This window comes from Phalacrocorax aristotelis, chromosome 1, assembly GCF_949628215.1.
Source record: "Phalacrocorax aristotelis chromosome 1, bGulAri2.1, whole genome shotgun sequence".
NCBI classification, from domain to species: Eukaryota; Metazoa; Chordata; class Aves; order Suliformes; family Phalacrocoracidae; genus Phalacrocorax; species Phalacrocorax aristotelis.
In genome coordinates this window covers 158,514,578-158,658,756 of record NC_134276.1, presented here as the reverse complement: position 1 = coordinate 158,658,756, position 144,179 = coordinate 158,514,578, and the positions used below count along the sequence as shown (strand labels likewise).

Sequence of the window (144,179 nt, the reverse complement as noted above, 5' to 3'; positions counted from 1 at the left end):
CCCTCTGTAGTCGAGGGAGGGAAAGCAAAACTCCTGCAGAGGGTCATTCAGTGCACCCAAATTAGCCTTACTCTGAATTGTCCTCTCTCTCATCCATGACTGGAGAAGGAGTTTGAAGAGACTACCCGGGTAATTTAGCCAGCTAAGATGGGTGGTCTGAATAATTTCTTCCCCACCAACCTCAAAAAGCCTGCCTAGGTACCCCACAGAGAATGGCATGCCGTCAGAGGGATCGATTCCCAAGCATGTCAGCAGTTCAGTAATCTGCGCTCATGCCTACTCTAGAGAAAGGCAGGATGCTTGGGGGGCTTACTTGATCCTGTTGGACCCTGTAGCTTCTAGCCAAGATAGGGAGCTGACCTGAGCCACGCACTGCCACATGATGTTGGACTGGTTGCAGTGATGGTCAGGTTTTGGGGATTATTTTTTTCCTCACCTGCCAGACTGCGTCTGATGCCACTGAGATGGGAGTAGCTGTAGGACAGCCTGGCCCTTAGAGGTGTCTAATGGTGGAAGTGACAGTGGCTCCCGTGTTGCATAGACAGGAGACATGGCTGCTCCTACCTCCTTCCCAACAAATTAGTTTGGTCCCTTCTTGTGGGACCCCCTCTCCCTCATCCTCACTTGTACAGAGTGAGGAACAGTGACTTGCTCTCAAGAAGGAAAGCAAGTCACAGAGGTATGGCGCACCTCCAAAATGGGGGAGAGACATGCAACAGCCAAAGTGGCACAGACTCTTGCAACCAAGGGCAATACCCTAATGAAGGCACAACCTTCTGCAGGGCCAAGTAACAGGTAAAAGCAGAGGATTAACTGGACTAACCTGCAGACAGTGGTGCTGGTGGTGAGAGGAGGAGCCCTGAAAAACATTCAGCTTTACTGCAAGTAGTCAATTACCACCATTTTCCATGCCACCTGCATCTCCCCCATCTGCCTGCCTGCCTGTAGCCCGTGCCTGCCCTCGTTACCCACAGGCAGTAGGAGATAGGGATGGCGGCCTCCCAGGTCCCACCTCCCCCAGGCAGCGCCTCTGCTGCCCTCAGGTCACTCCCAGGCAGCTGGCTGGCAGCAGAGGTCAGGAAGGAGTGACAGCATACCTTCCTAGGCTCTTTTGCTTGCTCTTCAGCCACTGCTGAGCTGCCCGTGCTAGAGCCACTTCTGCATTCCCAGGCATACCCAGCTGGAGGATACATGGCAAAGCTAAAAGAACATCACTTCCCCCCAGAATTCCTGGTCTAAATGTTGCATCACCAGAGTGAGAACATGGATTTTGGAGGGAACCACCTTCAGGGTGAGCAAAAGGTTTTGCACAAAGAAACCAGGAAATGTTCCCTATCACTTTTTATAAGAGCCAGAGGCTAAAGATTTTTCCTTTGCCAGATTAAATTGTGCTTGCTTTCTGTTTTTTGTTTTTTGTTTTTTTTTTTTGCCTGAAAGTGAGCCACATCTTTGTATTACCACTAAATCATTTTTCTGTGCTTGGCCAGAAAAGAATCTGACCTGGGCAGCTGTTTAACTTGCTGCTCATCAAAGACCAGCAAAGTCTGGCTCTTAACTGTTTGAACAGTGGAACAGTCTTTTTTACAGCCAGCCTTATTAAAGCACAGTATTTTATTAGCTGTTTTGTGGTAATAAGGTGAAGGACAATGTTGTGGAATGCTCCTTCAGGAGATTTGGGACCTTGTATACTTTGGGGTTTACTTTCCTCTTTCGGACTAGGATGCTTGGCAACCAACTAATACAACAGCTTCATTGTAATATTCTCTTCCTTAAAGTCACCTTTGACAACCGATTTTTCATCCAGGTAGAGGAAAATTATTGCTTGAAGACTATCAGAGGCATATACTATTGCCCAGTTGTTCTCTCTTTTTTAAGCCATTGCAGATTTTCAGGTACTTGGAAAAAGTCCAGATAAAGGGTAAAAAGTCTATTTTGGCTACACGCAGTATACAGCAGTGTTGTATACTCAAAACATCGAAGCTAATGCGGTTTTCCTCTTTGGCAAATTTATTTAAAGGTCTGGTAATTTTCTCACAACAACATTTTTAACAAATTATAGATGTCCCTTTTTCCTGAAAACCACTTTTGGGGCACATAAAGTTTCAATTAGCATTTGAGAATACCTGCCAGGAAGTTGTCATGAACATTTAAACAAATACATCTGAGCTATTTTGCAAAAGAACAAAGTATTCTGACAAATTTCAGCAATTTCCACTCATCTTTTGTTTCATAACTCTAATGGGAAACAAAGAAAAGCAAAGCTTCCAAATCATTGACGAGCTTTAATAAGAACTGTGTTGCTTCAGACTGTGGATGCCAAAATAAAGATTGAAACACAAGTTTTGTATTTGGGACTGACTCTGAAAGGCTTTTTGGGAATGAAAGGTACAGCTCTCTGAAACCCACTGGCTAACACCTCTACAGTCACCACCAGAACATCTATTGACATTTTACTCAGAAGAGTTCCTTTTTCCAATTACTGTATTATCTATGTCAACTATACTCAAATGTTTTGGAGGAAAAATGAAAGCATGTATTTATATAATCAAATATAATTAATTTCGCATAATACAGAATCGCTCACACCATGTGGAATGTAATTTATTAGTCAAGTATGTATACAATGACTCTTTTGGAGCTACTGCTAGCAAAGGCAGCAAACCTTTCATCGTTCTCCAGGGTTCAGACTACCAGGTATTAAAACGATGCAGGTGGCAGCAGACTCTCATGGGCACATCGGACGGGAGCTTCAGACACTTGTTCAAATGCGGATGCAGCAGCTCTGTGCTCTGCTGGGGAGGAAAGAGACAGCACTCCCCAAGCTGGTCAAGCCCACCACCCGGTTTGCTGGTTTAAGTTGCCCAAGCCTCCAATGTTGGAGGTTCAGCTTTGAAAATAAAATGGGGAGCAAATCCTAATTTCACAGTAAATGAAGAATTCCAGAGAGGTGGTGGGTTTTTTTGGTTGGTTGTTTTTTTAAACCACCAAATCCTCACTTTACTTTTCCCCAGACTCCCAATCAAGAGAAATCTCAACACATACACGGTTACTCTGAGGAGAAACCAAACATCATACAGCACACAAGGAAGCAGATGCACTGTTGTGTTGGAGGAACTTTGTCCCAAGATTGCCCAGCTGGTGCAGCTAAGGATGGACCTATGTTACATTTCAAAGATAAGCCAAAAATCTTGCAGCACCCCTTCCACAAGCTATCATCTTGGAACAAGGGGTGCGTTGGGATACTGCACTAGTGGAAGTTATGAATTGAACTAGCTCAATCTGGGCTCCCACTACAGGCAACCCAATTATGAAACCCACTCTTTCTAGAGCATTCAGGCAGAACCTTCTACGCTTGGCCTTCATTGTTTTCTTTTTAATTGAAGCAGCACCTCATGTCTGTAAAGCCTACTATGAGCATGTATTTTCCAAGACAAACTGAAGAGAACTGTTTATTGCGACTGTTGTTGCCCTGTTGCAACTGGCAGGAGCCAGACCACAAAAGCCTCATCCTATGCCATTTGTGACAAGGCCCCTGGAGCCATTATTGTTTTATTTTTAGCCAGCTAACTGTAGGACCTTATTCTACAACTTGTAAAGCAACAAATTGAGATTTTGCTCTTTTTCGTGCCCTCTACTCATCCCTCTATAGCAGCCCATATAGAAGCCTATTACAGAAATAACTGCTTCTCCAGCCCCAAGAAGCAGCCTCAGCTGATACCAAGTCAGGACTCAATTCCTCATTAACAGAGCTAGTTAAGTTTTCTCCTCAGGGAGGGTTCATAAATTCTTTGCACCTGCAGGGCACTTAATTCTTGCCTGTGCGGGGCTCAGAGTAGTCACTGGGTGATGCTAACCCAAACTACATTTTTGAGACCCAGCTTGCATACAGCTAAGCATAGTTTTTGCTCCTGGACAACACCTTCCTCTCCCTTTTGGGTTCATACAAAATATGTATGATTACAGTATTATCAATACATTGATGGGTTTTGCTTTAGCTATTGCTGTGTGGAAACAGTAGCTGGCTTCCTTTTCCCCCTATGCAAACTGTGATGCTCCATGTAGATGCAGCAGGCAATGTATCCCGAGTCAAGTCATAACCCAAGACATCAATGATTTTAGCATTCAGAAGGGTCCTTGCTTACAGAGATGTATAGAATTAATGTCCCCAAGTTCCCTTGGTTGGTTGCTATGGCTGGGCAGTGTCCTTTGGGGAAACAAATTTACTGCAGAGAAGACAGCAGTCCATTCTTTCTTTTTAGTCCTTTTGGAAGGCTAAGGAGATCTGGGGAAGCTCCTCACACAGGAAACCACAGCATGATTTCATATCAAGTCCTCCCTTTGCAAGGTCTTTGAATACAAACTTCCTTAGTTCAGGGAACCAGCGACAAGTCGCAGGAATCAAACTAGAGAACTTTCACCGACCTCTGAAAGGTTGACAAGGAATGGCATGTGTATGTTTTTGAGCAAAAGAAAAAAAATGCATTACAAACTAGGACATGGATTATTCTTGATGTAATTCATGCTGGGAGAAACACTCAGAGAAAAAAACCAAGCAGGCAAGGAGGCAACAAGAGCAGTGCAGCACGCCTAAAACTTTAATCTTTGTTTTTAAAGAGTACAGAGTTGGAAGTGACACTTTCTTCTCCTTCCCACCTTCCCATTCTCTATCCCATCGCTTCCTAAGTTCTCCCTAAAAGGAAATATTTCTTTGTTGATTAGTTTGTCTTCCCTTCAAGTGAGGCATACCCGTTAATCTCCAAAAGTAGGCCCCAATTGAGTAAAACACTTGCACATGCACTTCACTTTAGTCCACTCCCATTCATGGCAACATTTAAGTGTACATACTTGAATGCTGTTTTGAATAGGAATGCTTTTACTTAACCAAAGATGGGAAGGGGCGTGTGTGTATATTCATGTGGTCTTAACTGGGGAGGGGAGGGAGGACATACAACATACATCACCTTGTTCCCAGTTTAAAGGTAATTTTAGCAGCAGTCAGGGACTGACACATTGGTAAAATCTCAGGCAGCAGCTTAATCACAGAAGTGTGTAGCAATAAGAAACCCGACGACATTTTAAAAAGGGTAGCCCTGAAATCACTGTTTAATGCCGGTTAATGCAGCTCCACAAGGTCGGTCAGACTTCTAAGTTTAAACACCCCCTGCTCCTAATGCCATTAAGCAAACACGCCTCTTTAATTACAATTATATAAAGGGAGAGACTGACAAGACAATACAAAAATTAAAATATCGAGAATGGGAAAATCTACAGAGTCCAGAAAAGAGTATTCTGGAAAATTAAAGTATTTCTATTTTATTTTACATTGTGAGCTGTCACGTTTTATCCCTTTGAAATACGTTTGGTTTTAAATTAATAAAGATCATAAACTAATAAATTGATATGGTCTTTAAACAGACATAATAAAAATTCAGACATTACACCACAGGACCCATCATTTAAATATCCCAATAACAGAAACAGTTAAAGTGATGCTGGCTAATGTGAGGATAAAATGCCTAGATAAAAGATGTCGTGGCTCTAAAGAGAAGTGTGGATTAGTGGAGAATTGAGAGCGAAGCAGGTGATGCTTTAGTCTGAATCTGAACTGTCTTGCTTGTTGGTATGGTACTGGCTGACTGCTTCTTCCAAAGGAGCCATTGTACCGTCCGGCCGCACTCCCATTGGTTTTATAAGCTCATCTCTGTAAGAGATTTAAAAAAAAGAATATATATTAGCATACGCACACATATCAATTCACATGTGTATAATACAGTCACATGCAGTATATGCTTTAGCACATAATGAGCCTTTAAAAGGAAGTTATTTCTGCTAAAGCCCTGTGTTTTGAAGAAAGGCGAACAAAAAACCTTCCAAAATAGGTGGGAGGGGAAGAGCGGGACAGATAAAGACTTCATTCATGTAGGCCAAACCTACTTAGCCAATTAAAGACACCATGAAAAGTCACTGCCTAATAGGCTCAAGACAAGGAGCAGGTTCACTGTTTTAGATACACAAACTAGCTTTTCTTCTAAGAGTTCTGACAGCCATTTCTTCCCAAAATTTCACCTGCCATTCTGGCCAATACGTGCCCAGGCAATTAAAACAATGATTTGATACATATTCATCTTGTTGAAGGAAATAACTAGGTTACGAGAACAGACTCTGCCTACACCACTACTAGGGGTGTGTAAGTACTTGTTGATTCATTTAAAAAAAGCTGACTGATTCTAATACTATTGCTTTTGTTTGTGGCAGTTTAATTACAGGATTGACAGCCATTTTAATCTCTTCAAAGCTCCAAAGGCCTCTCAGCAGCTAATCCAATTATATCTACTCCACAAGCTACAGCCTCATCTAAGAGATGATTAATTATTGATTAAGCCAATCAAAAAGTATTAGCAAAGATTTATTTAATCCTTACTTTTTATCACCTCATTTATATGTGGATTATGGCAAAAGCTGTAAGGGCAAAGATAACATTTTGATTCTCTGCTGAAAAAAAAAATTGAGAATACCTCTAAATATTCAGGAGTCACCTTAAATAAAGAAGTGGAGGCTTGATGTCAGTTTACCCCTTGCTTGAAAGGCAGCCCAGTAAAACTGGTGATTTAACACACATATACCACCCTCCCAAGCCACAGACAATAAAACCCCATCACTCAGTAGGGAAGCAAAGGCATTTCACCAGCTCTCTGCCTGATCTGTGCTACTGCCTTGGCTGGGAAAAAGGGACCAAAATTGCTTGTACACAGCTGGCAACCTAACCTTAATACAGCCATAGGAACAGCAAGAAAGGCAACACCTGAATTACATGGCACACGTATGCTAGATATTGTACAGTCAAGCAGCAGTTAAATTAAGTCTCCAAGAGTCTTTTTTTTGCTCAGGAGGAGCAGAGAAATGCAGCTATTTGTGCAGATGTGGCGATGAGCTACTACAGATACAGATACTGAGGTGATAAGCTCACAAATCCCAGCATCTGTGGCATTTCAAAACATGAGAAACTGGACCTGGAGAAACTGCTGTGGTTTAGCTAACCAGGTCTGGGTGGAAAGCTGGGGGCCAGGGAAGGATGTTTGTAATGACCATACTCGAAGAGCACAGGCCAGGCTCTGCCTCTGTGTGTGTAAGAGTAGGATCTACCTTTAAATAGACTGGAGATGGCTTGCCATACTTGAGGACTGACAGCAAGTCCTCTTCTTTCAGGCAATGTGATCTATAGTATGCAGATTCTGCCCAAACGAGAGCACTCTTAAGTTTTCAAGTATCTGCTGGAGATGTGTGTGAGAAGAGATCAAAAGAATACTCGAAATCAAATTTCAAAGGGCTCAAAAAATGAAGACTGCAGATCTCATGTCCAAAGAGGACCAGAACCCTCCCTGCCTGCTGTAGGGGTCCCCCAAAGGCAAAGCCAGAGTGCTTTTGAGTTGCGTCTAATAGCAAACACTGTTTTCACAGGAAAAAAACCTATACATCTAAGGCCTTTTTGGCTTTTAAACTTTAAACACCATCACAGAAAATAAGTGTCCTTTGAAACCTGTAATCAGTCTTGCAACAATTCTTCAGTGCCACTTACTCAAGTTCAAGCCTCAAGTGATCTAATACACTTACTTTTGGAGACGAATAACCTGAAGAGTAAGTCCTTGCTTATATTTTTTAGGTCCTAAAAGTAAAAACATAGCCACAAAGAACAAAATCACTTTTGCTTGCCCTCTAAGATGAGGGGATCCTAGATTTTTGTTTTAAAAACCTCAGTGAATACTCTTAGGTTGCAAAATTTAACACTGCAGCCAGAAGTGACAGAATCACATCGTTTACTGGTTGTTTACAATCTGTTACTTGCAATAAATAAATTATAATGGCTAGTGAAGGGTGAAGGAACAGTTCAAGAAAAGGGAAAGAGAAACATGGAAAACAATGTTCTACGGTCCCCTTATGTGGGGACCTCCCTCTCCTCACATAAAGATACTTATATAAGATACCTGTAAAAATTATCAAGAGGTCCTATTTCATCATCAACTATAAACAAACAGCTCTTTCTCTGCAACTTCCTTTTCGTGCCTCACTTTGAAATCCTGCTACGCACACTCCAGAACTTGACAGAAACTTTTTCTCTTGTGGCGAGTCATCTGCAGAGACACTGATCACCAGATGCAACAGACCAGACACATCCACATGCACAAGTCTCGGTCTGTGTTTTTGGTAGGGATCTTTCAGGGATAAATGTAAGTGACAATGTAATGTAGAAGTCTGAGTCACTGAAGCGCATTTTTATCTTCTTTCGTGATGCTCAAAAGCCTGTTTCTCAGCTCGCTGTACTCATTTCAAAGCGCACCGTTGTGATCTGTGCTGTACTGCATTTGAGGTTCATTCCCAATACATTTCCTCTTCTCTAGGCTTTAACCATGAGACAGGCTGATCTTGCATTTCATAGAATAACAAGGATGTTTATCAATTACCTTTCTGTTCCTACATGAGTTTCCTGCTCTGCAAGTCCTTGAACAGGATGAATGACGGTTACAAGCTTGCTCTTCTTTCTTTATATTAGGAGGGTGAACTCCATACATCCTTCCTCAGACAAATGCTACCCAGTGAAACTGAACTGTATGAAGACAGAAATGTTCTAGGCCACCAAAAGAAGAGGTAGGAGGAGAAGCAGGGATCAGCCTATTTTTTTTCCTAACCATAACCTAGTCCTAAAATGGTGTAAAACATTTGTCATCCTTTCACTGGTGAAGACTTGACTGCAAGCTCTGAACACTATTCCACCATACTGTTTTTTAAAGAGGAAGAATACAGAGGGAGACAGATTAAAAGATCTGGACTGCCTACAAAGATAGCTTCAGAAGTTTGGAACAACTATCTGCTAAATAGCAGAATTTTGGATCACAAGAGGCATCACTCAGCTAACTTCAGTACCCAAAAAGAGCCCACAGAGCTGATCCTTAACTGGTACGAACAGTCTCAGCTCTGCCAGCCTCAGCAATTTGCCCATTTAGCACCGGCTGTTTAGAGACCTCAAATGAGGTCTGACAACTTGGGCTAGCTGAGGATGTGCTTACTGTTTACAGGTGGCAAGGGAAGCACCAGAAACTGGCATGTATAGCCTCAGAAGGCAGTTCACTATCCAGAAACTGGATGTTTATGGTACATCTGTGGGGCAGAAGAGAGATCACAGAATCACAGAATGGTAGGGGTTGGAAGGGACCTCTCGAGATCATCTCATCCAACCCCCCTGCTTGAGCAGGGACACCTAGAGCAGGGGGCACAGGAACGCGTCCAGGCGGGTTTTGAATGTCTCCAGGGAAGGAGACTCCACAGTCTCTCTGGGCAGCCTGTTCCACTGCTCTGTCACCCTCACAGGAAAGGAGTTCTTTCTCATGTTCCAGTGGAACTTCATGTATTCCAACTAGCACCCATTGCCCCTTGTCCTGCCATTGGGCACCACTGAAAAGAATCTGGTCCCATCCTCTTGACACCCACCCTTCAGATATTTATAAGTATTGATGAGATCCCCCCTCAGTCTTCTCTTCTCCAGGCTGAACAAACTCAGGTCTTTCCTCATAAGGGAGATGCTCCAGTCCCCTGATCACCTTGGTGGCTCTCCGCTGGACTTGCTCGAGCAGTCCCCTGTCCTTCTTAAACTGGGGGGCACAAAACTGGACACAGTACTCCAAATGTGGTCTCACTGGCACAGAGTAGAGGGGGAAGATAACCTCTCTCGAAGCTGGCCACACTCCTTTTAATACACCCCAGGATACTGTTGGCCTTCTTGGCCACAAGGGCACAGTGCTGGCTCATCGCTTCAGCCCAGTAGGTGGCAGCGGGAATACTTCTGTATCCATTAAGATATATACAAGTACACAATGCGCATATTTATACATATTTGAACATCCTTACGTGACCTCCCATATACTCAAATACACTGTCTTGCAACATTCATTTTTCTAATGCAAACAAAGCATTCTATTCAAGTGTACTTAGAAACACACCATAATTAAACAGTTGGTAAAATGCATTCTCTTCTTCCACTTCCAGATCTCCCAAGAGTCCCTTCAAATACGTCTATACAAGTTCTAGCTTCCTGCTTGCCATTTAGCTTGATAACGACTCAAAAAAATTCATTCCCTTGTTCTGAAGGGTAACTCTTTCTTGTCTGCTCTACGTGCTATAGGGCAGTATTGACACATGGAATTAATGATGGTGTCTGTAATGAAACAGCCATCATGTAAACACCAGTCTGCTCCTTTGATAAAATGGCATGTTAGGGACCTATTCACCTCCTTATAATTGAGTACTACATAATAGTTCCGATCCTTTCATATAACATTACTTTGTTCTATGATTAGAAAGGAGAGGAAAAAAAAAAAAATCTACGTAACGTTGCCTTCTTCATTCATCCTATGATTAATTTTGTGTTTTTAATGAGTATGGTTGCTTGTTTAGACAGGTTCTCTTACATATTCGTTTTGTTGACTTCTGTTCAATGTACAACAAAACCCAAGCTGTGATAATTGGAGACCATTTCATCAGCAAAAGGATTCTTGCTATTAATACAAGGTTGGCTTGGAAAAAGCATCCTGACATTTTAAATTAGTCAATTAACATACAATTCTACCTAGCATTTATAATAGAAAAAATGTTAGCATTTTTTCTAGTCATTTTATTGAAAATACTGTGTTAATCAATCTGTAATATAAACAGAATACCATACAACACTGATTTAAGGTGGCTAACTCGATATTTTGCAAAAATGAAAGGTTGAACTAATCTTTTTGCTAATTTGGAGAGTTTTTCAAAGCTCAAAGATGTGCATCATATACAGAGGACACTAATTTACAGTCACCAAACAATTCGCAATGAATCAACAAGATAGTACTAACCTTACTGCAGACAAAGCCCATAGAGTTACTTCAGGGCCAAGTTCAGGCATCGAGCAAGCTTACCAACACCTCCCAAGAGCTGCAGTAATCAAGATTTTTCATCTTCATCTACACTTATAATTTTAATATATGTATACATAATTATTTTAAAAAAGTAATCTCATCCAGCCAAATTTGAGCAAAATACTCATTTCTGTAGAAGCCTTTTTAGAGCCCAAGTCTATGTTAAAATATCTGGGCAGGGGAAATGGGTTCACAAACGATATTCAGCTTTCCACCATGCATTTTGATAAAACCAGGTGATTAATTTTAATTTATCCTTGTCAATGGTCAGTTACCCCATGAACAGGCCTAAACACCAACAATCTAACTGAAGAGAAAAACTTTGGAAGTAAGACCTGAAATGACCAAAAGCATGGATCAGTTTAACATGACCTCAAAGCAGTTTCAATTCTTCAGTGCCAATGCTGAAAATAAAGAGAAACCTAGACAGCAAAAATCCACTGGTACCTCATGGAACAAGGAAGAAAATGCCACTTTATTACTTACAGTTTCAATAAACCTGTACAAAGGGTACAGTGTAAACAGCAGCCATTAATGAAGGCTATAGCTTTTCAATGAAGTAGTACTGTTTTGCAAATTTGTGTTCTCGGTTGAATCCATCATCAGGTAACTTATCAAAAACAATACAGAGCCAGTTAAAGCCAAATCTAGAACACCCCAGTGACAGACTGGCCCGATTATCCTCATCAGTCAAGAAGGAAAGCAAGTTTGGCAAGTTTTTTTTTTTCCATACTTTTCTTCATGCTAGCCCTTTAAAGCTTAGCTTAGCTTCCATTACTGGGACAATACAAGTGTACTAAGCAAACTGGTTTTGCTGTACATCACACAAGTTCAGTTTAAGCTCTTGTTCAAGTTACACAAACTCATGCAAGATTAGAAGGAGCTGTTGGTTCTCTGTCCATCTTCCTCTGCTTTTGTAAGCAAAGCACTGCACCAAACAAACTGCTCAGTTCATGGTATATGCCCCCTCCCACAGTGGCAACAACAAAGACCAGCAGAAGTAGGAAACCTGCCACCAACAAGCCTGCCTCAAGGCAAGATTCAAAACACAGAATCAACTGAAAGCTCCTGTCAAAGCAGTTTAAATTTGCAAACCAAGGGAAAAAAGTACATTCCACCAGTAGGTTTAAGTCTCTGAAAACTCCCAGCACTGAAGAGCTCAAGCTGGAGGCAGAAGTATCCCATTCCAAAAACATGGAGGCACTCCCACTACAATCAGCATCTTACTAACTCTTTCTTCTTGTATGCAAGACTGGCACCTTCCCATTTTATTTAACATCTGCAAAACCCACAATTGCACTCAATTACATCCATTAAAAACATCTCACAGCCTCCCCAAACCAAGACTTGCTTTCTTTTTCCTTCCTGCCAGCATTCCTCCCACCCCCAATTTTCAGTAAAACAAAAAGAGTGGGGAGAACAGTCAAGTGATTTTATTCATGTTATCACAGCACCTAAAGGGGTCACATCAACAACACTGTCCCACAGCAATCACTATACTAAAAAACAAACAAAAACAAACCTTACAACAAAGAGTCCCAGCTCTGAAGAGTTTGCAGTTTAAGTACTATGGAGGAAACTGCAGGTGGATGTAACTGACACAGAAAGCCCAAGGTAAAAGTAATGCCACTGGCCAAGAGGATAAGTACTGACACAGGGCACCAGCTGCTCAGTTATTGTCAGTTTGGAGCAGGCAACACAGCAGGTGTCTCCAATCCTCCAAACTGAAAAGGCTCTTATGCTACAGTAACACCATTTGGACTTTTTGTGTAACTGCTATAGTGATAGCAACTGACTTCTCTTCAGTCTCAGTTTATCTCCAGCCTCAATCTTCCTTTTAAATAGGAAGTTTTAGACCATTTAGTCATCTTATTGTGGTACCCCGAATGCTCAGCATCTTAATTCTCTAGCTTATGTAGCAATCATTCCATTTTACATAGTAGTTCAATTAAGATTACATGTGCATTACGTTTTCTTCTCTTTATTAAAGAGACTGTAACATACTACACTTGCTTTCCATGCAATTAATGTGAAAAAGTATCCAATTACACCACTGACAGTCTCAGATCAGTTGTTCTGAGATCCTTCCCTGCTTTCGCTCTTGCTTATAATTCAGTCTTTGTCAGCTAATACAAAATCCAGATTCTCCCATATCTTTTGCTATATTCCTAATCTTTAATAGAGATGTAAAAATACTTGGGTTTGCTGAATTTCTCTCAGTAGATCCTCTTATTTCAATATCTACAGACTCTCACAAAACATGAACACGCTTCCAGCTGCTGAGTTTTTCCAAGTTTGAAGAACGATCCACTTATATATTTACCTAAATTCCTACAGCTCAGTTCAATGGTAAATTAAAATTACATTAAGTGTTCCTTAAGAATGTAAAACTTTGCTTACACAGAAAACAAACTCCAGGTAATCACTCCAATATGGCTACAAGTATGGAGGAAGAAAAACTAGCAAATTCTAGGCACATTGAGTCACAGAGGGGAAAGAAAAGCTATAGCTAACAGCACAGGTCTGTCCCCTTTTTGTATGTAGATTATAAAATAAAAATAAACTTTCTTTATCAATAACGTACACCTTTGTCATATTAAGTACCATTTTCTTTTAGAGCACTGTCTCAGTCATTTAAAACAAATATAAAAGCTCATTTGTAATCCAGTTCACACTTTTTCTAATAAATCCACAATAATTCGTAACTGTAAGTTCCTTTTTAATTGCTCTATTATATAATCTATTGCTTCTGGTGACAACTATGTTTTCACACTGTATTTGTTCTTCATATAAGCAGCAGACATAAGTAGTTACCATGAGATGCTGCTTGTTGACTTGGTGAAAATGAGTACACTTGCCTTGGGTTTGGGTTGTTTCCCATACTTTAAAAGAAGAAATTCTTTTCATTATTATCAGCCTATCCATTTAGGAGGCAGGTCCCCTCACCACCAGATCTTCCTGATTCTGTCCAATCCTCTCCAAAAGAGGTTTCCTCTGAAGTCAAATTACATCTCACTCTTTTCTTTGAAATGCTAAACATTTTTCTCTGCAGTTAAAGTGGTCCTAATCCTGCAAAGAAGTTGATTACAGCACTGTTTTGAAGCACTGGGCCTTAGTAAAGGGCCAGGATATGAGCTGCCTCCCTCAAAAGCAGCTATAATACAATACCTGGAAAGTTTATCAAACATGTTGACAAGCTTCATAGCTTCATATTCTTTTTGTTCTTCTGTCATTTCATCCATTGGGTTGGGCATTGGTTCTTCTAAGTGACCAGTGATAAGGTTAATGCTGGAGGTGCAAAAACAATACAGTTTACATTTTTATAGACATATGTATGTAAATTGTCTGTCTTCTTGATAGGAGGAAAGAGGAACAGACTAACAGAAACCAAGGCTAAGACTGTCTGAATGGCACATAAAAGTTTTTACTATAAAGAGCCAACATTCATATTTATACCTTTTTGTAGCCTTTTCCTATGAATCATAACATTATCTTGTTGATTCACTGTATCAATTTGTTAGCTACTCAGAAATGCACATTCTACATTCTGCCAGTACTTGTTATGTTATAACCTATACTCAAGCAGTTTGAAAGCAGGGGAATAATGATGGTACTAATGACAGTGTCATTAGTAGTAATGACATAGGTGGGGAGCAGAATGACAAGATACATGCTTGCAACTAATCCTCTACAGGCTTAATTTAAAAAATATAGACAAGTTCCAGCTACCTTTTCCTATTCATGAAGAACCATTAAATTAGTTTGCTATCCACCTCCCATGATGATTTTTGCTCAAACCAAATTAAGGTTACTTTGAGAATTTACAATGCCAGTTATTTTCACTGTTAAAACAAGCGAATGGCAATACAGAAATGGTAAGTAACAATAACAGATAAGTAGTTTTAAGGAACACTTTAAGGGCAAATTACCTGTTCAAGCAGTTTAATCACAAACACATAACAGCAATACAAAAATCAGATGCATAAAGCAACTGACCGTTGTCTTGAATGTTTCATTTAAGTGTCAGCTTTTATAACTAAATAGGTATCATACTTTTACTTATATACATATAACTGAATGTTAGGCTTTTGAAAGAAGAGCAGAGACAAAAAAGCAAGAAAAAAAATATCCCAAAGTGCAGAAATAAAAAAGAAACCTCCTGTTTTAGAGTTCTTTTCTTAGCATAGAAGCGATATAATTCCTGTAACTTCTCCTACATTTAATCCTGTCTTTCATTTGCATTCTGTAATAAGAACCTTTCAATGAGCCACAACCCCCATCATATAGCTAATCATGTCTGTGTAATTCAACAAAAACAGAGTAAAGCAGAAAAATAATATGCTTCAGATGCCCACTATCAACAATTTCAGAACCTACTTAAAATATTGTCAAATCATAGAAGTAACATGACAAATTGAAACCTCTAACACCAAATCAATTACAATTAATAAAATTCAACAGACAGAACTTCTATATGATCGTAGAATCCTTCCAACAAATATACTGGGTTCCAGAGGTGTGACTTCTACAGAAGGTATTTTGCTCCTTCCATATTTACTTATGTGACTGACTTGATTCCTTAGGAAAATTTTAGTACCAGGCAACCTGACTGACTGAAAATAGACCTATTGGTTTGTTTCTTTTTTACAAAGTCCTGCTTAAAACCTTAAGCTATATTTGACACCTTTATTTTCTCTGTTACAGAGATATACCCCACAAACAATAGTTAGTAGTTTGGCAACTTCATGTGAGTTCCTGGAAAATCTGGGGCAAAAGCCATCCTTGCTAAGTTTGTTACTACAATATTTTTCTAATATTTGATCAATTTGTTCAAAAAAATCTCATTTCACAGTTGAATTTTAAACAGTTATTCAGACTCATAGTCTGTAAAGAAAGATCCCACCTGAGACTTCCCTCAAACTTCCTCAGTTACAATGATGCAAAGAATTTCTTTAGCTTGTTTACTATAGACTTTGCCCCTTTCTCTGCCTACTTACACCTCAACCATCTAATGACCATACACATACTGCAGGCTTCCAGCTTTTGATGAACCTGTGAAGAATGTTCTCATTATTCTTAATGCCTCCAGTAACCTGCTCTTCAAAACTTTTTTGGTCTGCTTTATTACTCTTTTACAGTACTGTCTCCAATAGCCTCCTTTACTCTCATATAACAACTCCAGCTTTTTAAGTATCCATTTAAATGGAGAACACATATGTACTCTGAACCTCTAATATGCATCTTGAAACTGCTCCTAGACCATCCACAAACATTTCTCATTTTTGTTCCTTATTTATTTTTGACAAGTTTTCATTTTTACATAGTTCCCCTTACTGAAATTAAATCAATCTCATAGTGATTTTTCGGGAGTTTTTTTTGGCAGCCATCCAACTATACGATGGTCACTCTTGGAGGCTAGTTTCTCAATAATTAGACTATGAAGTCAACAGGAGACAGTAGGTAATATAAGCACATGTAATTCCTAAACTGGCCTCTCTGGAAAAGGTGAAACAAAAAAATTACATCAAAACATCTAAATTGCAACAGGCTATGCAGAACTGAAAACAATACTATACTTGGGCTTTGCAGATTTGTATTCTTCTGTATCTGTATCTTCATCGTCTGAGTACCAATGATCTCCTCTTCCTCCTGCTAACAGGCCCCTTGCTGCCAGCAATCCTGCCGCATTACCATAGCCTGTATATTTTAACAGGCTGTCAACTGTAAAGAGTGATACAGAAAATTATTCAGCTATATTCAGCTACAAAACAAAAACCAGCATAGTGTTAGAAGAACCAAGAGTTACAGCAAGAGGCAAATAGACTAATTACAGCAAGACCTTATATAAAAGGGAGAAGAAGAAGAATTTTTACCTCTCTCTTTACAAAGAACAAAAAGAAATTCTGCTGCAATTTGCTTTACTCCAAGGTCAACATGTGTCATAAGGCGCACAAGCTTGTTTCTCACTGTTGTGCCAACTTCGGGACGATTCGATACATCTCTTAAGGGAGGTAATACCTAGCAGCACAAAAAAAAGGAAAACCAGCATAGAATGCATGGCAATACATATCCAATCCTTGCAGAAACACACACAGTCAACAGAACAAGAAATACTGTAAGCTCTGCTCCTTCAAAAAAGGGAATAAAATCAACACAGCTACGCTTACATGTACTAGTAACGACTCTTGCTTCTTAACATACTCAGGCCTTCTGGTCTGCCATCCTGGGCAGAAGAGTACTCAGTCTCAAACATAGACTTTAAAAAAGAAAAAAGCTATTGGGAGTTTAAGAGCACAAATTAGTGTCCCCCAAAAATTGGCCAACAGGCAGCATTAACCTTGTGTTCTTTGTTTCTTCTGTTTTGCTCATATCTGGCAAAAGCACTAAAAATACCAGCTTAAAAAAAACAAACTTACAATATTAACGTGATGTGTGATTTATACAGAGCAATGAATATACTTCTAATGAAAAAGCAGGAAAATAAGTCACATTGCAAGTTCTACTACCATGAATATCAAAAATTGGCTCTACATGTCTAAAGGAAATGTGTACTTCTCCCAGAAAACACTCTTTTAAAAGCTGAAGCTACGATTCAAAAAGATTTTGGAGGAAACACTATTTAACATTTCCTCAAACACTATTTTCTCATTAAACATCATTAATATTGTTAACTTCAACCCTCAAGTAAGGCAGAAGGTGCCTGAAATATGGCTGGTTTTGCAACCTAACTTCTGCCCCCTTGTATGTTTGCATTCTGACTCAAAGCCTACTGAAATCAGACTCACTGGGAACCTATACTTAAACAAATGAATGCTACAGTATCGACTACTTTGAAAAAAAAAAAAAAAGAGACCCTTTCTTTTTCAAACTAAGTATTCAAACAGTTAGCAAAAACATTTCACTTTGTCCCTGCTTACTTTCCCCAGTGGGGATAGTACCATGACTGCTGTTTCACAGTAAGAATGAATTAATGTTTTTAGAATACTCTCACACTAATACAGTGATGAGTGCCATAGGACAGTCCATGAGGAAATTAATCATTCTGTCTTCAGATCAGAATTTGAATAGCGCACAATAAATAAAGCCTAAGGCCAGCACTTAACAATGAGGATAATTCAAAATATCAAACATCCGGTCATGCAGTTAGCAGCATCCATCCATTCTGTGCACTATACGAGGCAGTGGTCCTGTGGTAAGAGACAGCATGCAATTATACCCTGACATCTAGACAGCAAGATGTCATGAAAACATGCAGACAACTTCATTTCCTAATTTCTGAACATTTGGCTCTAGGACTTTTTTTTTTTAACTTAACAGATTAGAAGAATATCCTAGGAAAGAACTGCTGTGAACAGAAACAATAAACACTGAGTTTCTTAAATTCCTCAAAAACACTTTTCTGGTACAGATGAAAAAGGCATAAAATATATGCAAGACATGCTCTTTTCCATTATAAGCTCCATTTATGAATTCAGGTGCAGCTTTGATCTGGGAGCAGTATCTGAGATGCAATCCGAAAATCACTGCAGCTTAGGAAAAAGAACATTTCTCAGCAGGCTTTCCCTTGCTCATCTTTTAACTTTTCTCCACTCAACTTCAGGAAAAGCAGCAGAACAAACAGAAAACACCACACCCAACCACCAGGCCATAGAGATCATTTAGATCTTCAACCGTGGCATGGAAATCTTTTTTCCTGTAAAAAGCCTACCCACAGTCTGTACGGTATTAAACAGCTCTTTTAAGAAACGAAGGGATGAAGTGTGCCTCTGTTGAGGGACTGAGTTTTACTCTGACAGAACAGCTGACACACACAAGTTTCAATTCCAGTGACTCCTGCCTGCTGGGGTCAAACCCAAGCAGAACCTATTGAAACACCTGTAGCCTCACCGGCTACCATACAGCTTTGCAAAGTTTTAACAACTGCACTGAAATTTTTTTGATATGCTGGATATAAGGGGACAGACCTCACTGAGTTCTTTGCCCCTATGTCACATGATCCATGGAGACCCGCATTAACACAGCTTTATAATACCCCTACCGTTATCATTTAACAGCTCTACAAAAGGTATTGTGGAACTTAGGCCATAATATCTATTGATTTACATGACTGAAAAATTATTTCTATAGCTGACAGTTGTCATAGAAGTAACAGAAAAAAAACTGCAGAGAACTTTGTGGGTAATTTACTATGAAACCATTCACACTTTTAAAGTATCAGTGTCTTGCATTGATGTACAAACCTCAGAAGGTTTATCATTAGTTTCATATTCAAGTTTTGATGAATATTTTACCTACCTGAGCTTTGATAAACTTCCTGATATTCCTGTGAGTTCGGCAGCATTCAGTTAATAAACTGAGAACTGGAGTCAGACCTTCTCTATAGCTACTTCCCTAAAATAAAACCAAATACAAATAAAACATTTTTAAGAGCAAATTTTCATTTTCAAGTCCTATGAACCCTTCAATGAAGTCCTATATGACAGTGAAAACATGAACTTTACATAGATATAAACAAAGAGCCAAATGTTCATCCTTACACAAGTATGCTTCAGATATTCACGGGAATTTGTTCTCAATTCTGAGGTGTTTCACAATCTAGAAGCAAGGACATCCATATTTGTGCTAAATACCATCTGAAAGGTTTGGAAGAAGCTTTACATATGTGCACGTTTTGCTATAATGAAAGAGGCCCCTTTTATGAAGAACCTTCGCAGCCCATACCTTGTCTATTCTTTTCTCCATGAAATCCAGTAAAATCTGAATTGCTCCCATATTCATACCATTGTATTTTATATCTGTTTCCTCTTGGGATGATGGACTAATAAGAACATCCAAGCAAGAAACGGGAACATTGCTTAAGAGGTTGATTGCATTGCTGAAACAGATTTTAAAAATTCATTATTCATTTGGAAGAAAGAATTAAAAACAGAGTACAACTCACCATAAACTATTTGTACAACTGCAACAAAAAAGAGGCCCTGCAACTCAAACAATGCTTTATTTTCTACTCTCCGGGTTTTAAAGAGGGTGGCATGCATTATCGCCTGAGTGCTGGCTCTTAGAGCAAACAAGGAAAAAGAAAGACAAAAGCTCCAAAAGCTATACCGCAGCAGTGCATTATTACTCCCAGCCCCCGCAGTATCCTATCCTACAGATAAGGCACAGCTTCCAGCAGTGTGTTACAGCAGCTGATCTTGCAGGACAGCAGGGGGAACTCTCACATTGATTTGCAGCAGTCAGAGTTTCTTCCTCCTTGAAACTGAAAACATTTTACAACACATCCATAGTACCATCATTAATGTGAAAGCATACCACGGAAAACATTTCCTCCTCCTCTAACAGTGGGGTCTGGTGGCAATTGCTGAGGTCCCCTGAAATATTTTCACTTCTACTTAGCTTGTGGTGTATAGGAAATACAGAAGGCTTTCAACACATTAAAAAAGGATTCAGGTTTATTTACCAAGCACTGCCTTTCAGTAACTGGCAGTCTTTGCATTCTACAAAGCACAAAGAGGAGCGCTTCCCAAATATCCATTAAGTGATTTAAATTAGACCACAGGGTCCCTCCCTCCTCTTTAATGGAGTAAGTTGGAACTTACTTTGCAAGGGTCTGTTGTACAGTACACATCCCTTGAGTTTGCTATCTATCCTGTTCTCATTATGCGCTTGTACTCTTCCTGAATATGGGGCTAAACTACACAGATGCTGCAAAAATTAGAATTCTGTCATTATTTACTTGCTGATGCCCAACTAAACTCATACATGGATATATTTAGAAACACTACAGAACTACTAGGCTTACGTGTGCAGACCTCAAAGCTATCAATGAAACTACGAGCACCGAGGTTTGAAGGATTGGTGAAGTGTTCCAAGAACAGAGAAAATTTTTCAAACAACTTCGTTTAACACTTTTAACAGTATCTACTTAGAAGCTGCCCTCTGTTTTTATGTTATTAATACAGTTCTAGCAGAATTAGTAAAAAAGAAAGCAAATCATGGCAATCAAACATAACAGGATTTCCAACAAGTGTGCTGGTTTTGGTCTGATCAGACTGGGTGGCTGTTCCACATTGTGCCATCTCCCTTTTGCTCTTTTAGCAATTGAAATTCAGACAACTTCTACTTTTTTTTGGAAAGCTTGTTCTCTTTGTTTTGTTTCTAATTCCTGTTTAAGATCCGTCTTTTATATCATGGAAGTTATTCCTCTCCAATAATTCAGGAATAGTCAGAAACAAACCAGACTGAAATTCAACAAATATTTGGTGGCTTCATGCCTTTCATCAAAAGTTCTCTTTTTACCAGTTTCTTATTAAACAACCAAGTTCCCAAACACCTACAAAATTAATTTTCTGGATCACTGTGTCTGAGCTATTCTTTTCAATAAATGAAGCCCGGCTTTCTGATCTTTGTCACTCCACTGACAGTTTTATTTGTGGTAGAGGAGTGTATGAAATTCTCCAGCTACCAGGAAGTCAGTGACTATGCACAGATCTGCACAATAGTGTTTGCATTCCTACTCCAGGGGGTAGAAATACTGCGTATATTACTCTCCCCTTTTCGGCTTCCTAGAGATCATTAATCACTGCGACATGACATCCACCCACTCATGCTCCCAGCCCCCTCCTGATATGCAAATTCAGAAGCAAAGGCCTATTTAGAGCTGCTGAATGCCTTGATTAAAACCTTGTTAGTGGGCAAAAATGGCACTCACTCTAATATGTGGTGCTTTAAGCTGTTCATATTCAAACGTTAAGTAATGACATGACAGAACCACAATAATGACAACAATAGTAGGTACTAAATTAGTTAAGATATTTTTATAGGTAACTTTTGCTTATTTATTAGAAATAGAGTCACACTGACAGTCAGTACATCACAGCTTAGGGCACGTATCCAACACCTGATGCTCACATAAAGTAAATCCTCAGCTTACACATTCAGAGCACAAGCATCCATACAGTGTGCTTTAACAGGCTCCCCGAACCCTTCTTTTACGCATTTTACCTCTGCAGATTTACAAACTTAGAGAAAATCAGCGATTCTAAGAAATGTACTTATGCCTCCCTGATGCTTCATCAAGTTTGTTCCGCATTCAACACTGCTTGTTCAATTTCTAACATTATTTTTTGTAATTGCCTTGCTGATAGGCTCCAGGTGGAAAGCAGAGTGAGAACTTGCACTCTGCTCTCCAACTCACACCTCATCTCCAGCAATAACGATTGCACAGTCAGAGTCCAGCATACTGAACAGCCCATACGACGACACAGCCTCATTTTCTTAGCCATGCTATGTTACCTATAGACTGCTAACACAAGTTTACTCATTCATTATTGAAGCTTCTATCAGGAATGAAAATTTTGCTTGACCAAATACATCAGGGGACTGAAGTGGGGCCCTCTGATCCAGGCCCCTGATCCCTCTGAGGATTTGCAGGAGCATTACTTCTGACTATACCTTTTCTATTCCAGAGCTGCCTTGAGATGAATAGTCTTGGTGGAAAAGCATATTAAATTATTCAGCTTTTATTGCATCCTGTGGCATTCAAAGACAAAGCTCAAGCTCTGCAAACAGGCTGAAATACTTGAATCACAAAAGTCAAAACCTGTGCAGTGCTCTCCTAGCGTGTAAAAATAACCCCCAAGTATGACATAAATCAAGATCAAATACTACATGCAGCAATACTATAACTTGCATTCTTTCTTCTATCAACTTGAGCTAAACAAACTAGCTACAGTTATCTAACAGAGGGAGAAAGTTGTTTTCCCGGCATAACAGAAAGACTGATGAAGTGCTACACTGACTCTGATGGAGAAGGCTAAACAACTGAAGTGACATAAGGCTGTGACAGCCATCCCCATTTCTTTCCTGCTTCCCTCTCTCAGAATTGTGGAGAATCCTTGCCTTGACTTGGTGTCTCCATAAGGTCCATGTGGGCAGCACCTCCACACAAAATACCCCTTCTGACTGAAAAAAGCAAGGACAGAAATCACATCAATGCTACACATTCTCCACAGCTGCCTACTTCTGTATGTAAAACCTTTTTTGGATCTCAACTGCAAGTGTTTGCAAAAGCTAAAACTAAAAGGACCTGCATAACACGCATCCTTTGGAAATAGCACAAGATAATTAAATTTTACAGGGTGATATATTTTACAGGGTGATTAGACTAGTCAGATTCCCAGACAAGGACACAGAACATGTTTTCATGGGAAGAGCATCAGCTTTATAATAACTCACCAGAATACCAGGCAGTCTTGCTGACTATGTACAAGCTTAAATGCTAAAGGCAGATCTCTGCCTTCTTGCAAAGACAGTTGTTGAATTTATCCAAATCTGTTCAATTTTCCCCGCAGTGGGGAACTTATTCCCACCAGTCCCTCCCTTAAAGGGGAATGGGAGCATAAAACACCCACCATAACCAGCAGCAAAGAGAAAGCACTGACTGCCTTTTAGGACACACTCGGCACTAATTTTAGTCATGGCAACTACTGCAGCGGTATCCTAAATTATTCCAAACTAGTCTGCACCAACTGAGAAGGGCTCTGAAGTAGGATTTTAGTGTTCACCTACTAAGACTGTTGATCTCTAGGAGCTTTCCAAGATTTTAATCAAGTTCATTTAACACTTTCAAGATTGCTGAGTGTGAAAAGCTATATCCTTCTTCCTGGAGACTGCTGGTTCAAAAGACCTTCAAAAGATCCTACACTTAGATATACGGACATCTCTGAAGAAGAAAATGGCAACACTAACTTTCATTGCTGACAGAGAACATGAGAGTGTTTGAAGTTACCACACTGTCAGGCCCTGTGAACAGCTGACCTACTTGGATAAAAATAAGGGTGTCACAGAAAAAAAAAAAAGCAGTAACACTGAGCAGAGAACCACCTCACTAAAAATACTCTTAATTTTGATTGAATTATTGGCTGAAAACATATAGCACACGGGTGCAGGACTGAGGGGAAAAAAAAAACCCCAAACCAAAACCCAATGCACCTAAAACTCCAAGATGATTCATTCATCTTTGGGAAAAAAAGATTATTTTGATATTTGTACTTTTAATAAAGCTGTCTAGAACTACTGGAGATAAAATATCGACTTGTTACTTCCACCTCAATCCATTAGAACTGCAAAAGTTACACACAAAGGTCTCAAAATGCAGTTCTTCCATCAGCTTCTCTGCAAAACAACAGAAGTTGCACTCCAATTTGCACTACACCTAGAACTTCCATGTGTATTTTCATCCTCAGTTACACACATACACAATTTCAAAAAGGTGAGCTATTATTCATCAAAATTAACAATCTTGCCAACCACTTTCCCTCTGAAACAGTGGACATGCTTAAACAATATTTCAGGCAAACAGCTTTTATCAAAAAGATTAATAATATTTCACTTTAAATTAATAGTTTTCATTGTTTCAGATTTCCACTTCAGATTTTAGGCAAAGTAATTTTTCTTCTATTTCTTAAAAAAATAAAGAACCTTTTAAAATGGATTGGTTTTGCAATTCTACCAACCTGTGCAACTCTTCAGTTTTGTCTTCAGTAGGGCCCGTGGTTAATAAGCAGTGTCGAAGGATGGCAGCCATGTAACGAAATTGATGAGATTCAGTCTATATAAATATAAATTATGAAGATATTTTTTCATTTTGAAGATTGCAAGTGGGAGTTTCAGGTCACTAGAATAATAAAAATTAAAGATGGAAAATACCTATTAGATCATAACATCCATCCCTATCAATAAAAGGACTGTACCTTAGTGTTCACTGAGTGCTTAATGCAACGTAACTGTCATATGCCAGCCTTTTAACTAGGCCTTGTAAAAGTCGCTGGGGACTTTTTCCAGTTAAATGAGCCTTCACTACCAGAAAACCCTGTTATAAGCATTTGCTCAATTCCATATCACTATTCCTAATATACCACTACTATCTTCCTTCCTGTATTTACACCCAGCCACCTCTTCATCCATTTAGATTACGTGTTCTTCATTTAACTTGCCTCCTCCTCATTTAGACCTTTTGCTGCCAACAGTTTCGTTCCCCCACCCAGTCTGTTTCTTTTCCTAATTCACTTGCTTCTCTTCCCTCAATACCCTTTCTCCATTTTGTTAATAACTTTGCTACTCTCAGCAACCTTATTTGCCCTACTTTTGCTCTCTCCAAACAATCCCCCCTTCCAATCTCCCACCAGACAGTAGCCACACAAAAGTACAGCAGTAACTGCAATCATTTAACTGCGTGTATCATTGTCCTCGTCCTTTTTCATTAGCTCTTCTTGGCATCCATCAGATCTTCTGCTGTGTTTGACCTAGCACAAAGCGCCCCAACGCATCTTTTGTAACATCAGCATCCAAATCTGCCAACTGTACCACCTGCGGCTCTTGTTTGGCCATGCTACTTTGAAACCATCTACAGTCATTAAATACTGGTGTTTCAAACAGTTCTATCCCCCTTAGGAAGGATCTTATTTAGTTTTCTATCCACATGCTTAACCTCTCTGCTCTCCTTTTATTTTCCATCCTGTCTACTGTTTGTAATCTCTTCAAATTCTGCATCTTTGGCCTACTTAATTAACACGCTGTTTACTCTTCTTACAGATCATTAATATTTCCACAGGGATACTTGCTAAGCAGAATGTCACCTAACATATCTGGCTAACAGCTAACAACTACTAAAAGGCTCTTCGGTTTAAAGGTTCCTTGCCTTCAGGAACTTTTAGTGAAGAGTTGTTATATAAACTTCATCTCAAAACACAAAATCAGCTCCTCCCACCCAGAATGTCTCAAATTCTCATCAAAAAAAAAAAGGTTACTAACACCAGAATTTCCTCTGATCTGAAGGAAATTTTCCTGACAGCTGCATGCTTGGACTCTTTAGGGAGGAAAAGTTTTGTGGGACAAACCCTCCCTCATTCCACAGACACTGGCCACATGAAACCTCATCAGGTAACACCATAACCGTGTGCCACCTCCCAGCCACCTTTCTGTGGTAAACTGGGCTTTTCATCTCTCAGGATTCCCAGTACTTAGTAAGAGTATATCAACTTCAAGATCCAGGTTTCAAGAGCTTACCTCTCAAGAGGTGAGCATGTAATATAGCTTCATTTTCCAACTTAACACCGACATTATTTCCTCCACACAGAACTTAATCACAGAGATGATACTTCTGAAACTCTGAACCAGCAAACATTCATATAGCTGTGTTACATGCCTGACTTTGGGTAATTTTTCTCCACTCAAGTTTCTACCTCCAAAACAATCATTTGCCTATACAAAGAACTTTCTCTGACAAAGTTAAAGATACTTTTTAATAAAGGTCTAAGCCAGGAATACAAACAAGAGAAAAGTCCCTCACTTTCTTTATATTTTCTTCAACTTACAAGCACTAGCGTCTCTGATTTTCCCCCCACTCACTCAATCTTAAATTTCAGGATTTCTTAAGTGTATCCTTGAGACATTGAAACAAAGAATAAGCTTCAGACTTTTCTCAATTTTCCATTCTGTAGTTGTATAATTAATGTCTTATTTGCTATTTAGTCTAATGCACTAAAAGAGAACAATTATTTGTCAGTTTTAACTGTAAATTTCTGCTTAGCTTTATATGCTGCATATTTACAATATCGAGTGAAAAGTTAAGAACACTGTTTTAGAGACAATATGATGTGGACTAAAAAAAGGTTCCCTATAAAATTTTATTACTGTAGAACAGACTTAGGTTATTCAACAAAAAAACTTATCATTTCTGTTTATAAATTCAGGGATGCAACACATAGGAAGCATATTTGTCTATGAAAAAAAATAGATCTGGTGTTATAATGAAAAAAGACAAGACAAATCTTATTCATAAGACAACAATGAAAATGCGTTTGGTTCTTGTACTTGACCTCATCTTAAAAAGATCACATTTAAGTCCAAACCTGGTGTTGGGAGGATAGGAGATTAAGATAATAAAAACAGTACCACCCTTTCTTCAGAGTTACTTGTTAAAAACTTAGAGTTGACGTGCTTATCATCATGCCCAGAAAAACAGAAGACAACCAGGGACACTTCTCAGCTCTAATTACTACCCTATTGCTATACTCCATAATCTCCAGAGATGCAGCCATTGGATACATTTACATTAAAAAGTTTTCCCTAGCTAATTATTAGTGAACAACATTTATTTTCTTTTGGAAATCTAAGACTCTTACTAAGTAGCTGTCTCTGCATTTTTTTGTTTGAAAACATGCAGTTCTAACTTGCATCATATAGTCCAAGCTACTCTCCCATTACACAGAAAATATATGGATTAGATTTTTTGCCTAAGTAGTAACAAGAGTAAAAAAAGTTGTTTTGGTATTCAAAGCAGTGAGCATTAAAGACTCAACACCTCTTGAAAGCCCAAAATCATCAATGCATGGCACAATCAGAATTCAGACAGACAAATTTTCTCAGACTGACTGTGTATAGAGAAACAGAGAAATGCAGAATTTCAAGACTACCTTAGCTGCTATTTTGAAAAGTGCGATCATATTCCATCAAACTTACAGTAGCAAAAGTTAAGTATTAAAATCCTTGCTCTGGGGCTTGGACAACAACTGCCTTTTGTGTATCTACTTGCTGGTTCTGGCTCTTGCAGGCTAAACAAAACCAATTTAAAAAAAACACTTCAGCTAAGCCTTACCTCGCTGTGGACATTCCAACTGTCAAGCGTTACATTAAAAAGAGCCTTTAGTGCCTCAATGGCACAATCTGTCTCTTGCAAAGATAGAGGAGGCCTGTCACGATCTTCTGCTGCTTTATATTTTTCTGTCCATCTTACACTCAGGGAACTTTCCAAAGCCTGAATCAAAACTTGCACCCCTTGTAGTTCCTGACGCAACTGCGATCTAATATCTGTGTGCAGAAGCGACAAGAGGAAGAGGAGACGCAAATCAAAGCATTTAATGTCATCAGCGAACTGTTGGTCCTTGCATTTTTCCAGAAGATTGCAGAGCATAGCTGCAAGATTCAGTTCCAAACTGAGCTTCTGTGCAACAGCACTATTAAAAACTATGTTACAGAGGCATTTTAAAGCTTCTACTATGACAGGAAATTCAGACACTCTCTCCAAAGGATCTTCCACAGTGTCCAGCTTTGCTAGCCTCATAAGGATCTGCATGTTCCTCTTCGTGGTTACAGGCACTAAAACTTTCTTGTCCCTGGAGAGAATCCGGAGGGCCTCCAGGCAGGCAACTTGACATGAAGTTTTTGTGTCTTTTTCAAGGATGTTTAGAATTCCCTCACACAGTTTCTGTGCAAACACAAACAAAAAAGGAACAGTTTAACAGTTTTAGCATCAAAATACTGGAGGTAATGGGAAACTACTTTTGCTAAGCTTCCATATAACCTCTGAGTTTTCAGCTGACTTGACTTGAGAAACTACGTATTGTGTATCAGCTCTTCAAAATATAAACTATCACAAAAGATCTCCAAAGATCAGCAAAAGCAATTTTCCTCATGGGTACAAACATCAGCACTGGCAAAAGCCTTAAGCCAAAATGGCAGATGCTATCCATCACTGCCAGTTACAAATTTTTCTCAATATCAGGACTAAAAACTTGTGTAGCCAGAGTAACAAGGCTACAAGTCAAAGATTTTAAAAAATACATCAAAGTAGAACAGTCACATGTACAATACCTGCAAAATTATAAGTTGAGGTTGTTTCAGTCAGGAGACTGGGAGCAAAGAAACCAAGCCAAACCAACTGCTGCTCAACATACAAGTATTAGTACTCCATGCTTGGTAACAACTGTAATTTGTGTTGCCACTTCAATCTAATCCATGGACTTCACCCATCTTCAGTAAGATTCTTCAAAACGTTACCTCTGACAGAAACATGATGGAGTTTTATTGGAAGACTAAGGCTGTAGCACTTTTACAAAACCAGCAAAACTGCTGCTTTGTCAACACAGGTTGTTCTTGAAGTCAAAATACTTCACTGATACTTTATACCAACGTGACTGCAGGGGTAAATACTAATCATATAAATGCAGCATGAGAAAATGCAACACTCCAAGAATCTGCAGGTCAGAATGGTAACATCTGAATTACAGAAGAATTACCTTTTGTAAGACAGAAACGGACAATCAGATCATCAGTCAAAAGGGAGGAAAGAGAGGACAGAAGAGATTGCTTGATGGGGGAGGACTCCATAGGGTTTTTATGACTTAAGCTCAGGACAACACTGTTACTCATAGGTACCAGAGCCAGAAGGGTAGTTACAAAGAAGTTCCCAGGTAAGCGGCAATACAAACTGCATTGTACCTCACAGGACACAGCTCCTCCCCCCATGCCACCCAAAAACCTTTGTGCCTTGACCACCGACATGAATCAATTACCGAAGAAGCCAGAGCAGAAACTGAGTTGAATATAGTGCAGAAGTCTGCTTAGGACTGCTCAGGCAGTATATGTCAATAAGGGAGTAAAAAAAAAAAAAGCATAGGAATACAAGTAAAAAGTAGTTCTTGGGGAACGGTCTCTGGAATTGCACGTTTTACCACCACCACAATAAAAAGACAGGGAGCACAGCAGCCCATCACCCTGACCCAATGTTCAAAACAAAAGTTCCACTTGGGACAGCCAAGCGAGTTTTGTTACTCTGATCACTTACAATTAAAGCCAACAACAACAACAAAAAAAGGTTAAGTCTGAAGCAAATCTAGAACAGACACTCCAGAAGAATAAGGGAGAAATAAAACAACACAAGTCTTCAACAATGTTAAAGGACAATCTGTAAACAAAGTCAGACAGTAGGAACTCACAATATGATTTCTCGTATGCTTGTCCTGGGGTGAAGCCCACCCAAAAGCACCACCCAGATGACCAAGACCTTGACTACATCTCCACAACCCTGACTAGATTAATCCAGCAAGAGTTTGAAAACAAGGACTGAGCTCCATCTCTTACTATCACACAGGCAACATGGGAAATCTTTGTCAGAATATTCTAGACACTGCAACAGCAGAAACCCCACATCTGACCACCTGTACAGGCATGGGAATTTCATAGGCAAGTATCTGGAAAAAGATACTTGAGTACAGAGTTTTCAGAGTTCAACATTAACCTAACGCTGCTCCCACAGACAGATCTGTACAATGCCCTGACCCCAGCATAGTATGCTAGTAGACCTGCACTAAATGTTTCTGAAGGTGCATCTTTGAAGCGTTTTTAAAAAATTGCCTAGAAAACAAAAAATGACCAGTCTAGATCCACAGTCAAATTACCTGGTCACAGCTCAACTTCTTACAAGAATTTTGTTTCTGTTGTTAAGACAGTTCTCCATACAATTCACTTTGCTTTGCAAGCTGAAGCAACAGTCATGAAGTCTGTTTGGTTTTGAGGAGTAACAGAACTGAACGGACAGTTCAGAGGACTCCCAGAAAAGGCCCGTTTATTCTGTTCCCTGTTTAAGCGCATTTCTATTAGACTTCGCAGTTATAGTCTTCCTTGTTGACATCAGCTGCTACAAGGTGGTCTGTAATAATTTACCCAAATTCAACAGCTGGTTTACCAACTGGACTCTCCCTCTTTTCCGGAACTGTATAGCAGTACCATATTAACAACACAAGAAGCCAAGTTACCAGCCTTCCCCAAACCAAGGTGCTGAGCGAACACTTCAAATACATACTGGGCCAGACAGACTGCCTTATCAGTAAATAAATACAGCACAAAACATAACTGATTTTTCATTAACAGTACTGAAGATTTCTTCTAGGACTTTAAACACCAACGATCACTTCATAAATTATATGATCCTATCACTACCCACTGAAATTAAGGGGAGTTTCCAATAATTTTTGTTAGCAGTGGAGCCTATAACATATTTTGCATCTGGTGCTCTGGTCTTTAATCTCAGTCAGATAAAACCTGAACACTCATTTGACTACAAAGACACCAATCCCCCAAATTTAGACTGATTTTCACCCTCCCCCATAAGTCGTTCCCACCTGCTGCTATAGAAGTGTCACTGCAAAATGTCAAAAGCACTGCAGGGGAGATCCCAAAGGGCACCAAACTCCCACTGACTTGCCATGGGAGGTGGAAGCCTAACCCTCCCTCCATACATTTGAAGTCTAGCCTTGCAATTTAATTAAAGATTATAAAACCCATCATCTCATAGCTTCAAATCTTAGTGAAAGGCAGCAACAGAAGATTCTTAACTCTGAACAGCTGTACTAAAGATAGATACTGAACAGAAAAGAAGTTTGGTTTTTTGTTTTTTTTCCTTCAGTTTGACAACCTACTTACAACTTAAAAGAACCGAAGAATCAAACCATTAGTGTGCTTGTAAGGTGCTTAATTTCCTACATGTTCCTGGAACCTTGGCTATATAAAAGATTTCACAATACAAGCAAGGCTGGAGTTTATTTTTGAAAGAATTAATTATATAGCCTTATGCATACTGTATTACAACTAAGCCATCAGACACTTAAGAACAGGCTACTAAGATTCTTCACCATTACAGCAAAATACAGTTTTTTAAGATGCAAGACTCATGTAAGTGAAAAACACATAGGAACTGCTGAAAAAGTTCTCTGGACTTAGACCCTGGTGAGCCATCAAGAGTGATTTCAAAGGAAGCAGCATTCACTTACGATACTGCCACTTCCAATACTGCCAAAATCTGTGATAGTGAACCACTGCTGGCTGATCTCAAGTGCCAAAAGGAGCTTAGGAAAAAATAGAGCATCTGATTATATTTGAAGATTTATCCATGGAAAGTTTTCAAGCAATGAAATAAAATTCATCCTACTAGGAAGTTGCCTTGGAGACAACTAAAACCAAATGCCCTACAGCACATATTCTGCCTTCTCTTGACAGTGTGAGGGAAGTGATGCACAGAGAGAAGAGAAACAGGAAGGAATGGGACCACAAAATCATTATCATACTTTTAATTTTCTTTAGGCGGTGCTTTTTCTACTGCCCTGTAGGCCATTAGCATGGCATAAACTAAGAGGCGCAGATGTTATTTATTTGGTTGGAAATGAAAGCAAGTGGAAGACTTGAGCCAGCAAGGTACTTCCCCCTTCACAAAATATATGTTGATTGTCCTAGTTTCAGGGTTTTATTGCTATCCCCTAAATTACTGTTCTGAATTTAACATTTCTTTTTAATTCTATCCTTCCAACATTGAGAAGGGAGTTTGACTTTCATCAGTCATGCTACAGCAAGAAGTGTTTTTCATACACTTTTCCACAGAATCAAGGCAGTTTCTAGTTTTTAAAAACTTTTACAAATTGTAAAATACATTCACTTGTCTAAAATTCAAGAATTTTCAGCTCTCATGCTAATAGTAAGGTTAAGACAGGGCAATACACACCGTTCCTTTTGTCTGTGCTGTGGTGGGAGTAACAGTAAAACATTTTAAAATTTTATTGCATGTTAAAACAGGAAGCCCAGAAACACCCATTTGTCGTCTTGTCTTGATGAGTAAAATATTAATCCATTTTGGTCCTTTATGCTGATAGCATAAACACTTGAAGCAGCATGGTCCTTTAGAAAAAGCAATATCCTGAGATACAAGAGACCTGTGTTTTCTTCCTTGCTCAGCCACAGACCTACTGTGTGGCTTTGGGCAAAGAAGTATCATCTCTTTACTTCCATTTTCTTTTACCATCTTTATTTACAGGCTAATTAGATGGCGGGGGAAGTGGGGGGTGGGAAGGAGAGAGGAGCACTGTAAGTGCTTATTAATGCAGGTGCTTATATTTTCCAGGCTCAACCTCAGCTGGGGATACTAGGTGCTTGTGAAAAATAGGGTACTTCATGATCTTGCTCTTTGGTGGTGGGGTGCCTGGATGTGCCCTTCCCACCTCCTCTCTTTGTGTTTGAAGATGTTTAGAAAGCACACTTGACCTATATTCACTTTTCTCAATTCACAGACCACTAAACTTTGGCTACATTATGTCATTTGAATTTACTGTAGCTTCTCAACCCCAGAGTAATAAATGCCTTGGTGAGAAAAGGAGACAATTTCCCTTTATTTGCTTTTTCCTCTTTGCCAAATCATTCTCTTTACTTACACAGTCCTTGGGATTAGAGCAGGAACAAGAGAATATAGCCTCCATTCTGCAAGTATTCAAATCCAAGCAAACACCACTGCTTTACTGAATACAGCATTTCATTTAGACACAGATTATTCAGTGCTAGAGAAGCTGCAATTCAAAAGTGAACAATAAAAGTTCTGCTAAACATTACAGAAATAGAGTGCATACTTTATCTCTTCTTTTCTGCACCTTCATTTTTGAGTTATGCCATACATACTGAAAGTACCAGGAGAGGTATGTTTCTTAGCAATGAAGTTTAATTTAAAGCAAGGGGGAAAAAACCCAATCTGTTGCCAAATTGACTTGGGAATACCTGTTTCTCCCTTTTTCCACTTTCCTTGGTGACAGAGCACATTAGTAACAAAATTGCCAGAAAGATCCATCAAGAACAGAAATTCTACAACGGCAGAACACATGAGGTGCACTTGGTTTTCTATCACCTTCACTCATTTCTCAAGATCAATGTTCTTAAGGCTTCTTTGTATATTTCAAGGCACAAATACATCCATCTTGACAGAACAGCAGTGGTACCAGCACATGGGGAGCAATATGAGTATGTCAGACTTATGAAATTCTTACTACACTTGTTAGGGTTAACTTTAACAAAAATCAAGCTTTATAAAGAATTACCTGCAAAAATCACATCAGTCCTCCCCATGCTTCTTTAATAGCTGGGAAAGAAAAATCGCAGACCTAACAGTGAGTGCCTGCTCACTCTTTTAGCATGGGTGAACCAGAAGCCGCCACGTCTTTGGCCTCATCAAGTATTATGTGCCAGAGCACATAATTTATTTAGGATAATGGGAACACCAGAAGTGGTACCAGGTCATGCTTTCCTTATCCTGCACTGGCTTAAATGCCCCTGGTTCACTTTGTCTTCTGACCCATGTTTTTCATAATTTTCAAATTTCAATTTTAATTAAATTGTCTCTAGGGGTTCAAGAGAAGTACATTCTTAATTTACTTCAACCTTGTCCTGCAGCCGTTCAGTGGTGAGAATGGTTAACGAAATCAACTATAGTGCCAAACACAGTTCACAAGGAACTGTACTTCCTCAACAGGTTGTATAGGTCTGCTATTGTTTACCCCACCTGTATTGCTATCTATTCTTCAAGCATGCCTTCTACTTTACTACAAACAAGAAGATTCATAGCAGACTCCACCCAATTTTCAGGTAGATGAAAGGAATGTTGGTAGTAACCACAATAAACTGCACATGAATTTTAACAACAGTTTCTCTGGCTCTTAAAATTATTCAAAAGCTTCTCTTAAAACACAAGTCCCTTTCCATTGCATTAAGGCAAAATTAAGCATTTTACACGTTTCTTGTATTTTCAGTAGACTCTGCAAAGCAGCATTGCAGAAAACAAAAGAGAAACTATGTTTTTGGAAAGTCAGAGATAAGAGATTCCAGGAGCAAAGAAGCATAACTTGGAAATGCTGAATAAAAACGTTGGCTGATTATTTCTGCTAACAGGAGCACCACTAAAAGAATAAAATAATTGTTTTATTCTGCTGTTAGGTGTCAAGAGTTACACATCCAAGGCAGTAAGAAAGTAAGCCCAAGAGCATTTGAAATGTTAGTTCAAGCTTTCCTTTTCTCCAGAAGACAACTTTTATAATCAACTGTGCTGGCTAATGGGACAGTTAGATCACCTCCACTGAAAAGGCCATGCCCAATTTTTGCCTAGTCTCTGTGGACAGATGTGGGTGGGAAGGTGTACACCTGTATTCCTTGAGGATTCAGTCTGCTTTACATCAAAACTTCATTGTTCAGCCCATATCGACAGCAGGAGGTTGGCCTGTTTGGCAGAAGCCTGCCAGCTATGACATAGCAGCGGTCCCAGATGCAGGTTTGCACATGGGAGAGCTTAGGCTAGGTGGCACTCCGCAGGTAAGGTGAGGAGCATGCGGAGTAATCCGTGTCGTCAGAACCAGTGGAAGAAACACCTGGTTCAGAGTCACAGATATTCTGCATAGCTCCACTCTCAGCAGCCCTCCTTGCCCTCCCCACTGAACAGAGAGAGGGAGAACCCTTTATAACTTCTGTAACCCAGCGGTGAAAGAAGGGTTTTAAAAGGGCAGATGGGTTTCACTGGCTTGACATAAACCTTAAGAGATGTAAAAACTGAAAAATGCTGGATGGGAATGAGCAGGACCAGAGGGAATTAGAACAAATCCTTAGTATTAATGAAGGATACTTAGTAACTGTCCTTCTTTTACAGACTGGTACTCCCTTAGGGAGTTTCAGTAAAGTCAGAACAATAACAACAACCATTAATACTAAGATACTGCACAATGTGCCCACAGGAGCACTTGAGCTTAATATTTTTATAGGACACTCACTAACAGACTGTAGGAGTTTGCAACAAAGTTACTGGGAGGAGAAAAGCTCTGTGCCTTTGTGGCTGCAGGAACCTTCAGACCTCCCAGAAGTGTCACAGTGTCAACAGCACTAACAACAAGGTTCTTTGGAGATTTAGAGAGTGACAGCATCTTGCTCCATCAACATACTTTACTGCTTCCATCCTTCCAAAGTTCAAATATGGTATAGTTCACAGCCTTAAGGAATCTCCCCACATCATGAATTTAATTAGGAAAGAAAGTCCCACAATACATTTTATATGATTTACCACCATCTATTTCAACACCTTTAAAACATTCAGCAATGCAGGGGAAAAGACTGTTTTGGTGATTTTTTTCTTCCCACTAAAGGAGGCCTTGAATTTTAGATCTATTATGTTCAAATTGAACCTGATCAATAAATCAAGAAATCTTATCTCAATCTTTAAAGATCTGTATTACAGGACTGACCCAATACAGTACGGCAGAGACAGCAGAGTAGGAACCAGATGTTTTAAGTACTACAAGAGGAGAAGCCGATAAAACATAAGGAGTTGAAGAGAAAATATGTCAATCACGAAGACCCTACCACTTCAGGTAAGAATATGGCTCATGAGTAATATTCTTACATTGGCTGCTGCTTCCTTTTTTTCCCTTCCTCCCCCAAACTCAGCATCTTCATCCAATTTAAAAAGTCAGTCTTACTTGCTATCTTGGACAGATTTACTTTTTCTGTTATATCACCCTAGACAACTGGTGCTATAGCTCCTTCCAGTTGTGGAATGCCATGGCTAACTAGGGAATCAGTACTGACAAATGCTTCCAGGACATAAACAGTGCTGTGGTTTTCCTACCATTCTAAGCCTGTAAAGAGCACAATCGTGTTGCTACTTCAGAAGCAGGATTTGGACCTGTCAAGGTATAAATAATGGAGAACAAAGCTATTAAATTATGAGAAAGTAATTCTAAAGAAACCTTTCCTTTTTGTATTAGGACATACGAAGCTTGAGCTGAAGTGCCTGCTGTGCCACATCAAGAGGGAGACACTACACCTGACACCCCTCTCCAAGGTGACTGCCCAGTCAAGTTACCAGATGTTCATTTTCTGGAGTTTATTCCAGCACAGACCTGAAGAACCAACTGTTTGTGTCAACCATGCCACGCTGCTGTGATGTGTTGCAGTTCTGAAGACTCAACTTTTTCCAGCAAAACACTGTCAAGAACTTCTTGGCTGGTTAAGACAAATAAATATTTTAAATTCCTAAGAGCTGGTTAAGCTCCTCTGAAGCAACCACACTGCCTTAATTTCAGCTGCTATTCCAGAACACATTTACCTCTGCTTGGCAATTTCTGTACCTTTTACACACACAAATTGAAAACAGGCTTTCAGAAATTCTTTTTGTTAGTATATGACAAGTTAAAAAGGAATGGCATCGACTTGATCTGCCTGCTATCCGAGCAGATATTACAATACAACACAGGTTGCCAACTGATTTATATCCACAGCACCCATCATTTAGGCCAACGCAGACACATACATCATTAAAGAAAACAACCAGGACAAGTAACAGCTCACATTAATACATCACAGAATGATAAACACATTGTAAAGTCCTGTGGCTTTTTCCAGATAGACAAGCTTGATAGCATTAACTCTCTTCCTGCCTTCCAGAGGACACAACCTCCTTTCCTCCTGGCGTTCAGTATTACAAACTCGCTGCTGATTTAGTTATTTTACAGCCTAATTCATCATGATTCGATAGCCATGCTATGGTAAAACAACTTTTGCTGTCCATTTACTCAGCTTCTACAGTCAAGCCATGGTTTTGTCCTTTCCGTCTTTCATATTTTACAGCGTGTCACTGTTGTGTACGAGTTCTCCTCTCCCTAACAGTATCCAACCTAGAAAAGCGTAACATAGGTGTATCTGTATCTGAACTTTACAATACAATTAAACTATAGACACAACCTTACTGTAATTCTAAGGTCATGGCTGAAGCTCTGTGGTGAGACAGAGGAAAAACTTGCATTCCTACTGTTGATCTTTCACTTGCGCTCTTGCATACACATGAATGACTGACAACAAAGTCTGCGGGCTTGCTGGAGTAAATAACTGAAAGCAGATTTACTCCTAGGCATGAATAAATCCAATATTCAGCAAGAGACTGGTAAGAAGTATGTATTGCATTCATCAGGTTATATGGCAAGTTTCCAATAGTACCAGAAACCAAACACAAAATCCTGAAGTCCCTCTGTATTTGCCCCCATACCTGAACCTCATATCTGCTACATGACTTCATTACGGATTGTCACTTTTTGTCTGAGCTCTTTCTCTGCAGTCATTTTAAGCTAATAGCAGCAGAACTGTGCAAACTGTCAACTCAAGTGTATTTTGGTGCTACTAAACAAAAAAAAAAAAAAGGAACTTGTTTCTCTATTAGCATGAGGCTACATCATGAAGTCTTTGAGAAACCCCTATTAATTTTGGTGACAATTTCAGTAGTTTGCTCTTAGCAAAAGCACAGTAACGTTTTACCTTTCAATTTAAAGCATTTTTAATTTTTACCTTAACTGAAGGATAAAAGGAAAATGCTGAACGTTTTACAGATGTTAAGGATATTGAACAAATATACAGATTAAAAAGGACACACATAGTCCTGTCACCACATTACTGAACATCAGCTTCAAGTAAAGCCATAGATAAGGCCAAATATTTAATAATTCTACATAAGTCTTTTAAAGCTTTAGAACTGCAGAATTTTTCAGTGGCACCCATTCAGAGGTGTCCTTTTCTTAACTGCTTCCTGGAGAACCACAAGGGCAGGTTCAGGACCAAAAAAAAAAACCCAAACAAAAAACCACCCCACAGCTTTTGATTATCAAGTATGTGCACACAAAATCTGCCTTTATAAACATGACTCTGATCACATATGATTAACATCTTTTCCAGTAAGGAAGTAACACTACGAAAATGCAATTTAAAAAAAAACATTTAAGTTTTTTTTTTTAATAAAAAATTGTTCAGCAGAATTGTTAAGTCTGCTTACCATCCTAAACACTCCTTTACGAGCTTCTTTCAGCTTTAAGTTAATGTCACAGAGAGAACAGCAATTTGCCCAGAAAACATGACAAAAACTTAACCAATTAAGTAATAATTCTATGAAGGATTTTCAGAATACTTCTTAGCAAGGCAGAAGCCACAACCAACTACAGCAACAGGCTTAAAACATTGAATAAAACATTATTCAACTGTATGTACACCTCAAACATTCTTATAAAACTATCAAACATACTTCAGTGTTTGTCATACTGGCTATTGCTCAACACTGACTTGAATTTCCATATCCTATAATAAAGCTATTTCCTATAAAAATCCTGTTATAACTCTGCATTTAACACTTATCTAAATCCCAATCAAGAAAGCCACATAGATCAGCGGGCAGGGGGAAGAAAAAAAGTCTCATGAAGTCTGTAGCAGCTGTTCTGTAAGATACAAAAAGCAAAGCAGGGAGAGATGTTTCCAGAGAGCTCCCAGGGCTGTGAAACAAACCTATTCTACAAGAAGATTGGGGAAGGCTTCTAAGCCACGTTCCTGGTTTTATTTTATCTTGATTTATGAGAGACAACAGCAATATATATCATAGGTTTTATGTAACTTTCAGTGTTGCTTTTGTGCTGAACTCGTACTTGCACACAAGAACGAAGTCAAGCTAAGAGGTCTTCAAGTCATCTCTGTGATAAACAATTGTCTCTTAAGATTACCGTACACATAACTGATGGTTTTGTAAATGCAAAGGACAGAGACTTATCCCACCCATTTCTACCAGAAGAAGACAAGACCTGAAAATATTTAGATTTTGCACAGAATCATGGAATGATATGATGTATGCCCATATGATACAAGCTATCCTTGCAGGAATGTTGCAATTCTGATTTCAAGCCCTGAGTTTATTTCAGAAATAGAGGAAACATGCAGCCCCATTCACCAATGAACATTTTCTGAATAAATATGCAAATCAGCCCAAAAACTAATTAGAGAAAAGAAAGGATCTTGTCATTACACATTATAACATAAAAATAACAGGGGAAAAAAGTAAAAATCAAGGGCAGCCCAAGCTTTAAATGTGAGGCTGTGGATGGATCTCAAGGGACCTGTTAAACCCTGACACACCTGTACAGCTCCACGCTGTAACACACAAACATTTCCCATCTTTGGAACCTGACATGCACAGTACACATTCTGCTGCTTACAGCTAGCTTTGGATTAACAGGCTTCTGTGGCTTTGTCTCCCTTACAGCTCCACAGCCGCCTTCTGTATTTATCCCTTCATCTTAATCTCTAATATTCCCTAAGTATCTAACACAGACAAGAAATTGCTACCTGCTGAGAGGAGAAAAAAAATGCAAAAATATATTGCAAAATGTTTATCTCAGACCCAGAAGAAAAGAGTATCTTTACTCCTCCACCCCAAACCTGCACCCAACAAAATTATTTACAGGCTTTTCTGTTACTAATTTTATTCAAGACAGGGCTTTTTGTTAGGCAGATTTGTTTTTTTCAGAAAAAAGGAGAACGGGTAGTTGTCATGTATCTCACATGAAAACAAAATTGAAAACAGAACTTTATAATCGCTAATTGTGCTCTTTCACAATGGCATCTAAGCTAAGAGACTGCTTTTCATTTGTTATACTTTGAACCAGAGCAGGTATGCAGCTCAATATCCTACTTCACTTACCTTTCTTTTGTCTTCATCTGCTGGGTCAAATCTGAAAATGGCCCGATTCTGGGGGGAGGGGGGGAAGGGAAAAAAAAGAGAGAGAGAGTGAAGAGTTTACATTTGGTACATGAACATCAATTGCCAAGTATGTAATACCTACGAAACCATTATAAAACTTTAGGAGTCCTATTAAAACCATGAGGCCATAACCCTGTCAACTCATGTCCTTTTCTGTTCTACCACCCAACAGCAAGAGCTTCAGCAAGTGACTCCTACTAATGATTTCAGTTACCTCACTACTGGTACAGAGCAAGCCTTGACCTGTGGGCTGTGTTTCCCATGAGAGCTAACCACCTCACACATTGCACTTTACAAGGTGAAAAAAGATTAGCTATAGTCTTGTGTTTTACAGATACCTTATTACTCAGACTCTTCCCCGAGGAGTTCTTGTTTACAAGCTTCTGATTACACGTTCAAGTATTCCAAACCGGAACAACCATGGTATAATCTTGCCCAGAAAACAAGCAGTACAATTCAAATAAGCCTTACTACAAAAACTACCAGTTTCTGTACTGTGGCAATTTCCAAAAAACATGACCAAGGTATTTGTTCCTCTGGACAGTTAAACACTCGTTTAACGATGAGTACTTTTTTCCTGTTAAACACTTCAAATAGTAATCGAGTCTAGTTCTATGTTAGTATCCTGAAGTATGTTATTAGTGAAATATTACACCTATGACACAAAATTTATTCTGCCAGTTAAAGCAAACAGCAGTAATACCATAGTTATTTTAATGACATTTTAATACTTACAAGCTAAATGATTAAGCATGATGAACAGCTTCTAAAAAAATTAAAATCTCAGTTTCTATTATTTCTAATAGAAAACTTGCTATATCATGCAAGTGACTGAAAACCAAAAGTGACCCTCCCCAGCACATTAGTGGGCCTCTTGCCTTTCCTGACACAAGCTCACAATTACACAGAAAGGCCTTGGCATCTACCCTACCATCAAGGGTTACCAATATCAGTTAGATCCTTGAGGAAGGAAGGAAAATAATTCCTTTCCTTTCTCTTACAGGGCCCCCAATAACACTGTTGAACCACACCAGTTCGCCAAAACACCAGCCAAAAGCGGGTGAATATTAACTGATGAGCAATTAACTAAGAGAAGGCAATCTTTGTATTTGCACGTGTACATTTTTGGAAATCTACAAAAGACGTGTAGTGACAGTAAATAGTCTAAGCGCTGAAGGAACAGAGATTTGGAATAATCATTGCAAACAGGGCAGCACAGAGGAGCAAGAAGAGACCTATTAATTTCTCTCATTATAGTTATTCTATAGCCACCCGCACCTTAGAATGACACATAATCCATCCTTGCTCTTTAATTAAAGCTTATTTAATTTGTTACTTGGGAAAAAAAACTAAGGAAACCTGAAGCCCAGAAAAGGCATGGGCAAAGATCTGGAACCTGGAATGCTGTGCCCAGTCTTTGCTGGCCCACAGACAATGATTCTGAGTTAGTAACACATTGCACAGGAAGAGAGATGTAGGAAACGTTAAGGCAAACTTCTTAAAAAGAAACACTACAAGAGAAATATCATATTGAGACAGTATAAGAGATTCCCATCCCACTTCAAAATAAGTATTTAGCTACAAATATAACTCCAAGACTTCGTTCAAAGACTTGAAATGCCAGAATAGAAACCACACCAGGTCTCGCTCTGTCCTTGAGAATTCAGCTTAAGCCTAAATAATTCACCTGGGGAAGCTGCTGAGAAGGCATAAAATCCAGTACAGTAAAATTAAGAAATGATGTTTGTGTTCACTTTTTGACTGAACACATTTAACAAAGGGTCATTTTCAAGAGCAAAGACAGGAGACAAACGGTTCCCTCAATAAGAATCCTTCCTCTGCACCTTAGAAGCCAGCGAGTTAAAAGTTAGATGTGTCTAATCAACTCTAGACCTACCAATCCTTCAGAAAAAGTGCCCGGCAACCACGTCAATCTCTACATTTGAATTTCACGTGCACAAAGGCAGCCTGTGTCAAGACTGTTGCTCAAGCTTCTTCTAGAAGCTCCAGTTTGAGTGAAGGCATCAGTTATTGCCATTGTTAGACATAAAACATATCGCATGTAAGACAGCAAACTTCAAGCCATCCTTTGGAGGCTAAAGAATAACTGTACACCAGTCCACATTCATTTGGTTTTTCACCTAATCACGGACCCGGGCATCTTTAACTAACAACCTGACTGTTCCCATAACACCCTCCTAAGTTTCAGCAGAGCACTAGTTCAACACAACTGCATTTAAATTACATCCAAAGCCAAACTTGGAGTCAGTACCAGCTTTAGGGATTTGTGTGCTAGTCACAGAGGTGTCTACACAAGGGACAGACACCTGATGGGTTGAGATGTGATCTTTAGAAATGGACTATACAGCTCTACTGAAATCTAGGTGTCAAAATGTCCCTATCGGGGCGGGGAGGTGGGGGAATATCCACCTGACATCTATCTTCACTCCAATTTCTACTTCCTAAGATCACCAGGGGATCCCTTCACTTCTTCGCTTGGCATACATACATCATGCTGTAATGACAGTAGACACTAGGTACTCTTCAATACCCATCAGCATGAAAAGGTCAACCTGTTGTAACCCTGCTTTTAGCTGTCTCCCCTTTTCCCTTTGCTTGGCCTGAAACGCAGAAAAACCAGGCGAGGTTTGGCAGTTCGTGTTACACCTGCCCCGTCCCACCGCAGAGCTCCTGCTCCCCTAAGCGCTGGGGCGGTCGCTGCCGAAAGGTGCAAAGGCCTCTCGCCACGCGCCCGCGAAAGCAGGCGACACAGAGCTGCCCACAAAGGGCAGCACCTCGGGCAAGTTATTATGTCATTATCCAAGTCGTTATCCATGTCATCATCCAAGAGGCTTTGGGGTTATCCTGTCCAGCTTCTCCCAAGAGGTAAAGGCAGGTTAAAAGACTTTTGAAGCAAACTTACACTGCAGATTAGCTCTTTCTACAGCTCGATCACCGACTCTCCACCACGCTACACGTCAGGCACGTCAAGCAGAGGCAAGACAAGGCGCGGGGGGGGCCCAGGCCTGGCAACGGGCCCGATCCACCCGCGAAGCCGCCGGCTTTGTGCTCCCGGGAGAACCTCATCTGCCCCCGGCGCTGCCCTCGCTCGTCACCCCCACGCTGCGCGGGGCCCGGCGGAGGGCACACGGGCAGGCCGCACCGGGCAGGCCGCCGCCAGCCGGCGGAACGGCAGCAGAGCGGTGACCGCCGGGGACCCGGGGCAGAGCCGAGCCCGGGGGCAGCGGCCGGAGCTCCGACAGGCCGGGGGCGGAGGCGGGGGGGGCGGCGGAGGGGCGGGACCGCCGTGGCCCGGTGTCGGCGGCAGCTGCCGAGGGCGGGGCGGCGCCGCCGAGGGGGATGGGGGGAAAGCGGGGGTAAAGCGGGGGGAGGGGAAGGACGCCCACCCTCCCCCACAGCCCGTTACCTCCTCGTTGTACCGCGCTAGGACCGGCTCCACAGCCTCTCCGCCACCGCGCCGTTCCATGGCCTCCAGCACCGCGCCCAGCTCCATGCCCGCCGCCTGCCCTGCCCCGCCCCGCTCCACCGGCAGCGGCCGCCTCCCCGTCCCGCCGCGCCCTGACCTCCTACCCCGCGCCCCCCTGACGTCACGCGACGTGACACGACACGACGCTCCCCTTGGAAACCGGCCCGGAGTGGCAGGCAGCGCTCGCGCGCTATTGGCTGGAGGGGGCGGCCGCGTGCACCCCGTCGTCCTTCTATTGGCTGTCCTCCCTCGTAGCCCCTCCCTCACAGCATGCTGGGCGCGGCCGCGGGACCCGCGGGGCGCGGTGGGGGCGGGGGACCGGGCGTAGCGCCGGGCAGCCGCCGCCAGCAACCGCCAGCCCGGGTGAGGAGGAGGAGGCGCCGCGGAGCGGGGAGGGGAGCGCCGGTCCGAGCCCCCAGCGGCCGCCGCCGTCCGGGAGGGTGCCGGCGGGCTGCCCGGTGGCACCGAGCGCGCCCTGGCACGCGCCCTCCGCGTCCGGCTTTGCCGTGGCGGCTGGCAGCAAAACAGGACCCTTTCTCTCAAGTCCGAGGCAGCGGAGGGGTGCGGGTACCCGGAAAGCCTCCGTTTGGAGACACAACTCCCCGCTCTTTGGGACGTCACGGCTGCCGTCCCAGAGCTGCCCGCCCACCCTCACACGGGGGGTCCGCACGTTTTTGGAGGGCGCCGCTGCGGGCGCTGCCAGGGTGGCGCAGGGAGGGCCACCTGAACGTCCCCTGCAAGGCCTTACGTTTAAGCTACAGCTGAGGAGATACGTGGGATTTTTTTATATATATATATAATTACACACATGTGTCGATCTATACAGGGTGCCCAGTAATCAAAATTTGCTCTCCAGATAGCCAGAGATGATAAAGTTAACAAAACCACAATAATAGAACATCAGATGGAGCTGCAGTTGGTCTCTTTTTGAAGTATTTTAATAAATTAATGTTCCGCAGCAATTCAGGAGGTAACTCAGGCCATGAAGAGAGACCTTTAATCTCACGAGCAATCCAAAGAGCGCTGAAGGTGCTAAGAGGTGTTGACACATGACTTTGCAGGCCTGACCTGAACTAGAATGGGAATTTTCTGGTTAGGGGTTTCTTTCCACAATGGGTTGAACTGAGATACAAAACCAGAACAACACGATCGTTGGCCTGCAAAGAGTAACAAAATCCAGCCCAAAGTACATAGCCATTTCTTCTGAGTTAGGTCCGTGTGCATACTAATGCGGCTTTTGAGAGAAACCCAGTAAAAATAATCCTCTGCTTGTTTGATTTACAACTCTATAACAAAGCATAACTGTGCTTAGATTTACTTCACAGCACATCGAAACACTCATTTGACTTTTACGTTGCCAATTAAACTTTTTGTTTAAATTTAAAAACCCCTAAAAAATAAAGACTAGAGAACTGTTACCGCCCTTTAAAGGCACATTGTTATTCATCATCGGTGCGTTTTAGTTTCCACTTTAGGTAGCATATGAAGGATTAGGATTTCAATGAAAGAGGGGGACAGAATAAATTGCATCCTCTACCAAAGAACTGCCAGACCTTTTCAGATGGGTGCATACCGTGAGCCCTTCCCATGTTAGTCAGCTTTATCTAAACCTTCCAAAGCAATGTCTGCCCCTGAATTTCATGGGTTTCAGGGTCAGTCACAACAGAATTGTGGGGCTGGGGAGGTCAGAGGCCATTTTTGTCAAAGGGTAGTGACCTTAGCAGCAAGAGGTAGCCTGACAAAAACAGGATTCATGCTAGTGAATGGAGTTCTCACTGCTCTTCCCCCGCTGAGTCTTTTTTCTACCTGGTAATGAAAAATCTTGAAGCATTGTAATGGGTTTTTATATGCATACATACATACATGTATGTTTGTGTGTGTGTGTGTACACAGCTATTTAAAATTATTATGTATGTTATGTTAGTTATGCTATAGCATAATATATTGTAATATTATATATTATAATTATATGTTATAATATTATCTGATATATAATATTGCCATATATTTTATATATTACATCTGTCTATCTTTTGTTATATGTTTCAGTCCATGAAAAAGAGCACACTTTTAATAAAATGTTTGTGTTGTGAGAATAGAGGAAAAAGACAAAAAGTCAGCAAGAAAAAAAAGAAGAAAAAGCAAAAAGAAAAAGGAAAAAGGAAAATAAAAAAAAGAAAGAAAAAGGAAGAAAGGAAGGAAGAGAAAGCAAAAATGAGATTGAATATATTGGCCTGTGGTATAAAAGCTTCTTCAGAAAGATTTGTGTAGTCACATATGTACTTTATACACACAAAAATACGTGACTAGGCAAGAAACAGCAGTTTCAGTTACCACGGACAAGGGACGGGCTTCATTAGCAGGCTGCAGGCTCTGACTCAGGAGGTTTGGCAGTTTGTACCAGGATGAGTTAAGAGGTTCCTGCCCCTAACTAGCCATTCTATGCAGAGGTATCATCCTCTCATGAGGCGCTGCACATCACAGCCTGGTATATACCCCTGTGACCCGAAAGCTGTGGCAGTCTCTATTAATATGGTGGGTTCTGACCCGCGGTAGTCAAGAAGGGGGGCCTGCTTTCCCTCGCAGCATTTCTGATGCAGATGGTGAGGGTGACCTCTGTAGAGCTGTGCTCGGTGATCTATATATTGCTCCCCATGAATGTCCAGGTTAAATTTCAAAGCCCTCATCAGGAAGCAGTTCAAAGGTAGTTAGAAGTGCACGTTCAGACTCCTGTGGCATCAATGCAAGTTTCTAAATTAATTTAAAAAAAAAAAAAGACTGTGGAGGTTCTTTTGCAAAAGACTTTCAGAAACCTATCTGACTGACGATGTTCTGTGGCTCTTTGTTATGAGCAGCTTTGTGGTGCTGCTCTTGGTCAAAATTCCCTCTCCCAGCACTTCGTGCACAGTGTTGCAGTTTTCAACTCAGAAAGTCTTTGTTATTTCTGGGGCTGGCACCGTGTCCAATATCCATCCTCCTTCCTGAACAATCTGCCTGGGCTCTTCAAGTCAGGGTAATCGAGTTGTCCCCAGATGTGTTGAAGGGTATGGCATGTTTGTGTATGTCTCATGTTCTCCTCTCTTCCAGTCAATGGGGATTAGACTTCATCTGGTTTAACAAGTTATTGTAAAAAATGTAGGAAGTGCTTCTGGCTTCCCTTGAGTGGTGCTGGGTTTCACCTGCTTCCTGATCCTTCCAAAGGCCCAGCTTTGAGTTACTGGTCGGTTCTGCCCACAAAGGTCTCATCGATGTGTCCAGTCCTTGGAGGGACCATGGCAGGTCATGGCCCGTAGTCCATCAAGTAATTGGAGATTAATCAATGTTCTTGTAAAGGAGTGAACAGGTTCACTGTGGGCTCTTGGCAGATGCGATGCAACGTGGAGATGTGGAATTTGTTGGGGAAAAGAAAGTGTGGCCACTAAAAAAAATTCCTCACATGATTTACCTTCTTCATGTGTAGACAATTTTGCCTGAAGGTAACTTGAATAAGAATAACATAGATGAGTTAGACTAAGCCTGATCTCTCCTATCCTTAATAAAAGTGAAGAATGAATGTATATTGGGTAATAACACCAGCTGACAAGGGTGAAATTTCAGATCTGTGACACTAACCTAGGAAACAAGGTTTTCATCAGGTACCTAAAGTCAGAGATAAGCCCTGGCTGTGTTTCTGAAAGTCCCACCAGGACCTTGACTGAACACTTAGGAGTCTGGACGCTTGCAAAACCTGTCCCAAAACCCCTTCCTCCCTCAATCCTTGCAGGTTTCCAGCACATTCCTGTAGTTACTTTAGAGCCCAAACTCTCTCCGCTTTACCAGACAGTAAAACATACAAGGTCTGAGAATTTTGCCACTTTACTCCCCTAAGGAAAAAAATGACTTTTCCATTTCCAGTATTCCAGGGGCAACACGTTTGTTACAAGGTGCTGTAAAGAAGATAGCACGTCTTACCAGCCTCAGTGAGTACACTGGCTTGGCTGAGCGACAGCAGCAGGACTTAAACCAAACAATATTAAGTCATCAATCTACTTGTAGCCTTGAGCCTTGAGCACTTTCAGCTGAAAGCACAGTGTAGAACGACTCATTTGCTCTGAGTTATACTGGTTCTCAAGTCTTTCACTGGATAAAAACACACGTTGTCGCTTTTAGGGTTCTGTGAAGGTTTGTTTCTGTATTTAGAGTAAATTTAAATGCTATCTATTTCATTTCAAGAACTTTATTTGAGTGTGAAAATCCCTCATATATCTTGCACAACTGTACAAATAACACTTTTGTCCATTTTAGGCGTAAACATGGTTATCATCACACTGGGTGCTATCAAAGATTTTATTTACAAAACAATTACTAAAATGTCTGATGTCATATTTCCATTTATTTATTTCTTACCCATAGGGTAATAGGTCCACCATAATTGCTTGGTGCATTTTATAATACAGGAGGAAAAGCTATGTTAATAAAATCTAACAAAAACTCACAAATAGCTACAAATCTGACAGAAAATGCCTAAGAAAATTCTCCCCAAAATACAATACATTTTTCCACACATACACAGTACTGAATAAGTTCAAAGGCACAGCTTTGAATTTTGCTTTTGTAGAAGTATATGGAATTATCACCATGTGAAGGAATTGAAAGAACAGTTTCATACCTGTCAATAGGTAATTAAATGAATAATCATGTTTGCATTGTCATTTTCTTTACATAATTGCTTCATATCATCATATTTAACATATGTGGCTCTGAATCCAAAATCTTCCCAGTCCCCAAGTCCCTTCTTAACCTTGTCATTACTGACCAGAGAAATTAGATTTTTCCAGATTGTGCAAACTTAACACAAATACATATATAATAAGAACAATAGTCAACTTAAGGCAGTGTATAATTCAATGCTACATGTCTTTTCTTCTCTTTTGTAAAGATCAAACTTACTGGATCAACAGAAAGGTGCATCAATATACAAAGTTAGGTGTAAACTGAAACCTACAACAACGCATGTCTTTTAAGGAGCCAGGTAGAGGAACTGATATGAACAAGTGATGACTTGGCAGGATGGTTTTTAAGGAATGCATTAAGAGCTTAAAAGAAGAACAGATGACAGGGCTTTGCTGAGGGTGAATTTCCTGTCTTTAATTCAAATTATAAATAGGTCCTGTTCCAGTACTTTTTTTGTAAGACTCGTTAACGTTTGTCAATAAGAGAGGGGAGCAGAAATGGCTCGCTCAATCTGACATCACACTGGGTTGGCCCACATGCCAGAACTAAAAAAGGCACAGATTGGCCCCAAAGGTGGTCTCAGAATAGCACAAAAATAATTTTCGGCTACAGGAACATTCGGTCATACTGGTCTGCAATCTGCCCACATTATGAACTACGTTTATCTGCCCAGGATCTTTTCCATCTTCACCTCCCTTGAAGAATGTTCATGAAAATTCCCACATGAAGTTTTCAGACCTCTTTTAAGAATATGGGCTTAGCCGATACCAGTCATTTTCATTTAGCCCAACCTGTGGTGGCTTCCCCATTGATGTAGGCAAAGCCAGGAAAGTGTTGCATGTGCTCATATTCAGAATTTCTGCGCGTAGTCAAGGGGGTGTACATGTCACTAGAATTTCCATATCTTGTGGAGTGCATGGATGGGCTTGTGTAGCAGGAGTTCGCGGCCGGGACCTCCGGCCAGCGAGGAGTCACTGGTGTGGGATGCAGCCTTGGAGTACTGCTCATCAAACAGGGCTCCATTCTTGATGTTGGGCTGTTGAAAGGGTACTACAATGAAAACAAAGAAAAACAAATTAAAGAATTATCTACCACATACTTAATTTTAAAGTATGGGCTGGTGGTATCACAATTCCTTGTTTAAAAAACCCAAAAACATATGAAATAGCAGCCCTCCAACAACTAGGCAACATGCTGAAGGTGGAATATCACTTAACTAAGTGCCTGCAGCCAAACCAAAGTGTCAGGGAAAGTCTTGCAAAGCAGCCACTGCATCCAAATATTGAATTAATTTACCAAAGATCTAGGTACTGGCAGGTATATCTGTGAGCAGAAAAATAAATTGAATTAATCTAATCTTTTTCTCACAGCTTTTACTTGGAAACTTACTATTCAGTAAAAAACAGAGTATAAAATATCCCGAGACTTGCTCACTCAACTGAGTTTTGAGGGAGGAGAGCAAAAGGATCTTTATTCCTGGAAAGGTGCCTCACCTTTTAAATGTTCACAAGCCATCCTGCCAGTACCTGGAGAGGAATAGTGTGGTATGCCTCAGAGTGAGCCGCTAATTGGAGAACTTATGAAAAGAGGCAGGAAGAAGAAGAATCTGTCTATTCCCCAGCTGTTCGCAGTGACAGTTGGAAAATAGAAATCAAAGTTCAACAAATGCCTCCCACTAAGGAGAAGATGTGCTGAGGATAGGATAGACAGGAAAAGAGAGAAGAGCTTTCGCCCTCTATATCCACAGGCTGCCCAGCAACAGAAAGTAAACTTATGTTATGTTAAGCTCATGAGTGCCGCTTAACACGTATTTATCTTATTGCCTGTCTTACAGGAGAAGATCATGTGTGCTGTGCCTAAGAAATGGCTCTCCTTGGTTTGCCCTCCTATTATCCATCTGTGCTGTGGAGATGGTTAGGATTCCTGTTCCCCTTGACCAGCCATGTGTCTTCAGCACTTCTACACTTTACACGCAAATGTGTCCATACACACAGGGCTGTACCTTTTCTACAAAAAGTGTCATAACTTTAAACCTCACGATCTTGGATTGGTTGACACTGTGATATTTCCTTAACTAGAAAGCTGTCGCCAAAGTAGGACTATCACTTCTGATGCTTACAAACCTTGCAAGCTGCATGCCAAATTTTTATATGGCTGAGGGCTGTAAAACCCCTTCCCCATATTTTGGAGTGTCCCAGAGAGAAGAGCTGCCATAGCTGTTCCTAGGAGGGAGATGGCAGTGATTCCCAAAGGGTCTAATTACATTACTCCACTGCCGGATGGGGCTGGGGTTAATCAGTTGCATAAGTGGGTCCCCAAGGCAATTACAGCAATGCCTCCACGAGGAGTTTCTGCTGACTCCCTCCAGACCGCAGCCAGGAAGGCAGCCCTGCCTTGGCAAACATATTCGAACAGTTCACAAGCCTCAGGCAGCTCAAAAGCCACACACTGGCCACTCATAATTAGAGAGGAGGAGAAGACTATTTTTGACCAAAATACTGCAGTTAGTGATTTAGCATATTCCACCGCCTCCTGGGGAGACAGGCCAGTTAGCAAATGAGAAAGAGAGTAAAGCTGTACAAAGAATTATTTACCATATATTTCCCAACACCACAGAATGTGGATTTACTTGTGCAATCAGCTGCTGAAACAGGTAAATGGCAGCACCATAGTGGAGCATCAACAATTCAACTGGTACTGCTAATAGAGCTATCAGAACAAGCTGTATTGGCATCACTGGCAACAAGTCTTTACAAGACTTCCATCTTCACCCCAGTGAAAGGCTTTTCAGCAGGAAAATTTAGCAAAGCTTAGATGCTTACTGCAGAAAGCCTTATATTCCTTTGCAGAAGAATCAAGTTGGCAGACTTGCTGGCTTTCCAGAAGCTTTTGTTGAAGATAAGAGCTGCCAGTGCCCAGCAACAACAAAACTCAAGCTTTGAAGTTTTATATGAGGTGATCTGAATATATGATCATGGTTCTCACCTTTAACTCATTAATTAAAGACAGGACAATCTGTCAAAAGACAAACAAATTGCAAGTATTCTAAGTAAACAGAAGAGGTTCTGGAATAAGTTGAACAATTTTCATATTTATAATGTTTGGGAGACTATGTAGTAGGTTTAGGATGCAGCTTTCCTGGTCTGCACTGGCGATACACTGAAGTAATTTTCATGCTAGTGCCTGGTGAGTGCCTTCACCTGAACAACTTGGTGAACAAAGGTCCTGCCATAATGAATAAATACAGAGGAAACGAGTTGTCATGTCATTCACTACGCCTTCAGAGTTGAATTCATCTCACCTAACTCTAGTTGTCAAAAAGTCATGCATCTAATAAAAGTGAATCATCTGTGCTCTGTCTACAGCCACCAGAAGAATTTGTCAAACCTTGAGATAAATATTTAAGACAGAAGATGAGCAGTCTTCAGAAGATGGTTCTTCTCTTCCTCCTGCTACATGATGTAATCCATTAGAGAGTAGTCCCTTTTCCATAGTCATCAAATCCATAAGTTGTTTTTCCTGGCTGATCTCCAATGTCCCACTAATGACTACAAAATGTTTTGAGATGGTAGGAGTCAGGACCAGGATGGATCATTGGGGAAAAAACACACCACACAAATAATACATTTTTAACTTTCTGTTTTCTGTATGTCACTTGTGGAGCTGCAAGGTGTGGGCCAAGCTAGAAACATTCTTCTTTGTCTTCAGTAGTGTTTTACTTGATAGCAATTATCATGGTCTTTGCCTTTATTACCCGTTGATCTATACCTGAAGTCACTGTAGATTCTTATATTAAAGAATATACTTCCAACAAGATTAATCTAGACTTTTGCCATAATGCACCAATGATCATCTCTTGTCTTCTTCCCAGTGTGGTATTTCATCTGCTCTGTTGTTCACCATAACAGAATCCTTTGCCATCCCAACTCAGTGCAATTTTCCTTTGAGGTTGTGACTTACAACAGGGGAATTTCTTGCTATCATACCCCTTACCAATGCCAAGAGAAAGCCCTGGCTTCAGCCCGGGTAATTTGCTACTTGACACTTCGTAAACTGCAAAACTTTCATGCATGTGCAAAAGGAACAAAACAAACTCCGGGAATATTGTGGTGAGTCTCCTGGTTGTACACGGCATTATGTGGGGAAGCCACATAACGTCTTATAGGTAGTTTGGACCTAAACCTGTGCCGTTGGGGGAATGAAAGCTTGGCTCCCAGAGTGAACTTCAGGATGCACTGAAAAAGAAAGATAATCCTCCTGCTATCTGCAGCCAAGAGGCCACGCTAAAGCTTACTAAGAAGGCAAGGCTGTGCATGAGGGGACAGGATACAGTGCGCTGCTTTTCCTTTTCACCAAGTGCACCCGATGCAGCTGTGTTTATGAATGTGTCATGAATGTAAAAAGAATAATTGCTTGAAAATAACATGGACCTTAAATATCTAGTATTTTACAATAAATTCTGTTATGACTAAATGCAAGATGGAAAGTTTTGTAATGGTAGGTCAGCTAATCGCAAATGAGTCAGTGACTTCTTTTTCCCTACAGTGAAGAGACTATTGAAAGACAATATTTTTAAAGTACTCATTGGCCCCTGCCTGACTATTAACTCACCCAGTGAAGCATCTATTCAGCCTTGTTGGAGTGTCCAAAGCGTAGCCATCTGGGCGGATGCCTGCCCATGCTGCCTGAATCACCTTTCACACTCTACATCCGGTTCAATGAAGAGTGCTTAAGCATGCTGAACTCAAAACACTGGGGCCTAGTGATCTTTGCCAGATATAAAAGCGACGTTTGTTGGAGGGCTCTTGACAGGAAATTACCATTTTCTCGGTTAACTCACACTTGCTGCTACTGCTGCCGTTAGACCTAGACAAGAAGCCCTTTAAGCCTGGGAGACTTTGAGCAGATTATTGTTCAGGCTTGCCCAAAATTGTGAAATTAATTCAATTTCTTTTAGTATTATTTTAGAAAATACAACGTTAACTATATCCTCCCTTGAAATGAAGACCGAGTTCCTGCAGTGTGAGGATGGAGAATAATCTCTTTATTCTTATCCTCAGCTCACTGACTGATTATGCATGGAGGTGAAAGGTGTCTCTGTCCAAACAGCAAAATATTTTCCTTGTGAATGTGGCTCTGGCTTTACATTGCATTAGCTCACACTCTTGCAGAATGCTCTAAGTTAATGTTGTATGTTAGCCACTACTTTAGCACTTGCAGATAACTCACACCAGAAATTATAGTGACTGTGAAGAACTGGCCATAAACTAACTTCATAAAAATATGCTCAAAATCTCAAAAAAAAAAAAGACATAATCAAAACTATTGATTGATTGCATCTCTATAACCCTTCATTTAATCCTTTTCTCCACAAATTGAAGCTTACTGAATATTAGTCTGTCAAATAGGTTGGGCAAAACTTTCAAGCCAATCTAAGTGATTTTGGCACCTTTGAGAATGACATTTGGAGCCTTATGAAAATGTTAATTGTAATTATTTAAAAATAAGTTAAGACATCTGTTTCCTGTTGCATTCAATACATAATTACTTCAATTACATTCTAACAATCTCAAGTCCATTATGAAGCCATACAGTTAGGAACAATGATTCTTGTTGCATGGGTGGGATTTGGACAGTATTTTTTTCTTTCTGTCATTACTACGTGTTTGATGACAGAGAGGTTATTGGGAAGGATATATTATTCTTACTGCATTGGTATAGTCGTGAGTTTATACTGTCTATGTGCTGTATTCCCCTTCTTTTTTTTGTGAAGTAGATGGTCCAGAACAACATGAATGGACACTAAAGCATGGGCTGTGTCTCTGAGGGGACTCTTTTGCTCCCCCACTGTAACAAAAACTGTTTACTAGTTTATTCCAGTGTTGCCCCCATGTAAATCCTGCTGCAGAGGCATATGAAGGGAAGCGAAGACATGGTTGGGTAGAATCATCGTATGCAGCATTGCACAGAGAAACAAAGAGGTGCTGAAACTCATAGGGCATTTCTGGGAAGATATCTGAGACCACTGCAGTCCTCGGAGCAGTTTAGAAGACTCAGAGTACAAACACTGTTTAAACTGTTTAAAGCTCCTGTAACTCTGGCCCTAATACTGTGCTCTGTGCCCCTGAGGGGTGCAGACCCAATCTACCGCGTACCAGCAGATTGTACTACTGCAGCATTTTCCAGACTGGTTTGTTCTGTCCAGACCATGGAAGTAAACTATGCTGTTCTTAAACTCAATCTGTCAACAACAAAACAACAGTGCAAGCGCTTGTTGATACAAATGTGCTCCTCCCAGTCCCAGCTGATTAGTGCCTCTTCAGGGCTGAGCCCCAGTTCAGGAACAGCTGACCCTGGCTATGCTCCTGTGTGCAACAGGAGATAGCTTAAAGGGGGGGGTGGGGGGTGGGTGGGGAAGGCTTGTCTTTAAGGTGGGAACTGTCTCTCAAGGAACAAAAAGGGAAACACACCACTTCTATGGCTCTGTTAAGTACCTCCACCTGAGGAACACCATTTGGACATGGTTGCTCCATTTCAGAAGTGCAAAGAAGGAAAAGGTAAAATAAGGCTGTATGCAGCACGGGGTCTAGGAGTGCTTCCCAGGTCAAAGTGGCTGATCTGGCAGCTTCTTTACTGAGTCCCTCCTACCTACTCTGGGATCAGGTTTGCACAGAAAGGCTGGAGGGGAGCTGCAGCTCCAGCAGGTTCCTGCTCAGTACAACTGAGAGAACAGGATGTTTGCATGCTCCCCAGACTATGTCTGCCCTGCAGCATGCATGCAGTCCTTAGATAAGTCCTGCATATAGAGCATCTGTCACAAGAGAAACTAAACAGATGATAACTCTTAAGTCTGGAAAAGAGATGACACGGAGGAGGTGAGAGGAATGTTGCAGATCTATAATGTTTTGAGTGGCAAGAGTATGAATATTGCCTATTCCCTATTCCTCATCATCCAAAAAACATAGGGCACCCAGTGCAATTATGAGATAACAAACTTAAAATTAACAAGAGAATATATGTTTCATGCAACCCATCTCCAAGTCTATAAGTACAAAAAAGCTAAAAGAACTAAAAAGCTCAAAGACAGGGTAATGGAGAGCAGTTTGCTACAAAGTACAACAGTCCAGCTACTGCTTCCTACTCAGGATGTTCCCAGGTCAGCTCTTGCCAAAGACAGTGTGGCTATGCTGGTGAAAGGACCACTCTCTACTTACCCTATTTCTAAGACACCTCCTCCATACATTTGTCTCTGTCCATTGCTGGAGATAGGACCTGGACAAATGGACCTACAATATGATTCACTGCAGCCATGCGTTAGAGTACTTACACATATGTGTCATATTTTTGCTGGTTTTCATACTGTAAGTGATGTACATTCATATGATGTGCATCTTTATGTGTTATCAGATCAAAATATAAAAATATATACTGCTGCAGATTTCTCTAATTACTCTTCCTAATAAAAGTGTTATCTGTATGATTTACAAAGAAAAATTACTGCAGCATGAATTACTTTGTGTTTATCCTTGAAGAGTTGGAATTATATGAATTGAAACATTTATGGATAGCCTGGAAGAAGATCAAGACCTGACCAGCCAGAGTGAAAGCTGCAGACAAAAGCTGTGATCAAAAGCCAGTCAAACATACATTGTGGAGGTGGATTAGGTGGTGACATTGTGAAGGGGTTACCTTTGAAGGGGGTACATCTCTGCTAAACATAAGTTGATAAGAACACTCAGAGGCTTTTACACAGAGTTGTTGCCTATTTTCTACCCTGGCATCTGGTACGTAAAACTGCAGAGGCAGAGAACTGATGAAACATAGTGTCAGTGTAGATGTATTTATGTACACACATTACACAGTCCCCTTCTATATGATGATGGAGTAGCATCATAGGATTATATGCACTTCTGCACTATGGTGTAGAGATTTAGGTAGTAACAAATCCATCCGTAGATCATTTTTCTTTATTTGTGTGCCAGGCTCCTGGCCAGTAAGCCAAGTCAAGAAATGAGCAATCAGGCCTGGAGTTACAAGGAAGCAACTGTTCTGAGAATTATTCACAGATGCTGATGAAATTAAAAAAAAAATCGGATTAAGACCAAGGTTTGAACAGACTGTCCCTGTCAACAAAAAGACTCTTAGCCATCAGTGGGAATTAGTCAGCCTATGCTGCCAGAAGAAGACGGTTTTAGGCTTATGCTGGGTTAGTAGCTGCAGATATTACTTCAGCACAGAACATTTACTCCCCAATAAAGTTTTTTGCAAGCCATCTACTCCTTTTTTTTTTCCTTCTTGTCCATCTGAAAGCCACTGATCTTTATGAAACTATGAGCTACTTATCAAAATTTCTATTCAGCCCAAAGTCACAAGATACCACATTCCTCTGTGAGCCAATGTAAGCTGCAAGACCGTCTCAGAGATGGGAGATAATAATAACCTCAAGGCCTCTCACCAGTCTGTTGCAGGACAGGGTGTGAGCAAGCATGCAGCTCTGACACATGATGAGTCAGTGGTATCAGCCTTAGCAACTACCACTGTCTCAGTTCCTCTAACACTAGGGGATTCAAATTATCCAGAAGCCTCTCACTAACATGGATTTGCCACTGGTCAGGTGAGTTAGGCTTGGCTTGGGATACCCACCTGCACTTTTCAAGAGCTGAACATAGTACGAGATCTACAGCTGTGTGACCCCTTCCCCAGCACAGCCCCACTGTAAGGATTCCAATGACAAAACCACAGCAGACATCCTAAAATTAATACAACGCAACCCCATCATTGTATTGTCAGGCTGGGATCAACATCCTAGATATTGACAAATACAATTTAAAGGGTCACTCATGCCATTCCCCTTTCCCAGCTGTTCAGTTCCCCGCTTCCACCAAATAAAAGTTATTCCCTCCATCCCCTTTCCACTTTTTTTATTGATGGTCTATAAATCTTATCTGCAAAGTGATCCATTTTAAAGTTCTACTAAACAAATGAACAAAAAAATCACAACTCTCTATTTTTCGTTAAGAATATTTCTCTGGGATGGAAAATAGCCTCAAAATAACTGGCCTGATAAAACCTGGAGTATGTTGCTCTCTTCCCCAGAAAGAGGTTGGACATGGTGTTTTTTGAGACCAAAATCACAGAATCACAGAATGGTAGGGGTTGGAAGGGACCTCTGGAGATCATCTCATCCAACCCCCCCTGCTTGAGCAGGCACACCCAGAGCAGAGGGCACAGGAATGTGTCCAGGCAGGTTTTGAATGTCTCCAGGGAAGGAGACTCCACAATCTCCCTGGGCAGCCTGTTCCACTGCTCTGTCACCCTCACAGGAAAGAAGTTCTTTCTCATATTCCGGTGGAAATTCCTGTGTTCCAACTTGTGCCCATTGCCCCTTGTCCTGTCATTGGGCACCACTGAAAAGAATCTGGTCCGATCCCCTTGACACCCACCCTTCAGATATTTTTATAAGTATTGATGAAATCCCCCTTCAGTCTTCTCTTCTCCAGGCTGAACAAACCCAGGTCTCTCAGTCTTTCCTCATAAGGGAGATGCTCCAGTCCCCTGATCATCTTGGTAGCTCTCCGCTGGACTTGCTCAAGCAGTTCCCTGTCTGCCCTAAACTGGGGAGCCCAGAACCGGACACAGTACTCTAGATGTGGTCTCACAAGGGCAGAGGAGAGGGGGAGGGTAACCTCCCTTGACCTGCTGGCCACACTCCTTTTTATGCAGCCCAGGATACTGTTGGCCTTCTTGGCCGCAAGGGCACATTGTTGGCTCACGGTCAGCCTGCTGTCCACCAGCACTCCCAGATCCTTCTCAGCAGAGCTGCTTTCCAGCAGGTCAGCCCCCAACATATACCAGTGCATGGGGTTGTTCTTCCCCAGGTGCAGGACCCTACACTTACTCTTGTGAGCAAGTCTGCACTTGCTCTTTTAGGTTTTTTACTAAAGATAGTAATTTACAGCTGCAGCCTAAAACCCACCTCAATTACATGTCACCTGTTTTGGCTCAGACCCCTGTCTGGGACAAGGTGTGTGTCTGAACTCATGTTTGCAGAGGAGAACTTACCCCACATAGAGATTTTTTTTTTCATAGGAGTTAATCCCTAGACACTATCCTAAAGAGCATGATAGAATATTAGCTAAAGTTGAGCCAGAGTTCTATATTTGGACTGAATGTAGACTATTACAAAGAGTTCTTTTGAAGAGTTATGGTCAATGCCTCCTCTTCTCAGCTGATCATGTTACCACAGCCGTACACATTGCATTTCCTCCGGTTTCAATATAGTGGCAGCTGTTTAGATATTAATTGCAAATTTGGCTTCCTGTATTTTGATTTTGCAATGTCATGAGTCCTACTGCAATTCCTTGCACCATGTTCCCCTCAGGAAGTCCACTAGAAAAAGAGTAGAATCATAGAGTCATAGAATCACAGTAGTTCCCTAATGTCTTATTAGGGATATCTTATGAACTTTTTGGTTAAAGGTAGCTAAGAAAGGACGTATCGTCAGGGCAGGCATTTCACAGAAGTTCACTTAACTTTAAAAAGAATGTCAGCAAATTCCATATTAAACAATTCAAGACCTTTAGATTATTTCTGAAAGTAAGGTTTCAGTTTGTAGCTCCTTTCAATACAGATAGGGTTTTGTTAGCTGTGTCCTACTATGAGATTCCATCTCAGTCTATAAGCAGCATGAGAAAGAACATGCTAAATACAAGTGGAAATAATTTTGCTTTCAAGTGTGATCATTAAACCATAGCTGTTCTTCATGTATATTAGGATAGTCCAAGGGCTAGCAAGAGAGGAAGAAATGATCTTACATCTGCACTTGTAGAGACAGCCTACTACAGTATGAAAAATACTTGCATGGTTTTAATGTATATAATTATTTCCACATAACATCTTAACCAGGACATTAGTAAACCAAAAATGTGTTGATCTTGCTTTGCTCTTTTTATTTCTTGCTTAACTTGTGCTGTCTATATCTGTGACAGACAGTTGTCAGAGGGTAGAAAGAAACTCCTTGTGCGGATGATAACATTTCTGAACAGTAGAAGCCTAATTCTCTGTTTTACACACAGATTCATGGCCTTACAGACTATTACAGAAACAGCACTTGTGGGTTTTCTGTGGTTGATGAACCGACTTTAAGTAAGAAAGTGATGCATTTTGGAAAAAGTCTTGAGATAGCGAAGTAATGCCTGTACTGAAAAAACAATGACTACAAACCTATCACAGGACACTGTACTTAAACGTTCACTTACTGTTCCTATTAAAGACACAGCAGCTGCAGCAACCCTCAAACAAATCCTGACACCTCATGTAGTCTGACCAACCAGGTGCTACACAAATGGGCAAGAAGTTGTAGACTTGTTCTTTCCATAAGCTGGGGAGCCGTTGTTGAGCTGGTCCAAATGAGCGTATTGGGTTTGTATAGGACAGTCCTCCCAGCAGATCTCAAAAAGCTTTAAGGAGATCAATAGCATTATCCTTATCTTACAGCTAGGGAAAATGAACTATAAAAAAGAGAAATCATCACCTGGGAGACTGATGCCAAAGACCAGAATGAGATGCAGGTTTCATGTGTTCTAGTCCAAAGCACTATCAAATTCACATATTTGCATCTGGTATGAAACTGTTCCAGTCCAGTGATGATAGTTTAGTGTGGTGGTCCCTAATATACTTGCATAAATTTCCAGTAGGTAAAGCACAAGAGGTGCCATGTGGGCGGAATACACCAGTGCCATCTCCTCCTGCCAGTACCTGCCTTTTGCAAACCTTCGAGCAGAGACCCCCATCAATATGGACCATCAATGACTAGACTGATGACAGCTTATTGATTCAGACAGCTAATATGCTGATAAATTTGCAAGCACAATTTTACTTAAAATTTTATAGCAAGCATTGTCAACTAATAAATCCCACTTACCTGTGAAGAGCTTCTGTGGTAAGCTGAGTAGTGAAGTGGTCCAGAAATAGCAGTATCATGTGGTAAGGATGGATACTGACTCTGCATCGGATGGGGATGCTGATTGCTATAGCTACCGTAGTTGTAACTTCCTGTGTATCTAAAATCCATTTTAAAACATTATTTAATAAGCATAATAATTGTATTCCCACTAATAATTCTAGAACTTTTATGAAACATACAGTTGCACTTTTTAAAATAGAATATTTTTAAATAGCCTTTTAAAAAAAGATATTTCCCAGCTCAGCTGGGAAGCAGATGCTTGGTGAAATTATGTGTTCAGCACACCAACAAATAGAGAGACTTAGCATGTTTCTGTGACTAGTTTTAAATTGCAGGCTTATTTGTGCACTTTCTAAGGAGGAAGTGTCCTTCCCTTTTATTATTATTTTATTGCCATGTTCCTAGTAAATTGCTCTCCAGGCTGAGGAAGATTTGACTTAAAGAACTACACTGTGGAGTTCAGCTACGTCCTTGCATCGGGGTCAGATGTTTCTTTTTTGGGAGGGAGAGAGGTGTATTAATTTGCATCTGAAGCATACAATGTACAGCTTTAGCACAGCTGACTCAGGAATAGAGTGGGATTTGAGGTTGGAGAATCTGTCTACTTTCTTTTTCTACCCCAACCCCTTGTCTAGGGACAGCCAGGGGTGAAGGAGGGAGCAGTTTCCTTAGCTATAAGAAACTGCAGGGTCAGTGTTTGCTGCCCACCATTCTTTGGGCCATTCACTAGCAGAAGATGTATGGACACTTTCTGCAACCTACCCATCCTTGTGTAACCATGCAAAATTTTATGCTAATTCAGCACAGAAGTTTAAAGGTTCTTAAAATAATACTCTGGGTTTGATTTTATAAAAGAAAAAATATTTTTTATTTTCCTCTCTGAAGATGTGGTTCTTTAATGCTTTAATGCTTTTAAACAAGCTCTGTCTTGAATCTGTGACTGTACCTTTCATAAGAACTATATAATGAGTCTTGTGTTCTAGAAAACCATGGGTGAGGTCACTGGATTTCCCTGCAGACACTTCTTCAGGAACACGTCTCTATAACCTGCCACATTAAACTCAAATCATATAAAAACTGAAATACCAATATGCTGATTTTTCTGTAGATACAAAATAAGTACAAATTATAATGATTAAAAAGAAAATGATAGCACTATATAGAGGGCAAATGAGATCAGGAGATCTTTGTGATAGAAGCCATATACACATAGATTCACAAAAAGCCCCTGTCCCTATAAGCTTACAAAGTCAATTCCAGAAAAGAAGGTGGGTGTCACTGCAGTGTTTAGAAGCATCACCAAAGTGTTTCTATCCATGTGTCACACATAAAACCAGATGGCAAAAGAAGCCAGATTATAGAAGTCTTTGTTGCCCTTCAGAAAAGTCCATTCACCCAGATAAAATAAGTTCCCTCAAAACACCTATAAAGGCAAGAGATTCCTTTAGTAACAGTGAAGTCTCATGTGTGTATGCATATATGTATTTATACATATATTCACTACCTTACTGTGGTCTGTTCCAATTCTTGCATCCTGAACCTCCCTGCTGCCCTGTTTCTGCCTCCACCAAGCCATCACATTGCTGGATAGGAGAGATGTTCTATATCTCCATATCCAGGTTTCTGCAGGAAGGGCTTAGCAGTGACATTCCAACACAAATCCAAACCTGTCCACATCCAAGAGGGAAGGAGATGCAGGGTTCAAATTAATCAACTGTTACCCTCCAAACAGTATACAACCTTCCACACTGGGAAGGCACTTCTGCAAGGGTAATGAGTATGCAATGAGACTGAGGAACTCGGTAAGGTCTTTTGAACATCTTGCTTCATGTCAGCATCTGGGCATCTGCTAATCTTGCTGTGTGCCTGGCCCTCCTCCATGGAATATTTTGTGACTGTTTCTTTTTAGTTATGGATATCTAAGAGTTATACACTTACTCAAATGAGGATGGCACAGAAGTGTTGCTTGATGAAAAGAGCACTGAGAGACACAGTCTGAGTTTCTGAAGTTTTCCAAGATCAAATAACATTATAGAAATTTATACTGTAATTATTTCAATTAAGGGCCTTGAGCAAATTTTGGTGATGGAGTTGGGATTAGGTTATGGTGAAAACGTGGCTATTTTCCCAAACTTTGGATATGTTTGATTTGTAGGTTTAACAGTAGTCATAGAATCACTGAGGCTGGAAAAGACCTCCGGAGACTGTTTAATCTAACCTCCTTGTTCAAAGCAGGCTCCACTACAGCAGGCTGCCCAGGATCATGTCTAGATGGGGTTTGAATATCAGTGAGGCTGGCGACTCCATAGCCTCTCTGGGCATCCTGTTCTGGTGTTTGATCATACTTACAGTAAAACAAGTTTTTTGTCTGTTTATGGTTGAACAGAATTTCTTGTATTTCAATTTGTGCCCATTGTCTCTCATCCTGTAACTGGATACCACTGAGAAGAATCTGTCTCCATCTTCTTTATGTCCTCCACCAGGTATTTATACACATTGATAAGACCATCCCTGAGCCTTCTCCTCCTGAGGCTAAACCATCCCAGCTCTCTCAGCCTCTCTTTGTAGGACAGATGCTCCAGTCCTGTAATCATCTAAGTGGCCCTTTTCTGAACTCACTCCAGTATGCCTGTGTCTGTCTTATACTAGGCAGCACAGACTTGGATCCAGTGCTCCAGATATGGTCTCAGCAGTGCTGAGTAGAGGAGAAAGATCACCTCTCCTGAAACACGGTATAGGAGGATACTTCCTTGGACACATCTAGCTTTTGGGATAGAACATGGCACAGGAAAACAGGAATCAGAGAAGAAATCTACTGAAGCTTTCTCTTTTATAAAATATCCTGCAGGTCTACTGTGTTTTTAAATAGAATTAAATGAGATTATAAAACTGAGACATGATAAGATCATCCAACAATAACAACAGCCAAATAATGATACCAGCATCTTTGCAATGCAGACTTACTACATAAAAAACCCCAGATTTCACTGCATTTCCAGAAAAACCTTAAACATATGTTCATCCAAAACCCACAAAAAAAAACCCAACAACCCAAGGCACTAGGAAGTGACTTACCCATGTTCTTCTCTATGGGGATAAACAGGTATCCGGTGTGTGACAGATGACGATGGTACATGTGGACTTCTCATGCAGGGCAGCTGTTGGGAATTTTCAGCAGGTGACCCAGCAGCTGTTGTCACAGTGTAGGTGAGTGACCACGTATAAGATTGCATAGCTCCTGCAGACAAACAAGCATTAAAGGAATACAGCTAACATGGGCTGTTGTTCATAGAGGTGTTAAATGCTTTGGGATCGTTACAGGAAAGCAATCTAACAGGCATTGATAATGGAAACAGCATCAACCAAAGTGAACAAAACAGTTATGTCTGAGGCATAAATAAAAATACAAATAGATCATCTGGAGTGTGCAAAGATCCAAAGGTAAGAGACACATCTGGAATAGCTCAGGCTGTGAACTTTTAGTGTGGTATTGTAATTTTGAGGCTATCATTTTTCAGAAAAACTGGGATAGGACTTAGAAAGGGAGGAACACTAGTGCTAATATTTCTGAGGCATGATGCACCAAACCCTGAGGTCTCTCTCACATGGAGTGGGCTGCTGGCCTATTTAGCTCTAAGGCTGATCAGGCCTGGAGCGAGGCAGGAAGTATGATCAGAACAATGATGGATTAGAAAAAGATGGGTGTTACGCAAATACATTTCTTGAATCCTTTTCCAGTTTGTATCTGTTCTACCCAACTAGGTAGCACCCTTTGTAGTGGCAACACAGTGGTAGATCTCCAAATTATGACAAATATATAGACAGACATAGCCTAGCCATTTTCTTCCAGCAAATAACATTTCTTTCTTCCTTTGAGGTGGCAGGGACTGGACTTAATTTATTTTTTCATGTAGACCATTTGTGAGAAGAGCAAAGCAAAGAAGTGGGTTTTCCATTTTGCTTGGAAGGTGCTGAGTTTTTTAATCATCCTGATCCCTTCCAGGCAGGAACTCCAGATTCATGAGCCAGCTGCTGAGAAACCTTTGTCCTTTGCACACACCCCTTTCACTCAGGAGGCTGACAGATCCATTGTTCCAGTATAACATAGCTCTTGCTGGAGGTCATGACCATACTGGCTGAGATTACCCTGCAAATGAGGACCAGAACACTGAATTTAACCCAATGCGAGCACTAGTTTGGGGGTCTCTGGGCACTCTTGACTCTTTTTCAGTAGCTAAAAGGAATTGCAGGAGGTGACTCATTTTTTTCAACGTGGATTCTAGGACTTCCTGTAGTATGAAAAGGCCTAATTCAAAAAGGGAAGTGATTGTGTTACCAGGTCTGTGTCCGCTCCATGGCTTTGGGGAACAAAAAGCCTATCTCAGATGTGCATAATTTTATTTAGATGTGTGTGATTTTATTTGGAAAAATCAGACAACTAATTTTTTGAAAAGGGAAATGCTTAATTCTGGGTGTGAACATAGGCATTCTGAGCTTCATGAGGTAACTCCAGATTGAAATACTCCAGCAGGGTGTGATTTGGTGCTCTTACAGCAGAGACACCCTTGGATGTGTCATGGCCAAGGATATTCGTGCTAGGCCTGTTTTCACATGCCTCCCTTTTCTGTCACCAATTTGAATTTTCAGTCTTGAGGACCATTGAGATCCCTGAGACCGAAGAGGAAGCATATGCATTTGAGCTAGCACGTCAGTGCTGCTGTGGCTATGAGCAGTCATGGTTCTTTGAGTTGAGGAAAAGTGGTTAAGGAAGCCTACCTTCACTAGAAAATATAGTTTATGTGGAAGGGGACGAAACTACTTATGCCGGCACTAAATAGCTTCATTTGAAAACAAGAGAAAAACTGTTCTGAAAATATCAACAACTTGTCTGCAGCATATTTTGGGGAAACATTTCAATTTCAAAAGGTCAACATATTTTTCTAGTGTTATTTTCCAAAAGAAAATGTGAAACTTTGTTTCAAAACAGGCCTAAATTCAACAGGCAAAAACAAAGAGAAAAGAAAGAGAAAGAGGACAACAAAGATGGTGAAAAAACCCAAATACTTACTTTTAGGTAATATTACTATTTTTTTTTTCACTTTTTCACTTTTTAAATTCACCATAAAACAAAAGTATAACTTTGACCTGATTTTACTTTTTCCAAGAAAAAATTTAGCCATTGAACCAAAAATCTCATGACCAAAAGATGCTTTGCATTTTACCAATATGGTTAATTTGGCTGGCCTCAGCCATTATGACAGCCTCCTTTCTTTTTTTTTTTTTTTTTTAAATAGTAGGGATCTTATCTCAGTCTGAAGAAAATTAGTAAGTCCAAGGCAGCAAGTTGTTTCATGTGCTCCCTGTGGGAAATCAGACTCCTTGGATGAGAGGACTTGGCCACTCCTGGCGTTCAAGTCTAACTGGCAGCTACCTCTGTTCAATTTTAAAATAAATGTTTAGGGTGTAACACGCTTTGTGCCTGTCCAGACAACACAGAAACAGAGAGTAGGTCTTGCAGTGGAAGAGTTGTGAATATCTTTGTTTAGTTTTCCTAACCAAGAATTGACCCTGGTACTACAGGACAGTACTTCACACAGCTGCTCTAGGAAGTACTATCTTTTGGAGGTTATGGTTTAGAAACAAATGTATGTTGGGTTTTACTCTGGATTTACAGACTGACATAAAGCTGTTCAAATATTTTTTTTTCAGGATGTTCTTGGGTATCTACCATTGCCTCACTTCTCTTTGCATTTGTGTAAGGGATACCATTATTTTCAGTGACCTAGTCACAAAGGCAGAGGGGAAGGACAGAAGAAGACAACAGATTTGCAGACGTGTGTCTGTATATATCAGGTCAGCCAGGATAGTGCCAACATTGCGGTGGGTGGAAAAGGTGAATGAGACAAGTCTGAAAGTTTTTCTTTTTAAAAGTTAGCTTTTAATACCCTCCTATGTCCCAGGCCTATATGATTAATTTCCTGAGCTGGCTGCAGAATTGAACTCCAGGAGATGAAGTCTCTTTTAGATATGACTGAACCCAACTGAACTGCTTTCTGAAATAAGCAAAAACAATAGTGATTGAGCAACATTTTGCTCTGCTTTGTGTTCTGAACATGCAGGGTTTGATTAAAATAGGGATGTTCATTTATTATCACTGCTTTTTCTTTTCTCTTTCAATGAAAACTTTGGTTTTGAGGATACTAACCAAGAGGCCATCTGACCTGTAGGAGAGCCAAATATAAAGGGAACTGCTATCAGTCCAACAACGGCCCTGTTGTCGTTGGTGCCATCATGTACACTAGTGCAGAAAGAAACAAAAGGTGCTTCATGATGCTGCATTTTATATTTGTTTTATGCTGGAGTAAATGACCACCCAGGTACAAGCAAGACACTCACAGCACTGTGTATTATGTCTGGTAGTAAGCGGTACTGTCAACCTCAAGCAATCAGAAATCTGGAGTCAGACCCCTATTCCACCCCCACACAACAAAGAGATTATCTTAACTATCAGCTTTAGAAACAGCACAAACCCTTCCATTTGGAAGGGGAGCACTGCCTTTTGAAAGTGGAACCTTTGACTTTTACACCCTGTAGCTATGAGAATTAAACTCTGATTGTTGAACAAGAGCTGATGTTCTCATATATTTGTATGAGTCCAGGAGCTGAAGCTTTAGGATAAAACCAGAAGTTTGTTGTACTCACACACACACATATGAGGGATGGTAGCTCTGTGCCAGATTCCCAGAACTTGAATACCTAGCCTAAACTTGGAAGAACAGTGACCTTAAATGACCATTGCTGACCTGAAGAATTAGACACATACGTTTCTTGAAACTAAACAGTAATCAGCATAGCTTAGTTTACTAACATATTAGGAACTACTTACAATTCAGAGTTAATTTCAGGTTGTCTAAAAACCATTGCATTGGCAAATGAGTAATCACAGCTTTAAGAAGGGCTTTAAGAGAGAATAGCATAGTCAGCCACATAGCTATCACTTTTCTTACAATATTGTTGCAGTTTGAACAATCATTAATCTGGCCTTTGTGATTTAGAAAGGATGGAGACTAATTATTCTTTTAAATGTCTGGTAACTTAACAAAAAGTTTTAAATAAAACGTTAGCTAAGCCATGCCAGATGTTCTACCACTGAATGCTATATATGGGATTTACCTTTCTTTTGCTTGCGAGTTTTGTGCTGACCACTGACTGGAGGAAAAAAAGTTAAAATGCAAGTTTAATAGTTAATTTTTATTGCTAATGCCACAACCAAGAAAGAGTTAAGGAGGCCTTAAACTAGGGAACTGAGAGCTAGTGGAAACCTATAGAACTGGGTCTCAAGATTTGCAATGCATTTGCAGAGTCCTACATTCACCTCATAAAAAACACAGAAGAAAATTAATGGAGTGTACTTTAAATATATCTCTCCAGAACAGAGATTCCTGTTCCAAAATATTCTATGTATTAATGCCCCAAATCTCTATATGGAATAGTTTGATTATATGTAATACATCTTCAGCACTCCTATTTTCAAGTATAACAATTCCCCATAGCTGAAACATGGTTGCTATTTCGTATAACTTTATGTGAATGAACCCTGCATTCCATGATGTAATGGTTATCAAACTAAAAACATGATCAGTTCGTCTACATGATGAACATAGGAAATTGAGGTATTACTAATTGCCAAAATTAAGGCCAGGGAATGGCCACATACTTACATTTAATCTTAACCAGACCACTACTTGCACTGACAAATTTGGCTTGCGCTAGGCAAAAATGCTTTTCAGACTTGCAAAAGTGGTACTTCACCAGACCCTAAGAATAAAATCCAATTCAACCAAACAAAAGTTTTTAAAACAACCTAAAAATGAAAAGCTGGAAAAAACAGAGATCTAAAATAATCAGAAATAGCTATCTTGCCTAAGAAGTTCTGCTATGGGAACAACTACACCCAGTTCTACTGCCTGTATTGTGGGAATAGGTCCTTCAACCATTGTTCCCAAATGATCCTGTTTATGGCTTGAGACTTCAAATTAGCAGACCTTGGCCTTACCAGGACATAAAAAAATCAGAGAGGGTGAGAGAATAGAACAGACTATAATAAAATAACAAACAACATGAAAACAAAGAGGAATTGCATTTGTAATATTTGTGAGAGTCCATTCTCTTGCATTACTCGTGGGATTCAGGAGGGATATGTAAGATCCGTGCGGTTCCCAGGACTGCCCAGATCTGTGCCTAGGTCAAACACCTACGTCAAGTAAGCTGAAGGTGGAAGCCCAAGATAGCTGACAAATACACTATCCTATAAATACGGAATAAGCTTTGGGTTAATAGTTATGATGGTCACACAGAGTTACAGTCTCTGCAGCCTAAACACAAGTCCCTCGAATCTCCATTCCTGTCAATGCCACTGGAGACCACACAGTTCCGTGCCTTTCAGTCTTTTACTTCTGTGTACAGTTCTGCGTCATACTAAGTTCTGGTTATAACATCCCAGCAATCCCATTGGGCCACAGTGTCTACACAGGAAGCTACCCACTAAATCAGCGTTTCCAGGCTCAAATGTACACACCACCTCCAGCACTGCCCGATCCAAAGCAGTGTGCTCATCTGCCATGTCTAGGAATAATGTGCCTTTTGTCTAGCTGTTCTGGGGGTGATACCATCCTCTTTCCCTCTTAAATATAGCATGGTCTCCAACAGTGAAAAAACTTTATGTTTCGATGTAGGGATAAATGTTCTTAAATCCCTATCCACCACAACTATGCCTTGTGCTTCCCTGTGGTGCCTTTGAAAACATGAAAAACATTTGTCAGAAAGATTTATTAGTCCTTTAGCCACTGCCAAACTCTCCAGTGTGGTAAATCATCACTTTCTGACATTCTTTCAAGAATGTTTTGTAACTTTTCTAGTATGACACAAAAGTGATAGTTTCCACATTCTGATTATACACCCATTTCACTGAGGAGCAGCAAAGCTGGAATTTCACTGCCTGGAATGCCTTCTGAGTGTCATTCACATTTCTGCCCTTTTTTCCCATGAGTTAAGAGAACACTGTCTTTTGATCATACAGACAGACTGTCCTGCCCACATCCAAAAGGTAATGCATGAGTTTTACATCAGAGTACAGAGGATGGTTGCCCATTTATACAGAACAAACAAGAAGCCAGTTTTGTGCTTAGTGTTTTCTGACAATCCTGCCCACAAATTGACTACCTTTCAGCACAGGTTTTTAATCTGTGGACCCACCAGAATACAAATGCCTCTTGGGTTTCCATAATAGAGTATGCAACTGAAAACAGGCTTCAGACATGTAATTCCTAGTCTCTAACATTGAAAGATGAAAGTTATCAATGATGTGTAAAACATTCCCAAGAGAAACTTGTGCACATATTTAAACATATTTGGATATCAAAAAAGTTGAAAGATATCCGATTACCATTTTACCCACCAGGAATTCCTGAACCACTAGCGGTTCCAGATTTTGAAAACCTCACTAAGCCTTAAAATACCTGGCACATTTCCTTGAAGTATATAAAATTTTTCAGAGAGACTGATTGCCCTTGATGACATTGAAGATGACAAAAAATGCTGTATTAATAAATAATTATTTTGAGGCATCACTAGAAATATGAAAAATTGGACTGATTTTTAAAACCATTTAGAAATAAAGTGACAGGCCTGCTCTTCTGAGGGCCTCAGCTACTGAGCAGATTCTGATATGCTGAGATCTGGGATCTCCTGTTAGGCCTTTGGACTCCAAACATCAGATCTTTTTCCTGTTAGATTGCACATCATGTTTGGATACAGACAGAAGGCATAACTAATACTTTAAACAGATTTCTGTTTGGGAAGGCTTCTAATCTCTTGAAGGCCAGCATATCATGTTCTCATCCTCAATTTCAGGTGACCAAGTGCAAACACCATCGTCAAGCAGACCCAGCTGCCATAGCTACAACCTACCTGTTGTAGCTGCTATGACACCATACTCTGGGGACTGATTGCTGACAGGTGAGGGGGCAGAGGGCACTTCCACTGAGGTGGCGGATTTAGCTGGGGAGAATGGCACTGGGGAGGGAGTTGGAGGAACTTGTTCACTCAGAATAATTTCTTCTCGTAGTTCTGCTGCAGGATGAGAGAAAAATAATCAATCGTAGTTAAATGTAGAGTCAAGGAACACTGCGGAACTAAAGAATTAATGCAATCAGTTAAGTTCTGTAGGCTGTATTTCAAGAAATGCATAGCAGGAGTCACAAACCTTTGAAACAGTACTTCTGTAACATTCAGCATTACAACCTTCAGTGTACCTTCATAAGACCTCTTAAAGAGCTTTTTTTTCCTGTTCTATAGATAGGGAACTCATGCACAGACAGCTTAAGGTTATATTCCTGTAATATACTATTAGATATCTAAAATTAGGAGTCCATTCTGAGTCAGGCACTCCTACTCCTTCTAGAGACATTCAAAAGAAACAGGAATCTCCAGGGTATTCCAGTGGCTTTTGGCCATGACCTTCTCTCTTCATTGACTAAAGAACATGACACTCTGGATAGTTCTAGCTGTTAAAGCTATGTGGAAAGTACACAGGGATAAGCCACTTGTCTGTCAAAAAAACAAGAGGCTATGGCAGGGCAATGAATTAAATCCAGGTCTTTCAACACAGAAGATATTACGCTAATCAGTGAAATGTTCTTTTTCCCATAAATCTACAGGGTGACAAATTAAGCTACAGCTAAAATGAAGACTGGAACTTTCCAAAGGTGATGGAGGGGTTTAACTTGTCAAAATTAAGGGGAGATGCAAGGATGAAATGAGGGACTGAAGATCCCTCATTACAAGGGGCTGCTCTGAGCAGAGAGACTAAAGTCAATCTCTGTTTGCTTCTGTTCAAGCCAGTCAGTGCAGAGTGAGTAGAGCAGGACTCAGAATCTGCTTCTGAATAGGTGTTTAGGACATAAGTGTACAAGAAATGATAGCTTTGGTTTTTGTCTTTGCTCATTTCTCCCATCTCTCCCTCTTATTTAGACTGGTAAAATCCATTAATATCAGTGAATTTATTTAGTGTTAAACCAAGGTGAGAGAGACTCAAGACTGGGTTCACTGAAATACAATGGTGGCTTAGACAGACTAACTGAGGTTAAAGGCTCAGTACAAAAATCTCTTACTGAAACACCAAGTGTGTGCTTAGGAATGGGGTTCAGACACCCAGAGTTAAAGCATGAACCAGGCAGGCCTCTCTCACAATGTATTAACCAGGGACGCCTCACAATGACTCACAAATTACTTATTTCAAATCATGATGGAACTGGAAAACACTTTGCTCCTAGGTGAACCTCACTGGATTAGGTGAGGATAAAGAAATGTCCTAACAGAAAATAATGAATCCAGTGGAACAAAACAACAAAAGACAAATAAAAGAATAAACTCACCTGTGCTTCCTTCTCCTTTCATTGCCCTCATTAGCTCATTAGCTCTCTCCTGACAATGCAGTGATTCTAGCAGGTACAATACGTAGTCATCAAACATCAAGTGAATAAGGTGAAAAGACCCTGGTAATAAAGTGAACAAACAAAAAAGCCATTGACTGTCTCAATACACTTGTTAAACCAATGATTACAGTATTCAACACAAACACTATTGAGTAGGACTGCCTCTGTATGCTACTATCACTGAAGTATCTCTTACTCTAGGTAAGAGAGATCAAAGCAAAACTGGGGACTAGCAAACTCTGTCCACTCTTGTATTTATACCAATTATTGTGGTTTAGGGTGCAAGGAAGCTGCCTAGCTGAGAGGTGGGACTTGATGCAGTTGTATTCTCCTACATTAGCGTTGAACCATTGAATTGTTTCCTTTTATCTAAAGGACAAGATATAAGTTTCTGTCAGAAGTAGAATCCTGAATTGGTTGCCTTAGTGACACTTCCCGGTATGAATTTTCTGAACTACCTGTGTCATTGGACGAAGAAATGAGAGGCTAATCAATAGGAAGGTAGAAACAATCTTCCAAATATCATTATGGTACATCTCCAGTGCATTGGCTGGAGTGGATGAGACATCCATTAACTGCCAAACATAGAGGCATTAGAAAAAATTGTGGATGTCTTAAATGGAAAGGCTTGTGCCAAATCCTTGCTCTGTTGTATTTCTCCTACTACATTATCTTTTCCTAATTATCAGTCTGACTCATATCAGCAGCATAACATTTGGCCTGTTTCTGTGCTTTCCTCTGAAGATGCCATGGATACTGCCATGACAGGAATGTGAAAAACTTAAGGGCTAAAGGACTCAAGGGAAGAGTATGGAGAAAAGAAAATGTGGGGATTGAGTCAAAAAGCACTTTGAAAATTAATAGTAAAAGGAGATTATACAGATAGCTGTCTGCCACAAATCCTCAAGTAAGATTTGAGTACAGATGGAGAACTTGCTAATGTTGTTAGGAGGAAGGACTGGGTGATGCTATGAACTAAAGTAATGGAAATGAAATTCAATAGCATGCTGTAAGAAGTACTGCCCTTAGAGATTTGTATCATCCTCTGTTTTCTATACTTCCTCTGTAGAAAAAGAAGTACTAATACTATTGCACAAGGCACTGGTGAAACTTCACTTAGAATATTGCATGTAACTCCAGTCACCCATGTTCAAGAAAAATTAGTACAAGTTGAAACTGGTACGGAGAAGATTACCAGGAGGATGCGGGTAACGCATAATAGATTTTAAATTACTAAAAATGCACGGCTGGCTTCATTTTGCAGAAAGGAAGTGAGTTGCTTCCTATAATTTCTAAGGAAGGATACATGTCAGGGATGGTGAAGAAATGTTTGCCCTAGAGCACACACAGCCACAAAAATAGATGTGTAAGAAGAGATCATAGATGCATTTCAGGGGAAAATTAGAGGAGCAAAGCATTAGAGCTGAGGCATTGTGTAGTGTCCTCCTGAAAGGAATAATATTAATCCGTAGGAGAAGACTGACAAATTTCAAGATGGAGTTTGGTCAGTTTATGCAACAGACTTCATGACACAGAGTACCTGTAATAGCTCCAGACAGGATTTGATCATATAATGTGTTTTTTTGTTTTTTTGTTTTTTTTTTTTTTTTCCAAAAGCCCCTATGTTTACTTAGACTTGCATGGAATATTTAAAATGTGTTCATATAAGTCCTTAAATAAGTATGGCAACTGCAAATGCAGCCAGGTTAAAATAATAGTCAATCCAGCACCTGGCTTAAACCAGAGAAAGATCTCCAGCTGAGAGGGAAACAGATCAACTACTGCCAGAAAAAAAAAAAAAAAAGCCTCATCTAGATGTGTTCCTTTCGAAATTCCATTACTACATTTTGAGGAAAAACACTTCCATGGGAAAAAGGTGCAACAAGTTTCAAAATCAATCAAATTTCATAATGATCGGTTTCTTCACAGGCAAGTTAGGTTTATCTTGGAATACTAGCTTTTACCACAACAAAGCTAACTACCCCTACTCCAACTTCTCTACTCAAACATACTGTTGAAGGGCAAAAGAAGTGGTTTGAAAGACCCTATATCCTTATACAATTCTAGTTGGCAATTCAGTTTTCAAAGCGACTCTGAGCACATTCTTTTCCTTTGTGACCCGGATGGTCTTTGTGTTTCATTCTCTCACTCCACGCCTGCATGGCTTCTGTCGTCACTGATACGAGCTGAGCACACACACTGGGAGGTGAACATGTGCCTTTGTGTTCTTGGGCAAGGCAGCACAGAAAAAGGACATGTGTGATTGCAACACCTTTACTACAGGGAGGAAATCTTTGGCTGCTGGTGAAGCTGAAGCATTCAGTTTTTCATTTGTTTCAAGTATCTATGCAAATCAAAATGGCAATGAGTTTTCCCAGCCTTGCAAGGGTAAATAGTGGAGGTTGTCATTTAACTACTGCAGAGAATTTTGTTTTAGAAATCTTCTGGGCTCAAAGCCTTGTTAAACAAAATCCTATTCAATTTAGTACAATAAAGACAGCAGACCTGTCTGATCACCTTGTTACTGACCTAAGATTTCCTCAGTAGAAACCTAGATTATCAAGAATCTCGACAAAATGCTTGCTCTTCTTCTGACTATAGTTTTTCAGTGGAAAGTTTTCGTTGACTTTAGTGCAGGTACTACTGATAAGTATTTCCAAGGTAATAAAAACAGGCCTAAATGCTGGCAAACTTCATACCATGGTATAAAGCTCAGGGTATTTAGTGTTTCCCATCAAACTCCTTGCTCAGCTTTAATTAAAAAATAATTTAAGGAAAGTTGCCTGTAGTTTATAAAAATATTTGGAAAGGCTAACCCTAAACACTAAAATGCTAGCAAGCAAATGATAAAAACCCAATATTTGCTATTTTTAAAAAATGTCTTTGTTTTTTGGGGGTCTAATGCTTTATTTTGAAGACTTGGAGTTGGCAATACTGAATGCAGCATTTATAAACACTTCAGTGCCTTTGTCGCTCTTTTGAATTTCTCTCTTCCTCTCCTATTATTTCTCCCACCGTGTATTTTTAAACTCTGTATAGAGTTTTTGAGTCCAGAATTTGCGTGAAAGACACTAGACAAACAAGTTGTTGCTACTGAATGAATGTAATATTTTTACATTTTTAAATGATTCAAATGAAATGTAAGCTGTAGAGTGAAACCAATATCAGGGCACACATTTCAGAGACACAGTGAATAGCTATTCAGCACAATGTACAAAAATTTATTCTGTGTTTGCAAGCTACTGTTGTTCACATGAAACTATTTGGTTCTTTCAAGTACATCTTTAAGTACTGAAACAAATACAACTGTGGCTGGCAAACCATACACTTCCTTAGGAAAAGGTAAGAAGTAATTCAAGAAACCATAGTTACAGTAATAAATAGCATTTGGCTCCAGTTTTCAGGAGTTAACAGAAATCATGGCAGTGATTATGTACAGTAACTACCAGCAGCTATTAACAGACACAGCAATTATGTTTAAGTAGCAAAACAAGTGAGATTTCCAGATCTAGAGAAAATCATGGAGCTTCTATTACTAATTAGTTAGTTTATACACTGGGTGCATTACCCGAACACTGCCACCAACTGTGCCTTTGATATGCATAGACAGGAAGGAGGGAGGCAGGCAGGCAGGCACAGAGAAAAAGGGAGAGGGAGCAAGACAGAGAGAGGAGCTTTTTTTTCTGCCAGCAATTGTTTCAACCTGCCCATGCCACTATGCTTAAAAGCTTTGCAGGATCAAATCTCTGTGCTAGCTAGTCCAGTGCCAGGTATTCCATCTTCCCCCAATCAGATTTCTGTATTGTATATTTCAAAGATAAAAATGTACTGTCCTGTATATAGTAAAGATCCTGTCATTTAACACATTATTTTACTTAAAAAAAAAATTACACTGTGAGCATCTGAGTCTATATATTGAAGTGGAAAAAATAATTTAAAATCAGTCCATTGAAACAATTTCCAATGCAGTAAAAATGCAAAACATTTTATCGACGTTAAGAACAAAGGTATATAGATGTAAATATTTAGAATAGTAAATCAGTATTTGTTTCTTTCCATAGAACTCACTTAAATGCATACATTTTTTTGAAAAGCTAGAAGGAACTCTGTTAAATTAAGTGCAAAAGAGTTTCTGCCATCTAGCTCTGAGCTGCTTCCATTCAATGGTTATTCTTTTGGAACTTGCTCAACTCTAAACCATGAACAATGTGTCAAATGGCCTTGCAGCGAAGAGTAGCATCATTAATACAAATTATTACAAATTATTACAAATTTGTGTCCCTGGCTAAATAACAGTTGGGACATTTTGGGGGAAACAAGGGAGGGATAGCCCAAGCTTCTGCCCAATAGGATGAGGGTATGGTTTTGGTATCATTCTCCTCTTTGAAAATCTGAAGGCTCAGATCTCCTCCTGCCTCTACTGGAGACACACTTGAGCAAGGAAACTCCATCCTGTATAAATAAGAGTTAGAACAGGGACTGAACCAATGCTTCTCCCATCACCTCCCAGGAGAAAACATGCCTAGCAGGCTGCAGACCTCTGCAGCTCAACAAATGGTTATGTGTTTTGTACAAAGTGAAAGTTTCAAAAGAAGAGATGAGAAAACCCTCCTGCAGGACAAATCCTCCCGCCTTTTGGTTAGAAACCTTGCTCTGGTAGCAATTAACACTGATTCAGGACTGCTGAGGCAGGCAACTGTAGTTTAAGCACCAAAACACAGCAGATGCAAAGTAATTCTCTTTGATTTTACTTTTTTTTTAAAAACAAGTTTCTGAATTGATTAAAATCCCAAACTATCTCAGCTTCACACTGACCACAATGATTTTTTTTTTTAAAGTCTTGCTTTGGTTACCAAGTTGAAAAGAAGTTATTGATCCAGTTCTCATTATAACACCACACACCCATGAAAAACAGATCAGCTATGACCAGCACATTCTTTCCCTGACTATGGTTGCATATAAATATATCAAATTCATGTTCAAAGGTATACGTCCATGTAGGAAGGAAAATCACGCATTTTGTATACACAGATATTCTCAGCGAACTAAAGAGACAAAAAAATAAAAGACAAAAACCTAAAAATTTAGCTGAGCAGTTAAAGTTCTCAAAAATGACAAATTCAAGACCCACATTTATAACAGAGACATAGGTACGTTATTTTTTTAGATATTGTGTTACGTTATATTATATTATATATCATATCCCAAACTCAAACCAACGACTAATTCTCAAACTTCACATTTTCTCGCTATGTGGCATGTGTTTCTGTTAATAAGCCAAAAATCACAGCTGAGGATCACTCTACACATCTTCCAGACAATTGGTAGTCTAATAACTATTTGGGGAATCCCTGTTTGATTAAAGACATTTTGGCGACTGATGCTTTGAAAGAGAGGGTGCTTGATTAGGTTACAAACATATCCTGAACAAGAATAAAAATAATGTTAGAACGTTCAACTCAGTAGCAATAATGTATCCTTAGGGGTACTTTAATGTCAGCATTTCATGAGTTGTAACAGTGAAGCCTCAACACTGCATTAATGCAGGATGTTTTGTCATTTGTTGGATAGCGGTGTGTTTAACGGGTTAGGATTATGTCTGCAGAGAGAAGTGTAGCTACCCGAAGTGCTAGAAAACAAAATTCAGCATTTATTCAACACTCATGAAAAGGGATCTTTGAACACTGGGGGAAAGTATACTGTTAAGCAGTATCAGCTACTTTTATGCCCACAACAAAAGAAAAGCTGCAGTGACTCAAGGAGAAAATGACTCCTAGAGGAGGTGGAAAATAGATGTGACCAGGGTACTGGTACTGAAAACACAAGCTAGCAGATGGAAATTGTAATCATCCTGGGGATGCTTGCTATCCTGCTGTCTAATGGTGACTCGGTAATACCTGTTTAGAAAACTCTTTACAATGGGAAGCTAGTGAAATTAGTTTCAGATTAAAATATAAATACAGGTTATATTGTGCCTCTCAGATGGTATCTGAATTTATGCTGTTAGTTGGTTCTAAAAGCATAAAGGGCATCAAAGATCAGCTGGCAGAAAACCTTGCAGTTGTTCAATGTAGTGCCTGCATAAATTTATTATTAATCTTCTACTAAAATATTCTGACAAATGTACATTTATAAAAACCATCCCTCATACAAAACCTGGTCCCAAGTGACTGTGAATGTTCATATTCATGGCACAGTGGTCCGTTTTCTGTCATTCCTGCTTTTAACCAATTTTCATCTGAATTCTTTGTATCCCAGGATTCAAGACAAAGCCACTTTTGAAACTGTAGAAAAGCAACATGCTTTTTGATTCAAAAAGTAAAAGTCTATTTTTCCACCCTGATTGAATTCTAATAGAATGGAAGAGAATCTGTCTAAGATATAGAAACACACTTGTTTTGCAAAGGTTAGTTTAAAATGTTATGTCCTTTAAAAGCAGATCTAGCAAAGTGTTTCACTGGAGAGCTTTTCATCCACTTCAGTGCAAATTCATCTCTCTCAGCATGGTCAGAATGGTTTGGGTAACCAGGCTTATTTTGCACTGGAGTGCATTAGGGAATGCTCCTGTAATCAACTCCTGCAGCTGACCTGTGACTCAGAAATCCAGCTACTGGCTGACAGCAAACAGAAGGAAGTAGTAATGTTTTCAGCTCCCCTGGCCAGACCTTGAAGAAAGATGTCTGTCTGAGCATTATTTCCAAATGTCATGAGCCCCAACTCTTTTTTTGTTAGAGCCCTGGACATGTGAAAACTGGTTACGGTTTCACTTAAACTGCACATTACAAGTCAGGATACAGAATATTTTTTTTTTTTTACTGTGGCAGACAATTACTACAACAATATGAAAGTACCAAAGCTGGGTGCACTGTGCAAAGTCATGTCCCGGATCACTCGAGTGCCAAAACAGGACCACATCAAGAGGAACTGCTGAGCTACTTTCTTCAAAGAGCCTTGTCTCTTGGCAGCTACCTGCAAGAAAACAGATACATCTGACATGGAGAAACTTTTATTTCTACTGCCTGATACAGCTGAATGATGCACATATCTCTTTTGTTCTATACTGAAAAACTACTTACCATTATTTTCACATTAAAATATACACTAAAATTGTTTTAAAAAACAACAACCTTACATAAAGAGCCACCTTGTAACTATATACAGCCTTCAGAAAGAGAAAATCATAAAGTATTATTCAAAACACAAAGACTGAATTTCCTTTACAAATGATGAAAGGACTGCCAAAAATTACTCTGATCTTCATCTTTACCTAATTACTTACGTGTCCATTCTTGCTTCCTAATCAAGGAAGCAATTTGTAACCAAGAATGTTTGCTCTACACTGAAATTTTATATTAATATTTCAGTCAAAGTTTACTGTTGAATATATTTTTTTTGTTCCTTTTTGTTCTCATTTTTGTGAATTCACATAGTTATTTCACTAGTAAAAATACTTTCCAGAAAGCATACTTTATCCATCAACTCTTCAAAAATGTATTTACCATAGCCATATGTGTGTTAAAGAATTAGGTTTATCCAATCAGCTAATAAAATTCATGTCAACTTCTTCATGAAAATTAACAGTTATTGTCTGAATTACAAATTGCATTCCACTGACTAAAAGAAAAATTCCCCAAAACAATCAATACATTTCAATTAATCTGGGGAATTATCTGTTTTTTTCTGTATAGGTCTTTTGCAGCAGAGAGAGAGGCAGCCTACTTTTTTTTTTTTTACTTCTAACAACTAGCATGAAGAGTTGAATTTCTAATAGAACATGGTAATAAAAAGTATAGTTAGTGACAGAGTTTAAAATAGTCAGTCATATAGTTTCATAATCCATGTAAAATTATGTTGATGCCTGATCACTTTAGAACTATTTTTATAGGTTTCTGCATGCACCTAAATTAAAATAAAATACAAGTCCCTGGTATCCCAAATCAACTCAAAAGGCAACATTAATGTGTCCCCAGCTGAATGGTAATGTAGACTTTCATCCTGACATTTGAATGATTATAAATTAATTAGTTAGCCTAAATATCCTTTTCACTAAAATCTTATAAGGCCAGACTAGGTTATGCTTTTTATTTGTACTATGTAGTTAGAATGAGTCTGAACTCATCTCTCCATACCCCTGAAATATTTATTTAATTGGAAACCTCAACTCTCTTCTATTCTTGAATATAATCTTTTAGGCTAGGTTAGACAAGAGCAGAATAAAGCAGAATCCTGAATCTGAGCAGTTCTCATACTGAGCATGAAAACTGGGTGAGATTTTGCCCACTGCTGCTTTTCTGCTGCTTTACTCCTGCTTATTACCAATGCATGGCTTTTTTTAATTTTTCCTTTCTATTTTTGCTAAAAATCCATGACCTGAATAGGGCTTATAATGCATATCAGTGAGGCAGGTCCTTATTCCTGCTTACCAACCTTTACAACACATCTGTCCACCATGGAATCCAGCCACTCGATGTACGACTCAATGGGGGACTGCTCCTCCAGAAGGTGATCAAACTCCTGATATACTGGCAAAGAAAAAATACCCCACCTCAGTACTTGGATTCCATTTTGTACAAAAGAGAAACAAATCACAAAACGCTGCCAATAACATCACAAGTTTGCTGTGGTTATTATAACAGATTGCTTAGTTGTAACAAATATATCTTTCTTGGTCCTGACCCAATAAGTTTGCTTGGTCTCTTATCTTGTTTCTACTGAAAGTGATGGAGTCATTGGAAGTCGTATTTTAATGTGAGCAAATCAGGACCTACTGTTTAAAATTAATCTTTTGATTTAAGCTTCAGCTGTCTGGTGTGCCCGGAAGTGAAACATTTATGGTGTTCTCCACGAAGAATGTGAAGCTAGGCCTTGACCCTGGTGGTGAAAAAAGGTCATGCATGAAATTGATTTAGAAATGCATTAAGAATCTTCTAAGCACCAACTGGATGACTATTGTTGATAGGGCTCTCATCTGTATAATGCTTTAGTCGCAAAAACATGATTTAACTGCTGCAGATCATTTATTTGCAATGCCAGGCACACAAAGAACTTCCATAAACTTTTGTTTTTTCAAAACAACTTGCTATGAATGCACAAATGCTATACTGAATTTATCAAGAAGAGTTTCCAAAAGCAACCTGAATACTTTTTAACTTCTCCCAAGTACACATATTCATATTTTAATACAGAAAGTAAAAACAATCAAGTCATTCAACTGCTGCTCTTAAAACTGAAATTCTGTAGTTTATTTATGAGAATCAGTGACTGTGAGACAAAGAATCATGCGCTTTGACACCTTAAGAAACTGTTCCTCAACTCAGCTAAAATAAAAAACCCAGTAAGTCAAGAAGAAAGATAGTTTCTACTTGCCGTGTTATAGGATGATCTCAATGTGCTATGCATTTCCATTTATGTTTAATTATAAATAACAGGAGGAAGGAATTGCCCACCACAGGAAAGATAGGGAGGGAGGTGGAGGAGGCAAAGCTTAGAGATGATAGCTAGAGAAGTGAGCCAGAGAGGCTATCTGAGAAGAATGGAAGGAACAAGCTCCCTGGTCTCTAAGTTGGATCAGCAAGACGAGCAGGAATGCATTTACTTCACACATGACTTTAACTTTGTTTAACTCAGACTTGCAAAGGCTGGATGGTCAGAAACATTAGTTGGGCAAGAAGGGAAATAATGATATTTGGGCTGCCCTTATCTTGTTCCATTGAATAGGCAACCTCTCTTTATTCAGAACAGGATCACAGAGAAATCTAAACATTGTCTGCTTACCTGAGTATTTGGCTGGACAAAAACTGCCTGATACAACAGATGAAGTAATTCATATGCTGTGCAAAGAGGGGAGCAAGAGTGGAAAAACAAATCAGTTGCCTGTTTTGCTGCTGGAGCAATGCAACTGTGTACAACGACCTATTCAAGAAAAGTAACTGTTTAGCATTTAGTGACTGTTAAATATACCTCAACAAGATCTGAGAAAGAGGGAAGGAAGAAGAAACCATGTCAGAGACAGCTACCATAGCAGAGCAGGAAGAGCTTCTCTTATACCCAGTGAGTTTTCTCTGTTTTACTCTAAGCTTGCTTATAGGCTTATAAACACTTTTTTTCCCAGTTACAGTAGCTGGAAATTGTACTTTCTTCGTTATTAATACCAAGAATGTGAAAGCAGGCCTTAGTTCCATGTTGTATGAGTCATGCAGAGTGTGATCTTTGAAAAGATCTTTGGCCAAGTAGAATAAACATCAAAGATGAGGGGTGGGGGAATGTAAATTCTAGGATCATCTCTATACATATCTGCACATCTCAGTGGAATCCCATCTCATGATGAACATTCATATTAGGTTACCATTTCTGGATAATTGCTTATTGGACTGTAAGGGCCTAAAATATGGAAAAACGTGTTCAAATCCATTAGTGTTCAGGAAAATTCCATTTGATTTGATTACACTTACATTTGTATTTAAATAGTTAGCACATAAACAAAAAGCTTTCCTAAACAGTAAGGATTTTCTGAATGAGAGCCAAAACTGTTGCTGCTACTAGGGATTATAACTTTGAGAACTATTTCTTTTTTGGACAGTGGGACGATGTTGGGGGGATATTGAAAACACAACAGATGACAGAAGGATGCATCCAGCTTCTGGACTCCAGTCTCACTATATGCTACCTCCCCTGCTGCCATGTCAAGTTTCTATCTCCTCAAAATGGAAGAGGGCCATGTCAGGAAATGAGTCAAGGGTTAAGAAGGAGAAGAAAGAGTACCAAGCACCTCTCACTGCAAAAAAGAGCTAACAGAGAATGCAAGGCCTGTCCCTAAACTGCAGAGAAGACTTCTAGTGTTAACATGGTGGGACAAGAGCCAAAGTCAACCTTGCAGGGTCCGGTGTGCATGCGAAGGTGTCACACCTCTTCCCAGCCACTCAATGAAAGAGCTACCCCACTAGCAAACCTACCATTGCAGGGCTCTCACAAGTGTGCCTGCATTGCTCCCCGTTAAGGCTCGTTCTGGATAAAAAATTACTTGTCCTCGTCAGGAGAGAGATGGCAATACAACAGGTGGGTTCACAGGGAACTGAGGTTATGAATGATGCTAAAGACAAAGCTGGTCACCTCTGGTGCCTCAGAGGGACAAACTCAGTGTGCTTAAGGTTACACCTAAGCTTACGACCACGCACACTTGCTGGACAATGCAATTTAAATTTTATATTCGCAAAAGACCTTTGGCTCTAAAACGAACATCACCAAAGTCACTTTTCAGTTCATGCCCTTCACTAACCAGGCAGAATCTAAATTAGCCAATGAGTTTGCTTGATACAGGACTTCTAGTTACTCATAAAGTTCAGGGTAAAAGCTTACCCCATGAAATCATCTTGTTTATGAAAACACTGTGTAAAATGGAGATTTTTATAAATAAAAGTTTACAAAGGACTCAAATACACAGTCACTATAGTGTCAAAGCCATTCAAAAGACAACTCTCCTGCAATTCTACAGCAGGAGAAACTGGACTTTATCAGATTCAATGGTTAACTCATAGATTTAGTTAGCTCAAGTTCATAGAAAAAAGTCCTCCTGAATTTGGGTGTAAGCTTTGTGCCACTGGCTGTTCTGGATACCAGAAAGAAACTAATTGATGGAAGAGTGCCCAGATCTGTGCCTCAAAACATAAGACCCTGACAGGGCTTTGCCTTACATTTTGACAAATGTCTATATTTATCTTAAACCTCCAAGCAAACCAATGGCTGCAAAACCAGTGTTAATTTCACTGAGCTTTGTTTTCAGCAGGAAGCCAAGTTCGCCTGCTTTATCTGAGGGTTCTGCTCTTACATTGTATGATGAGCTTTCTGTGTTCCTCCCGTGAGTCCTCCATAGTATAGAGGGTTTGTTTGGTAATGCTATTCAGATCCACATTCCTCCAGTCCTCCAGCATTTGAAATGTGATGTCTGCACTGTGGATCACCGTTCTTGATGCCTGTAATCCAATCCAATCTATTCATTAGTTCATGGTTTATTAGGTTAAAAAATGGGCTTTATCCTCTTTTACGCTTCCTTAGCTAGGCTCACTAAGTTGATTCCCCTCACGGATCCCCACCCACCAGCTTGATGTCTTATGGACATTACAGGGCCCTCTAACCACAGAGAACTCCCAAGTAATTTTGCCTGCTTTAATCAACTTCAAGTATTTTGCTTGCATCCACCACAAACCCCAATGAGAAACCTGATGATGCTGTTGCTGCACTCCTCAACCTCTAACAGCTCTCTTGGTTTTCTTGACCAGCTTGGGTTCAAAACCAAAAAGCAGCAAGAAAAATCAAGCCAAAACTAAACAAGCCCCACTCAGGTTTGCATCCTCCCCTCTCCCAAACTATGCAGACTCTTCCCTTAGCCACATGAAAATCTTAAAGCTCATCTGCCTCTGCATCAGATCTGCTTCTTGGCTGGTTGAGGCAGGGGTCTGCTATTGGTAATGGGAGGATGGTCTGAGAGGAAAGGAAGTGACACAAGGTCATGGTCATATAACATACACCAGAACTCTGTAAGTCAAGCAGAGATGATAAAAGCACACTAAGGTTATCAGCTTCCCCAAGGAATTGAGGCATTTGAAAAATCCTTCATGTAAGTAAAGTGTTTGATCCCAGGTCTGATACAGAAGGTTGTGGTCTCTATATCTTGATTTCCTCTGAATCCTTACAGACCTCCGAAGTTCAGTGATAACCCACAATCTTTGGGGAAAGGTAGCACTGGCATCTCTGCTTCTACCACTAAAATAATGGAGGAAGAAATCTACAAAAAAGGCCTTGCAGGAGTGGTTTGGGGTTTTTTTCCCCCCAGACCTTCTTCCTGTGGGCTTCACGACTCACAGGATTAACCTGGGGTGTTGGATACACCTTCCAAAAGTGGAGGTTTCAGTGCGAAAGGGAAAACAAACAATCTGCTCCAATGCATGGGTGAAACATCAATTAATTCTATGCATCCTCCTCCTTTCTATACCACACAGAATTTGGCCTCATGAATTTTTGATAGGTAATTGTGATCTGGTGAAAAATAAACCCTTCAGATTAGTTTTGACATTCACTTGCTGTGGTTGCAAGAATATTTCCATTTAAAACCCCAGTATTTCAACCATTTTGTTACTAATTTGCATTTGATTTATAATATACAATTAGACTTTGAATTTTTTGTCAGGCATATAGAAATTTTTCTTACTTTGCAATAGGCCTGATACAAACCGCTCTGAAATCAAAGGAATGCCTCTCATTTACTTAATGGAAATGAACCATCTCTTCAAATCAAATAATAATTTTGTTTCATAAAAGTTCCCTGATGAATTTAATGATCAGGGGCTACGAGTCGTCTAGGAAAGCATGCTTTGCTGATTACTTTTTGATTTTGTAAAGATGGTCACAATAAATATTGGGGACAAACTGCTAACATGATCTCTTCCTCTTTGGGTAAAGTCCAGCCTTCCAATTCATAAAATTATTTGAAAAGTCAGTAAAAATGGCATTCAGCAAACTTGGGTAACTGAAATATTTACTTGGCAGAGATGATTTAATGATGTCTGTCGCCGGAGTATTTGTGAGAATCTTCTGGACACTGCAGGAAAGAAGAGATACGTATTTACGTACTGTACTAAAGAAAGAAAATTATTTCTGAAAATACTAAATTAAAACAAGAACAAAAAAAAATATATCCAGTTTCCTATATACAATTGCGGCTACATAAAGTTAATTCAAACAGCCCAGTCTTAACTTAGTTTAAACCTTGACCTAAAACCTTAAATCTGGATGCTCAAGCAGTTTTACAGAGGCATATTTCAAGCAATGATTTATAGATGCTGTGAATAATGAGACAGCAAGAGAAATGTAGAGGACAATGGAAGAGCTTCACTTGTTCAGCATAGCAAATTTTCTCTTGATACACAAAGGAACTGAAGAACAGAAGGAACTATCTAATGGAAAGAAAAATGTTGGTGCAAGAACAAGTGGGCATAAAATAATGATAGCTACATTATGTGTGGAAATTAGAAAAGGTTGCTAAGTCTTAATGTAAACAAGTTTTAAAGGAGTCTTCTGACTGGACTAGTAGGAGCCAAAATCAGTTGATCAAAGTTTCTGAAAGAGATCACATGAGGTACTGACATGCTATGTGGTAAGACAGCCCTGGAGGTACTTGCCAGTCCTCTGCTCCTATTTTAGCTCTTTCGAAGCAATATGGACCTTGTATTAAGGTATTTCCTACACTTGGATTTTAAAATGTTGTATTGTGCATCTATTGTCTGAAATCTGTGACTCAGGAACTGCAAATCTGACCAAGGCTTGCCGTTACTGCTGTCAGTTCCTCCAACGGCTGTGTACACTTTCACAAGTTCTGATGAGGAGGAAACAATTGCAGAAGCAACAAAGGCTCATGTAAAAGCTAGGATGCTCTCAAGTTTTTCCTTATACTAAAATCACCAAAGACTTGCAGGTCTATCCAAACAAGCATTATATGTGGCCACAGAGTAGGTTTGCCCTCTGTACTGTACATAGAGGCAGTTAAGGAGTACAGCTTAAGAATGACTACAAACTGTTTTGTCTGTCTCCCTATAAGATTGGAAAATATTTTGCTATTGTAGATTCTTGATTCTTTTGAACAGTCAAAGATGTGATAAAGCATATTCTCAGTCCTGACTTTCTGTAACTTTTAAAATAAATTAGTAAACACCACAAAAAAAGCCTAATATTAGTTGTTCCAACTTACATCCTGACTGTTCTCAGTAAAATATACACCTAATTTTCCATGCTGATCAAAATAGTTAATCCTTCTCCTAAATTAGTTTTTTTTTTTCCCCCTTTAACTTTGTGGTGTGGAATTTAGTGCTCATGAAAGGCAAAGAATTGAGAGCCGTGAAATAAAGCAGGCTTTATCAATAGGTGATGTGCACTGCAGGCATCTACAAAGCACGTCTGAAAAGGACTAGTGCCCTTTCCTGTGGTGACAGGGTAATTTGATCTCCTTCATTTTTAACTCTGGCACTTTTTTGAGTAAGGGCCTCAAGCTGTATTCAAATTGTGCTAGCCTAAAGGTTTGTTTAATAATTTCCTTTGCCTAATATCATCCCTAATGTTTGCTTACTATCAACAAAATTAATTTCTTATCAGAATCCACAGGAAAGGAAAAGCAATTCTTCTCATTTTGAGCGGTGCCTCATTGCACTAAATGAAATTGGTTCTCCTGAACAAGTGGAAATTGCAAGTGAATGCAAGATTTGTAATGCTGACAGGTTTTAATTCCTAAAAGAACACCAGCCTCACTTCCAATTAATTTGTAATCAATAAACGCTATATCCATCCCAGGTTAGTGGGAGAGAGATTGGGCAATACATACATTCAAATTTGATATTTCGTAGATTTTCTGGTAAATCGTGGAGAGCTACTTTCAGCCACTCATCCAGTTGCTTTGCAAACTTTCGGATCACCTGCGTCAAACTGAAAAGAGAAATCACTACATCAGAACATGTTTACTCTGTGCTTTATACTACAACATCTGTGAACGTGTGAAGAGTATGGGTCAGTTATTTACAACTCACTATTATGCAGAGTTGGTGACATGTTTTGGTCTGTAGGTATGAAGAAAAAACTTCTGAAAACATTTGCAGGAAAAGGCAAACGTATCACCTTGTTCCAAACCTCACAAAGAGTGAAAGTCTCTGTACTGCACTGCATTCATGCTTAGAAACAGTATTCTTAGCTTGAAATAAAATCATTCCCACTCTGTACAAACGCCCAAACATAAAATCACAACTCTTTAAAGACAATAGATCAAGCCTTAGATTTCAGCTCAGCTGTGCCCATATTTATAAAGATTCAAGTGAAGCAACAACCAGGTTTGCTGCGGGCTGGAGACAGTGAGTGGGTGATGATAGTGGGGAGGAATTTCCAGGCCAAGCCCAAACAGGTGGGGGAAGTGGGGGCGGAGCAGGACCTGCCTGCTTAGCTCTGCACAGGACAGGAACTTTCCCAGACAAATGAGATTTCTCGCTTCTCCCTTACCGCCCTTTCCTGATGGCTCCATCATTTCCTGCTGAACTTGGTAGGCAGCTCATTCTGCCCTTCTTGGAATTGCTCAGTATAAAATGCCAGTTTCCAGGAAAAGTTGCAGGGTGTTGTGCAGGGGACCCTAACAGTTGATTCTGCCAGACTGAGCTGCACTGCCTGCAGCAATACTTGAGGTACACACATGAGAGAGAAACGAAAGATGCAAGGAACTTTCCCTCTTTCAGCCAGGCAGCTGCTTCTGTTTGTGCTCCTAACATGCTGCACTGAGATCAGAGCTGGTAGAATAAACATGGCCATAGGCCTGCTCTGCTCCACCCAGACACCTGCGTAGGACAAGGGATGGATGACAACTGCTGCACCCACTAAAAAGTGGCTTTTCTGGACAGCCAACATTTATTCCTAGGAAGTCCCTCAGAGGATTCTAGCTGAGTCAGCAAGATTTCCTTCAGGAGCTTCCATTGCAGTGAGACCCTTCTTCACCCCCTCCAGTGCAGGCTATGGCTTAATAGCCACAATCTGGCCCTTTATATGCATTACAAAAGTCTATATTCACACTCAAGTCTCTCCTTATTTGCTATGAAAGAACTAAGCAGCTTGAGAAAAGGACTGCTGTTCTGTTTAATCCTTCCAATGAAATAGATTTGGGGGGGTGAGGGGCAAAGCCTCTAAAAATGTACATGTCTTATCAAGGAAAGCCCATGCTTACAACAGGTTTCTTGTGAAAAAAATACTTTACCTGTACTTTAGCAGTCATACAGTGCGCATTGAAGAGCAGAACATCATCTTGAAAACAGTTGCCATAATTAGAGCCACTTTAAAATCTTGACAGCCAAATATACAGCACCAATAATAAACTCCTAGAGCAATATCCTTAACAAATTACTCAACCTCAGGAAAGCATCTGTCAATTAATACTAATAGTGTACAAATCTATTTAGAACAACAGAGTTTCCTGATGTTTATATTAGGAAAATCAAAGGAGGAAAGAGGTTGTCTGCCCTCAGTGATGACACTTTTTGCTGTGAATTGCTGATATCTGTCCTGCTTTACCCATATAAACAAGACTTCTTGGACTCAGATGAGCTCCAGTTAGGAACAGAACAGCTGAGATCTACCACATGGAATGGAAAAGTGAATTTAGCTTTGAAACAAAGGAGGTAAGTACTTGTTAATATTAATAAAGTGATCCTAAAATAAGGATCTGTTCTTCATAGGATAGTATTTAAATTAAACCACCTTGTCCAAGACTTCACAAGTATGATCTTCATATTTTATACTCCTGGCAAGCAGAATAACAATTGGATTCCAAAAGTGTAAACAGAGACAGATGCTTTGGTGGCAGTATCTGAATATGCAAGTGAGTATTTACAAAGAGAGCAGCCAGGCCAGCTCCTCTTGTCACTATAATTCAGAATACTGTTATACTGTTATCCCAGACTAGCAGAAAAGTATCTGAAATTTTCAGAAGACGGTGTGGCTCTCTGCAGCCTGCAGATTTCTTATATTACATGGAAGTTGGGTCATGACTAGCAACTTCATGTGAATAAGCCAAGAAGAAGGTGGTATCCTTTATCAGACAAAAAATAACAGGTTTTTCACAATACAAGTCTTGTTGAAATCGGAACATTTCTTCAGGAACATGCCAGCTCTTCAACTCCTTTGAATTGACACTGTGATTTAAACTCGGGAAACAGGTGGCAGCAAGCAGCTCTCTGAGAACTGATGCCATTCTTGAAGAAAAGATGTATAACGAAGACAGCTGAGCTACAAGAGGTCAGTGCTGCTAGCTGTACTGACCTGTCAGGTAATGCTTGTAGTACTGTTGGCATTAAAACTCCAGAAATTGCTTTGTACAGAATTGAATCACACACTCCTACTATATTCACTACAGTTGAAGAACCCAATACAGGCAGCATATGAGGAGGCATCCCTTGCCAAAAGTGCAGAAGAAAACTTTGAACCTGCAAACACAAGAAGAAGCAGGAATCCTTAAGTGAAACATAATCAAAGGCCACAAATGCCATTTTCCTTAAATGACCGTGCTTATATAGCATTTGTTTCAGCCCCAGAGCTGGACTGATGGTGTAAAACACAGGCAAAGCATGTTCCTTAACTAAACAGGTTTATACTGTAATGCAGCACACAATGGGATAATCAACCAAAGGGCAAGGAGACACTCTGAGTTGGTGACAGGGTGTCTTTTTGTTACTACAGTAGAGACACCCGTGGGAACCACTGTATTTTTACCTTCTGTGGATGGCTGGTGAGTGTAGCCCTTCGGCTCCCATATGTCAAACCTTTTTCTCTCTCTTTGCTCTCTGTCTCTATATACAAAGGAATGCAACCTAGGGCTCGGTGTAGGGAGGGAGAGGAGGATAGCACATGCCTTACAGGGGTCAATATACTATTTTCTGTATCCATTTTGGAAAGAAACACTACACTTTTGGATTTCTTCTTTCCTCCACTATGAAGGAAAGAGGAGAAAGAATGGAGAAAAACAAAAAAGAAAACAGGGAGGAGATTTCGGACACAGCAACATGTACCTCTGAAAATTTTCATTTAGGAAGTAAAGGTGTTGTTCACTGAATGATATGATCAGTTCTACAGGGGTCAGAACATCGACATTCATAAGTCATAACTTTTTGCCCAAAATCTGTAATGAAATAAGTAACCACACCAGGTGCAGTAAAGAATATTTGCCATTTATATATTGTTGCTGCTCTTAAGAAAGAATTCTGAGACTCATCCAGCAAAACATTATGAGTACGTGTCACATATTTCTCTCACATGGAAACACCTAGACTGAGTACAAGGTCTTAAAAGGGCCTCAGCTTTAAACCAGGGGAGTGTGAGAATTAAACAGTGAAAAGAAGAAAAGCAATTAATTTCTTGCCATTGTTCAGAGGCAGAGTCAAAAGACCCGATTCCTTTGATTTTTTCCAGGACCTGGATGTCATATTTGAATCATGCCCTCAGCATTTCTATAGTCAGATTTGTTTTCCTGGGCTAGAGGCCTTCCCCAAATGTAAGATAAAACTGCTTGCATTCCAGTAATGTTTTATTTTTCAGTTCTGATCACAGAGCTGTATGCATGCGCAGCCAGAAAAACGTCCGATTCAGTCAGATATGCAGCAAGTACAAACCTTATCCACCTCTAATGGATTGTATCAGCTGCTGAGCAGTATATATGTTCCTAGCTGCACTGTAGTACAACTGAGCAACTGGGGACTTCAGCTACAGCCTTCTGGGATGTCTGGGAGGCTGTAGGCCCCCCACTGCCCTGCACCATTGTTAATAGACCATCAGAGCCCACCGATTTGACTGTGGCACCTGCCCTGGGTTTGTGCTGAATGCTTAGAATAATTCATTCAAACAGAGCTCAGTCCCAACTCAAAGCTTAGAAAAGTGGTGGTGGGCACACTTCTTGAGTTGTAAGAGCTGGATGGTCCATCTTCTTGTATGGGGATATTGCTACCTTAATCTTGCTGGAGAATGGAGAGACAAAAACATTCCCGTTGCTTTCGTTCCTCTAACTAGCACAGTGTTATAACTGAAATTCAACACTATTGGCCATATATTATGTACTCAAGCATAGCTATTGTTCATCATTCATGAAAAGGATCGGCCAGCACAAAACCATGTGTGTAATATCACATTCCAAATAAGCTCTCAGATCCATTAACACCTTATGTATCATTAAACTACAACTGTACTTTCCAACCATACCTCATCAAAGTTTGCTCTTATTACAGTGTCTAGTATCCTCTGACAGTGAGTTCTATACATCATAATAAAGGTAGAAACCTGAAAAAGAGTGAGACACACAAAAGATCATTCTACTTTAAGAAATCGGCTTTTAAAACTATCAGAATATAGAGCACAAAAAAGTAATTTCTTTCTTATCTCACCTACGCACAATTGCAAAAATAATGAAATCGGTTAGAGTCTAGTTAGATTAGTTAGATTAGCTTTAAGATGAGTTTTCTTCTTAAAAGTAAATTCTCCCTTTGAATTCATGGATTTTTCTATGTCAATGGGAATTCTTCAAATGTAAGAGGAGCAAAAAGCCTCAGTGAGATCAAAGACGAGAATGTGGCCCTAATTAGGACATAAAGAACTATAAAACCCTGTTCTTTTGTCCACTTTACATTGATACTACACATGTGAATAGCATCAGAAAACTAGTGAGCTCAGCCAAGAGCAGCCAGGGCACTTTTGTCATATGTGTAGATAGGATTCTCTTGATTTCTAGTCTAGAAGGATAAGAAATGCACTAAGTCCCTCTCTGCTCAAGAAAGCATCAGAAATGTTTTTCAGATTGCCCTCAAATGTGTTCACAGATTAAAGAGCTATAACATATTTAAAACCAGTTACCTTCAAACCTCACCTGCTGTATGTAATGTAACTTTAAAAAAGTGTGCACAGGCTTTAGAAATATTGTACAGCTGATAGTGTCAGCTGCCTATTTTAAGGGAAGATATTTCTTCCTATTACATGAAGTAATTAAGTCCCCCCATAAATAAAGTCAAAGCATTATTAAACTTACTCTAATTTAAAGTCTTTATGTTTTAGATAAAGCTTTCACCCACAGCAGGGAAAAAAAAACCAAGACAAGCTGAGAAAAGATTTCCAAAGTGTTACCTTCTCCTCTGGCAGACTGGCTGGCAGATTTAGATCTTTGACATTTGGAAACTCTGGCAGTAATGTTCCCAGTTTGGATCGTGGTGAATACGCCACTGTCTGTTTGGTTACTTCTTTTTTTCCTGTTTCGTTGACCCAGGCTGCTCCTTTTTTAGAATACATCACATCATAATACTGGGAGTTTTCTTTCACTGCAATTCCATAATAATGGTACCTGATACATAGAGATGTATATTTTATAAAGCAGATTGTTTTAAAATTTTTTTTAAAAAAAGATATGAGGTGAGAGGAACTGATAATGCTAATGATTTCTATGGAAAAACAGACCGTGCAATAGTTTATATATTATTATCAAGCATTGATTCAGTAGCAGAACATTGCAATAATGTGTTGGGCTTCCAGTTATCATTCCTTCTGGTAAAAGTAGCTCTCTTCAGAGTTAATAAAGCTGACTCTGTTGCAGGGTAGGAAAATAATGGACTTCCATTTTTTTTCTTAGTATTAAAAAAAAAGCTTCCTAAAGCTACTTGTTGGCAGAGCTCTGCTGTGCAGCTGCTCCTTTAGTTTAGCAATAAGCAGAGGTACAGACCCTCTGGACTGGCCCTTCTGTTGTTATTTAGCTCCCTGATTCTCAGACTGTTGAGGGCTGTTTTGATCCCTGAAAAGCTTGAGTCTTTATTGCAAATGAGTTGATCAGAAACGTTTCAAAAATTTAAAACACTTCAATGAAAAGAGGGGGGAGAAAAAGTCTTGTGCTAGAAAGCAGTGAATGATAGGAAATGTACAGTTCAAAATTATTTGCTTCATAACTTAGCATCAGCACTGGGCTTAGATCAGTGAGGGATACTACACAACACACTAACTCTGTGCAGACCACAGCGGGAGTTACACTGTGTGGCTGTGCTATAAAAATGGATTGGTGGCCTTACGGCACAAGTTCGTGCTACAACTTAGCTTTATTGCAAGTGTTAATGGAAGCACCGGTTATCTAGTCTAAGTCTTGCATCAAAGCAGCAAAGATAATCTTATTCTTTCCATAATTTGCTGACTTTTATTTCCATTTCTCAGCTGTAGGCATCACCAGCCCATCAGCTAAATATTCAATGATTACAAAAGGCATCCCAAGATTGTATTGCTCGTATATTTTTGATTCACCCTACTTTCCTAGAGGGAATTTTCAATGATCTTCCAGTTCTCACGTTACTGCCTATCAAGTCTATCAGACCATGATGAGACACTGTCTTCTGGATCCCACTGTGGTGGCAGAAGTTACCATCTCTGGATATTTGCTCTACTCCCCAGATGGTTACTGATTTCAGAGTGCTGACAGCAGATCTGTTCACTTGAATGAACCCAAGTTTGCTTTAGGCAAAATCAGCTGGTTTTACAAAGGTCATCAATTAAATTATTGGAAAAGTAGCATCTAAGTGATGGTAGTTTAAACTAACTCAGGCAACTTTTTTCCTTTTTTCACTTACAGATCTGTGCATGTCATAATCTCCAGCAGAAAGTGGTGGCAAAAAGCTGGAAGCCCTAATGTTGTCTACCAGCACAGATGGGCTGAGGGGAGGCCTGGATAGTTGTAGCAACTTCCAGTACATGGCTCCCTTGCCACATCCACTGAGAACGTTCCATGTTGTCCATTAAAAATAAAAGCTATCTTAAACTCAATATTGAATAATAAAAGTGAGATTTATTAAAACATTAAGCTGACATGGTATGAATGAGATTTCCTAGCTTCAATACCTTAGAAATCCATGCTATCTGCTCTAAATCTGCCCATCAGGGCTTAGGCCAAAATGTATATTCCACACCAGAAACCAGGCTCCAGATCAGTCCTAACCTCTTACAGGTAGCTAATAGCAAGCTTGCGCTAACACTGGGGTTATAACAAGAGCTGTAGAAGTTTGGCTTTTTAGCTAGAATGGTAACATCTCCAGCCTGCAGTTCAAGTCCCCACTTTGGTCTCTAGCAGCTGCCATGCATGCACTGCACGGAAGAGCTGTAAAGCTCACATACATTCTGTGTGGTATGTCTGGGCCTGGGGAAACCGAAAGGAAATGCTGCAGTTTTTTAAGCTAGCACCACAAATTGCTGAGGGAAAGTGGGGGGAAAAAGGGAAAAGGTCACAGCAGGCAGGACTGCAAAAGTTCTAGATGGACTGAGAGGTTTGTATAACTTAAACAGGGGTCAGTCTTTTGTAATAAGTTTCCTCTTAAATCAATTCAAGAAAACAAAAGGAATGAAAGTCTGGAAAATTTAGTAGAATTTCCCTGTGCATTTTTTAATCTCTGGTATATTTCACTTGGCAGTAAACTGCATAAAAGGGTTTTCCAGGTAGCCAAATTAACTCTGAAATTTTTCCAGATAGCTTCCTCCTTCAGTAATTTTACCACCCAAAATGGCAAAAACTCACTGGTACAGTTTAAAAGGTTATTTTCCAAGCACTTTTCTGTATTTTTATGAGAAAAAAGAAACCAAATTAATTCAGTAAACAGGGCTTGAAATTTTGATCTGTAAAGAAGAATACTCAGACTACGCAATTATTTTTGTGGTAAATAGTAGAATGCTTTTTCCTTCCATGGATCTGCTATCTGCAGCACTCCTTTAAAGAAAGATGTAAAATTCCCTTCACACCATGTAGTTTCCATCAGTTTAACTAACCTCTTGTGTACATAACTGAAGAGTTTCAAGCTGCAGTACAGAAAGACATTGTCTTTTATCTTTAGCTGCCTTCTCATGGCTCACCTGTGTTGGAACTGTTTTTAAGCTCAGATAGAGAACAGCTGCATGCTTACAGCAATAAACCCAGCTGCAAAAAAGAAAGCCTCACAACTGATGACCAAGAGTATAGCACCATTGTAGCTCTGAACTTTCTAATGTTACAAGGCAACCATGCTATAAAAAGACTGAAGGCAGAACAGTGTGAAGTAAGATAATCTTAACCACTTCTATGGCTGAATTTCCTTTGGCAGTAGCAGGGAAGTGGAATGAAAATCATACTGCAGCAATCGGTCAGCACAGCTGGTGATAAAGGGACTGAAGTGTTAATGCCTAAAGTAATTTCTTTACCTAACACTTAATTGGAATGCAGTTAGATCTTTCTGAAAACAAAACTAGAGTTCAGTTCCAGCTATGCTGGGTCTAGAAAGAAGTGTATTTATTGTAAAGTAGTACAGTGTGCATGGGGCCGGGGTATATGTGTGTGTTTATACCTCTCCTCTTCATTGGATCAAGTGAGGAGGACTGCTCTGTATGCTATAATCCTTGGGGTCTTAACCACTGACAAAGATGTAGGCATCCTCTTCTGGAGCAGAAGAACACAATTTCATACCTACTGAGGCTGTGAAACTTGAGTGACTATGATCTCCCTCACAGGGGTGACCAGGGACTCTCAGTGGCCAAGGATTTTGCAGATCACAGACAGCACGCTTTACAGAAACCCCTTCTTATTTGCTAGATAGGGAACAGCACCATTGCAAAGGTGGTATGAGGGGAATGTGTGGCCTGAAAGCCCCTCTGATAGGCATGCAGGTTAGGGGGAAAATATGCAAGAAATATTAAATCTCATAGATTTTTGGCCTCATCGAGAGTAAAGAGACATAGCTTTTGGAGACACAAGACACCTTCAGTCAGCAGATCAAGAGCATCTTGCCCTCTCAGAGAGACTCCTGGAGCTGTGGGAGGAGCTCCAGTTTGGAAATATAGCAGTGCTCATTCTTTTCATTAAACAGGAAGACAAATAACAAAGTTGTAGCCAATGTCAGAGTGATTTGATGGCTTACAGAAGGTACTCTCATATGAATGCCTCCATAAAGCAACTTGTGCACACTTTCACTCTGTCTTTATGAACTTCCAAAGAACTTATATTCAGTGCTAAATCCTGATTCTCTAAGTCCAGACCTATCATGCTTTCCGAATATAGTGTCGGACTAGCCCAGAATTTGCACGTGAGAGTTTTCTGGTAGCGGTTATGACTGATGTTATGGTAGCTCTGAATTTGCATTTGGGAAGAGATTTCAAATGTTCAATTAGCTGCTTAAATATGACTGCTCTAGGAAAAAAAAAGCTTAGTTATAAAAATTAGGAGAAGCTCAAGATGGGGGAAAGGACATTTGGTCCCATCAAAGAGATACTGCTTGGCATGGACCACTTGTTAGAAGAGCAAAGTTATTTTTAATGGCATATCTCTTAGTATCTTAATTTCTTTTTTTCTTTAAAGAGTGGATCATCTTAGCTTTAGTATGTAAGTTCAATTCTCATAGCATGTTTGTTTCTCAGCATTTAGCAATAATGTGTTTCTAGGCTTTGTTTTAAAAAAGAAGCTTTACCAGCAGAATTTTGCAAACACGCTGCTCCAGGTTTTCATTCCCCCCCCCCATAGTTTTCCACTTGTGATCTACAGAGACTACCCTGTAGGTTTCTGTGAAAGCTAATGAAGAAAAGCAGAGACAGATAGATAGATAGATAGAGGGCTTATGTTTGCCATATAAAGATCCAAAGCTCCATTGGAAAAATTTCATGGAGTCCACAGTCAGAAAAAAGTCTAAAAGGCTGACTGTATCCTCTTTATATATTGGTAGAATCACATCTTGTCAACAATTGGAAAAAGTCATATACTCCAGGAAGTGCATTGTTCTTTCTGAACCAATTTCTCATTCTGGAATGAGGATGAACTGTTTTCAGGAAGTATCTTTTGGGTAAGGCAATAAACTAATTCCTTGATCACTTAAAGATATGTTGGATTTCATTACTTGGGAAAAGTAGGAGTTAAATCCAGGTTTGTGAACAATTTCAGTTTAGCCAGTGTACGTTCCTACCTAAATTCCAGATAGCTTTCTGCCACTTTTCCTCTAAATGGAAATATGATGTTAACCAGCTGTCATTTCCCAGCCTCCAACAGTAGCTCCATTACTCCTGAGTGTGAATGTCCCTTACATTGTGTAAAGTGAGTTGAGATGAAAAACATTATAGGAACAATATGGAAAATATTGCTGATGAAATCAGCAAAAGGCCTCTGTTAGACTACCTTTGCAGGATCACTGCTGAATCAATAAGACAATATAAAGACTACAATTGAACCTCATTCAAAATTGGGTTTTAAGTCCCCAATGGGACAAATTATTCCCTGATCTTATACTATTCTATTCAGTAAAGCCAGAGCCAAATGGGGCCCCGTGTGAGATGGTAATAATACCATACACTGCTTACTTTGATTGGCCTCTGGTTCCCAGTCTTCTTGTCGTTAGCTGTGGAAACTGTTGCCGTATTATCTGCAAATAAATAGAACCGATATTAGAAAAAAAATGGAAAGCACATTCACTAATACTTAATTAAATATGGGCTGTTAAATCAGAAAAGCAGAAAAACTGTACTGTACATCAGCAAAATACATGGCAGGAGAAATCAGAAATAAAGCTTTTCATTTTTTCCATTACTGAAAAAGGGGAAGGAGACTTTAAAATTCAGTATAATTCCATTAACTACCTTTAATTTAAATAAAGACTTTTTGAAGTTGTTAGAGTAGCATACAGTTTCTTAAAAATGTAAGATCAGTTCTGCCTCTAAACTAAGGAGGATTGTACTTAGAATTGGCCTGTTACTTATTAATGTCAGTTTGCACGATCAACGAACTTGGTTTTGCTGCAAATAGAGGGAACTCCCCTTTTGAGAGTTTTGGAGGCCACAGACCTTTAAAGACCTTCACAATCCTGCCATTAAACATTCACTTTTCTAAAAGATGACTCCCTGAAAAGATTCTGGTATTTGACAGGGGCACCACTTCTACCAAGAAAGACTTACTGTTGCATTTGTAAAGATAGCTCGTAATCAATTTGTCCTCTATGGAAAACAAGTGCATCTCAGAAACAGCAGGGTATCATCAAGAATCTGGACTGTAGTCTGTCAGCAAAGACTAAAAGAACATTGCTACTGTAAAACAAAACTCCTCTAGTGCCAGATGCGTTTAAGGAAATGGATTAATGAATGTAAATTGTGCCTTCAGTAATCAGAGCCTCTGTCAACCAGGCTAGTCCTGATGAGAAAGCTCTGCTGTAGTTGCTGGAAAGGCAGAGCTCAGCACCTCACAGGACTGAACCTCATTCTTAGTGTGGTCTGCAGTAGGAGGAAAATTCTTGCAAAAAAGCCATGTAAGAAAGCCTGCAGCAAGCCTTGAAGATTCACTTGCAAAAGGAATTTCTTCCCCTTCTAAATTTATAATCTATTTTAATTGTGTTTTCATTATATAAATTGTTAAATGTTTCCTCTTTCAGGGGGACACCAACTAATATTAAAGAAGAACAGGCATACAACTGCCCAACCAGAAGAAAACATCAATTAAAATTGATTAAATAATATAGATTTTTTTTTTTTCTTCATGAGCCATTTTGCCACTGTGATAAATATTTAATCCTGATTGATGACTGAAAGCTCTGGAACACGTATTTGGATCAAAAGGTGCTATATAAATAAAGACGTTACAATGTCACATACATATTGGACCATTTCTTCAGTAATATTTTTTTTCTTTAGCAAATGTATAATCAGCTTCTCTTTCTATCACTTAAAAATTGACCTGCATTGGTTTCCAAGAGCTTTGCACAACGTGGCTGATGTCAAAAATGCAGCATAGACTCAGAGTCGCTAGGTTGTTCAGCTTTAATTTCTGGAGCAAAACTTCAGCAAACAGTAAAACACTTTTGTGGAGCTGTGAAAGTTCAGCCTAGCTGTTTGATAAATGAGCAGACAGGCAAGCAGCCCTTCTTTCTTTTTTTGTATGGATTCAATGAAGCCTGCCTAAAGAACACCACATGCTGTTCCAGCTACTGATCTAACATTCCGCAACATCTCAGCCTTCCAAATTCCCTTTAATTACACATTAATCCCACCTCTCTCTCTTTCATTTTCTGCAGACAGGGTTGGGGGCTCCACAAGGCTGTGGGAAAAAAGGCAGTGTTGAAGAACTACTTTCTGAGGATGGTTTTTTGGTGTTAGGGGATTTTTTAAAAACGATTTTTTTTGGGTGGCAGTTGTCATTCAGAAAATACCATTCCTTTCCAAAAAACATGATTTTACAGCAGTAGACTCAAAAGTAAATCTTAATATAAGAGATACTTTTACCCTGTTTTTTATTTTTGGAACAACATGAGCCCATATTATTTTCAAAGTCTTTCTAGTAGTGATGAAGTGTTACAATGCACACTGTAAATGGTACTTTATGAACCATATGCCGTGGGAGTTCCTGGGATTTAAATAAATCAGCCAATTTCTACATACCAGGGCAGAGGTGATCAGGAAAAGAGAAGAAAAATGGAGCAGTTGATCAGATGATCCCTTTTTCTTTTCTTTGTTTCTTTTTTAAATCCAGCACATTTTAAACAATGAGGTACACCTTTCAGAATACAGCTGAAAAGTATGCATCACTTCAAATATTCTTTACCAATAATTTACAATAAAATAAAATAAAATCTAGCAAACCTTTGGGAAAAAATGTCAGGACTTTTTGATCTAATCCTGCATATGTAAATATGCATAACATGGCATACCTATGCTTGGGTGCTGGTACACATGAGCATGGGTAATTGTGTTTGGAATAAAAAAAGTCAAGTACTAAATGAACTAGTCGTTCATATAAAAGTTTATATTCAGCTATGTTTATGCAAATCCCTCTGTAGTGATATTGCCAAAGGCAGTGAAATTTCCTTGAAGGAGAGAGGAAGTCAGACCAGGCAGGACAAAGTGGAGTTCACTGCATGCTGAAATCAATGGAAAAAGCAGAGGGTCCAAAACATTGATTTTTAAATCATGCTTTCAGCCTGAAATATCACCCTATAAAAACCTAATCTTTGTGTTACATGTTTATTAACTTTTAAAGACCTACAGAGAAAATGAGGTAATTTTACAGCTGGGTGGGGAGGGAAGGAGATTCCTAATTGTCAGACATGAAAATTCAGGTTCAGGTCTGAAAACCAAGTTAGATCATTTCCCTTTCATCATTGCAGTGGGGTTGCGCAAGCAAACGAATCAAGACCAGACCACATAGTTTGAGCTGCTTTCTGAATGGAGCCCAGTTCCCGTTCTCACAGCAGCGCTGGCTTCTCAACAGAAGCAGTGGTAAAAGGATCTCATGGGTGGTATCCAAGGAAATTTTGGAGCGAACGGGCCTTTTACCACTGTCCTTTAATGGAACTGAAATTTCATCTCATACTTCTCCAAAATGCCCACAAATCCTGCTGCCCTATGATATCTGCTGAGTAAAAGGGTTCAGGTTTTACATTTTCCAAGTAAAATTTCACCTAAATTATGTGGCAGTTTTGACTGTTAGGCATTATTTTATGCTACTTTGCATTTTGATTTTGAGGCAGATGTAGACTAGGAGTTTCACATGCAGATAACTTCTGTTCCTAGTATGTTAGCCTCAGAAACCAACGTTCCTTCAGTTTCTTTCCCAGTTCCTAAACTCCAGTTGTGTTCTCCATCTCTTTCTTCTGTACCCTGCTCAAGACCTGATCTTGCCTTCTGCCTATGTAAGCTCTTGTATGCTTTTCTTGATTAAAAAAAAAAATTAAGAACTTCCTATCTTTGTGAAACTCCTTAGTTCTTTTGGTGATTTTCTACTGTATACAGATAGAATTAATTACTTTATAAAACAACATATGTATAATTTACCCATTTTCAGGGGACTAGTATATCCAGGTCATCATTTGTTTAACTGTTTTGCAGACAATCCTAATGGATTTAGGAATGCCTGTGCAGGTAGAACATAAGGGGACTTTTTTCTTTCTAACAGGCAGTAACCTTTCCGTGAATGTATGGGGCAGGCAAAGTGAACATAGGAAAGAAAAGTCTTCTTATATGATTCTCTCACACAGAGATTACAGTGCTGGTAGTACAACATTCAACATATATTGCACATATCTTGGAACTAACAGGATTTTTATCCCATTTTGGCTTTTTAAACCTAATAGAGGTATCTGAATAAACATGAATTAAACATCAAATTACTCGTAATTTTGGTCATTCTTAAAATAATGGAATAAAAGTGAAATAAGTTACTTAAGGACCCATGCAAAACAGAGAAATATTTATGAGCAACAACTAGAAAAATGCACTTCCTCTGTAAAGGTCTGTATTCCAGTCTGCACAACCTATTAACCTTACACATGGCTAACTGCAGGAGTTGTTCTGTTACGCACAAATGGATGCAAAGATGCATTCCTTCATCCTGATTACTGCCAGCTGTAATTTCTGCCACTGCATCTCTCCTCACATCTCCAGCACTGTAGCATTCCAACAAAAGCAGAGCCAGTCCCAGCTTTACAATGAGGAATGTATTATCTATTCTGCCTTCATCCCTACACCATGACCCATCACTCCTCATTGCATTCACTAACAAACTGTGAACTTTATGTTTTCCAATTATTCCATCAAAATCCTTCCATGGTATGAGATGCCAAAACAAATCAGGGGGAAAAACAGTGATACCAAATATAACTATATTCCCACAAAGCTATGTGGCTCTCTTCCTGGAGAAGAGGAGGCTGAGGGGAGACCTTATCGCTCTCTACGACTACGTAAAAGGAGGTTGTAGTGAGGTGGGTGTTGGTCTCTTCTCCCAGGTCACTAGGGATAGGACAAGAGGAAATGGCCTCAAGCTGCATCAGGGGAGGTTTAGATTGGATATTAGGAAAAATTTCTTTACTGAAAGAGTGGTCAGGCATTCAAATAGTCTGCCCAGGGAGGTGGCAGAGTCACCATCCCTGGAGGTGTTCAAAAAACGTATAGACATGGCACTTCAGGGCATGGTTTAGGAGGCATGGTGGTGTTGGGTTGACAGTTGGACTTGATGATCCTACAGGTCTTTTCCAACCTTAATGATTCTATGATTCTATGCTTTCCTTATTCTCACCACTGTGAAACACAACACTGATATCCTCAATCTTATATGAGAAGTGTAGGATTTTTAGGCTAATTCATCTTTGGCCTGGTAATGCTCCAGCTGGATCATTCTGGCATTTCCCCATCTGCCTCAGTGCTTTTGAAAATCCTGCTCTGAGACGATCTGTTCTTATTATCACCTTTAAACAGGTACCTTTTGGCTGAAAGGTTGCCTGGGGCTGGCTTAACAACACATTGCCTTGAGGAAAAGGTCAGGAAAACTTTGCCCCAAGAAACATTCACTGATGGGAAAGAGCATGATCAAATTAGCCCATTACAAAATACCATTCCTGTCCCCCAAATCCACCAACCTGTGCAAAGAAAGGAGAAGAGGTGTGACTGTGTCTATACCCTTTTTACTCCTTGCTCACTTACTTGTATGGCCCAAGAGAGAAGACTGGAGTGTACAGACCCAATATTCTTGACCCCAGACCTGTTGTCTGTTTAGATTCAATAACCTTCTCATTTCCCTTGCTCACTTACTTGTATGGCCCAAGAGAGAAGACTGGAGTGTACAGACCCAATATTCTTGACCCCAGACCTGTTGTCTGTTTAGATTCAATAACCTTCTCATTTCTCTCCACTCACTTTGATCATGTTGTGGAACAGGGCATGGTCTAGCTGTAGGATAAGATCTGTTTCTAGCACTGATACATCTCACTGGTACTGCAAAGCAAGTCAGAGCAGCCTGCTGGCACATTCTTTAATGCCTGTGCCCAATTCTGCCTGCCGTGGAGATTATACACCACGAAGAACGCCAGCTGAACTAGACCCTTTAGTGAAGCTTGTGAGACGTCTCCTCAAATTCATCTATGTACAGCTCCACTGGCCAGATGGAACTCAGCCTAAGGCATGATCAAACAGATTACTGCATCCCAACAAAGCTGCAAACATCAAATGCTCTGATTCAGATGCTTAGCTGAGCTGCAGCCACTTTTGGTGCTGATTTGCTGAAGCCAAGCAGATCTAAAACCCTGCACAACTCCCCCTGCTCTGTCCTGATGCCAGCACGCTTACTGCCACCACCCAGCATATCGGTGGGAAAAGGCTTATCGCCAGCATCCCTGCACTCTGGCAGACCCTGTGCTGTAAGAACAGCCTCTGGGATGTGTTGAAAAGGCATGAGGTAAAGCAGCCCAGAGGCTGCTCTACTTCATGCTGAAGAACTAACTAGAAGCCAGATGCTTGAAGTGGCAAAGCAGTAAAAATCCCTTTGCTAAAGGGCAAATCTTTGGGACAGGGAAAGTCTCTCCAAAGAAACTGAGGTGTCTTTGCTAGTTTTCTTACTTCTCAGGCTCAAGCAGAAAAAGGCAATAGTCAGCAACCTGCAATAATACAAGGAGACTGTGAAGCAGAGCCAAGGGTGCAAAGAGCTTTCCAACCACACTGTAGGATCCCCATTCCCCACACCTATATGACCGCTTGCTTCTGTGTACTTGTGTTATTATGGCCTCCTCAGAGGAGCTTTCCCTAGAAGATTCTGCATCAGGAAGAAAAGTCATACTGATACTAACTGTCCTTCAGTCAGGAACCTTAGCTGTTAAAAAGGGATGAAAGAAAAGCAGGGACTACTCAGCACTGACAGACTGATACACTCCTCCGATGCAATAACAGAAATCACATCCTCAGCTAAGGAAGTCATTGTCCCACTCTACTCAGCGCTTGTCAGGCCACACCTGGAGTACTGTGTACAGTTCTGGTCCCTGCTGTACAGAAAAGATGTGGACAGGCTGGAAGGGGTCTAGAGAAGGGCCACCAAGATGATGAAAGGACTGGGAAGCCTGCCATATGAGGATAGGCTGAGAGAACTGGGTTTGTTCAGCCTTGAGAAAAGGAGGCTCAGAGGGGATCTCATCACCATGTACCGGTACCTAAGGGGTAGCTACAAAGAAGATGGAGACTCTCTTTTTACAAGGAGTCACATGGAGAAGACAAGGGGGAACGGACACAAGTTGCTCTTGGGGAGATTCTGATTGGACACCAGAGGGAAATTTTTCACAGTGAGAAGAGTCAACCATTGGAATAATCTCCCCAGGGAAGTGGCTGACTCAGCCACATTGGATGCTTTTAAGACTCAGACAGGGTGCTGGGCCATCTTATCTAGACTCTTCTTTTCCTAGAAAGATTGGACTAGATGATCCCTGAGGTCCCTTCCAACCTGTGATTCTGTGGTTCTTTAAATTGTTTTTTCCCCAGTTCTATTTTTCTTTTCTATATTGACTAGAAAAAAGTCTAATTAAAAAAAGTTCCATATGTAGTAATTGTTCATAATAAAGCAAGTGCTGTTCTAGTCTATCAGAAGAATAAATTTGTCTTTGCTATACCAGTTACTATTGAGGCTACTTAGGTGCAAATTGAGATTACAGAGAAAAAAAAAAAAAACATTTTCAGGAAAAGTATCTCCTTATGCACAGCAAGCAGTTCCAGATGTGCGCATTTCAATAAAAAGACAAAACAGAACACAATGACTTTGCAATGCCATTATCAAAGAGGTTTCAATAAGGCTACTCGTCTGTCCTTTTTAAACGTCAACTGTATATAGTATGATAACATGAAACTTTAAATCCCATTTGTGCTAATCATGCTCGGTGGAGCAGCCCTGCTGGCAAAACTTCTGGGCATAGAGACAGTGCATAGTGATAAAAGAAGGCTCTGGCTGGTACTGCTTGTACCTCCTTGGAGCAAAGCAAACTATTGGGAGAAAAGCACTTTTCTGCTGGTATAACTGTGCCTTAGCCCATTTTTTTTTTTTTAAATGGGATGGAAATATTGGTCAAAAATGTAAAAGATCTCTTTCCTAACTAATACTACAAATCTGTTGCGGACTTTATTTAGTGAAAGAAATGTCTTGGAATCTAATTTTCACATATAGCAAAGACACTCGGGGAGCAATAAAGAGGCTCTAAAATTTTTGTGAGCATGCATCCAAGCTAAACCTCTTTATGCTTCCAAAGTGATGTGAAGGAACCTCAGGCTGGGGGAGAGCCACCCTGCAGTGTCAGCATCCTTCATTTTCCTTTTCAAATATTAATTTACTGTTGCTTGTGAAAAGACATGACAGAAAAGACCAAAAGGAAAAAAAGAAAAATAAAAGAGGAAAATATTTAACCTCCAGGGGGCATATGGGAGTTGTGGGAAGAACACTTCATGAGGCTGCAAAAGAGGTTGCACCACGAGAAACTAAGCTTTCTGTATGACAGATATGTCAGGGTCTGGGAGGTGACTTTGCACTGCATAGTAATTTTAAAGCAGTGAACTGAGGATATGGAGGATAGAAGAAACCATTGCAGAGAAGAAAGATAACATCTCAGGAGGCTTGATTAAGAAAATAAGGTTCATGCTGGGTCTCAAAAGAAACAACAAAACTGAGTGTTAGCTGAGAAAATAAAAGTGAAAGAGAAGCTCAAAGACCTGCCAACCTAGCTGAACAGCTGCGTGCCATGCTGCAGGTAGGAGAGAACCAACAAGCCTTATGGAACCCATCCATATGCAATAGCTACTGAGGGGTTTGGAAATGCTTGAAACATTCCTGCTTTTTAAGTAACTTATTTGGTTTGGTGAAGGCCCCAGTTCAGCATGATTTAGTGTTTGCAGCTAAGCTTAGTGAGAATAATGAGTCAGAGACTTCAACCATAATTCCTAGCTCAGTGTATTAATTATCATGGCATTTTACGTTAAAACGATACTCAGAAAAAAAACCCCTACACCTGCTCAGCCCTCCCTGCTGCAGGCAGCGGGAAAATCTCCAGTTGGAAACACCTTAAACTGCTCTCTGAGTCCGTGGGGTCCCAGAGCAGAGCCTGAGGCATTTGCAGCACAGGGCTGAGAGGCACAAGGTTGCCATCTTTTTTAAGTGACCTCAGCAACAAGGCTTCTACTCCTTCTGCCTGAATATTAATTCACAGTCTAAACACATTCACTGGGAGAAAGCTTTTTCTCATATGCAACCTTTTATTGTTAATAACTCAGTGACATGCCTGTCCTTCCTCACTGTACTTCCCTGTCTTCTCACTGGTTGCATGGAACAGTTTTACTTATTCTGCTTCTCTTTTGGGTGACATCATAATCCCATTGAATATAATGTTTTGCTGCCGACAGTGAAAGCCAGTTTAACACTGGAATCTCCACTTGCTGATGCCGAGCTGTAACCAACAAACACAGGGCCCTCCCTAGCCACTGTTTAGTTAAAGTATATGTGTAAAAGAGTGCTTGGTCCTGTCTTTTGCAGGCAAGAAAAAGTTCTGTAATGATAAACTAGGTAGCATAGGTACTAGCAGATTGGTGAATGCTAGTATAGACAGAACTTCTTGTAATTTTCACATATTAATTGGGTGAGTAAAGCACTAAAATCTTGGCTAATGTGTTAAAGCTGCAGCTCCCTTTATCATATAAGAATATATCACATTAACAACCATATTAGAGCCTTCCTTATTTTATATGTGCTTTAAGAGGTTTAGGAGTATAAGTTGCTTTTTAAAAGGTGTTTATTTATATAATAATCCTGTTCTTTCCTCAACTTTTGTTGCTATTAGCCTGATTTCCTCAGGAAATAGTCTATGAGATACTCCTGTTTCTCTGTTAATCTCTCCACCCACCAGACCAATTTTCATTTTGCTAATCCATTATTACCAAATGCCTGAGGTCCAGTCCATGTCCTAGAAATTTAGTAGAAAGTGCTGGCTGGATAGTGGGGAGAGCATACTGATGCTAATGCTGAGTACAAGACAGGGAGGAAAGCTCAGCCTTTAGCTGAGCTGTTTGGCACTCCCTGACTGAACTACTGTGAGTATGAGGCAAGAAGTCAACAATTCTATTACTCTGAACCAGCCATCCCATGTTCTGCTTCTTGTCCAGCTATTAGCATGGGGGGAGGGAGGAGGGAAAAAAAAGACAGGCAAACAGACAGGCAGGCATAAGGAAATCTAAAAATAATGTAGAAAGAAGGTGCAACAGATGTGTGAGAAAACTGAAAAAGCAAGACCTTGATGTAGTGACCAAGACCTGGAAATAATTGAAAGTACAGCAGGGAAACATATAAGATTTAGGGAATATAGGAGATGGTAGGAAGCAAGGTCCATTAGCTTGGCTGCTCATGAACAACTTGTCCACTCTCCATTCCATGCTCCATTGTGAATACATTTGACTTACATCAGGCTTAAGAAGTACACATGGGCTGAAATGTTGCCTACAAAACTTTAATCTGGAGAGATCACTTTCAGGCAAGTATCACTTCTCCAGTGGTATCTTTAAAAGTGAAATCAACACTGTTCTATTAATTGAGATGTAACTGAGTATGTAACAATACATCAGGATGTTACTTATTACAGATTGTTTTGATGTGCTGAACTCTGTGTCTCTTTCTAAAAACTACCAGTCTGTTAAAGAAAAAGCCTAAATGTTTAACATTGCCCACAGAGCTAAAGTTCAAAGATGAATCATAAATTCAATGTGGTCTATTGAAAGGCGAACCGTCTACAATTTCACAGAACAACTAACTCCTTTCTCTGGAGGAGATGACAGCTGCAAGGCTCTTGATGATGCCCAATGAGGACAAACATGTCTGGGGGCTCTGTTTCAGCAGCTAAGTGCGGAAGCCCTCAAATAGCACCTATTTCACTGCACTGCCTCCAAGGCATTTATGCAACACACATTGCCAATATGGTATTTAAGCCACATGATAACAACTCTGGTGGCTAAAACGTCATCCCTGTACCTGCTCCTAAGTTGAAGCTGACTGCAAACTATTGATTGAATGAAGCGGGTGTCTGCCTTGCAGATCTTCATGACTGTGCAATATATTTTCTTAGCAATAATGGGTGGGAAAGAATCCCTGGAGTCTGCTCCCAGTTCTGCAGATGCAGAAGCCTGTTTCACTTCAATATTTGTGCCAATGTTGCCCGAGGTTCCTGGACACGCCTGTGCAGAAGCCTCAGTTCCCAGATCCAAAACTAATGGCCACATGAAGCACTAGCTTGAGACAGTACTAGGATGATTCTGTATGACTTCCTCTCTACAAAAAGGGAAAACAAGTTTCGTGCGTCACCACCTAGAACTTTATTGCAACCAAGTGGAAAACAGTTGGAACACAGCACGTGAAAAACACATTGGAATGTCATGATTTTGGGGTGGAAGACACTGTACCTGTCCTGCTAGGTCAAGGTACTCCTACTGAAGAACAGGTGTATGTGTATGAAGGGCAGGGTAGAAGGAGGATGGAGTACAGAGTAACAAGATTGCCACATACCGAAAATTGGCGAAGTCCCTGGTAAATTTATGTTCTGATGAAATAATTTCAGAACATTTACATCTTACAGTTTACAGAAGTTTTTAGCAGCAGCAAAAGTAACATCGTGTAAATTTTACCCACATTCCAAATGTGTTAGCCTACATGAAATCCATTGCTTGTTCTCACTATTCCTAAATTACATGTTGCCACTACTTACCACTTGGCAGCAATACTACGTACAATGAACAATTTCATTCATGCTTATGCAGTATATTTAAACAGAAACCTAACACAGAATCAAATGAGCTGTGCAGGTCTTTAAGACAAAACAAACAGTAATGTTACAACATGATACATTTTACTTACCTTGCTAAACTGTCTACATAAAGATGCACTACAGAAAAATGACACCTCGTTAAATACATTCTTCTCCTTCACCTACTCTTTACACAGGCACTTACCCTAGGAACATTTTTCCTGCTTTGAATACCTAGCACTTCTATAGAACAAATGTTACAAACACTAGAAAAGAATAGCCTGCAGGACAGTTGGCTTCAGATTTATGCTTGCAAGCATTTCAAAACCAGCGGTAAACTCTACACTTTCTTTTTTTCACAGTCTGAGTTTTAAAGGTCTGTGACACATTCTATAGTGCAAATTCAGTTGGAAATAAAAAATTAAAAGTATAAAAATATCATACTATTTTTCACTGAGAGGGAAACATCACCTGACAAGCAAGTCCAGGATAAGAATTTTATGTAACATCCTAGACAGCCATTAACATCTGCTAGCTATGTATAGCGTAAGACCTTTACTGCTCACATCTGGACAATGCTTGGCTGCATCTATGCTAAGAGTGCGCCTTCACCGTAAGCCTGGGGGTAATCGCAGTGGCTCTTACTAGAACTGGACTAGAAAGCAGAAGCAGAAGGAATCATGATGGATATTTTACCCATCTATTTTTAAAAACTATGTATTTGTTAAAGCAGTGCAGGTCACAATGCATATGTGTTTACACTGGATGGTATTCAACTTCCAAGCTTCCAATATTGTACACCACATCACTGGCAGCTAGTCTGGGGCCTGAAGTCATTTAAAAAAATAATAAAAAAAAAAAGAAAGGTGTATTCTGGAGCTGAGTCATGATTAGAAATTACTCCAACCATCTAAATACTTAAAATCTTAGCCTTTGTCCAATAACTTGAATACATAAGAGAATCCATTCATAATCCTCTATCATAATGATAAATGATCATTTAATCCTTTTCAATAATCCAAACTCACCTGAACCAGGTGAGAGCTCAAGGCATCATACTGCTGTTTAGACTCACCTTCCCAAAGCTGGCGGCATTAACAGGTTGTGTGTCATTTTTCTCACAGAAGTCCAAGTAATGCATGTAGAGAGCACTTCGGGGAATGCAAACACCTTCTGCAATCTCATAGTTCTCCTCCAGCCTTAAAAAGCAAATGTCAAACAGAGAGAACTGCAAGTATGTTGGATGTCCTGTTTGGTAAACAGTATGCAAAGCTGCATCTTTAAGACCAACCATTCTGGCTTCTGCTTGTTTACTAAGTTTTCTCAGCTTTGTTCCTAAGTGCTTCTTCCAATTCACTTCCATAATGCTTACTTGCCTCATTTGGTTGATGCTTGCTGTCAAAATCACAGTCTATGAGTTCTCAGGCAAGTAGAGATTAGTACAAAGGGATACTGGGTTTTGACCATGCTCCAAAAGTGCTATTGTTAGGAAAAAATATACTAGTAATCTGTTATATTCTAAAAGTATCCTGCAGTAAACAAATATATGTACAACTATGAAACAACAAGCGTTCACTGAGGGGAAGTATTCTGTCATTCTTTACAGGACACTCTCACTCCTGTCCAGCTGCAAAATTCCGTACCTTCAGGAAGCAGATTTCAAGTTTTTGCAAATACTCAAGAGCGTGCACAAAATCATACCTGTATAATGTTTTCTTGCTATTGCTTATGGACAAAGTGAAAAAAAAAGAGTCCATGGTCTGAATAAAATGCAGAATAAAATAGTGAAATAACGTCCTCCTCCACCTTGTAGAAACTATTATTATTCATTTACACATGCAAACACACAACTGTAAAATTTTGAATTATCCATCAAATACACGAATAAGCATATGCTTCATCTTTAAAATCTGAAGCTGGACTCATTATAAATCTAGAGATTAGAAGAAACATTCCTTTGAAATGACATTTGTATGATTGTTGATCCAATAAAGTTCAAGAGGTATTTACATACACACTTAACTTTAAACCAGAATTAATCTTGTCATCCATGGTATTACCTACATGCATATAGTTACACGTGTGCTTATGCCTTGCTGGCTAGGAGAAGAAGGTAGGTGCAACTTCCTCTTAAACATATCAGAAAATTAATACATATTCTCAAAACCCTTCAATTTTACAGTAAATAACCCCCTGTCGTTTGATAGCTGTAGAACACCTTCCAAATATCCAGTTTCTCTCCTTCATTGCCTTTTTCAGGACCTACCTACCTTCCATTTCAGTTATCGTGATCACTGGTGACTGCAAACTATTTTAATAAGATATCCGGCTAGATGAATGGAATCGGCTTGTATGGGCAACATCTATTCTTCCTTGGTTTCTACAGAAATATCATCACGGCATCTTTCCTCAAATTCATAGCGCTTTAACAAAACCTCCTTTCAAAACCTGGAGAGTTCGTTTGTATACTATAGCTGCTAATTGGAATGTCAGCTTCCGTGACCAAGACAGGACAGAAAGAAAAGCAGTTAATTATTTCTGTTCATATCTGATGAATTTTTCTCTTTTTCTCCTCTCTTTCACAGAGAGTCATTAGTCTGACACTGAACAATGTTCCATTATACCTGAACTTTTTTTTTAATGATCAAAAAACCCATCTTGCTCCACTTCTTTTATTTTCCTGTCTTTTATTTAACAACTTTATCATATTTTGAATTCAGCTTCATTCTACAGTATTATAGAAAGATAATGAACTCAATCTTCTACCTAACAAATCATTATCAGAAATAATATATATATAACATTTTAAATGTCCTAATAAAGCCATGTGAAATCCAGTAGTTCACAATGAGACCTTTTGTACCACTATAATGTAGCAATAAAACCCCTAATCCTTCCACAGGAATGACAATTTTATCTGTCCCTATTACTGTTTCCCTCCTTATACTCATATACTTCTGGATTAAAAGAAATTATTCTATAGCAGAGTCAGGTCTGTAGCATTTTACAGACTTGTTTTTAGATACTAAGGAAACAGAATAACTGTGATGTTACTATTGCTAATCAAATAAAGGATTCTAGAACAGATTCATTTTGATGCATTATAAAAATTTCTGTGAAATTACTAGTCTGGAGAAAATCCATTACCTAGCAGTGCTTTACCTTCCTCTTTTTTACTTCTTTTTATGAATGTTGCAAAAAATAGAATAGTTTTGTTGACTTTAGCTTCACAATACTGTTGTTATTCGGAGCACCTACTCTGTAAGCCACCAAACTGCATGGAATTAGGCTGTCCGTGCTTTGAATAATTCTGCGTTTGGAGAAATAGACACACACATACGCCCACACACACCCCAAACTGAGGTAAAATAAAGTTTCACACTTACAATTTGGTGAACCAGTTCACCAATGAAATAATCATGAATGTTTTAGAGCCAAGTGTTTAGCAAGCTATAGCTTTATAGATAATAATTAGCATAGGAACGTGGGATAAGCACAAGATACTAGGTATTGATATATTCATGCCTTAACGGTTAAATTCAAGCTAGTGCAGTTTCCCCAATTATGATGTATTTGGCAGTAATGCTACATTTACCAGGCCTTTCACTTCATTTTGTGTCATCAGTGAAACAAAACAAAAACATTATTCCTGTTTCCAGGAAAAGGATATTTAGCCAGGCTGACAGTCATCCAGACATGCTTCTGGCATCTTCAGCTACTTCTTCCTCCTCCTCATTTGTAGTGTTCAATGTACTTTGCCTTTGGAGAGGCGTAAATACTAAGGATAGATCCCTGTGGGACTGATGACGTCCCACAGAAAGGCCAGACAAGAAATAACTAATAAAGGTGATAGCAATATGAACCATGTGACAAAATGTACATATTTCCCTTATCTCTTGCTTCTCCTTCCCTACTCCTTTCCTCCTCTTCTTTTTCCTTGCTCCTGACGTTTCCTCTGTTTCTATTCTCCAACACACTCTTGCCTTCATTAGCTATAAAAGATAGTAGCACCTAACAGTAAAAACATGAGCAGCTTTAACTTGGCAGACACCAGGCACTGCAGACAATTGTGGTGCTTCCATTTGCCAGAACATGGCAAGTTTGGTGCTCCATCCTGAAATCTGGTCAATAATTTACCCCACCACTTCCATCACTTGAATCCGGCCCAGAGGTTCCAGCAGGAGGGTAGGACACATGCTTACCCAGGGCTTATTCAGGTAAATTTAGTCTTTTGTCTTTCTTCACTGTGCAAAATCTTGGTCTGAGGCCTAAGCAGGCAAAACCGTCAAAAAATGCAAAGCCAAATCTACAGGAAGCGCACAGAGTAGCATATGTTCAGTGCTGACCACAATAGCTTACCGACCCACGGGTTGCTAGTACAAATAACCTGATGCTAATGTGTCTGTTTTTCCAGAACAGTGGAAACACGACATCTTCACACAATGCAAGCTTAATGCTTTAGCACTTTGACCACACCTTTTGAGCTTGTAATTTTGTTCAGTGAATCAAAACCAGTAGCACAGTTTCTCCAGGCCATACCCATTCAAAGCTGCAGTACATAGGCTGAAAAGCATGTGGACACCACCAGAAAACTGCTCTATGGTATGGCTACTAAGCTGGGAAACTTTTGCCTACAGGTTTATTAATAAATGAGCCAATTGTATAATTCCGTTTGACACCAGCTAAAGAAATGAAACTTGAAAACTTCTTTGTTTTCTGTTCCCTCATACATTTTTGGGTGGGAAATTGAGTGGAGGAAATTGCAGATGCTCCAAAAGACTCAAAGGGGAGAATATCTGACCAACATAATGTGTAAGAAACAAAACACAACAGACAGGTAGTAAGCCAGTACACTAGCAAGGGGGAAGGGAAGATGATGTAAGCAGCCTTTTCAGAATCAAAATTCTAGGATTCTATTGCAAACACTGCTGAATGAGCATTAGTGTGCACACTGCATTCCAGCAGGGCTCAATATCCCAGGAGTTTAGGGATTTACTAACCTTTATGACTGAGGAAGATTGAAAGTATTTGGCAAATGATTGTTTACAGTATTTGCATGTTTTCTGTTGGGAACAGTATCGTTGGCATGTTCTAATTAACTCTGACTTCTTGGCTACTACGTTATTTGCTCCTGTGGAAAAGACTCTTAACTGACCCTACTGCAAAATAAACATTGTTCTGAATTTGGGACTGGTAAGCCCTGCCTGCTATTTTATTTTACCTAGATAGTTCTTTGTTATCCTGTTAGAACAGTGTAGAAGTGTTTTGGGAGAATAATAGAAAATAATAAAATGCATCTATGACATTTCACTATTATTTCAACAATTTTCTGTCTGTCTGTTGTCACTCCCCTTCTTTATTCACTTGTCTTGAACTTCTGAAAAACAGCACTTTGGTGAAACAAATAGGTACAAAGAAGCAATAGTTCAGAACGAAATGCCTTTCGGTATATTTGCACATCTCAGTATCTGCACTGGAAGCATCTGCACATTTCTTCAAGGCAGAACACTGGATACTTGAAGAAACCTGTTCTAAATCAACGCACAGGTTTGGGAATTTTTTTAAATCTAAAATTTAACTGATCAACTTTAAAGAGCAAATATAAATGAAAATTTATAAACCTCTTCATGTATATTTCAAAGAATCAAAGAATTTCACAGGCAGAGAAAGAGAGTAAAATTCACTGAATGAATTATCCTTTGCTGTTTGTTCATTTAGTTCTCCCAACAGACTGACAGAAGCAGAAAATAATTTTGTTAACACCCCACATTTTTTTGCCAGTGATCTATCTTTTAATCCAGAAAACTATGAGAAGTACTTACAGGTGAAGTAAAGGCCTTTCTTTAAAAAACTTGAAACAAGCTAAGGAGTATGGGTTTTCAGATAAGTATGCTCTGAGGCTTCTCTGTAACAGAGCTCTGTTCTGCCAGATAAAAGGAACCCCTGAAAGATGCTTGATCACTTACAAATTAAGAAAGCTAAACCAGAATTAAAAACCTAAATTAAGGGAAAAGTCAACAAAAGTCTGAGAGATAACCTATAGAAAGAGATGTTAGAAGTACCTGTAATGTTACAGAACACACAGCCAAAAATACTGCTGTAAGTCGCAGTAAATAGCACTTGTTCATTTTTCACAGCATGGTAGACTGACTCACAAACTGTCTTCTCCCCATCATCATTTTCTCTCTTCCTAATTACCCTTCCTTTTTTCTCCCCACTAAATTTGCAAGAGGATTTTGGCAAATGAATCAAACTTCAAACTCACTCTCTTCATTGTCTTCTATGTTAAATTACAGAGATCTCATTTCAGTAAAACTGTCAGTAAAGGTGGGCTTCATCATACACTGAAACAAATGTGAGTCTTGGAAAAAACATTTCAGTACTAGTTTTCTTTTTGTAATAAATACTACAATGATGAAAAACCACAAATCACCAGCTAGCAGAGTGGCAAACAAATATGCCAAGTAGATCTTCTAAACTGTATCAGAGATTTCCTATATTCAAATAAATGCCATAAGAGTAAGATCATTGCTGAGAAATGTTGTAGAGGATGCTAATGAGCATATTAAACACATACAGTGAAAGTATCATTAGAATTATATAAGATGTCTAAGAACTCTATTCTCTTCAGCTGGAAAAAGGATAAGAGAAAACACTAACAGGTTTTCCCAATTTTTTAAAAAAGGCATCTTACCATTGAAGTGTAGCTGGAGTTGAGTGTGGTTTTGATGCTCTATTATTTTCTTTTTCCTCATCTGTTAAGAAACAAAAAAATACTGTGTAATTTCAGTAGGAATTGCTCAGGTAAACTGGTAAGGAATTATGTGATCAAAAACGTTCTCAAGTGTCAAAGCTTTCACAAAATATTTGCTAAATTGTGGAAATGCAAATAATGATGCTCCTGAAGCTAGCATCTGTAAATATTGCTTGAGGCAATAAAGCTTGCAAACATCACTGACAGCAGGAGAAGCATGGTGCATAGGAATAATGACATTGGAAAGGATAAGTTTATATATTTAAAAAAAAAACAAAACAAACAACTCAGACTTCTAGCAGGATGTGAGAACAAAAAACCACTTTTCACCTGCTTTAAAGAAACAGTTGCCTTACCCAAGTTTTATATTAGATGAGGCATTTAACCTGATGGGGTTCATCCGCTGTTGTGATCCTAACATATGATATATACTAGATGTTTACAAATTTACAAAGATTAATTCTGAACAAGAAAAATTGTAATTAAAAACATTCTATAATATATTTTATTCCTTTTCAGATAATTTTGCTGACTTGACAAAAATTTGAATAAAAGATGAATAAAAAAAGAGGGTGAAAACAAAACTGGTTTAAAATAATGGATTTTTCCCAGTTCACATTAGTTCTTTGAAAAAAAATTAAAACTATGCCTGGAATAATTCCTATTAAATTGTGATTTGCGAAGCATATAAAACCTTCCTAAGTGAAAGCTGAGAGTGAAGCACAATCAGCACCTCCAGAAGGATATTATTTGGGAAACTCTGTTGTGTCAAACAGTGTGATATTTTAACAACTTTGTCCCCAATGAAAGCGTTAAGTGTAGAAGGCTTTGATACCTAAACAATGAGATAAACCACTGCACCTGTACACCATGCCGCAAGTTTATTTTCTTCATACAATTAACTTTTAGAACTTATTTAAGTGAGCCTTTAGGATACTGAATCTTAAGGGAGCTGGACTATCTCCTCTGAACATCAGACCCCGTTGGGAGGCCTTTTGTACAGTCCCAAGAACCAGTGCACACAAATAAAACCCTACTTTGGAAAACGCTGTCTTCATCCCTCGTGCCAGATTTCTTCCATTACATATAGGGCAAGTTGTGTTAACCGAACATCCTCTAGCCTGTGAGGCAGGTCCCCTGAATGTCAGGAAAAATCGACATTTACAGTTACCAGCAGACACTGCGAGCAGCCCCTCTTCTGCATCTGCATGACAATAGGCCTCTAATTATTGGACCGCACACTCCTTCCCTGCCTTTCAGGGGCCTGCTTTTATTCAGTGCATAGGACCAACATGCACATTTCAAATCACTTTTAAATTGTGTTTTTCATTTGTTTTTCATAAACAAACGGTCAGCCCGCAACAAACCTTCAGCACACAGGGCCTGAATGCTGAGCGGCTGTGGCTACTGCGGGCTGCTGACGCCCACCGGCAGTGGGACAAACGCCTTCTCTGTCATGGGAGGCAGAGCCGTGCAGCACGGGTTCCAACCACCAGTTGGATAAAATACTCAAGGCTGTTGCCTCTCACAACACCGAGTGTTTTGCCCTTCTTACCCTTAACTGACGGCATAGACACCCTAAGAACATGCCTGACTCTGGCCTTCCCTGGGGAAGGAGGGGACAGCCATGTCTGCCCTACTCTGAGGCAGGAAGAGCCTTCTGGGTTGGGATTCACAGTTTTGCAGGTGATGGGATGAGGGAGCGCAGCTCAGAGGTGGGAGAGCCCCTGCAGGGAAGGCCCTGTGGTCACCCTGGAGGGGCAAGAGGCAGGCGGCCTGACCAGAGCCCAGTCCAGTCCTGCATCCTGCTGTGGCTTCCCCATCATCCCGGCCAGGGAAAAAATAAGCAGCAGGGCTGACAGGGAGTTATGGCAGCTCCCCAGGCTTGGGGCACTGCAGCCTCCTTCACCCACGAGCAGGCTGGCCTCGCCTGCCAAGGCCCTGTGGGTGCCCAGCAGCTGATGGCCTCCCAACTGTTCCTGAGGTAAAAGTGAAAAGGGACTAGTTATAAACAGTACATCCCAGCAAAGTGTTGCAGGGGGTAAAGTGCTGGCTGGGACAGGGAGTTTCCCGTGCTTTAGTAATGAAAATTACAGCTGGCAGTCACAGGAGTGCATGCACCTCTCCAACAGGAACCCATAATGTGGGGCACTGCAGCACCTTCCTACGACCGCAGGGATTCCAGCCTTTGCTGTTAGAGGGACAGAGACACCACAGTGAGGTGCAACCACCAAACCTGCTGCCTTTAGGTATCAGCAGCACGTGGGGGCCAGTCCTCCTCCTGTGCCCCACCGTCATCTTGTTCAAATTAAGGTTATTGATTCCCAGGTAAAAGTAATCCATTTTCTTAATCAGTATTTTCTATGTCACTGTCAAATCCTACCATCCACTGGTTTAAGTTCATTATATAGTTGTTTTCTACCTTGCTGGAAATTGCGAGGGGGATGCAGAGTGGAAAGGCTGAAAGCCACTGATCTAAATCCCACTTCTAACTGAAGTGCAGAAATCCTAAACCTCTGCCTGTGAAACCAAGAGGTACTACTCCCCTCTCCCCAGAATAAAACTTTTTATTACCTTTCTTGATTTAAAGGGACTAATATTCAAAGGTCTGTTATTAGATGGCTTTCACCTGTGCTAACTAGAATTAATCTTCCCCTGGATATGTGGCACTCTATCAAACATCAACCCAATATCTAAATTATACAATATTAGAGTCTCTACTTCCCTTCCATCCCTCCCCGAGCTGTTTTACACTCACATTAAGAGTCAGTACCTGTGAGCAGGTGCTTTACCTAACCTGCCCTCTGACACACTACAAGCCAGCCAATACTCAGCTCCTCCTATGTAAGGATTTGTTTTAACAACACAAACAAACAATAAAATCATAGACTGCAGTTTAATTCTCCCTTCTCAGGTATGTCTGCTTCCTGGGGATCCTTCTTCAAGTCTCTTCAGTATCATCCACTAACTGCCCCTTAAATCCAAGGAGAACAATGGACTTTGAACTTCTTAAAAAACAATTCTTTAGGCATCACTTTCCATCAAAATATTACCCATTGAGCAACTGGATTTTCAACAAAACTACATTTTTCACAGAGCTAGTGCTTGTCTCCCCCAAAATCAAGTCTCTGTTCAAGAAAACAGATTTTTTTTTTTTTTGCCAATGCACCAGCTGTCAGCCAAAACATTTCTCTTTTTCACCAAATATTGGCTAAAATATTTATTTTTGGGAAACTTTCACCTTTTTTTATTAAATAGATGGAAAGAATTGCAAATGGTGTAGGAATGGAGGGGACCTAGAAATACAGGCTTTCAGTATTATACATACAAGCACTTTATTCTGCCTTGTACAGTTTAACAATACAATCTAATGAGATCATTGACTAGCAGAAGATAATGAATATCCCTATTGCTTATATTTTAGTTGGTAGCAGGGCACTTAATGGCTTCCCTACTAAGCAGGAATATTTTGTGTAACTCTTGACTCAGGTCTGATCGCAGATATGTTTGTACAGCATGAAAGAGGTAAGGAATGCTATTTTCCCTTACTTTTTGGCCTGTTATATTATTAGCCCTCATCAGAACAACACCGTAGATTAAAATGGACCTGTACCTTTTAAAATTCAATACTTTTAAAATTCAATACTTTTAAAATTCAATCTATTTTGTAAAGAAAGCAAATAAAGACACTGGAAAGAAGGGCCACCAAGATGATGAAAGGACTGGGAAGCCTGCCATATGAGGATAGGCTGAGAGAACTGGGTTTGTTCAGCCTTGAGAAAAGGAGGCTCAGAGGGGATCTCATCACCGTGTACCAGTACTTAAGGGGTAGTTATAAAGAAGATGGAGACTCCCTTTTTACATGGAGTCACATGGAGAGGGCAAGGGGGAATGGACACAAGTTGCTCTTGGGGAGAATTCAATTGGACACCAGAGGGAAATTTTTCACAGTGAGAAGAGTCAACCATTGGAATAATCTCCCCAGGGAAGTGGTTGACTTGGCCACGTTAGACACCTTCAAGAGTCGTCTGGACAGGGTGCCGGGCCGTCTTGTTTAGACTCTGCTCTTTCTAGAAAGGCTGGACTAGATGATCCCTGAGGTCCCTTCCAACCTGTGATTCTGTGAAGTCTTGTTTCAAGGCACTGTCAAAGACATAACAGACAATTCTTCTGTGACAAATGCAAAAGGACTTGAAGTCATGAGGAAAAACCCTGCCCCTGATGCACAGCTGCAGGTGTTCACCCATATGGCAGCCATACATCACCTCAGGGAGAAATATTTGCTAGGAGCAGATCCAGGGTGTTCACTGCCAGTAGGAAGGCTACCCGCATTCCAAGGAAAGGTATCGTCACGGTACCTGCTTAGGTGGGAAACCTGGTACTCATCCTAAGCTGAAAGCAGGTAATAGCTTAGCCAGCTGCAAGTAAAACTTTCAGCACGGAAGAGGCCTGCATAGATATACAAAACTGGGATCATCAATGTACTATAAAAATAATATTTCTTGGCTCCCAGACATATCAGAGAATCCTCTTCTTCCCAGACTCTACGGAAGTTTCTCTGCTAACAGCTCCATCTTTCTCCTTTCAAAACTTTGTTTCAGAGCCACCAAAGTAGAGTTCTGTTTGTACCTTCTGCATATGTTTGTGGCTTTCTCTGAGCTCTCAGTAGTATCCTCTAACTCTGCTGTCTGGTTTTAGGTCCAGATCAAGGGATTTGCTTCTTGGAGCAAGACATGGAGACAATAGGAGCTATGCTCAGCACCTCTTTAAGCATGCTGCCTTAAACACACCAAGTGGAACATCCACAAAGACCCTGCATTAGTAGATCTTTTTCTAAAATATTGATGTTAGTCTGTCATAACTGAAGTGGAGTTAAAGCTCTGCTTTCCACTGTGGATGTAATAGAAGAATCCCGTGCTGCTTCTGTGTGTCTCAGAGAAGCTCTGAAAAGCTAATATGTTATTAGTAGCTTTATATGGATAAAATCCTTCCTTAGTTCAGGTAGCTCCACACCTTTCAGAGGAATAGCCTCTTCCTCTGTAGCCCCTGCAGTCCAGGTTCTGAATGTTCTCAAAAATGATTTGCCCTTCGCTAAAATTAAGTGATACTAAGAAGCTACATTGTCTCTTACTTACATGTAGCCATAAATGAGATTCTGGCTCATTAGCATGTATTCCATGCTTTTAAAATAGTGGGATTTTTTAAAACCCACTGAGAAACATGGGAGCATAGTTCTAACTGAATAGGTATGATTGGAAAATAAAGCATTATCCCCAAAGAAAATTTCAATTAAATCAAGTAGCTCTTTTTTAAACACTTATTTCAATGGAAGAAGAGGTTTAGTTCAAACAAACAAAAAAAGCCCTATTGGATAAATCTTTCATTTCAGCCAATTTGAACATGAATTTTGAACATTGCTTTTGAAGTGCAAAATGTAGTCTGCATCTTTTCATTTATCTCGCATGAACTGTCTACACATTCACATTTCTAAATATGTAAAAAAATTTGGACAAGCAACCCTTCAATTTCATGATGTAATGTCATGATTCCTTCCCCAGGGAACTGAGGTTGAAACTTTCATAATCCTTGAATTGTATCCTTCCAGGCCCCTATTTTTATTTGGAGAGTCTGGCTCAATGCAAAATACTCAGAAAATATTGTGGGGTTTTCTTTTTTTTTTTAGTTATTATATATGAGGTTGTACCATTCCCTTTTCCTGTGGACCTTTTGACTAACATGCAGAGTGTGGAAGTGGTAGAAGGAAAAATGTTTAAAAAACTGGAAACTGAAATAAAATTTACCTAGAATTTTTATATTAGAGTGTAAAATCTGTGTTTTGAGAGAGTTCATAAAAGGTTCCAAGAGGGTAAGGAGCGCCCCAAGAAGCAACGAGACCATGGGAATCCACAGCTGTAAGCCATTGCTTCCCTTCACAATGTGACACAGGTTCAAGAGGCCTGGAGGTGTCCGGATGAGACTAGAAGATTGCAAAGGACCCTGTGGCCTGAAGTATAGTTCTGTAGCATACTTCAGCTACAGAAAAGGAGACTAACAAAACTATTACTCTTGTCCTAAAATGCTATAAACTCTAAAAGTATCCAGGAAAAAATAGTCACAAGCGCAAGCATGATACTGACATTATCAGTTCACAGTGCAAATTCTCAGAGTCTTCGCTGGATGAAAGGCCAAAAAAAACCCAACACCAAAGCCACATTTTCTCTGGTAGAGTCCAGCCAACAGCTACCTGATGTATTTAGAGACAAAACCCTAAGTAGTCAAGAGAAAGATGGATGATGACTTCTTTTGGCCGCAGATGAACTGGAGCTCCACTGACAACAGCAATTTGACCACTGTTCTGAAGAATTCAAACAGGGTTACATAGGTTTTCTCAAAACATTTTGCCTCCTGCTGTTTGTAAATGTATGATAGGCTGGACAAAGAGTGACACAATGGTTTGGAAATTTCTTGGTTGGTGTGTGGGCACTGTTAGAGATATGTTAGAAAGAACTCAAGGGCTGGAAAGGAGCACGTAGTACAATGATTTCTAAGGTGAAACTTCTAGCTTGTTCTGGATTTCACAGATTATTGGTGGTCTTGCTGCTGGGCAAGCAGCTTATTTTTCTTTCCTACTCCTTCCTCTTCACCTGTCCCCTCACCCCCCAAAATAAGGATGACTTTTCAGGTGGATTAGTTCTATCTGCACTGCAGAAACACTGGCATCAGTGTAAAGGAAGCATCTGGAAGAACTGGCTATTAAGAAGGAAGCTAGATGAAGTCAGCTCTCACTCTCATTTGGGTTTCCATTATATGTCGTGACAATGTCTGCTGCGTGCAAATTGTGGGATAAGTTCACTTATACATTTATTTTATCAGTTCTAAATTTGCTGTATTTCATTATCATTTCTTGCCCTTTAATTCCAGTACCAGAAAATAGAATGGACAACCACCCTATCTTCTCCATGCCATTGGCTGAAATATCTGCTCTTGCTAACCCACGCAGGCCCAGTTCTTACTGTCCCTAGGTACGTGGAAGTTTTCTCATGCTCGCATTTAGACCGAAAGCACATGTAACAAGCTACCACTGGCTTTGCTACATCCTATTTACTGTAGCAGATCTGGAATAGAACATAGAAGAAAACTTATAATTATGACATAATTTTTTAAATACAGCTAGTGGTGCTAAATAATTTCCTTGACAATACTGTCTTGAACTGTGAGTTTAAGGAAAAGCTTACTAAAGTCAATAGGGTTGAATCCTGAATTCTGAACCTATTAAGAGTCTGAAGTTACATCTCATTCACTACAAATTCTTTCCACCACTTTCTCAGTAGCATCAGAGTGAAATGAATTTCATAAGTCTCACAGGTTCTCATAAAATGCAAATTAACAAGCAGATGCTTTTTGGTTTTCACTACAGTTCACGACAATTTTATTTTTTTAAAGATAAACTAATTTCTAATTCCTTAATTTTTAGAAACAAAAAGACTCAAACCTGTCCAAGTTTTATTGTCCATTTTTAAGGATTCTTTATCACCTGTCCTTAGCTTGGGAGTCATGAATAAATACCATGTTTCTATCATCTCCTTTTCCTTCAGAAGAGATATTGCCTCAAAAAAGAACCCTGGACAAATAAGAGTAGGACCCCAATATAGCAAATTCCATGATCCACTAAAACACCATGCTGCAAGGCATGTAATTTTACTGACATCAAAATAAAGTAGTTCTCTTAAAAAGCAAAAACATGTAAAAGGGACATCCAGCAATTAAGAAGTTTTTAAAGATACATTTTGTAAACTTATATGCTTCAATATAACAAAAATGTGAGTCTTTCTGAATTAAAGAATTCAGTATGCGTTAATATCCTGTAACACAAATTAACATCAAATACAGAGAGGAAAATAAACGTGAAGAATATTTTGCTTTAGGCAAACTAAGTAGACTAGCAATTGCATAAACAGGGAAAACTAAGTGGTAAACAAAAAGTTGCCTTGCCATTTTAAAAAGAAACAATTAGGCTATTTAAAGGTATTTTGGCCTCTTTTTAATTACCTGCTGTTTTAAAAATCAAGATCTAAAATTACCATAACCAGAAGAGATAAGAAAAAATAGCTATTTTTAAATCAGCTAAATTTATAATTGTTCCCTCTCTATGACTAAAAAGGAAGAAATAGCATGATTTAATATGTGAATTTTTTAATCTGAGGATTGTTTAATTCTTAAAATAAAGATTTTGTATGTATATTTATATGCATAATTGATATAGTAGTATTGAAAGACAACACAATTTTTCCTGTATTTCAACTGCATGGTGTTCACCAGGTAAAAACCAAAACACACGGGTTTACTCATGAGCTAAAATTAACAGCACATTTTAGAGGTCATCCAGCCTTTAGTAAGTGACACACAAATTCTTCTGCTTGTTTTAACTAATAGACAGTATTACTTCCTTTTAAATAAAGCAAAATAGCAAATATTCCAGAAAAAAAATTAATAAAACTATTGGATGTGTCAAGTGAGTTGACTCCTTGAACTACAGAGTACCAAAAATATCACCAAGATGTAGCAACATATAGCAGGAAATTAGCACTTGGACACATTCGCACTATTTTAAATGAATGGCAAGTTACTTACTTTCATCGTTAGAAACATTCCCCAGAGAGGTGTGACTGGAATAACGTTTATTTTCACTTTCATTGAGACATCGCTCAATCCAACTCTCTGCAAAAGAACAAAGATGGTATTTTTTTTATGTTTGCCTTTGCATAATAAAAAAAGAACTTCCAACATATAAAACTAAATAAAGCACCAGTTTTCAACAGATGGTGTTCTGTAGCATTTCTGTTAAAACATGCTTAGTCTGATGTTATTTAGCAAGAAAATCCTTTCTTGCTTTCAAACTTAGCTGTTGCCTTTTAGTTTCATTTTTTGTTTGTTTGTCTTTAAATAACAGATGCTGAAACACTTGCACGCACATAACAAAGCTCCTCAGGAGCTCCTCCTCCCCATCACATGATACATTAAAAAAAAAAGTCATCTCATGTGGACAACTGAAACACATAAATTGCATTAATTTCTAAGTCTTAGCCCAGCAAAGTCTTATGTACTTGAGTACTCCCACTGGTTTTGAAGTAACTCTTCACGTGTGTAAAATGAATCATTTGCGTGAATTTTTGCTACAGTGGGGCTCAAACTGTGCTCTCTGAAGTCCAGTCCAATGACCCCATTCACCCTGGTGGAGGTCCCAGGCCCTACCAAGATCTTTTCCACACTGATACGAGTCCAATGTAGCAAGTCAGCAGCCACTGAGCTACTCGAACCTTTGTCACTCCATGATGGGTACTTAACCACTCCTGTTCTCCCTCTTTCTCACAATTTTTTCCCACCAGTCAGATGAGGTACAGCATTACATCGATTTGACTCTGCTGTTCCTCTTTCTGGAAGCTATAACGTACATCCCCTGATGACTTTAGAGGATGCACCAAGCTAAGCAGAATTTACTGTTACAGGTCTTCAGGGCAAAATTTATACCTTCCTATATGTTTCCTTGGACAAAGTATGAAATATGAGTCCTTGGGTTTGCCTGGAGTCCCTGGATATTGCTGCAATAAACTGACCTCCCTCATAAGATTATTTTTCAAGGGCATGCATGTGGGCTGAAATGAACTTATGCTCACAGAGCTCCCTGTGGTCAAAGCAAGAAAAAGAAGGGATAGGTGGGAAGGCTGCAAGGTAACCCCACAAGTTACGACAGGAAACAACCCCACTGAGCGAAGAGGTGCACAAGAAATAAGGGGAAACAAGCCTCACTGTCAGCAAACTGCCAGAGCCAAAAACACCTTCAAAGACATGGAAATGGCTGCAGATTCCTTTCCATAAGCCACCCCTCAGACACATCGAGCTACCAGTGCAGCGCAGGCAGCAGTCTGCCAGCCAGAGAAAGCCCATCACAGCAGCAGACTTGAAGGGAGAACAGAAGCCCAGTGTCTTGGAAAAGCTTCCCATCTGGTTTATAGAAGGTGAAAGTTGATCTGACTTCATTTCAGCACTAGATGTCAATAAATAAGTATATGAACAGTCATGGCCAAACACATCCTGCAGAAAAAAATGCTTTTTAAACCCAGACAGTTGTGCAAACTCATGTATATTCCTCTGTACACACACTCCGCGCTGCCACACAAACAGAAGGGCAACAGCATCTGTGTAGGGTCTCAGAAAGCTCTTCTGAGAGCCCTTCGGAGTTGATTTCCAGGCCCTGCCACGAGACTCCAGGTGCTGTTGCTTTGTGCACTTCTGGTTTTCAGGCAGTCTAAGAGAGGTTGTAGCAGCTCCAGGTTATTCCCTTCCCTCTGCCTATTTGCCCATGGTAAAAAAAACACTGCCGTGCTGCCTTCTTTGGTACAAGCATGTCACGTGTGTCTTCCTCGTTCAGCAAACTGCCCTGTGCCTACGGAGCCTCACAACCACACTGCCTCTTCCCTATAGCCTGCTCCTTTGAGGTACTTCTCTGAAAAACAGCAAAAATAACTCTTGTTATCAATAGATTTTTCAGGATATTTCTTCTCCCAACAAATTCAACACAGCCTTGTATAATAATCACTTTAAGGTTGCTGATACCTCAACTTAAAACTTGTGTGCAAGGCCTGTGTTGTCTTATCAGCTCCTGCTCAGTTACTAACCCACAAGCCTGCGGTGACTCTAACTTCAAGGCTTTCCCTTCTCATGCTGCTCAGCTGCATCGGGTGGGGGTGTATCACCTCCTTGTCTAAAGGCCAACACAACGGGACGGCTGCTTCGTGCCAGATTTCTTTTACTGCCCTAAAACTGAGATAATAGTGTCTCTCATCTCCCGTTTTAGTACTGTGAGCTTGGGGACAGGAGCTTGGATCCTCACAGATCGCTACAAGGTGAAGAGAAACTTGCTGCGGAGGACATCAGAGAGAGGTGCAAGAAGCCTTGAGAAAGATTACCCTACCTCCTCCTCCTCCTTTCAGTGCACAGCCATGGCTGTATATAATTCCCTTGGCTCTGAGCCCAGCTGCAGGGAGTAAAAGCAAAGACGGCTGCCATTAGCGCCAAGGAGAGACCGATGCCCAGCTCTGCCCTTTCTTTTCCTCCCAGCACCGAGAGCTGGGAAGCTGGGATGCATCCTCTTCCCTCGGCAGCAGGGAACTGGAAGCAGCCATCTTTAGTCATGTTCCCTGCCTAAGTAGTAGGAAAAAAAACTTTTTAAGCGTCACCCAATAACAATTTTCCCCATCCTTGTTCATGTACTATCTCTGATAACTGCATATATACACCTTTTGCATTGATAAAGCGAGCAGTTTACACTGCAAGATATAAAGGCTCTGGAGTAGGGCGCAGTTACTGTTTAATTATGTGCTGCGACTCCTTTGGTCCTGAATCACCCCAGTTCAGCTCGCTGCAGCCTGAGTCTGTCTTTGTCTTTGTGGCCTTGCATTTAAATAGCTGATAGAAATTCTTCAAGCCTGAAAAGATACATGACCTGTCTGGCAGCGAAGAATGAAGAAAACTAACTCTTTTGAGCAAAAATGTCAGGGAGTTTATAACAAATTTGTCAAATTATTTGGCAGATGACAAAATGCAACAATACCAACCAGCTATTTAAAGGCTGTATTATCTCATAAACCGAGTGATGTAAGTATAATTAAATATTAATAAGTAGATATTTTTTACTGTTTGTATAAAGAAGAAAAGTTTTTACAAAACTTTAAATTCCCAATATTAGTGAGAGTACCTTCATGCATTAAAAGAAATTACAACCACGGTTTTGCTGATACCGAAAATATTTGCTTCAGGAGTCCATGGACCCCAGATATGATAGCACCTGCCTAAAATAAAACAGAAAAAAAAAAAAGAGAGAAAGAGGCAGAGCCAAGTCAAAACGAAGTCTGATTTTTATAAGTTCTTTCAGAGTTAATACTGGGTAGAGCCCTATACACATCAAATGCTCAAATGCTCTTGTCCTCACGACACGCAGGTGTACGACCCGGCTGCACGGGTGTCTGTCCTAGTCAGTCCGGCTGCAGAGCCAGAGCAAGAGACCCACAGCTAGCCCTCAGTGTGCCTAGTCTGAGGCTTCATCACTTGCTCCCAAGGCTGATGCCAATCACACTACACTGCTGTTCAAAACCGGCATTGAGTCACACAGTATGGAAGGTTTTATGTGATTAAAGCCTAAATTATTGCACTTGGACCTTACAATCTTCTCACAGACAGAGAAGTCACATCACAAACAGTCACAGAGTAATGGAGAGTTCAGGCAGTGATTAAGCAGAAGTGTATATCAGACCTGGTAACAGTGATGAATAGTTAACATGACAGGTTGAAAATCCAAATTTCTAGTGGGAAGTGCTTGTGACAGCAAAAGAAAATACATCCTGTCTCATACAGGGTGTATTTTTACTCACTGTATTTTCAGTGTATCAAGTCTTAAGGCATTTCCCTTCCCTGCTCCCTCGTACTCTTTCCTGCTCTGAGCCCCAGCATACTGTATTCTCAGTTGTACCAGCAGAGTGGTTTGAGCAAGAATCAGCCCTAGCCAAAAAACATCCAGGCAAAATAAATAAACGAATTAATATCTAGTAGTAAAATGTAGTGTGACATGATATGGAAGCTATTACAATCTTATTAGCAAAGAATGCAACTAAGATGTACTTAATGGTGTTCTGAAGATGCACCTTTAAATATGATATCAAGTATTTAATTTTGCAAGTATCAGAAGTAAATTATAATGAGGGGCACAACTATGTTCCTCAGCCTTACAACTTTTGTTACAGAATTTTGTATACCACTAAACACCTCTACAGTCCGTCTTCGGCAGGATTCCAACATGAGGGAAAGGAAATGATTATTCAAATTACCATATTTTTTCCAGTGTCAATTTTCTGACAGAATAACTTACCATGACACAAACAAAAAAAATATCTTGTTCCCAATTAAGTGCTAAAAGATGGATTAAAAAGAACTATGGAACTACTTCTGGCCCTTGCTTCACCTCTTTTTGGGTCCTCACCTTGCTAAGACTGCACATTCACTGAACTTCAAGCGCAAGAGTATACCTCTTCCATTAAATGTGTCTGCCACACTTTTAACAACAGAAGTTTAAACAGAGCTTGTTTATAAGAGCTGCCAGAACAGAGGCCTGCATGGCTTTCCCTTGTCCCCACCACAGCTCTTCTCTTCACACCTGCTTAAAACAAGCATATTTTTATTTGTATGGTGCTTCAAAGACTGAGCTGGTAGGGCAGGCCTGGGACTGCCCGAAATAGAGGCAAACACATGAGAGCTGCTCAGGGGCAGGGGCTTCTGTGAACTATCAGGAAAGAGAAGCATGAACTGTTTTTTAAATATATCTTTGAGAAATTATTTTGACAAATCATCTCCTTCAGAAGGAAGGGTTTGCTCCTGGAAAACACCTTTGAAAGGCTTGTCCCTACAGAGCCTCATTCAAGGTGACAGAATACAGCAGAGGTGCCTGTGTACTGCCAGTACATTTAATGAGATAATTACTCCCCCTTGTTTGTATAATGGTTATTGGCTTAGCATATTTGCAGCCCAGAAAAGAAAGCATTCATTGCTCCCACATGTGCATAGCCATAGCAAGAGCAGTGTGAGAGCCACCTGGGCTCTGCTCCACAGAGGGGAAGAGGAGGTGGGCCTGGTCACAGCCGACACTGGCTTCTGCAGCTGCTGTCCTGCCAGAAGGGTTAAGAGTTGCTGCAGTATTAGCACAGCCTGTAATCACAGCCTCTTCTGGCCTTTGAGAGCCACTGTGTCCTGCTTGGTACCCAAGCAGGATGGCAACAGCAGCTAGAGGGGCTGTGCTGCAGAGCTGGGAGGTGAGCGTACCCAGAGCCGCTGGCTGCAGCCCTGTGGGAACGTGTGTGTGTCTGCACCCTGAAGGGAGATGAAGAGACTTTATGGGCAGAATGAAACTCTGGTCACCTAATCTGAGCTGCATTTTGCCTCACCTCATCACCCTACAGTGGTACTAACTGCACTGTCTTTCCCCAGTTATGCCATATCCTCTGATCTGGATGTGGTCGTATCACTGGCATAATTGTGAATCACTATTTTTTACTGAAATTGTACAAGACGAGAACCCTCATGTTCTAGAAACATAGCCAAGGCTTGTGGTAATCACAATATCAGACTCTGCACGATCACCACACACTTATTTCACAACCCTAGCAGTTGCACAGAAATCCCTCTCATACACCTTCAGCTCTAAATTGACCCCCATACTCCAAATTTTAAAGCGGTTTGCCAACAAGCATGACAATTTACATAGTGCTCTGCACAGGGACAAGCATTTCTTCCACAGAAGTTTGCTTGTCAGTGAAAAAGACCTGCCTATGAAATAAGAATTAGAAGTTTGCCAGGAAACAAACTACTACCTGAGCCATGTACTAACTTAGATGGTGCAACTGCAACAGTCTGACTCCTTATTTTTATTCACAGCTGCTCTTGTAATTTTTTCTCCAGTTTCTCAAGGCAAACGTAGAAAAAAAGTAGAAAGTAACTGAGCAAAGGCATATAAAATGTAGATAATGCAAATATAAAGGGACCACCAAATTTTCATGGATTTACAAGAGGACCTGTTGGAAAAATGAATACTCAGAAATGATGACAGACTTAATTTTACAGTTCCTGTGACAGAGGAGGAACTCCTGTCATGCATATGGAGTCTTAGCACCCCTCTGAGTTATTTGTTTGTTGTTCTCAGAGGGAAGAGTTATTCATCTCATCCTGCAGCATCTCTGCCAAGTGTCTCAGTACCGAGCTGGCCAGCAATACTGCCTAGCTGCTCATCTGATCTGTTAGGCCAAGAGAAAGTGGTTGCAAACAGCAGATTTGGCAGGTAAAAGCAGTACCCTCAAAAGCTCAGGAGGCTGACTGAAGGTCACGGAACCTCCCATTTCCAGTTTGCTAGCCCCAGTACTAACCAGATACCATATCCGTTACATAAATTTTCAGCAGTGTTGATGGGATGATATTCTATACCTTTTCATTTTTTAGGAAAAAGTGACAGACCACTGTAACGGGCTGCCCAGGGAGGCTGTGGAGTCTCCTTCTCTGGAAATATTCAAAACCCACCTGGATGCGCTCCTGTGCCCCCTGCTCTAGGAGTGCCTGCTCAAGGAAGGGGGTTGGATGAGATGATCTTGAGAGGTCCCTTCCAACCCCTACCAGTCTGTCATTCTGTGATCACTGCTCTGACAGCTTCTTCTGCTGTCTGTCTCAGAATAAATGCTGAGGTCTGCATGACCCATTGAGGCTTTTCTCTGCAGAGCTTGTCTTGCCGAACATGGTCTGAGACACATCACCACTCAACACACCCTCTGTTCATGCTGTCTGTGTGGCAATATTGCTTTGGACAGAGAACTTCTAACCTCTACAGGTGTTAAATTCATAACGTCTCAATGGTCTGCCTGCTTTGATTATCTGTTAGTGTGCTGCAAACTTAATTTCTAACTGCCATGTTAGTGAAAGTAAAGTAAAAAAATGAGCCAGCACATCTAATATTTTCTCTGGTGCTAGTGAAAACTACGCCTTATAACACTTAAATGTCTTGCTTCAATTAATCATATCAACTTAGAAGACAAATCACTAGTTTAAAACAGTTCCTTAAAGGCAAGAGAGACTATCCCTTTCTGTCAGGGGTAATGATTAGGAGATAAACCTGAAGTATGACCCTCAAACTGTTAAAAGCCTGCTCTGGTACCTGCTGCACATCACACTTGCTCTGACTAGAAGCAGAGGATTCATATTCTGAATCTCCCACACACCTTCCAGCACAGCACTGATAGTTATAGGTACATCCGCCACCTGAGCAGTGTCATGATGCTGGAGAGCTGTGAGGGCTGGTGACAGCAGCACATTCAAAGCTTTTCAAGAACCATGCTGTTTGGAAGAAAGCAAACAAAAATCACCTTTTCTCTGAAACCTCAGAGTACTGTAAAACCAAGTCCTGAGCAAGACCTCCTAGTATGGCCTCTGTACAATGTTATGAACAACTGTGTGACTCTAACATGACAGAGCTTGAGAGCCACTGGCTCCCATGGAGGGCATTAAACTTATTGAAACCTACTAAAATCAAGCAGAACAAGCTATTAAGCACATCTAATCACACACACAGAGGTTTTCTAAGATTTAGGCTTTCATAGGTGGTGTAAACTCCCTCCTTTCCACTGTCAAATTAAAGGTTTGTGAGACAGTGTCAGGGCCATCGTCCAACTGCTGTTCCTTCTGATTACTCCATCGCGGACACTCCTTGTTCACAGAACAGCTCCTCTTTGACCATTGAGGTGGACCTGCCACACAGAGCCACACAGGTTTTGCTCCTCGCCGCCTCACTCTGTGCCATCGGCTGGCAAGGCACGTATCCTTTGGTCCATGTGTGCGAGCTGTCAGGAACATCTTCAAGCTCCACAGGAAATCATGCCAGTGTCTCCTTGGTCCTGCACAGCCATCTTCTGTTCTTCCAAGAGACCTGCTTCTCAGGGATGACAGTGACACACGGCCTTGGTGCAGATGGTAGAGCCGCTACCCTGACAAGCTGCCAGATACCTTGGTGCTCTGTTTGCTAATCTAACTTTTTATTTCATTTCCAACAGGGCAAAATGTCGGGCACTCTTGCTGCAGTCCTTTCTTTTGTTCTCATTTCTTGGCATATGGTTCCTTTTGGAACTATTTCAGGGTTAATGGACATCAGTCCAGGGCACTTACTAGATGTTGGCAGGAATGTTTTTGTCCTTTTTCTTTGACTACTGATTCTAATGAAGCATCATGAAATTCACCATGATATCATAAGAACGCAAAGAATTACTCTCTTGAATCTGTGAGAGCTCTTTCATTTTGTTTAGCCAGGTCTTTGCTCCTAGTACCGATTTTCTGTTAACCCATTTGATTGGGTGTGTTAAAAATTTTGCATGCTGCATTTAAACTGATAGAACAAAAAGCACCATAGTCCATCATCTTTTGACTCATCTAGAATACTTGGGTAGGAAAACTGGAATTTATGACATGTTGTTTTCTTGTTACTCTGTGTACTGTGCAAAAGTTCACCTAAACATGATACTTTCATTGAAGTATGCTGTCAACAATATTTCTCATTAAGAAACTGCATCCCACATGTAGATCAAGCACACTCAGGAACCCTAGAATATGAGATTCCTCTGCATATTGATTCTGGCGTTTAGGGCAGCCGCCAGCCTGGATCAGACACAACTTCAAAGTCCTACCCCTTGCCTTCTCTGGAGTCACACATCATTTTGCTATCGCATTTCCAGCTCAGTATGCATGTTAATTGGGAGTAGGCATTTCCCTCTCCCAGTCACACACAGATGTTATCTACCATTTTATTTTGAAAAGTAGGCTTCACCAGACCAGTAAGTAGCCACTTGGTTTTTGCTGCATCAAGACTGTTCCTCATTTAACAGGGAAGAGAACCTCACCTGGTCCAATTTCAGTGCAGTGATATTTCCTCACTTTCACGTAGGATCATTTAAGCTCGCAACACCAGTATCTGACCGATTCGGCTCTCCCAGGGCACTCAACTTTCATGGGTGTGCAACATGCAGCCAATCTTTTCATCAGTATGATAATCACATGTAACACGTGCTTTCCAAGCACCAGCTCTACATACAGTAAAGTGTATCTTCGTGCTTCTAATTCATATGTTACAGATCTTCAGTCCTTCAGGGTCTGCTGCATGAACCAGTGTAAATGCTATCGTCTCTGATTTATCCACAATGTTTCCTTCCAAGAAAATGCAAACATGCCCCTTGATTATTGCCAGTCCTATTCTCTCCCAGAATAAAGGAGTCTCTTGATGCCCTTTTTGCCCCAGATTTCATTAACTTCTTATGCTATAGAATTAACGAGAGGCACACTAGGGAGCTCATAAGAGGAGGACCTTCTCTTCTGGGTACCTATCACATCTCTTATACTCCTACCCAACAGCAGTCTCCGCTCACTAGCTCTTGGGTTAAACATTCCCAGATGCTACGATGGTTCTTCAGCTCACCAGTGTGCATGAGAAGACATGGAGTCCTCAAACCCTTAATTCAGCTCTGCTTCACCAGTGCACAAGGCTGGAGTCATTTGGCTGAACGGGAAGTCTGTGACTCAACAAGAAACAGGATTTGCATCAAGTACCCATGAAATGCTTCCCTCTGCCTCAGGAGCCGATGAATCCAGCAGACAAGCCAATTTGGCACAGAAACGGTAGTACGTCAGTAAGACGGACCCACAAAGATGGCAAAACAAAAAGATGTGAGATGGGTGGGAGATGCAGAAAATGCTGGCTGCGGGGCTCAGGGAGGTGAGAGAAGAGGGAGAAGGCTGGTTGTTGGAAAGGGAAAGGATGAATGACCAAGAAAAAGGCATGGTCAAAAAGAAAGTATAGGAGGAAAGAGTAACTACAGAGAGCAGATTTTTTTTAAATCAGAAAAGTTCAGTTCCTGAACAAATGTGACTACAGTAAATATTTCTCATCAGAAACAGCATCCAGTCAGGCTGACTGAAAGAACAAGAGAAACAGACAGACACACATGTGCAAAGAAAACTCAGGTATCAGGAGGTAATTGTAGCAGTAAGAAAGAGACAATCACTTGACTGAAGACGAGTGTGAATCGAAGGAAAGAGATACTGTATTTATTCATATGGTGGCCACTTCTCCTCCCTTTATGCACTTCTGTTCCAAACCTAGCAGTTGCTCGCTACTGTCAAAGGATGCAGCTATTACATTACTCACAACCATTTTTGTGGTCAAATACGGCACTAACTAGACAGAAATTTCTTTCAGTTCTCAACGTGTACCCAGAGAATATCTGTGCATGAAAACTAGCAGAGAGCACACTAATAAATCATCGTAACATACTCCCACAAAGATTGGTACCTCTCAGAATTAATCTGTCTATACAGAGCAAGCATTTCATGCCATTAAGTCTACAGCCTAAATGTGCTTGTCGGAAAGTCTTCGTTCAGTCCCGATGTGCCTAGACTTACAGATTCATAAACCGTGTACGAATTTAGTCCCTTCCACAGTGTCCCTTCCCTCCCCTTAGAAAGTACTACGAAACTGGACCAGTGCTTTTAAAACTAGGAGCCTGTCTTTTTTGAGAAGTCTCCAGTCTCCTCTGAACAATATGCAAAGCAAACTCAGGGAGGGAACATAAGAAAAAAGAGAAGTCTTCTTTCCTCCTCCTTTTTTTTGCCTAAGACTCACCAAAACAAGAGTCTAGTATTGAATATTCAGCACTGAATACTAACTGCTCAATAGACAGTCTGTTTGCAGAGCTCAAAGTGGAAATGACCCAGCAAGGAGGAGAGGTGAACACGCTGCTCCATCCATGTGATTAAACTGCTCTGTAAATGCAGTCCTCCCCAGTTCTCCCCACCTCGTTACAATGGAGGCCATTCGCTGCCCCTACCACAACTCATTTAAAGAAAAAATATTTGCATTAAAGGGGCCCCCCTCACTAGCATTGTCCCCGTGACTCTACATTTGAGAGGGGAATGTGAGTCCCAATGTTGGGAAACCTGTGCTAGCCAGTCAACCCGACCAGCAGGACCTGTTTTGCCACTGCTCGGGAGGAAGGACCAACAGGGCGCAATTTACAGAGGAGCAGAGCACCCAGATGGGTGTCCCAGGTCTCAGCCTGCATAAGGCAGGGAGTTACAGGGTCACACAGTGAGCACCCAAGAGTTCCAGTTGGGCCATGGGCTGGAGTGCAAACACAATACATCATTCAGCAAATGTGCCATTTGTGCACTGCCTCTCGTAAGGCCAAATTTTCCTTGATAACTAAAATACAGCTCATTCTACCCTTGACCCCGAGAAGCACAGAAGAAGCAGTCTTTTACGGACACGATGTGTGTGTTGCACACCTGTCGTGCTCAGCGTGACAGTTCCTGGTCTGGCTCTTGTGCCGCATCTGTCCCTGACAGGGTGTCCGTCTCACACACAGCACCAGGCACAGCTCCTCTCCTGCCGACCCTGGGTTGCCAAACATGTCAGCCAGCAAATCTCTGACCCACTGCTCAGCCAGGTCTGACATAGAGAGATCTGGAGCTGAAGGGCTGTGCTGAGGGGTGGGTGAGGCTCTGCAAAGGGGCCCATTCCCTCTATCCAACGCATGAGCCAATGTACTTGGGGAACACCCATTGTGGGAGCAGGCATGTCTCGTCACAGAACATGTGACGATAGCACTTGTGGAACAGGACTCTGCTTCCACATTTGTTTGGACCACATTTTTTACGGTGTCTATCAGGTCACTGTCACCTTGAGGACCAGGCAGGAATTTTTTGTCTCCCTGTGTTGCTTATGTTTTGGAGGGAGTAGAGGGACAGGAAGGATTTTACTTTTCTCTAAGCACTGAAGACGGCAACAGCTAAGAACAGAGTAACTATAAGCTACGTTGCAAAAGCTAACAGCATTAAATATTCATTTGCTTAATTAGGACATCCTGCCACATGTCCAGGGCTAACCCAAACATCAGATGAAGTGGGAACAACACAGGTCAGGTTATTGACAGTTTCCACACCCCCTTTTGAAGGCTCAGATTGGATCTACTTCCCATGACCATCCATTAATTTTAGTCAACAAATGACCATTTCTGCAAGATCCTAGAATATTAGCAAAACACACAGCCTTTCCTGCTTGCCCTCCAACACACAGTAGCTTTTGGCCTTTTGCAGCAGGTTGCACCTCTGTTACAGGGTACTAGAAAGTGCCGTAGGTCATGGAAAGGATGTTCCATGGGGCGTGTTGAACTAGCTCTACTCTGCTGTCACCATGGGGCACCAGTGGCGGGACACAGGTGGTTCTACCCAGCATTGGATGACCACTCAGGAGATCCCACTGGTGAATTGAGCTCCCTCTCCATACCACCCTTCCTCCTTCAGATGCAGCTAAGGTAGTTTTAGCACTTCTGAAATAGTTTAGCAGTTAATAGGATTCGGGGGTGGGGGAAGGAGTATGTTAACCCTTCTGTCATTGCATTTAGTGGTATCTGCATTTATCCCTACCTTTGGCTTTTTTCACTACTTTCAGTTTCCCCTTGCCACTGCATTTCTGGTATTTTGTTGCTTTACAAGTTTAGCACAAGCTAGATCTGAATTTGCACATCTATACAAGAACAGAAAGCTCATGCCTGTTTTGTTGACCTAAGGGTCTCATTTGCAAACACACATTTGCACGTAAGACATGTTTCATATAACAAGGTCTACCTGACTTAATGTGAGTGTGAGTAAGTCTTGCCCCCAGTAGCCAAACCAGTAAAAATGGCTGTATTGAAGAAGAAAACAGGATAGTCTGATATTATTCTAAGGAGTGAAAGTGTAGAAAGAGAACATGAGAAACAACAAGTAGTTCTATTTCTAGGGACCGTATTCTTAAAAAAAAAAGGTAATATTTTCTAACACTCAAAACTTGTAGCCCTTACTTCCAGGCAAATCTGCTTTTTTCTAGATATGACCTCAATGAGCAAACCAAAATCCCTAGAGAAGCATTTGAGTCTATGCCATGGGGTTCATGAGCACCCAGATGCTCCAGCAGGGAGTTTGTCAGAACGATGACCGCAGCATTAGACCATGGCAAGCCTAGAAAACCGATGAAATCCCAGCACAGGTCCCAGCCTTCTGCTCTTGAAATCAATGCCTCTAATTCCCAGGGCTGTAAGTTTCACAGAATCGCTCATTCAGAGAATATTCCATCTATATAAAATGTACTGTTTCCCATTACCATACTATTTGGGATCCTGCACAAAAAATGCTCAGGATAAGCTACTAATTAATTGTGAACCCATCATTCATAGCTGTGAAGCAACTCTTTGGTTCCTGTAACAAATTCCATCTGAGAGAAATTAAGTTCACTTACCAATAAGAGAAAACAAAGTGCTTAACTGTAGCTGAAGTGAAGGAAATGAGACAGCGCTGAGCCCTGCGTTTCAGTCTTGAGGCAATTTAAGCTGCAAATGAGCTTTTTCTTCATAACTTGGTGCAGTGAGAGACAAGGCTCTATTTAACCCTCTCCACTTTTCCTGATTTTGAGTTTATCACAAAGGGAAGAACGGCCAAAAATATTTAACCCAACACTTATTTATATACACAGAATGAAACCACAGCTCTTGTGGCAAGCCAGAAAGACTCTACCACTGACTTCAAACACCATTTTTAACTCTAGCTAGTATTTTATAGCTAATAAACTGCTCTCACTGCAAATCTCCTGGGGGAAAATAAATGGGAATGAAGTCAGGCTAGGACTGCTAGTTATGCATATAAAATAGCTGCAATCAAGTTATTACACATTCCCAGTGTTGGATCATTACGAGTTAACCCTGGGCACCTGCCCTCTCTGAGGCACACACATGGACTTCAACAGGTGTTTCTCTTGTGGAGCCATTGCAGGAGTGGGACCAATCTCTAACAGCAAGTTGTTTTACAGTTTTAAATACTCACAGAAACTCTCTGACACATGTGTACAATTCTATAGGACCTAAAAGACATGTGTAAACATGTTTTTAGTACAGACATATTAAAAAAACCTATGCAGGCCTCCCCCACCTTAATCATCACCACGTACTCTTCCTTCCTACGCTTGTTATCTATGGGATCGCTCAGCCATCAAATATCCTTTATGCTATCCATCGTCCTAACTAGAATGTTAGCAATCAAATCCCCCCGGCCGCCGGGGCGCTGGGCTCCAGCAGGGTCAGATCGTACAGGGTATTCATTTTCAGACACAATGAAACAAATAGAAAATCCAGCACAGATGCAGGGAAACAGACAAGTGGGTGAACTCAGAAAATTCACAAACCTCAGTGCTCACGGAATTGTGAGCTAATTATTTGGACTCGAATGTCACATCAAGTATCCCCAAAGGACTGACCTTATATTTGTATTAGTTACATGACAGCCCACGGCTGCTCTAAAGGCATTGTCATGAACCATCAAGCCCCGGCTGTATTTAATGCCACCTCTTCAAAAGTCTTCATCTGCAGAGGTACGAATGTTTTGTCACGGCGCGGGTTTCAGCGATCCCACGATTTCATCTTTATTTTCCTGTGGTGAAATCCTATGTATAGAAATAGTACCCCAGGGGAGGCTCCTCCTTATGGCTGTCCTAACTTGCAAACCACTTGCAAATTAAGCTAGAAAAATGCAAAGGTGTTTACACTGGGAGATGCTGCAGATCTTACAGCTACGCCAACCTTCTTCCTCACCTGCACGCTTGCTGCACCAGTGGCTGAAAAAACCTTTATTTCCTAAAAGCAATGAAGCCAACGACCCTGACGGAAGCAGGGTACTGACGATACCGGTGACTTTCTGTGGGACAGCCCTAGTTCCCATTGCACGTGCAACATGGTGTCTTCTGATTTCGAGAACATCTTTTGCTCGATAAATGTTTACTACAATAAAGGTGCAGCTGCAATAAACAGACAGAGGCTACAGGTTTCTTTGCAGTCTCACAGACAAAAGTTTAATCTGTTTGAATCCCGAGTCCCTTCTTTCACAAGGGTTTTACCCAAATAAAATTTTGAGGACTGTAAACCCTAAACTGTAACTTAAATAAATGGAATAGTTTCTTGTAAAAGTCTGGCTATTCTTATGCAAAAGCTTGTTTTAGCTCTTTTATTTCCTTTCCATCCTTTTAAAGACCTTTTCTTTATTGCAGGTAAATAACAGATTGCAGAGCAGTGAAAAGTACCACAATTCTCCCTCACTAAGTATATTAGAATTCATTCATTAGCAGACAAATAAATCATAAAACCATTCTTTTCTCTGAGTCAGACTTAGAAGATGAACTTGTTAACGCAAGGTAATTTTGACCAACTTACAAACCTTTAAAAAACTCCCCACAGATTCTACAAACTTCCAAAAAAAACCCCTCAGGAATGAAAACCTGATCCAGTGCTGGGACTTGCGGTTAGATCCCAGTCCTGCTGCTGCTGAAGGCAGAGGGAGCTGCCAAGGATCGGGCCCTGCTGCGCAAACATTGTCCGCAGGACCTCGGCAGCCAGCAGGAAAGAAAACATTTTTGTTGATTTTTTTGTTTGCTCCATTTCTTTCACGTGTGAAATTGTATAAGATATGAAATGACATAAGACAAATAGTCAAGTTCAATTATATAAACAAACAGAGGTATTTCTTTTGCATGTCCATATCATATCAAATTTAGGATTCAAAAGACTCATCGGATCATCTTAACTTCTCAGCAGGTAAAAGCCTTTATAAACACAAACCCTGGAACAGTAAAGAACTTATTTATTGGAACAAAAACAAATCACATTTTTTGCCTGGGTATGAAAAGTACTTGAGCAAAGTAAGCAAAAAAACCCACCCAATAGGAAGTTCCTCTTTATCTGTTGGTAAACTGTGCTGCAACGAGCAAAGCAGTTTTGCTTTGAAAAAACAGTTTTCAGCAGCAAAATCAACCACTTGGTCACATCAAAAAAAATATCAAGATCCAGGGTCACACGCTTCAGCGTTATACATACGTTCTGAAATGTCACGACTGCTTTGCCAGCTAGCATGCAAGTATTTATTATCAATATTGGCAATTTCATTAATTGAACCGGGACACGAAAGCCATTAGTTCTCTTCCATCAGTGCTTATATGCTAGATCCTTTTTAAATGGCAAGCTCATAGAAAAGGTCACCAGGCACTGCCGCAACACCCGTATATTGGTACGAACATAGACGTAAATCTGGCCACCACCACCACTACGTTCCTCTAAGGCGCTGGAACCCGCTTTTTGTGGTTCACACAAACTGCTTTAAGGGCCTAATCCCAAACGCCTTGAGAGCACTGAAAGGCTTTCTGCTGATTTTAATGGGGTTTGGATCAGCTCCTAAGTCTCAGCTTCACGTCCCAAGGACCTCATCCATCTCACACTTTGAAAGCGGCGGAGTTTTTGCCTGGCTCCAACATTGAAATAACGAGGGATACTTATTGAGCCATGCAGAAAAGTCGCACTCCAAGAAAGCGCTTCCTTTTCCTTCGGCTCCCAGCAGTGCTGCGGCGGGGACCTTTCCCAGGGGTGCTGTGGAGAAGGGGAGCCTGGCAGCCCCCCGGGAAATCGCTGCCGCCCCCGGGACCTGCACCCCCGCCGGCAGCGCCCCGCACTCACTGGCCCGGTGTCACTAGGGGGGGCTGCGGCTGTGGAAACCTGTTATTAATACTGGGGATCTCCCACAAACTCCCCCGGGGCTCCCCGGGTGCCGGCCCCGAGCTCCCGCCCCGCCGCTGCCCTCCCTGGGGCCCTGGTGGGCTCTGCCGGGGAGGAGACGGGGCCCCAGTGCAGCGGTCCCCCCCGGGGACACGGAGGTGTCGGGGGGCCTGCGGGGCTGTGGGGTGAGAGCCCGGCCGAGCTTAGGGTAGGCGGCGGCTCCGGCAAGCCCTAAAAGCCCGGCAGGGCACCCCCGGGGCCACCTCTCGGTGCCCCACAGCGAAGGGGGCGGGGGGCGGGCGGGGGAGCCCCAGCGGGAGTTGCAAACTCCCCCCCGGCTGCCGGCCCGGCTCGGGGGAGTCCCGGCCTCTAGAAACCGCTCCGGGGAGCGGGCGGGCGCCTCACGGGGTTAGCGGCGGCGGCGAAAGGAAGCGGGGAAAGATGCCGCAAACAGCCGGAGAAGGGCTGTCCCCCCTCCCCCTCCCGACTGCCCGCCCCGGTGGGTACCCGGTGCCCCGCTCCCCGCCCCGGGCCGGGCCGGGCCCCGCCGGGCGGCCGGAGAGCTCCGAGGGCGGCCGTCGGGGCCGGGCCGTCGGGGCCGGGCGCTGTCGCTGCCGCTGCCCTGGGCGCGGAGCGGCTGGCGGGGGGTCCCCCGGCCCCCAGACGGCCAGAAATCGGCTTAGGCTTGGTGACAGCCCCCGTGGGTCCCTGCCCGGGGTGGGGGAACACCAGCTAAACTCGATGCTAACCAGCTAAACGGCGCTGCTGGGGAAGGACCACAGCATTGCCCTGCCTTAAAATTAGAGCCGTGGGTGATTTTTAATTTTTTTTTTTTTTAAAATCCCGCTGGTTTAGGGAAAAACTGTTAAGGAGAAATTAAAACATGACTGATTTTTTTCAATGAAGCCATATTTCTCCACAATGCGAAAGGATCTTTACATAACAACTGAAACTCAGGAGAAAAGCTAATTGGATTAAGTCCTCTGAAAGGGAGGTTAAGGTGTCTGAATGAGACAACTGCAAAGCTCCACTTTTCTTGCCATCTGTTTAGCAAGACTAAAGTGTTTTCTGATTAATATTACCTTAATCAATCATGCTGCCATTTATGATAACCGTACTGAACTTAAGGAACGAATACTACGGAGACTCAGGCTGACGATGGGCAGTTTTGCATTCAGGGATAGGAAACGCGGGGATTTTTTTGGTTTGGTTTGATTTTTTTTTTCTTTCCCTAAAGACCCGTTACAGTCGACAACGAGAAGTTGCCACCAGCGCCCCGAGCTCCGCCCGGGCAGCGCCGCTGCACCGAGGGGCGACTTGCTTTTACAACCCAGCGACTCCTACACACGCTGTGACCTGAACGCAACGATTCCTTCCCAGCCGAAACAACCCCTCGGCTTTTGTCCCGAGGTCCCGGCAGGAAAAGCGGCCCCAACCCGGCCGGTGTCGCCGGTGGCCGAGCCCGCCCGGTGCCCCGAGCCCCCGCGCCGGGACGGCGGCAATCGCAACCCGGCAGGGCCGGCCGGCCTCTCCCCCCCTCTCTCCTTCTCTTTTTTGGTTTGTTTTTTTTAATAAATATTTAAATTTTACAAAATTTTTTTCGGGCCGCCTTGGGCACGAGGGGTGGGAAAGCCCTCGGCGGTCTCGGGGCTGCCCTGCCCCGCCGCCCCTTCCCCCGTCCCAGCCCGCACCAGCCACACCGACGCGGCGTCGGGAGCCTGGGGAAGCCGGGTCGGAACGGCGGGAGCCCTGGGGGAGCGGCGGGAGGCGGCCCGCCGCCGCCGCCGCCGTCGGGGAGGCGCGGGGTGAGGGGACCCGATCCCGCGGCGGGGCCGGGGCAGGCCGGCTCCCTTCTCCTCCCCTCCGCTCCCCGGCCGGCTCTACTCTGCTCTGCTCTCCTCTCCTCCCCTGCGCTCCCCGGCCGCCCCCGCCGTGCTCGGCGGCTGCGGGAGGGGCCGGGGCAGGTGAGGAGCGGGCAGCGGGGGGAGCCGTCCCCGGGCTGCGCCGTGCGTGAGCTGCGAGCTGCCCGCCCGGGGAACGCCCGGGCAGGGAAGGGAGGGAGGGAAGGAGGGGAAGGGGGTGGGGGGTGTTTTCCGGCGCTAATAAAATAAATAGAAAATCGCGAAGGTAGTTGTGGCGGTGGCTGCCCGCCCTCCGCTGCTGGCGGGCGCCGCGGTCGCGGCTGGTGCGAAACCGGGCTCGGCGGGGCGGAGGGAACCGGGCACGGCCGGCGGCGGGGGGCCGAGGAGAAGCGGCCACGGTGCCGGGAGGCCGCCGCTGACAGCCACCGCGGGCAGACCTGGGCCCGGGCCCTGCCCCCGGGGGGAGCCGACGCCCTGCTGCCCCGCCGGGGCTTCTCCTCGCTTTGCGGAGGGACTGCGGCCGCCTTTCTCCCGTCCCGTACCGGACCAGCCGAGTCATCCTTCGGGGCTGAGGGGTGGTTGGGTGGGTGGGTGGTGGTGCGGGGAGAGACCCACCCTGCCCTTCCGCAAACTCCCTCCCCTGCAAAGCAGCCCAGCCCCGGCTTTGCCTGCGGGACAAGGCGACCTCGGTGCTGGGCTCGCCCTAACCCAGCAACCACCTTTCCCAGTAATCCCCGTTTTTTCGCCCTTCTGAAACGCTCCGCTCAAACCTAAGCGAGCGCCTAAAACTAGAAGCGGAGAGGAAATAAGTTTGCCGGCCGGCAGCCTAAGGAGGAGAAAAGAAGGAGAAAAAAAAAAAAGGAGGGGGGATAAAAACCACCCTCTGCTCCATGGTATCCGCAAGTGCAACCGCAGGGCTCCAGCCCGGGGCCGGGCCCCCCCGCCGCCCCCGCACCCCGCTCCCCCGCACACGCCCGGGCTCATTTGCCTGCGAGGCCGGTGAGGCGGGCGGCCCCCCCCGCCGCTGCCCCCGCCGCCACGGTCAAGTTGAAAAGTCCTCCCTGGCGTGCGAGAGGAGCCGGCGGGCTGCGGGGGGGGGCAAACGGAGGGGGGACACACACGACTTACCTGTGGAGTCCATATCGGGTTCCTCCAGCAACCCGCAATGCATGCTCTTCCCATGGACGGGACGGGAGCCCCAAGGTCCCGGGGTGTGGAGAGCCCCTGCCTCAGAGATGCGCGGGGGAGAGGGAGCAGGGTGGCGGCGAGGGGGTGGGGAGGAAGGGCAGAGGCAGATAGTTGGGGGGTGGGTTGGGGGGGAGGTTAGCGCGGGAGAGAGGGGACACTCCGTAATCCAGCAGGGCAAAGCCAGACCCGTCAAAATGTTTGCGGATGTTTCATGGGAAAAAGCATCATTTTATAGAAGCCCTGATGGGAGAAATGTCATTGATAGGCCAGCCA

At 40.9% G+C, this 144,179-nt stretch overlaps 2 protein-coding genes across 5 annotated transcripts; both read right to left on the bottom strand.

The window, feature by feature from the left end:
• Positions 1 to 4,577: 4,577 nt before the first annotated feature.
• RIC8B (RIC8 guanine nucleotide exchange factor B) lies at positions 4,578 to 43,726 on the bottom strand. Of its 4 annotated transcripts, none has more exons than XM_075075560.1 (11): positions 43,577 to 43,726; positions 40,090 to 40,137; positions 27,607 to 28,215; positions 24,464 to 24,558; positions 22,848 to 22,910; positions 19,668 to 19,821; positions 19,242 to 19,337; positions 16,820 to 16,964; positions 16,523 to 16,667; positions 14,115 to 14,234; positions 4,578 to 5,701 (listed from the first exon to the last, which is right to left on the bottom strand). In XM_075075560.1, exons 1-11 carry the CDS (start codon positions 43,661 to 43,663, stop codon positions 5,590 to 5,592), a joined length of 1,674 nt encoding a protein of 557 aa, XP_074931661.1. In that variant the 5' UTR covers positions 43,664 to 43,726; the 3' UTR covers positions 4,578 to 5,589. The 4 variants fall into 4 exon arrangements, with proteins under 4 accessions (XP_074931661.1, XP_074931679.1, XP_074931670.1 ...); XM_075075578.1 differs by lacking the exon at positions 43,577 to 43,726 and adding an exon at positions 43,073 to 43,392; XM_075075569.1 differs by lacking the exon at positions 22,848 to 22,910.
• Positions 43,727 to 47,878: 4,152 nt separating this feature from the next.
• On the bottom strand, positions 47,879 to 143,859 carry RFX4 (regulatory factor X4). The gene is made up of 18 exons (XM_075089499.1): positions 143,847 to 143,859; positions 124,292 to 124,378; positions 115,601 to 115,661; positions 109,982 to 110,105; positions 97,700 to 97,761; positions 92,489 to 92,702; positions 91,574 to 91,651; positions 89,645 to 89,808; positions 87,177 to 87,277; positions 85,345 to 85,403; positions 83,634 to 83,778; positions 80,237 to 80,331; positions 78,661 to 78,778; positions 71,750 to 71,869; positions 70,284 to 70,445; positions 63,390 to 63,552; positions 60,273 to 60,411; positions 47,879 to 49,399 (listed from the first exon to the last, which is right to left on the bottom strand). Exons 1-18 carry the CDS (start codon positions 143,857 to 143,859, stop codon positions 49,127 to 49,129), a joined length of 2,178 nt encoding a protein of 725 aa, XP_074945600.1. The 3' UTR covers positions 47,879 to 49,126.
• Positions 143,860 to 144,179: the final 320 nt, after the last annotated feature.

What these genes read in the sequence shown, in the direction of transcription:
- RIC8B (XM_075075560.1), bottom strand. Translation starts at nt 43,663, where the DNA reads ATGGAGCTGGGCGCGGTGCTGGAGGCCATGGAACGGCGCGGTGGCGGA. An exon ending in TAGCGCGGTACAACGAGGAG is followed by an intron (nt 40,138 to 43,576) that starts GTAACGGGCTGT and finishes CCCTCCCCCCAG; the next exon opens with AATCGGGCCATTTTCAGATT. An exon ending in TGGAGAAAAGAATAGACAAG is followed by an intron (nt 19,338 to 19,667) that starts GTATGGGCTGCG and finishes GTTTTATTTTAG; the next exon opens with GGAAGTAGCTATAGAGAAGG.
- RFX4 (XM_075089499.1), bottom strand. An exon ending in GCACAGTGCACCCAGCTTTG is followed by an intron (nt 71,870 to 78,660) that starts GTACTTTCATAT and finishes CTTTATTACCAG; the next exon opens with GGTCTTTTCACCTTATTCAC. An exon ending in ACCACAGAAGCTCTTCACAG is followed by an intron (nt 49,400 to 60,272) that starts GTAAGTGGGATT and finishes TTTTCATTGTAG; the next exon opens with TACCCTTTCAACAGCCCAAC.